The 144,179-nt window shown below is 38.4% G+C and overlaps 1 protein-coding gene, 1 non-coding gene and 1 pseudogene across 2 annotated transcripts; all 3 read left to right on the top strand.

Annotated features, from left to right (window-relative positions):
* Positions 1-22,533: 22,533 nt before the first annotated feature.
* On the top strand, positions 22,534-23,249 carry LOC138839764 (homeobox protein NANOG-like; annotated as a pseudogene).
* A 10,447-nt stretch (positions 23,250-33,696) lies between these two features.
* Positions 33,697-121,106, top strand: Wdr44 (WD repeat domain 44). The gene is made up of 21 exons (XM_070039851.1): positions 33,697-33,882; positions 33,967-34,164; positions 71,403-71,436; positions 76,875-76,949; positions 81,672-82,305; positions 82,814-82,944; positions 84,575-84,670; positions 86,436-86,572; positions 88,709-88,792; positions 92,622-92,728; positions 93,796-93,947; positions 97,815-97,953; positions 99,677-99,741; positions 104,059-104,172; positions 112,785-112,907; positions 113,981-114,172; positions 114,350-114,451; positions 114,667-114,782; positions 116,439-116,566; positions 118,161-118,295; positions 119,980-121,106. The coding sequence occupies exons 2-21, from the start codon at positions 34,088-34,090 to the stop codon at positions 120,072-120,074; spliced, it is 2,736 nt and encodes a 911-aa protein (XP_069895952.1). The 5' UTR covers positions 33,697-33,882; positions 33,967-34,087; the 3' UTR covers positions 120,075-121,106.
* On the top strand, positions 99,039-99,174 carry LOC138840572 (small nucleolar RNA SNORA17). The gene has a single exon (XR_011376135.1). It is a non-coding gene; the product is annotated as a small nucleolar RNA SNORA17 (small nucleolar RNA).
* Positions 121,107-144,179: the final 23,073 nt, after the last annotated feature.

Genomic DNA, 144,179 nt, shown 5'->3' with positions numbered 1-144,179 from the left:
TATATATATATAAATTTTTTCCCTTCTAAAACTTTTATTAATCTTTAATTTTTGCCTCTTCTGAAAAAATAATTGTTTTCCAGTAAATTTTTTTTTCTCATCTTATAATTTTTATTTTAGGAATATGTGAATGAGCATTTTCCTTTCTTTTCTTGTCTTCTTTCTCTTTTTCTTTCTTTCTTAATTATCTTTTTGGTTTTTGTCTAGCTCTACTGAACTTCTGATCTTTTCTTCTCCCTTTCCCATCCTTAAAGTCTTTCACATCTCCTCTATGTCCCTCCCCTTCTCTCAACATATTCACATTCCTCTCTAAATACATTAATTTTTACGTTTCTATTTTTTTTCTGGTCTCTTTTCATTCCCCTTTCCGTCTCTTCTTTTTCTCTCTCTCTCTACTTGCATCCTACCCAACCCATTTCCTGCATTGTGATTAGGACATAGTTAACTCTCCCTGTGCCTCCCCACACCAATCTATTCCTATTTTTTACCCACATCTCTCCCTAATCCTAATAATTTCTGGTTTTCCAAATTCTTTTCTGCGGTTCGAAGTCCTTTAACATATAGTTGTTTGATGTTGAATAGATGTATCTGTTGAACTAGATTGTATCTGTAGACTATTGACTGTACAAACGCAAACTTTGGTTGATGGTTGCCTAAAGATAGTGTTCTAGCACAAAACTGGTGCAATCTTCATCTCAAATGAGCCGAGTAAGCCGGAAAAACACAAGAAAAATGGCAAATTCGGGTATCTCAATTCCCAACCTTGATAATCAGGGAGTAGAACAGATAAAGAATAATCCAGAGGAGAGTTCCCAAATAGCTCTACAAACACTAATAGCAAACATGATAAATGAGAAGTTTGACAATGTACAAAGGACTCTGTATGAGCATGATAGGGAGAGAGAGAGGAGGCATCCCAGAACTTTATACAGGAATATCATAAGCGTGAGGAAGCTACTCAGAAACTGATACAGGATTTGCGTGAACAACTTGAGAATACTCAAAGAGAAAGGGAGGAATGGCGTGAGCAGGATGAGAACACTCAAAGAGAACTGCAGGAATCCCACGAACGGGAAGAAAGAGAACTGCAGGAATCCCACAGACGGGAGGAAGCTAATCAAAGAGTAATTCAGGAATTGAGAGACCAGGTAGAGAATACACAAAGATCACTAAAGGCATTCATGGAATCCATTAACAAAGAGCTGAAGGAAGTCAGGGAGACCACAAAGGGAATGCTGAATGGAACCCAACAAAAGGAATGGGAGTCCAAAGAAACCATAACCAATCAACTAAGTGATTTGAGAACAAACACTGAACACCAAATTAAGGAAGTAAAGAAATTCATACAAGACCTAAAACAGAGCTTCAACAAAGAACTTAAAGCCATCAAAGCTGACCAATTAGAAGGAAAAGAGATAAAAAACAAAGTAAAGAGTCTTGACAGCAGGTTAGACCATGCAGAAGATCGAATCTCAGGGATTCAAGACAGCCTAGATATTATAGAGAAAGAACATACAACCATCCAAGACAAGTCCAAGAAATATGATAGGTCTATCTAACACCTGGAAGACACCATCAGAAGGCCCAATCTAAGGATAATGGGTGTAGAGGAGCACCTAGAAACAGAAGTTAATGGTCTAGGAAATTTGTTTAACAGGATCCTAGCAGAGAACTTCCCAAACATACAAAAAGATAGGCCTATTCAGATACAAGAAGCTTTTAGAACCCCAAATAGACCAGACCAGAATAGGACATCCCACCGTCACATTATAATCCACACAGGATCAACCCAGACCAAGGAAAAGATCCTTAAAGCTGTCAAGGAGAAAAGGTTAATCACCTATAAAGGGAAACCAATTAGAATTACCTCAGATTTCTCAGCAGAGACAATCAAAGCAAGAAGAGCCTGGAATGACGTATGCCATGCCCTAAAAACAAACAACTATCAACCAAGAATACTGTACCCAGCTAAACTCTCCTTCATAACTGGAGCCAAATAAAAACCTTCCATAGCAAAGAAAAATTGAAACAATACATCTCCACCAAACCAGCCCTACAAAAGATTCTTAAAGATGTCCTACACATAGAAAACCAACAAGACCGCAACAAAGGCCAAGAAACTGCACCCAAACTGAGAATCCAAGAACCTTAGGAAGAACCCAGCTTTCACAGCCCCCAAGAAGGTGGATAACATGGCAGGAACTCCCAAATACCTCTCAGTCCTATCTCTTAAAGTTAACGGACTGAACTCTCCAATTAAGCGACATAGACTGTCTAGTTGGATTAAAAAACAAGACCCTTCTATCTGCTGCCTGCAGGAGTCACATCTTGCCCGTAAAAACAAACACATTTTCAAGGTTAAAGGCTGGAACAAAATCTACCAAGCAAACGGCCCTCATAAACAGGCGGGAGTTGCAATCCTAATATCAGATAAAATAGACTTCAAATTAAAATTCATGAGAAGAGATAAAGAAGGTCGCTACATACTAATTAAAGGATCTCTCCTTCAGGAGGATATTACAATTCTATATATCTATTCGCCAAACAATGGAGCACCGAAATTTATCAAAGAAACACTACTTTCCCTCAATTCCCATATAGATCCAAAGACATTAATTGTTGGGGATTTTAACACACCACTCTCCCCACTAGATAGATCAACTCGGAAAAAACTCAACAGAGAAACCGCAGATCTAAACAGCTGCATAGATCAACTAGACTTAACAGACATTTACCGAACATTTCACCCAGCAGCATCAGAATACACGTTCTTCTCAGCAGCACATGGAACGTTTTCGAAAATAGACCACATTTTAGGTCACAAAGCAAACTTGTCTAAATTCAGAAACATTGAAGTTATACCTTGCATTCTCTCTGACCACAAGGGAATAAAATTAGAACTCAACACCAAAAGCCACCAAAGAAAGTCCGGAATCACATGGAGGCTGAACAACACACTGCTGAATCATGAGTGGGTCATGGAAGAGATTAGAAAGGAAATTCAAATGTTCATGCTATTCAACAAAAATGAACACACAAATTACCAGCTCCTCTGGGACACAGCAAAGGCAGTACTCAGAGGCAAGTTTATAGCTCTGAGCTCCTACATCAACAAATTGGAGAGATCGGAAACTAGCAATTTAATGACACATCTAAACCTCTTTGAAAAAGAGCAGCAAGATAAACCCCAATCCAGTAGATGGAAAGAAATAATCAAAATTAAATCAGAATTAAATGAATTAGAATCCAAAAAAACTATAGAAAGAATCAACAAAACAAAGAGTTGGTTCTTCGAAAAACTTAACAAAATTGACAGACCCTTAGCAAACCTCATCAGAAAAAGGAGAAAACACACCCAAATTAATAAACTCAGAGATGAGAATGGAAACATCACCACGGAAACAACCAAGATTCAGAACATTATAAGGGAATACTTCTCAAAACTTTATGCTAATAAGTTTGAGAACTTGACAGAAATGGACCTTTTCCTAGCAAATATTGACATGCCAAAACTAAACCAAGATGAGTTAAACCAGCTTAACAGGCCCATATCAAGCATTGAAATAGAAACAGCAATAAGAGACCTCCCAGCTAAGAAAAGTCCAGGACCAGATGGTTTTACAGCGGAATTTTACAAGGCCTTCAAAGCAGAGCTCACACCAATACTCCTCCAACTCTTCAATGAAATTGAAAGAGAAAGCTCACTACCGAACACATTCTATGAAGCCATCATAACCCTCATCCCAAAACCAGGCAGGGACTCATCAAAGAAAGAGAACTATAGACCCATTTCTTTGATGAACATTGATGCAAAACTTCTCAACAAAATTTTGGCCAATCGACTTCAACAATTCATCCAAAAAATCATACACCATGATCAAACAGGATTCATTTCAGGGATGCAAAACTGGTTCAATATACGCAAATCAATTAATATTATTCATCACATCAACAGGAGCAAGAATAAGAACCACATGGTTATCTCAATAGATGCAGAAAAAGCATTTGACAAGATCCAACACCCCTTTATGATGAAGGTTTTGGAAAAATTAGGAATCCATGGAACATTCCTCAATACAATAAAGGCTGTATATGACAAACCTACAGCCAGCATTATACTCAATGGTGAAAAACTAAAGCCATTTCCTCTTAACTCAGGAACAAGACAAGGATGCCCACTCTCTCCACTTCTCTTCAATCTAGTATTAGAATGCCTAGCTACAGCAATAAGACAAGATGCAGACATAAAGGGGATCCAAATAGGGAAAGAAGAAATAAAACTCTCCCTCTTTGCAGATGACATGATCTTGTATTTAAAGAATCCCATAGACTCCACTCCCAAATTACTCAAGCTGATTCAAAACTTTGGCAAAGTAGCAGGTTATAAAATTAACCCCCAAAAATCAATGGCTTTTCTGTATGCCAACAATGAGAAAAGTGTGGCTGAAATTAGGAAAGCAACTCCATTTGTAATAGCCCCACAAAAAATAAAATACCTAGGAATTAACTTAACCAAAGAAGTGAAGGACCTCTATGATGAAAACTTTAAAATCTTGAAAAAGGAAATCAACACAGAACTTAAAAAATGGCAAAACCTCCCATGCTCCTGGATTGGCAAGATTAACATCGTGAAAATGGCAATACTTCCCAAGGCTATCTACAAATTCAACGCGATACCTATCAAAATTCCACCCTCATTCTTCAAGGAAATAGAAGAGGCAATCCAAAAATTCATATGGAACAATAAAAGACCCCGAATAGCAAAAACGCTCCTCAACGGAAAGAACACTGCTGGAGGAATATCAATACCAAATTTCAAACTCTATTATAAAGCCATAGTAATCAAAACAGCTTGGTATTGGCATAAGAACAGACCTCAGGACCAATGGAATAGAATTGAAAACCCAGAAATGAACCTACAGACCTATAGCCATCTAATCTTCGATAAGGAAGCTAAAACAATAGAATGGAAGAAAGACAGCCTCTTCAGTAAATGGTGCTGGCAAAATTGGTTAACTACATGTAGAAAACTAAAGCTAGATCCTTATATATCACCCTGCACCAGAATCAACTCCAAATGGATCAAAGACCTTGAACTCAAAGCAGACACTCTGAAAACATTACAGGATGGAATAGGAGAAACCCTAGGTCTCCTTGGCTCAGGCCGAAATTTTCTGAATAGAGACCCGGAAACACAACAAATCAAAGAAAGGTTGGACAAATGGGATTGCATAAGGTTGCAGAGCTTCTGCAGGGCAAATGACATAGCTAGCAAGATCAATAGAAAGCCCACCGATTGGGAGAAGATCTTTACTAGCCATACAACGGACAAGGCTCTCATATCTAAAATATACTTGGAGCCGGGCGCTGGTGGCTCACGCCTGTAATCCTAGCTACTCAGGAGGCTGAGATCTGAGGATCGCGGTTCAAAGCCAGCCCGGGCAAGAAAGACAGTGAGACTCCTATCTCCAATAAATCACCAGAAAACCGGAAGTGGCACTGTAGCTCAAGTGGTAGAGCGCTCGCCTTGAGCTGAAGAGCTGAGGGACAGCGCCCAGGCCCAGAGTTCAAGACCCACAACCGACAAAAAAAAAAAAAAAAAAAAAACAAATAAAATATACTTGGAACTCAAAAAATTAAACCACCCAACAACAAATCCTCAAAGAAACAACTGCCCAATAAATAAGTGGGCGAAAGACTTAAAGAGAAGCTTCTCTGAAGAAGAAAGAAGGATGGCCAATAGACACATGAAGAAATGTTCAACATCCCTAGCCATAAAAGAAATGCAAATCAAAACAACATTGAGATTTCACCTCACTCCAGTTAGAACAGCAAAAATCAAGAACTCTAACAACAACAGATGCTGGAGGGGATGTGGACAGAAAGGAACCTTACTTCATTGTTGGTGGGAATGTAAACTTGTTCAACCACTTTGGAAAGCAGTATGGAGGTTCCTCAAAAGACTTCACATAGATCTCCCCTATGACCCAGCAATCCCACTTTTGGGCATTTACCCAAATGTTCACAAACAAGACCACACTAAAGCTACCAGCACAACTATGTTTATTGCAGCATTATTTACCATAGCTAAGATATGGAACCAACCCAGATGCCCCTCAGTAGATGAATGGATCAAGAAAATGTGGTATATATACACAATGGAATTCTATGCCTCCATCAGAAAGAATGACATTTCCCCATTTGTTAGGAAATGGAAAGGTTTGGAAAAAATTATATTAAGTGAAGTAAGCCAGGCCCAAAGGAGCATAGGTCCCATGGTTTCCCTTATTTGCAATATCTAGTATAGGTATGAGTCAAGCGGAAAAGGTCAGATAATGTGATGTTAGGAAAATGAACCCTTAAATATGTATTTTAATGTTTTCGCTTCTTTCATGCATGTGTTTCTAACGCATTTATAAGATTATTTCTTTGTTGCTTTGTATGTCCCTCCCCCACAGTGTAACCCCCGCTTTCACTATATTTCATGTCAGTATAACATGTGGAGGAGATGGAGACAAACAAGTCGTTTAAGGATTCAGGTGGACCTGTTGCAACAATGAGAAGTGCAAAATGTCATGTCAAAACCAGCTTTACAATGTCGGTGTGGGGGGGAGAGGGGGGTATAATTGGGTGGGGGGAGGGGGGAGGCTGGGAAGGGAGGTGAAGGGTAAACAAAGGAGGAGGCTGCAATGCTTGGTAAGAAATGTATGCATTATCCTGCCCATGTAATTGTAGCCCCTCTGTACAGTATGTTCTCAAATAAAATAAAATTTAAAAAAATGGAAGAATGGGTTTTTTGTTGTTGTTGTTGTTTTTAAAGGCAAGATGAGCTGGATGCTCATGCCTCCAATCCTAGCTACTCAGGAGGCTGAGGTCTGAGGATCAAAGTTCAAAGCCAGCCAAGGCAAACCAATCTGAGAGACTCTTATCTCCAAGTAAACATCTAAAGCCAGAAGTGGATATGTGGCTCAAGTGGTAGAAAATCAAATGAAAATGTGAGTCCCTGAGTTCAAGGCTCAGTACTGGCACAAACACACAAGGCAAAAGGCTCTAGTAGTGAGGGAAGTAATTGAGGAACACACAGGAGCTTTCTAAGGCACTGAACTGAATAGTAATCACATGGATATTTAATTTGCTTGTTCTATTTTTATATCACATATACATATATGTTTAAATAGAAACACAAAAGGAACTTTTAAATTAAAATGGATATTAAAATACAATAACATTTTAATGTAATTCTTCAGTTGAAAATTCCTTCCCTGGCAAAACTTGAAATCAAAAATCCAAAAGTTGACAGATGTGATGACATCAAAATTTAGAACATTTAACAACTGGAAATAGTAGTAAATGCCTATAATCCCATCACTTGGGAAGCTAAGGCAGCACAACTATGAATTTGAGGACAACCTAGGATATATAACAAGAAACTGTCTCAAAAAAAAACCTTTGGAGAAATCTGTATGACAAAAGATACCATTAATAAAATTAAAAGAAAAAGAACAGAATAGAAAAGAAAATTTCCTATGATATGAGAAAAGAATTAAAACTTTAAAGATATGAAGAACTCCTATAAATCAATAAAAAATCCAAATAAACTATCAGAAAAATAAGTAAAATAACATAAGTATAAAGGCCAGGCATAGTGGTGCTCACTTGTAATCCCAAGTACTTGGAAGGTTGAGGCAGAAGGAACATGAGTTTGGGGCCAGCTTGGGAAACAAATCCCAACTTCAAAAAAAGCAAAACAAAAATATGTAAATAGTAAACATGAAAATATATTCATGTAAACATGAAAATATATATAAATATGAAAATATATTCCAGCTGGCCATTATTTAGGGGAAAACATAATAAACAAAAATAGAATGTTATTTTATCCATGTCACTAGGAAACAACATAAAAGTATAATTTTATTTATAAAAAACTATAGATGTGTTTAAACAACTGAATAAAATATATGCAAATAAATTGTTCACTGTGGTTATGACTTTAGGAGGAAAGTCACTTGAGGAAGATTAACAATTGTAGCATATAACTTCCATATAATTTTAATGTAGCTGAAGATTTCTTATGCCACATAACATAAAAACATTAAGGTTTGCATAGTTAATGGGGATTTATCCACATAAACATTTTATAATGTATAATTTAGAATGAGTTTGATTGGGACATCTTTAATGAGTAATCCAGATATATTTTGTCCAAACAGCCTATGGATAAAATGAAATCACAATCACAAAATTATATATCTCTGATTCCTCCACCATCTGTTCAGCAGAAGTTATAAATAACCCTTCTTAAGATCTTGAATATTTCCAGAAATAAGTACTAAGAGGCTATCTCTCATGTGTTCTGAAAATGAGTTTGCTTTGCTACCATGTGTTACATGCCATTTTCCTTCAGTAATGATATCTCCTGTTCCTGTCATCACCAACACTGGCTACTATGTCAACAACACATGAAAGCTACATAGACAGATGTCTGAGATAAAAGTCATTACTGCTGTTCTTCAAAAACACTGCTCACAGAGTGGTTGCCATGAACAATGGCACCACTAATACTTCTGCTGCAATAATCTCTCTCCTCACCTCTAAAAGACTCATGAATTTTAGCTTCAAAATGTATCATATATTAACTTCTTTCCAAGGCCACTATTAACCATCTTTACTCAATCTACCACCTAATCTTACTATTGAACTATTTAACAAATATTTTATTCAATGGTCTTCCTGTTCCATTCATGTAATAATTCAATGCATTATGGAAATGACTGTCGGCTGAGATCTAAGGATCATGGTCTGAAGCCAGCTAGGAGAAGAAAGTCCATGGAACTTTTATCTCCAATTAACCTCCAAAAATCCAGAAATAGAATTGTGGTTTATGTGGTAGAGTACCAGCCTTAAATTTAAGTCCCAGAACTGGAACCAAAAATAAAATGGAGATATACCTGTTAGGTCTTTCAAGGGAAAAACGGCCCCTTTTCTTGTTTTCTCTTCAGGCAAAACTGCATGTAGACCCCTCCCCCTTTGTTATCTGTGAAAGACCCACACAGCCCTCTCTAGAAATCCCCACCCAGCACCTTTAACCCCAAGTAAGTGGTGCACCTTGGGGGCAGCCGCTGGCCGTGAGATCACCTTCTCATCCTCTGAGGTCACTTCCTCATCTGCCCAGGTCATGCCTCCTTTGGACAGTGGGCGGTCCCCCAGTCTCTGAGGTCACTTCAGCATCTGCTGTGGCCACAACTCCTCCTTGCCTTCCCTTATATAATCTCTCTCCACCATTAGTTCGCTCTCTGCCCACCCACAACGGGTGCAGGCCAACGGTTTGGTTGCCCAAATAAATTCTTTTCTGCCTGAACCACGGGGCGGTCTCCTTTCTCCAACCTTTACAATACCTTATTATGCTGCTCAGAATCATCTAGTGACTCTCCAACATTCTTTTTTTTTTTTTTTTTTTTTTTTTTTTTTTTTTTTTTTTGCCAGTTGTGGAGCCTGAACTCTGGGGCTGGGCACTGTCCCTCAGCTCTTCAGCTCAAGGCCAGCGTTCTACCACTTGGGCCACAGCACCACTTCCGGCTTTTTTTTTTCTGTTTATGTGGTGCTGAGCAATCGAACCCAGGGCCTCAGGCATGCAAGGCAAGCGCTCTACCGCTGAGCCACCTTCCCATGCCATAGTTTGTTAGGTTGTACAAAATGTGTAGAACTTCTTTTTGTGAGGCTCTCTCTAATCAGCCTGATTTAGCAGCACTTTCTTTTCCATTTCTCAGGCATGCCAAACATTTAAAACTCTGTGCAACAAGTAGCATATTCTATTTTTTTTCCATCTCTTCACACTAGACTACATGATCCAAAAGAAAAAAGACAGTTTACCCTGTTTGTCACTATGTCTTCATCATCTAGACTAGTATGTGGCAGCACAGGCTCTCAATAAAATTTGGGGGAATGAAGGGGTAACCATTTCCAACATAGCCAGCGATATTGCCAATGGCAAAGCTGTTGACTACTTGTGCATTTATTGTCCTACTGAATTGATAGAGAACACTATTATTTCAGCTTTTACTCTCTTACTAGAGTTTTCTAGAACTGAGACTCAGGTTTGACAATTCAGGTATGGCCTCAGGTCTTGCTAAACACATGCTTTTCTTGGCCCTACTCCAACCCCTGCCACTCTTGCCGCCATCCCTGGCTCATACTTGTCCATCTGTAGGCTCTCATTCTCTTCAGCAACAGTTCCCAACCAGAATTACCTGTGAGTAATAATATTCAGAAAATATTAGTGCCTGGCCAGGTCCTACCCTCAGAGATTCAACTTAATTGGTCTTGGATATATCCTGAGCATTGTGATTCCTTAAAGTTCCAAGATGGACAATCACTGCTTTAGAATCCATTCTTACACAGGGGGTCCCACAATTCCTCACATAAATAGATTCATTTCTAGCAGGTTAATTTCAAGTTCTTTTGACACTCCCTTAATTGTGACAAATAACAAATGTCAAAATATTAAGATATTACTTTTAAAATAATATTACTATTGAATTTTAAATAATATTATTAACACCAATATTAAAATACTAGTATTTTGACCAAAATCAGGGTCCTGAATCTTCATTTTATGATAACGTTTAATTGAGTTGAGGCATTTTTAAGAAATATGCTAAAGAAGACCACCATGGGCTCATGCCTATTATCCTAGCTATCCAGGAGGCTGAGATTTAAGACTGCAGTTCAAAGACAGCTTGAGTAGAAGAATCGGCAAGATTCCATCTCCAATTAACTGGCAAAATGCCTGGTTAAAGGCATGGCTTAAATGGTAGAGTCGCAGCAGTCATGAGCAAGCAAGCTGAGCAAGAGCACAAGACCCTTAGTTCAAGCCATGGTACTGGTACAAAAGAAGAAAAATAACTAGAAATATATATATATATATATATATATATATATATATATATATATGAAGTGTAATATGTGCTTTTTGTCACTAGAGGGCTCTCAGATAAGGTAAGAAGAGAGGAAGGATATTTTCAAATATTCAGACTCTGTTTCCCAAGTTCATATTATTATAAGTACAAACCTAAGCATTCTGTCTCTAACCCTGTCTGCTTTGCAAATCTCCAGCTTTGTGGTTTCAAAACATCCTTGTTCATTTCACCCAGATTGTCTATTACTTTACATTTAAGGAAACACAACAATCAAAACATGTTAACTCCCCAATCTAACTTTCCTTAGTGATTTCTGATTCTCTCTGCTATGTTTGTATAATGTGAGAGGTCATACATGATTCCCATGTATGAACTTCCTCCATGCTCCAAGCTGAGTTTACTTCCCAGATACCTCCCACATTTCCCCTTAGTCCCCATTGCCATGGCCTAAGTGCACACCTACAGGACTTCTCACCTGGATAATTGTACTATCTTTCTAGCTGGTGTGTGTGACTCAGTATGGAGTCATCATTTCCTTCCTTTACACTGCCACAAAAGTGAGTTTTTAAAACCAAAATACCTGGCATGATCATGGCAGTTCTGTACATAAAACCCTTTTCCTACTGCTTCTATAATAAATGTATAAAGTGGAACTATCAAACCAGGTGCTGGTAGCTCACAGCTGTAATCCTAGCTACTCAGGAGGTGGAGATCTGAGTATTGTGATTCAAAGCCAGCCCCAGCAGGAAAGTCCATGAACTCTTATCTCCAATTAGCCTCTACAAAGCTAGAAGTGGAGCTGTGGCTCAAGTGGCAGATGAACAGCCTTGGGAAGGACCAGTGCCCAGGAACAGTGTCCAGGCTCTGATTTCAAGCCCCAGGACCAGCATAAAATAAAATAAAATAAGTGCCAACATCTCTTCAGGGTTCTTTATGATCTGGCACCTGAGAAGGAAAATTGCAAGTTTGAGGCTAGCCTGTTCGACATAGTTAGATCCTGGAAAAAGAAGAAAAGAAAAGATCCTACTTCCCTTTACTTTCCCAAATACTAACATATCTTTCCTTCTTATACACATGAAGAGCTAAAACCTTTAAACTTTCAGTTTCTCTACTTGCACTGTGCAAGTGCTATTTCCTTGGCTTATAATACCTTTCCTGCTCTTCTTAATCTGATACTCAACATTCAAGATTCAGCTAAAGAATTTCCTTCTCTCACTAGGCAGCAGTAGTCACCTTTGGTGCCATCTGGGCATCATGATTTTAAAACCTCTCCAGCTGTCTTTGATATCTATCCAAAGTTGAGGATCACTGTTATCATATACCTTTAACACTACTGAGTGTTATAACCAGGTTTTTTGGTAGTACTTGGCTTTGAACTCAGTGTCTAGTGCTTCGTAGGTACTCTACAACTTTGGACCACAGCCTCAGCTTTTTTGCTATCTTTTTTTTTGTCTAATAAGGTCTTGCACTTTTAGTCAACAATGGTATCAAACTGCAATCATTCTACCTACACCTCTCAGATAGCTGGAAAACAGATGAAACCACCATGACAGGCCTGTTTGTTAAGATGAGGTGTTTTTTGTTTTTTGTTTTTTGCTTTTTGCTTAGGTTGGCCTTGAACTGTGATCCTCACAATCTTTGCCTCTCAAGTAGTTAGAATTAAAAGCATGTACCACCATGTCTAGACTTCAAACAATACGCTTCAGCATATCTGCTCTCCCTTCTAAAGTATAAGGTCTTTTAAGGAAGAAACTGTTTCCTAACTAGTTTTGCAATCCCAGTACCTGATAATAAATGAATAAGTGAATGAATCCTTCCAATGAGATAAACACACAAATTTCCATTCATGCTTTTGCCATATCATAACCATATGTAGCTATCTTTTGTAAAAATATGATGTCTTTTATAAAAATATGATTCCCTAATATGACAGAAAATTCTTACTCATTTTCACCTAAATATTGCCAGCAACAGTATAAAGGATCATATCCACATCACTGACCACCTCAAACTGCTCAAAGATGTGCCTATAATAAACTGTAACATCCTTTAATAATTTATTGTAAAACCACAATAGGTAAGTTAATAAATCTCTCCAGAACCTATTCATTATTTTAATTGGTCCTATGTGCTGAGGATATATTTACTAGTGACATGAAGCAACATTCCAGGGTCTGGTAGTGGACACAGAGCATAATGAAACCATCTAAAATGTCCTTTTCTAGCTAGAACTCGATCTGGGCACCAAGGACAATTTATCCCCAGAGCAGCTTCCCTACATGGGTTCATTACACCATCACATTCTGATCAACAGCTGCTTAGCTAAAAAGTCCTGAGGACAGCTCAGTCAGCCCAGCTCAAAAAACCTGAAGATATTTCTGGAATCATACGACAGACACTTAAGAGACCATGGAAATAGAGGGCACCTGTTGTTGTCATTCCACAACAAAGAATATAGCAGAAAACTTGAGCCTCTATCCTTGATAAGAATGTTTAACCCATTTAGAGGTCTCCGGACATAGAGGCATGGGAAAACCTAACTGGAATTGGATGTGGCACATGTATTCTAACCTGCGTCCTTCTTTGGCAGAGCTTTCCCAGCAGAGGCCTTCTCACGTCCTTCACCTCCATGAGCTGGCAGGAAGAAAACTGTCTTGGTTTGTAGGTAGTCAGCTCGAGAAAGACAAGATTGAAAAGTAACTGGAAAACATTACCACCCACTTTGTAGAAACATAGCCTGAGGTGTCAAACACAAGGAAACTAGTTATTGCCTCAGCTAAGCAGGACTTTTAGGGGATTTTTAAAAAATGATTATTCTTAATCAGGCACTAGTGGCTCACTGCTATAATCCTAGCTACTAAGAAGGCTGAAGTCTAAGGATCACAGTTCACAGCCAATCCAGGCAGATAAATCTGAGAGACATTTTATCTCCATTTAACCAGCAAAATGCCAGAAGTGGAGAGTGTCAACCTTAACTCAAAAAACTAAGGAAAGCTAGGCACTGGTGGCTCACATCTGTAATCCTAGCTACTCAGGAGGCTGAGATCTGAGGATTGCAGTTCAAAGACAGACTGAGCATGAAAGCCTATGGAACTCTTCAACTGACTACAAAAAAAAAAAAGCTGAAAGTGGAGCTGTGCCTCAAGTGGCAGAACACTAGCCTTGAACAAAAAAGCTCGAGGCCGGCGCTGGTGGCTCATGCCTGTAATCCTAGCTTCTAGGGAGGCTGAGATCTGAGGATTGCGGTTCAAAGCCAGCCTGTGCAGGAAAGTCCAAGAGACTCTTATCCCCAATAAACCAACAGAAAACCGGAAGTGGCGCGGTGGCTCAAGTGGTAGAGAGTTCTCCTTGAGCTGAAGAGCTGAGGGACAGCACCCAGGCCCAGAGTTCAAGCCCCACAACGGACAAAAAAAAAGTTCAAGACCCAGAACTGGCACACACACACACACACACACACACACACACACACACACACACACACACACACACAATCTAAAGAAAGCATGCAGCCCTGAGTTCTGAGTTCAAGTCCCACAGCACATACACACAAAAAATGGCAAATGGAGGGCTCAAATGAAGTGTTAGATGCAATGAAATGGACTTGATTCATTATGCATGGGGGGCAGGGAGTCTGGGCACTATCTCTAAGCTTTTTTGCTCAAGGCTAGCGCTCTACCACTTGAGCCATATCTTCACTTTTGGCTTTTTGGTGGTCAATTGAAAATAAAAGTCTCAGGGACTTTACTGCTAAGGCTGGCTTTGAACCATGATCCTCAGATCTCAGCATCCTAAATAGCTAGGATTACATGCATGAGTCACAGGCACTTCACTAGACCTGATTTTTGTTCTCTATTGACCAACTTCCTCAGTCTACTCCAGAACTCTACAAGCCAAAAATACTGAGAAGAAAATTTGGGAAAAGGTTACTTGCTCACATGTGCATTCATAGCAAATAATGTTCCACTGCACAGGTATTCACTGTTAACAGTGAATAATTCACTGTGACAATAGTCCTTCAATGCCCAATTTACAGCTCTAGTTTTCCAAATGGATCTTCTCTATTTCTATCTTCCCATTCCAGTTTATAATATAGGTTTTAACTTCCTTTTTGATCTCTCCAGGGACAAAGTTCTTTGTTATCTGGCTTTGAACAGACACATTTTTTTAGCTTCACGTTGACTTGACCTCTCCTCACCCAGCTGGCTAGCTTCCCTCTGGCTGCTCCTAAGGTGTCCTGTTTCTCCTTATCTCCTCTTACTGCTTATGACAAAGGGCCCTGTTCCCACACTGCTCCTGGGTCTCTCCCTCAGGAATATAACAACCAAAAACCCGCAGCAGTCTCCTTGTAATGCCTCTTTCCACCTTTCTCCCGGCTCCTGCATATTGTAGCCACTATCATGTATTCTGTACCCAGCTATTGCCCATCAGTCTACATGAATTCTTTCTCCTCTCTTTTTCACACATACACACACACACACACACACACACACACACACACACACACACACACACTTGAATTTTTTGTTTTGTTACACTTAGGTATGTCCCCTTTTGCCATGTCAGGCTACATTTACTTATTTCTCTGCAGTTTAACTTTTCTCCCTATTCAGGATTTAGCAATATACATCTTCAAGGGTTCTCTCACATGCACTCATTGTCATCAAACATTTACAGATATGGAAGCGTCTTTTTTGTGTGTGCTAGTCCTAGAGCTAGAATTCTATTTCTGGGTACTGTCCCTTAGCTCTTTCCACTCAAGATTGACACTTTACCACTTGAGCCACAGTTCCACTTCCAGCTTTTTGCTGGTTAATTAGAGCTAAGAGTCGCACAGACTTTCTTGCCCAGGCTGGCTTCCAACCATGATCCTCAGATTTCAGTCTCCTTAGTAGCTAGGATTACAGGCTTGAGCCACCAGCCAGCCCAGGTAGGAAACAATGGAGGTGCATTTTAAATACTTTTTCCAATTATATTAAGTGAAGTAAGCCAGGCCCAAAGAAACATAGGTCCCATGGTTTCCCTTATTTGTAATATCTAGTATATGTATGAGTCAAGCGGAAAAGGTCAGATAATGTGATGTCAGGAAAATGAACCCTTAGATGTGTATTTTAATGTTTTTTTCTTTCATGCATGTGTTTCTAATGCATTTATAAGATTATCTCTTTGTTGCTTTGTATATCCCTCCCCCACAGTATAACCCCTGCTTTCACTATATTTGATGTCAATATAACTTGTGGAGGAGATGGGGAAAAACCAGTTGTTTAAGGATACAGGTGGACCTGTTGCAACAATGAGAAGTACAAGTTGCCATGTCCAAAACTAGCTTTACAACGTCGGTGCGGGGGGGCGGGGGGGAAGGGGGAGGAAGAAGGATTGGGATTGGGGGGGAGGGGGAGGCTGGGAAGGGATGTGAAGGGTAAACAAAGGAGGAGGCTGCAATGCTTGGTAAGAAATGTACGCATTATCCTGCCCACGTAATTGTAACTCCTCTGTACAGTATGTTCATAAATAAAATAAAATTAAATTTAAAAAAATAAATAAATAAATACTTTTTCCTTGGAAAATGCACCCTTGGTTTGGAATCAAAGCTGAAAACAAATTCTCCCATCTCATTCACTACATAGGCCCATAGAACAACCTCCTTTTAACACTGCAAACATCCTCCTCCACTACCATTTCCAACCCTTACTTCATAGTAGAATCCACTCAGGGTATTACTAGGTAATCACTTCTTAATTTCTAGTCCTATCTCTTGATCTACAGAATGGCTTTTGGTTCTCTAATGAGTATATTCAGAGATCAGTAGGTCCAGTGTTCTTCAGAGCCAGTATGAAACAAGTTTCACATATGTGGCGCCTGACAGGGGAAACTGATTTATTTCGATTATTACCACAATTGAATTCTATCTACATCTAGGTGTAGATTCAAAAGAAGACTTAGATTCTGATTAAAGAAATAAATGACTCCTTTTTAAACAAAGGTTATGTATGGCTCCTTTGTAATCAATAAATAATTCCTTTTTAGACAATGGTTATGGCTTCTTGAAACACATCAAAGCTCCATATTTCATCTTTTACCCAGTGTTTGACCAATTTTCTGTACTTCACTATCCCAGAAAGTAACTGGTCTCTTCAGGAACTGATGTTAGTAGAAGTAGCTATGCAACTTACATCTAAAGAATAAATATTTTCAGATGGTAAGGGGAAACAAAGGAGGAGGCAACAATGCTTGATAAGAAATGTTCTCATACCTTGCTCATGTAATTGTAACCCCTCTGTATGGTATTTTCACAATCTTATTAATTAAAAAATGTAAAAAAACAGAATAGATATTTTCAGTCATAACAATCAATCAATATGTCACACATAGGCAGGGTAGCAATGGTATGACTGAAGCAGGCAAAGAGATCCTGCAGGGCAATCTAGGTTTTGAATCCTACACTTAGAACTATCCAGACTGTCCAAGGAAGATAGGAAGACTACCAGAGAAGGTTGATATCCAGAAGATAAGGCTTCAAACAAGAAAAAAAATACAACAAAAACAACAAGTAAGGGGATTAGATTTTTAGAGTAGAAAATGACTAATGAGAGCCTTATCCCTAAAGGACCAAAGTCAAATGTGTCTGGTTCCAGAAATAAAATACTGGAGCTACAAGTCAGAGCTCAAATCCAAAAGCTTAAGCCGGGGTAGCACATGCCTGTAATCCTAGCTACTCAGGAGGCTGAGATTTGAGGATTGAGTTCAAAGCCAGCCCGGGCAGGAAAGTCCATTAGACTCTTATCTCCAATAAACCACCAGAAAACCAGAAGTGGCGCTGTGGCTCAAGTGGTACAGTTCAAAGCTTGAGCTGAAGAGCTGAGGGACAGTGCCCAGGCCCAGAATTCAAGCCCCATGACCGACAAAAAAAAAAAAATCAAAAAGCTTAGATGCCAGAGATTAAAAAGTATAACCCAGAAGAACTAAGCCATACTTTTGTCAACATATTATGTAATATACTATCTGGCATAGAGTGAGCCCTTAATCTGTTGTTCAATAAAACCAAGTATAGGGGTCCATGGTGGATTGTCTGTGTCCTAAGTTGTCATTATCTCACAGTAACTGATGTGGGATAATGCTATTTTTGTTGAAGAAGATATGAGTGTTCAAGCAACCACAGTAAAACTAGATAATGACACAAGAAAGTCAGTAGATTAGCATTAAGGGAATACTGAGCAGTCTTTAAGAAGGAAATTAGCCAGGTGTGGTGGTACATGTCATAATTCTAGTATAATGTGGACTACCTAGTCTAAAAACAGAAAAAAAGAGAAGGAAACCCTCTCATTTGCAAGGATCAAATATTATGTTAAGTAAAATATAGATCAAGCACAGAAAGACAACTATTGCCCCTTGTGGACTTTTAAAACATCAAACAAAAAACAAGAGAATAGAATGATGCTTGTCAGGGCTTAGAAGAAGTAAGAAAACAGCTAGAAAATAAGAGGATGTTGGTCAAAGGTACAAAAGTTCAGTTATACAAAAGAATAAGTTCTGGATATCTAGTGAACAATAATAATGTATTATACATTTGACAAATTCTATGAGAGTAGATCTTATCTGTTCTCACCACAACAAAGTGATAAGTATGTGAAGTGATGGATATGTTAATTAACTTGATTTAATCATTTCACAATACATAATTACATCAAAACACTACACCAAACATCATAAATATATACAATCATTATTTCTCAATTATATGTTAATTATGCTTTATAAGTTTACTTGGAATGGAAAAAAAAAAGGATTAGGCTGGGTGCTGGTGACTCACACCTATAAAATCCTAGCTACTCAAGAGGCTGAGATCTGAAGATTGCAGTTCAAAGACAGCCCAGGCAGGAAAGTCCATGAAACTCTTATCGAAAAAGCTCAAGGACAGTGCCCAGGTCCTGAGTTCAAGCCCCATAACTGACAAAAAAAAACAACAGGTTTACATTGAAACTAAGTCTTATTTCCGAAAGCAAGTAAGTTCACTGATGGGTAAAGATGTTAAAATAGGAATCAACCAGTCTCTAACAGTAGCAAGACTTCTGGGGCTCTGGAGAATATTCTGCAAGTAGTGTTGAGCATTGGGGCACAATTTACATTTGTGTATATGAGAAACTAGACAATTCCTTTACATTTTAAGTGCATTTTAGTTTATCTTTTCTGAAGTATTTTTATCTTCTGTTATATTCCACCCTAATGTTCACCCAATGTTCCATTTAATTACAAGTACACTCAAGGACTTCAGAAAGCAAATATCTCCTGTTGATATATTGTACTTGTTTTTTATCATGACCTACTTATATCTATCTGTGTTCTTACCGAGGAGACAGACTTTAGGATTATTTATCCCTCTAGTACTTTTCTAATGGTTCGTAACAAATCATCATAGATTCATAGTTGAAATAATATCAATTTGTCATCTTACAGTTCTATAAATATGAGAACCAGCTTGGCTAGGATCTCTGCTCAGGGTCTCACAGTGAAAAACAAGGTGTAATCTAAGCTCCATTCTCATCTGAACCTTTGGGTCCTCTTTCAAGCTCATTGAGGTAGTTGGCAGAATTCAATTCCCTGCTGTCATACTCTCTGATCTAGAGATACCCCACAACCCACACACCCCCCCCTTGCCTCCCTCGCAGCTCATAGCAGAGATGTTTGCTTCTTCCTGGCCAGCCACAATACTTCTTTCCGACTTCCTCTGCCCCACAAGCCAGAGCTTTTAAAGAGCTCCTGTGATTAGGTCAAATCTATCTGCATAATCTCCCTAATCTTAAAGTCAACTGATTTGGGACTTTAATTACATTTGCAAAATCCCTTCACAACATCATTTTATTAGAGTTGGATTAAATAACTGGGAAAAGTTGTGCATACAAGTAGGAATCTTGGAGTAATCTTTGAATTCAGCCTTCCACATTCCCCAATCAAGACATAACCATTTAGTTATAGTATACTATAGAAACTGGAGAGAGAGGCGAGAGAGAGAGAGAGAGAGAGAGAGAGAGAGAGAGAGAGAGAGAGAGAGAGAGAGAGAGAGGGGGGGGGGAGGGAGGGAGGGAGGGAGGGGGAGGGAGAGAGAGAGGGAGAGAGAGAGAGAGAGAGAGAGAGAGAGAGAGAGAGAGAGAGAGAGAGAGAGAGAGAGAGAGAGAGAAAGAGAGCAGCCTAGGTAGGAAAACCTGTGAGACATTTATCTCCAATTACCTACCAAAAAGTTAGAAGTGGAGCTGTGGCTCTAGTGGTAGAGCACTAGCCTTAAATGAAAAAGCTCAGGGACAATGTCCAGAGTTCAAGCTTCAGGACCAGTACACATACAAAAAATGGAATATCAACCTATTACTCTAATTTTTACTTGTTACAATACTATTTAAATAGATATTTCACATATCTACATGAATTGCTACTAGCTATCAAAAGTAGAGCAATCTCTGGAGAGATGATAAAAATGAAGTAGTAAAAAAACCCCACAAACTGTGACCCTGAACATCTGAACATGTTAGTTTTCACACTTATAAAGTGAAGATAAAATACTTTTTCCTTCCCTAAAGGTTAAGATTTCAGACCATGGATTCAGATTGCTTTGGCTTTAAATCACTACATACTGTGAAACTTTGGAAATGTTATTTACTTCTTTAAACCTATGAAATGGGGACAACATGCATATCTTCCTCATATAGGGTATGGATTAACTGAAACAATATATGCAAATGTTGTATCTAGTAAGCACTAATTTAATGATTAACCATTATTTTATTATTAAATGATAATAGATGAACTGTCTCAGAAAGTATGAAGAGCTATTCTAATGGAACATATTATCACAAGGTACTCACAGAAAACACCATTCAGCAGGTGCTGTCTATATATTTTAGATATCTTTTGTATGTATATACATTGTATATTTAGTCTATCGTGTTAATTTACAGTTTAAATTTTCATTCACTGTCTCTAAATACATTCAACATAAACATATCAGCATATAGTCCTATGATAAACAAGGAAAACTAATCATTGTTATAGCCTGAAATGTGTCTTCCAAAGTTCATGGGTGATTAGGTCATGAAGTCTGTGCCTACAGGAACTGATTAATATTATCATGGCATAGGTTAGTTATTGAGAGAGTGAATTTGTAATAAATGCAAATTTGGCTCCTGCCTCCCTCTGTCTTGACTTTCTGCCTTCTACCTGGGTATGATACAGCAAGAAGGCCCTCATCAAATATGGTCCCTTCATCTGGGACTTGTAGATTCTAGAATTGTAGGAAATGAACTGCTAGTCATCACAAATTACCCAGTCTCAGGTACTCTGATTTAGCAGCACAAAACAGACCAAGGCAGGCATCATTAAGTAGATGCATGGACTTAAGTAATCAAAGTTATAATTAGTGAATGTAAAATAAAGAACTGTAGATTTTGGATAAATAAAATAATCTGTTAAATGTTACTAAAAGATTGATTGAGCCCAGTGGTGGTGGTTCATGCCTATAATTCAACCTACTCAGTAGGCTGAGATTTGAGGATTGCAGTTCAAAGCCAGACTCAGCAGGAAAGTCTGTGAAACTCTATTTCTGATTAACCACCACAAAACTGGAAGTGAAGCTGTGGATCAAAGTGGTAAAGCACTAGTTTTGAGCAAATAAAAGCTCAAGAACAGTGCCCAGGCCATGAGTTCAAGCCCCACAACTGACCACAAAAAAGACTGGGTAAATAGTAAGTTTCATGTCCCTTGAAAAAACATTTCTCAAGGAAGTTTATAGAAGGAATTATGCACTGGACAGAAGGCTTGACTAGAGACCTTTAATGTTCCTTTCTTTCCCACCTCCAAATACCATATGGATTTTGAGAGGACATAAACAGTCTATTAACACCCTACTACTCAAGTTATTATTGTTTTCTTTTGTTTGTCGGTCATGGGGCTTGAACTCTGGGCCTGGGCACTATCCCTAACCTCTTCAGCTCAAGGAAAGCACTCTACCGCTTGGGCCACAGTGCCATTTCCAGTTTTCTAGTAGTTTATTGGAGCTAAGAGTGTCATGAACTTTCCTGCCGGGGCTGGCTTTGAACCATGATCCTCAGATCTCAGCCTCCTGATTATAGGCATGAGCCACTGGTGTCCAGCCTCAAGTTATTATTGTTGAGTGTGCAATTAAATGTGTATGTTTGCTGATTGAATATTTCTGTATAAATATAAAAATATAAAATTGTTTCTATGTAAATGTAAATACCTACCATTATGAAAAACAAAAGTGTGGATTTAGCTTTTCTCCAAGTGTGCCTTTTCCAAAGGCATCTAGTTCTAAGGACTTCTCACCAATGGCTGGGATTTATGGGTCTGAAGAAAATATTGATCCTGACAAATATCATCTGCTGGGGCTGGGAAGGTGGCTCAGTGGTAGAGTGCTCGCCTTGCATGCATGAGGCCCTGGGTTCGATTCCTTAGCACCACATAAGCAGAAAAAAGCCAGACGTGGTGCTGTAGCACAAGTGGTAGAGCACTAGCCTTGAGCTGAAGAGCTGAGGGACAGAGCTCAGGCCCAGAGTTCAGGCCCCATGACTGACAAAACAAAAACAAAAACAAAAATCAAATATCTGCTGAGATGTTCCACATAGAAACCACCTATTTTTTTCCTTTCTCTGTGGACCTGCCTATTTGAATAGCCCTTCTCTATCTATTAGTCCCAAAGTAAAAATACTTGTCTCTAGCTCTGAAGAGAGCAGAGTAAAGAAAGAAGATAAGGTCCAGGTTAAGAACAGAAGATGTGGACTGTATTCTCTTATACACAACTGAGTATATTCAATAATAGATTTCAGAGGCAGAAAAGTACCTCTGATTTTAGTAGATACAAAAAAACTTTCCGGCATACTCAACTTCAGCTACAAACTGCTGATATCTAGTTCCCAAGAAACTAGAGAATGATATATGAGATGACAAGAAAAGCTACCTTAAGAATAGCAACATTGTGGGGCTGGGAAGGTGGCTCAGTGGTAGAGTGCTTGCCTAGCATGCATGAGGCCCTGGGTTCAATTCCTCAGCACCACATAAGAATTGGTGCTGTGGCTCCAGTGGTAGAGCACTAGCCTTGAGCTGAAGAGCTAAGGGACAGTGCTCCTGCCCAGAGTTCAGCCCCATGACAGACCAAAAAAAAAAAAAAAAAAGAATAGCAACATTGTGACTCAGAAGGGCTCAGTACCTACAAATTGTCCAGGCCCTCATTATGTATATCACCAGCGGTGCCTGGTGAACACATCTGGATACCTTCAAATATGGACTGGCCAGACATGGAACAATCTAACGTGGAGGGACTGGACCTAGAACAGCAAGTTTGGGGACAAACAACCATTCCTGGCACATTCAAACCAGGAACATGCAGGCCTGGAACAATCTATTCTGTAACTTTGAAGAATCATCTCCACAGCCCTACGTGCAGTTCCAACAAAAACTTTTTCTGTCTGTTATTTGGAGGTCACCTTGGAAACTGCTAGGAAAACACATAAGTATTTTAGTACCTCACAAGCCTTGGACTTATTCCTAAATTACTTTGTGATGTGTGATTATTTAGTTTCTGTTGGGACAGTGACTGAATTCCTGCCCTCCTTGTAGAATTTTTGTTTTATTCTGTTTTACAACTAAGTGTCTCTTACTGAAGATCTCACTGTTCCCGTTGTGTCAATTTGAAGAGTGGAGTAATAATTGGAATCCAGTCAAGGAAGTCTCAATAACTTTACCTACCTCAGACAAGATGTCTCTAGCTACAGATAAGTAGATCTAATACAAGTTTGGAAGCCATAATGATATTGACTTCCACCCCAAATGTAAGAACTGAAAAATACAAAGACATATAATGAAGAATCATTCCCATTATTGATAATTGAGAGGTTTATTTATTTAAAAAATCAATTGTTTGGGTGAAGGGTCTCCATACATTGTACTTCACTGATTTCCTCATTTGAGCTAGTTTAATTACAAAGAAATAAAATACTGATTTTTACACACACACACACACACACACACACGTCACATGACAGTATAACATTGTGGGGAACCACAAAAGAAGTATCCAGGTTAGGTCCCAGAGTGATTTTTCTGAAGCATGAAGTTTATATGTGTATTTCTCTTTATATCAGGCCATAGATGCTCCTTATTGTTTTGGAAAACAAAATTATGTTTAGTCCATATTATTAGATTAGAAGTATATGTCTAACAGTATGCCTTGCTTTATGCTCCACTTTAATCCATTATTTTATACTTGCTTTGGAAATTATCATAACTTAGTCTACTTATGTATCAGGCCAGTAATGAAGGAAATATGACAGTTCAACAGCAGACTATTTGCATTCAAAAATGTTCTGTTGGTAGTTTTTTCAAATTTATTGGGCCATTTAATAAATAGTTGAAAAAATTAATAGTTTTTAATAAATACTACTGGCATTTATCGAACTCTTCCAGAAAATATAGTATGATATCAACAATTGGCCCATGATTTATAAGCATGCATGACATTACAGGCAAATTTCAGGTCTTAATTTTGTATGTAAATCTGTCAAATATACAATAGGCTATATATTTTCTTTCAATATTTTCTCTTGTGAGTGAAATACAACATAGTCACTACAAAATTCAACCTTTACACAAAGGTACAAATAAGGCACATGTCTCCTACTATTTTAATCAGCAACCAAAGACTATCACCATCAATCCTTTATGAAAATTCTGCAAGAATTCTCTACATATGTAATTATACACACATAGATAAATGGGTAAATGGTTTCCCAACAAGGCAGTATCCTGTAACATGTGCTTTTATTTAACATATCAGAAGATCTTCCCATGCAAATGAATATAGGGATTTATACCTAAGAACTAATACAAAGCATGTTGCTTCTGTCTGCTAGTTTCCTTTCCTTGGAAAATCACCCATTGTATAATCCATGTAATATGAGTGAGGAAGATTATCAAGGTCCACTCTCCCCACTTAGTATGTGGCAGTAAATCAGTTAACCCAGGCATGACAAATGAGAGTTCTCTTATATCCCTAGTTAAATGAGTTTCCTAAGTCTCCTTGAAACTTAATGTCTAAAAGACAGTTGGAAAATGTCTTACTTCCTTAAGGATTGAATGTTAACACATCCTAATCTGAAGCCCTATTTACTAACTACAAGAAGGAAGCTATTTGCAATAGAAATATTGAGGTTAGATCACATAAAAAAGCAGAGTTAGCAAAAGTTGAGAGAGATGAACTTCAACAGAGTATTGACCTATCTTGAGCCCAGAGGTAGTCATACCTGAACAAGCTTCATCTTCAGTACTGTCTGTCCTGCTATAAAATGACAAACTCATTCCTCAAAAATCACTGCACTGTGAAAATAAAAGCTGCAGAGCTGCCAGATGGTAGCGGCTCATCACTTTAATCCTAGCTACTCAGGCAGCTGAGATCTGAGGATCTTGGTTCAAAGCCAGACTGGGCAGGAAAGCCCTGAGGCTCTTATCTCCAATAACAACAAGATCAAAAAAAGCCAGGGGGTAGGATGTAGCTCAGTGCCACAGGGCTTGCCTAGCAAGTGCAATATCCTGGGTTCAACCTCCAGTACCAAAATATAAAAGACAAAATAAATGTAGTTTAGCTGGGCACTAGTGACTCATACCTGTAATCCTAACTACGAAGGCGGCTGAAATCTGAGGATGGCAGTTTGGAGCCAGCCCAGATAGGAAAAACTGTGAGACTCTTATTTCCAATTAACCACCAGAAAGCCAGAAGTAGAACTAAGGCTCAAAGTGGTAGAGTGCTAGCCTTATGCAGAAAAGCTCAGGGACAGCACCCTGGCCCTGAGTTTAGGTCCCATGACTGATCCTCTCCAAAAGAAAGGAAGGAAGGAAGGAAGGAAGGAAGGAAGGAAGGAAGGAAGGAAGGAAGGAAGGAAGGACGGAAGGAAATAAATTGCCAGAAGTGGAGCTCTGGCTCAAGTGGTAGAGCACTAGTCTTGAGCACAAATGCTCAGGGACAGAACCTAGGTCTTGAGTTCAAGTTCCAGAACAGGCACCAATAAAAAGCTACCAAGAGCCAGGCACCAGTGGCTCACGCCTGTAATCCTAGCTACTCAAAAGGCTGAGATCTGAGAATTGTGGTTCAAAGCCAGCTCAGGCAGGAAAAGTCCATGAAACTCTTATCTCCAATAAACCACTCAGAAAACCGGAAGTCGTGTGCTTGCCTTGACCTGAAGAGCTGAGGGATAGCACCCAGGCCCAGAGTTCAAGCCCCACAACGGACCAAAAAAAAAAAGCTACAAAGAAAAGTTAGGGGCACACTATTGAAAAACTGCATATACAAAACCTAAGAAGCCAATAAAATGGTAGTACAGGTTTACACATGCTTATTAGGTAGAATATACCATAATAAATATGACACAAATGCCTGAAATAAACTTATGGAAGTGGCTGTCAGAAGGGCTGCACTTAGTTACTGTGAAGTGGTGTAAGAAAGGAATTGGAAGGCTGTAATACCAGATATAGCTAGGTCATAGTTCAAATACATAATAAAATGAAATTGTTGATAAGACTTCTAACATGCATAGGCTTCCATTTTATGGATTTCTATGTGGCTTGATTCAGCTTTCACTTAGTATTTTTGGCTAATGACATTGTGCATAAGAAAATGTAAGACAGAAGGAGGATATTCTTAGGAGTAGAGCACAAAGGTACAATATCTATGTGCATCTGATCATATAAAATAATATTTAACAAAATGAACTCTAGGAAATGGAAACAAGTTTTTTTCTTTGTTGCTGTTTTTATTTTCATTTCGTCTTGTTTGTTCATTGTCTGTATTTGGGAGTGAGGAGGAACACAGAAATGGAGGAACAAGCCCTGTGCTGGTGGTTCACGCCTGTAATCCTAGCTACTCAGGAGGCTGAGATCTGAGGATCGTGGTTCAAAGCCAGCCTGGGCAGGAAAGTCCGTGAGAATCTTATCTCCAATAAACCACTAGAAAACCGGAAGTGGCGCTGTGGCTCAAGTGGTAGAGCGCTTGCCTTGGGCTGAAGAGCTCAGGGACATCGCCCAAGCCTAGAGTTCAAGCCCCATGACAGACCAAAAAAAAAAAAAGGAGAAACAAAGAGTGAACAAACGCAGCAATAGTACTCACTAGACATTTCATTGAAAATGAGCTATACAACTTGTGGGTAGGGATGGGAAAGAAAAACAGGGGGCGAACAAGGGAAGGAGTGACATTGTCCAAAAAGAAACATACTGTATCTGACTTAGGTAAAGGAAATTCAGCTTAAAAAAAGAAAATGTGTAATTCATCTTATGCTTAAATTATTTTCTATTAATCACAATGAAACAAATGTGATAGAAATCTAAATTTGATTTTGTAAGCCAATAAATTCCTTTCTTCTATTTAAGATAATCTGAGGGGGGGGGAAGATAAGAAGGGATGGGAAGGGGAAACAAAGGAGGAGGCAACAATGCATGATAAGAAATGTACTCATTACCTTGCCCATGTAATTGTAACCTCTATGTACAATAAGATAATCTGAGTTGGCTTTTATGCACAATACTAAATAGTAACAATTGCATGAATATATAATATTCTTCACATAATATATTTTGAATTTCAAGCTCGCTTTTCTGTGTCTCAATACATTTCCAGACTCTACTTTCAGTTTTTCGTTGCTCAGTGATTGAAAATTCTAACATTCATAGAAATAAGCATGAAGAAGGTAAACTAGCCCTGGAGCTGGTGGCTCACACATGTAATCCTAGATACTCAAGAGGCTTGTATCTGAGGATTACAGTTCAAAGCCAGCCCCAGCAGGAAAGTGCATGAGACTCTTATCTCCAATAAACAAACAAAAATGCAAGAAGTGGAGCTGTGGCTCAGTGGTAGAGTGCTAGTCTTGAGCAAAAGAAGCTCAGGGAGAGAGCCCAGGTGCTGAATTCAAGCCCCAGGACTGCACCAAGTAGTAAAGTCTTTTCCTAGCATGTACCTTCCTCAGAACTGAAGGATAAAAAATGCAGATTGGCTGAAAAAAGTTCACCAACAAAATTTTGAATATTTGCTAATACAACTCTATAGCACAAATGACCTTTCAAGCAGATAATGGAGGGTTAGTTATACAATGTTATTTTGGCCCTGATTGATTTTGGCCACCTCTGAATGTTTTTTTCATAAATTCTAACATTCCCAAATTCATAAAACCAGTCATAGCAAGTACAATATCAACATTATTTCTCATATCACCTAACCCTATGTTTCCAAATTAGTTCTTGCTCTTAACTACAGTCTACATGAGCTATAATGCACTTAGATCACTGCTATTTTGAGTGACTAGTCTTAGAAGTTGGGGAAAGCTCTTCCCAAGGATACTGACAATTCATATTATTATTGCAAACAAGCAAGATTAACTTGTTCCATATGGCAGCTATGAGTTTTACCTTTTTTAGATTTGTTACTATGTTAGATAAAGAAATTAGCCAACAATAAAAATTTTCCCTAAAACCACCATCTCCACAGATCTGTGCAATCTTTGTAGTCATTGGGAATGAACCAAGTGCAAAAAGGTTTTATCATTATTTTTACCTATACACTGTGTAGATATAATTTTGTGGCATTATATAACTCGTTGTGAGGCTAATCCAAATCACAATTTAATTTGAGGATATTTTCAGTTCTGAGGGGCCATGGAAAATAGCACCTTATGGACCAAGAATTAGCAAAAGTTTTTTGTAAAGAGTCTAATAGTTAACATACGGACTGTGTTCTGAATACTCAACTCAACCAGGAATATAGTCTATATACCACACATACACAAATAGGCCTGTCTATATGCCAATAAAATATTATTTACAAAAACAGTGTGAGTCAATGTCAGAGGCTCAGGCTGTAATCCTAGCTACTCAGGAGGCTGAGATCTGAGGATTACAGTTCGAAGCCAGCCCAAGCAGGAAAGTCCATAAGACTCTTAGCTCCAATTACGCATGAAAAAGCTGGAAGCAGAGCTGGAGCTTAAGTGATAGAGAGCCAACATTGAGTGAAAAAGCTAAGGGACAGCACCCCTGGGCAGGCAAAACAGTGTGGCTCATAATTTGTCAACCACTGCTTTGGACCAATAGTTTTCTATTTCTTTGTAATTTGTTGTTTTATGGACCATTTGGCCAGGCCTTAAGGAAGGCCCAATAGGCCAGACTCTGAAGTGTCCCTGCTTCAAATAGGGAAGTTTTAGATTTTTTTAAAAAAGTTTTTTGTTGTTGTTTTGCTAGACATGAAGTTTGAACTCTGGGTCTGGGCACTGAGCTTCTTTTACTCAAGGCCTAGTGCTCTACCACTTGAGCCAGAGTTCCACATTGGCTTTCTTTTTTGTAATTTATTGGAGAGAAGAGTCTCATGGACTTTCCTGGCTGGGGTGGCTTCTAACCAATTTCCTAAGATCTCAGCCCCCTGGGTAGCTACAATTATAGGCATAAGCCACCAGTGCCCAGACAGTTTTAATTTTTATAAGTGGAATTTTGCATGAAATTGGTTTCATCGAAGGACTCCATTTATCATACTAAGAAAAAGCTTCAAAACTACTGTTTTGACATAAAACGATGGTTTAAAGCTTAAGAACAGATGCCTCAGACTACACACACATCTTTTAATATCTTAATAATGGAGGTACGCATATGTGCTTTGATGATCTCAGCAATTATCTGTGTGTGTGTGTGTGTGTGTGTGTGTCCACGTGTGCACACGTGCGTGCACACACTTGCCTGCTTGCTCTGTTCCTGGGGTTTGAACTCAGGATGTTCTTGGCATTGTCCCTGAGCTTTAATTGGATATGAGTCTTATGGATTTTCCTGCACAGACTGGCTTTGGACCATGGTCCTCAGGTCTCAGTCCCTGAGTAGCTAGGATTACAGGCATGAGCCATGGAGCCTGGCTTCAATTAACTTTTTTTTATTTTTATTTTTTTTAATTTTTTTGGGTCCAGTTGTGGGGCCTGAACTCTGGGCTGGGTGCTGTCCCTCAGCTCTTCAGCTCAAGGCTAGCCCTCTACCACTTGAGCCACGGCGCCACTTCCGGCTTTTTTTTTTCCTGCTTATGTGGTGCTGAGGTCAAACCCAGGGCCTCACGCATGCAAGGCAAGTGCTCTACCACTGAGCCACCTTCCCAGCCCCCTCAATTAACTTTTTTTAATGCCAGTATTGAGACTTGAACTTGGGGACTCTAGCGCTCTTAGTTGGCTTTTTTGCTAAAAGGTGGCACTCTACTACTTAAGCATCACCTCCACTTCCTCAGCAATTAACTTTTACATGCAATTATGAAAGATTTTAGGAGGTAGAGGAGGAATCTAACTAGCCAATTCCAATAAGTTATCAACTTATATTTCTTTTCCAGTTTAAATTTTTCTAAGTATAATGTATAACATACCTTAAAAGTTCCAAGAGCTGTGACATGGCATATTGAAATAAAGGTTCCAATTAAGACTTCATAGTTGTCTTTATTGCTACTTTCTGAGTTCTTGAAAGAGAGAAACTAAGCTGTCTTCATCTTTGAATTGTCTTCAGCACCTAGAATAGTGTATGGCCCCAAATAATACATAATCACTAAAATGAAACACTAATGTGTACACATAGCATTTAAAAATATGTATGCTTGGGGCTGGGAAGGTGGCTCAGTGGTAGAGTGTTTGCCTTGCATGCATGAGGTCCTGGGTTTGATTCCTCAGCACCACATAAGCAGCAAAAGCTGGAAGTGGCGCTGTGGCTCAAGTGGTAGAGCACTAGCCTTGAGCTGAAGAGCTGAGGGACAGTGCCCAGGCCCAGAGTTCAGGCCCCACAACCAGCAAAAAAAAAAAAAAGGGTGCTTAATATGCACAGGAAACTTTTATTGGCAACACTGGGTTTGAAGGGGGGGACTCTTAAATTTGCTAGGCAAGTGTTCTACCACTGCAAGATATCTCTAGTCTCTTTTCACATTGGTTATATTGAGTTAGGCCTGCACTTTTTCTCTAGGTAGTTGCCTGGACTTTGATTCTCCTATTTTACACTCACCAAAGTAGCTAGGATGACAACTGTCAGCTGCCACACCCCTTCCATTGAGATGGAGACATGTGATTATTTATTTATTTATTTATTTTTGCCCAAGTTGGCCTAGAACTTCATTCCTTCCAATGTCAGCCTCCCAAGTAGCTGGGATTATAAGTGGGAGCCATCAGCATCTGGCCAAAAAAACTTTAAAGGAAAATATAAATTCACAATGAAAAACCTAGCAAGAAAATAAAGTTACATTATGTCACATAAAATTATATTTTTCACCCCAAACTTCCCACAACATATCTTTCCATAACTCATGAGGGTTATTTTTTTGTGGTGAGCATGTTTAAAATCTATTCTTCTAATTACCACGCTTAAAACACATAAAATCTGTTCAAATTACAAAGCTCCAGCCTCTACCCCACAACTGACTAATCAGAAACTCTGGGGATGGAAACCAGTAATTTGTCATTATCATTGAACAGGCCTTCACATGACTATGGTATAGCACACTGCTCTAAGATAAGATTCTTCCTTGAATAGGTTTTCTAAGATACATCCTTTGTTCTTCATATTAATAATTTGAAATTGCTTTATCTGATAAATAAAATTCTTATGTATTCTCATCACATGTATTCATGTACCATTATAGGGGAGTCAGAGGCATGAAGGTTAAAGTGATGTGCCCAGACGGTAGAAAGTTTAGCTAATGTTTTGTTTTATATGATCACAAAGAATTTGAGAGATTTGAGGCAAACTCATCAATTACAATCTTTAGCATCTGGGAGGATGGAAGTTTTTCTGAAATTTAGCCACTTCTATACAGGCAAGTTACCCTCCAATGCCTGTATCCTATGCTTTTGCATATACTCTTCCCTTTGCCTGTAATGTAATTTTCCATATTTTTACTTTTTAAATTTCGTATTATTATTAAGGTGATGTACAGAAGGCTTAGGACGTCATACATCATGAAGGATGTACACTTCTTTTTGGGAATGTCACCCTTTCCTTCCCTCTCTCCCAGTTTCCCTCTCATTTTCCCTTTTTAAAAAAATCTTCTTTACTCTTACCTTTTAGTCCTGAAGGTCTTTAATTATTCCCTAAACTAACACCATTTAGGTGATAACAGTGTAAACTTATTCATAACAAGATGTTGTATTATAATTATTTTCTTGTGTTTGTGTATACTAGTTTAGATCGTCTTTGAGTGAAGGGTTATCTTTAGTAACTGTATACCTCACATCCAGCAATCTACCTGAGAATCTAAAATCTGAATGAGTGAACAAAGAACTAATTTTCTACTACAACCTCCCCGCCCCCCAGAATCTAACAATAATCAGGCTTTGAGAAAGGTTTATACCCTAAGAGTCCACAAATCCCTTAAAAGACTGCAAATCTGAAATCGATAAAGGTCTGAAAGACAAATTTTTGTTTTGTTTTTATGGAACTCATTTGACAATCAAATTCATCTATCCTAAATTTATTTGGCAATTGTATCTGATATGAATCAAATGAAGTTATGTACCAGAATTTATTTACCTCATATATACAATTATACATTTGGTTTAAAAACTATTAGAAAATTAGATTATGGAATTTTCCCTAACTCCTAATTGTTACAGAATATACAGTATGTGGCATTTGAATTTATACAAATCCATCAGACCTCAACAGCCCTTGCCTGAGATTGGTTAAGAAGAGGTTATAGGCTCGCTTATAGGGCAATCCCCTGTTCCCAACCCAATCTTTTTTCCTGCCATCTTTAGTAACTCCAAAAGCTTTTATGTGTCATGACTAGGGTGGAAGAAATAAATATGCTTCACATCAATCTAAACGCCAATGCTATTGCTGGTGGCCAATGAATAACCCCATACTTTACAGAAAGAATATGTTGGTGTTTTAAAAAGCACTTCTTTATTGTCATCACTGGACACATAGACAGTGAAAGATTACAATTGAGTTTCTATGTTATCCTTGCAATAGAATCTGCTCTGTAGATATTTACCATTTGGCTGAAGCACAGCTTGGGCAGTATGCAATAACCTGTTACATTAGGCATGGGAAGTGATGGAAATGGGTGGAGAAAAACTAACTGGAGGCCTTATACTGGCTCAGATCCAAGTATAAATCTATCATTACCCTATGGAAGTGGGACACTCCCTAAGTCTATCTCATGGACCAACCCTCTGGTCTGCTGGATGATATCTAGAAATCTCAATTAAAGATCTTTAATTGAATATGGCAAGGTTATCCATGTAACCTTAGGGGTAGTGAAACTGACAATGCCCTAGAGATGGATAGTTCTGGCTTGGATAAGACAGCGTACATACAACCCAAAATGCCCACACCAACGTTTTCTGTCAGGATACCCTCATAAGAAAGCAAAAGCTGCATACTGAAAATCATGTGTCTCAAAATGCCTCTCGAACTGCAGGGTCAGTGGAGTTACTCCAACAGCCCACCGAACCACACCGAAGTCTGTAGCGCGCTCTCAAAACCAAGAGACTCAGCAGCTACTGCGCAGGTTTAGACTCCGCCCCTTACAAGACTCATCTCCCTCTCTTCTTCCGGCCCCCACCAAAAGCGCTCACAGCGCTTGCGCTGTTTTGATAGGCTTCTGGGGCATAAGTAATCAGAGCATTGCCGCTCTAGGACCGCCCCCGCCACCTCTACGCTCCGCCCACGTTTTCCCGGCTCCTCCGAAATCTCGCGAGGGTAAGGACGCGTCGGTATTTTGCGTTCAACTAGCTCTCTCCCAGCTGCTGCAGTTGCCGCTGCGAGAGAAATAGGAGCTGCTGTCGCCGGCACGCCCGCCCTCCCCCCACTCCGAAGAGCCACCGCCTCTTCTCTCTTGCTTCTTATACACCTATCGCCAGAGCGCCGGCAGCCACAGTCCGTGGACTCACTGCCGCCTCCTCCGGCAGCCGCTCTGCAGGTCATTCCCGCAGCCCGGCAACTGAGCGCGGCCCCCGGTCCCTATCCGGCGCCTCACTCCAAATCTTTTTTACTCCCTCCTCAGCTTCGCCTGGGACCCAAGCAGTCTCCTGTGTCGCCGGGGTGGAGGACGACGAGGAGGGGACCGGAGAGTTACCCTTCCTCCAAGCGGCGTCGGCCCCCTCACCCGCGGGTGTGTCCTATAAATGGCGTCGGAAAGCGACACGGAGGAATTCTATGATGCCCCTGAAGATGTGCACCTAGGGGGAGGCTACCCTATAGGGTAAGTAACTGAAGCTGTGGCCCCTAAGTCCGGCATCCCCTGCTTTGCCCTGCGTCTTCTCCCAAATACCTCTCCCAAAGCCCACGGTGTCCGCCACCGCTGTTCCTCTCAGGCTCACTGGAGCACTTCAGAACCCGACTTCGGGCTCCTTAAAGCTGGGTGAGTTGGTGGTAGGAGGTTGAACGCACCTTGGGCATCCCCGCCCCCTCCCCCAATACCTTTCTCTAGTGAAAAGCATCGAGACCCTTAGATCCCCTTTCCCCGGCTTACCCAGCCTTCCAATGGACAGCTATTTGCCTGAGAGCCAAAGATTCATGTTTGTGCGGTTCGGAGCTTACCTTTCACACATCCGTTTTGGCCTCAGGGACCATGGATTGAAGGAGTATTAATCGGAGGAATTACACTTACAGTGTTTTGGTTCTGTTTGAGTGCTAACTTATCCATTTCAATGGTGTTGTAACTATTCCCTATTTACCGTTCACTTTTCTTGCGCAGAAAAAGAGTGGAAGAAGGTTGGATATTTACTTAAGGAAGTCCTCTAGCCAATGTTTTCAAAATCGACAGTTTTACTAAAATAGCCTCTTACTGTGAGCCAAAGGAAATCGCGGGCAAGGTCCTTACCATTAGAATGATGTGGTCTAACCGTAGCCGGACCTAAATGTACACAACTGACTATAGAAGTACAAACAAGTGCTGAGTAATCTGGGGCTTGGGAGGACAGCCTCAGCTTAGTGCTCTTTATCTAATTTTGCAACATGTTTTAGTGGTGATTAATATGAGTGATTTGTACTAGGAAGTACAGTAGTTGGAAGTGCTTCGCTTGACCAGGACTCCTAACTTGCTTATCCGCTCCACTTTGCAACTTGGAAAGGTGTTTAAAGCGATTTCACTCAACTTTTCTATTTAGTGTCTGAAACTAGAGAAAGAAATATATCCTCATACCATAAGACCCTGAGAATTAGTCAGATTTGTGTGTTACTGCATGATTCTGTTCCACTACCTTCGATTCTTTGCTTACTATAAGGCAGAAATAGACAGATGCAAATAAAGTTATTTGTACATTCTGGAAGTTCTAAAATCGAATGAATTGAGCATAACATATAAAAATAGTTATAGCAACGAAATCAGAAATAAATGTACGTTGGTAAATTACAAATGCACGTTGACATCACCAACCTTCATGTCACTGATGTGACATTTAGTGGTGGTAAATACCACTCTTGAGATAGCAATGTATTTCATGAAAATTCAATGTCTGGTACAGGGTGATGACCACATACTAGACAGTAAAAAGTGCATTTGGATTTTCACATATTTCAGATTTTGAAATTTGTGTGTGTGTGTGTGTGTGTGTGTGTGTGTGTATTGGATTAGAGAAAGAAAATCAGTTTACAGGATATTATTAGTTTAGACTTATATGGATATTGTTGTTTTTGACCTAATAAAATAATTTGAATATAGAAGGATATTTATCTGAGAACCCAGTAAACTCTTTGGCACCTAGCACAGAGAAAATGTTCAAAGATTAATTCCCTTTTCCTGCCTTTCTTGGCATTAGTCAATTTGTTAACTTTATACAGAGCTTTATACTTTGGAAGGACTTGTACAGAACTTGGAGCTCTTACACTTCTCTAAACCAGATGAGTCACTTTGATACAATCAATAATCTTCTCCCTGAGATAATGTAACTTCTCAAACACTTTGAAACTGAGCAAAATCTTTTTTTAAAAGTCCTTTGGTACCCAGCTTCCTAATTTTAACACTTACACGACCAAACACTGAGCATGAGTGTGTACAGAGCTCTAGGAATAAAACTACAGGACCAGTTTGGATTATGTCTCTCCACCCAGTAGTATTGAACAGATTTGGAAGAAAATAGACTTCGTGTGGAGAATTGCATCTGAAAACAACTACTGGTATTGAAAGGACTGGAAGGGAGTGAAAGTAGCATTATTTGTATTTCCTCTATTCCTTGTCATTTGCACTATTGTGAGCAGACTGAGCCACACTGACAACCTAGAGATTCTGTGAGAAATTTTGATTTGTGGATACAGATGGCATGACTACGTATTTGGTTACCACAATGTTCCTTAACATGAATTGGAGGGTCACAGTGTACAAACTCTTAAGAGGTTAGCAGACTGAATTTGAGCACTTTAATTAATGTTCCTTGATATTGTATATTTGGGGAATATGCAAATTATATCACTAAATTGTGGTAAATTGAATAGGCAGTTGAGAATTTGTTTTTATTAATCAGTAGAATTTAAATACACAGTCCATTTCCTAAAATTTAATTATTCTTTGTATTGTCCCTCCAATGGTGTCTTCAGCTTTGTCTATCCACTCTTTGAGAGCAACTTTAATAAGCTAAACAGTCAAGTTTTTTCTAGAAAGAATCTGAGTCCAATGCAGCCGGCATCTCCACAATGGACCATTTTCACTTGTGTCACATTTCTTATGCTTTATTTTAATTGATATTTCAAGTTCAGTTTCCTTGTGCTTGTTTTCATTTTTTATATATAAGGAACCTCAGGCTTAGGAAAGTTAAGAGATTTCTTAAGAGACACAGTCTTAAGTGGCACAGCTGGGTTTTGAAACTAGCTCCTGAGACTCCATAGTGCAGCATTTTTTTCTGGTACAACAATAGCTACCCCACACTATGTGGAAGTGGGTGGGGGAGAAGGAGTCCAATAGATTCTAAAGTGAAATGTTTTAGGCTCAATCTGTGGAATGGAACCAATGCATATATTTAAAGCCAGCAGCCCAAACATTTCCGTTTTCTTGAGTAGAAATGACCACTTTCTTATTCAGGAATGTATATTTTTGTTTAATCAGATAGGAATTTTGTATGACCAAAATCTTTTTCAGCTAGAAGGAACATCTAGTAAAAATTTAATAAAAGGTTAAAACTGAAGCCCAGAGAGGAAAACTGATTTGTCCATGGTGCCACAGCTAATTAATGGCAGAACTTGTACTAGAACCTAAATCAGTTTCTCAGTCTGGTGGTCTTTCTGCTACTGTGTTTAATACAGCAGGAAAAGGAAGTGGAACTTTGTGATAGTAGAAAAGAGCTCAGGACTGTGAGTCATTTCATTTCCTCATCTTAAATTGAGATTACATTTTTGAGAACCCTTCCAAACTGTGTATCAATGTCTGTCATTGTATTGAGATTTAACAGTAGGCTTTTATGGATAAGTTTATGTCATTGGAAAATCTGTGCTGTTTGTATACATACATATATTTTTTACTTTTGGTTTAACAGTCTTGATGCCTTTTGTAATGGTTCAAGATCTATAGGTTTGAATTATTTACTGTGTAAATTTTCTGCCTACACATTCTAAAGACTGGTACTGAGTATATGTTACAAAAATAAATGTAATGAGCTATGCAACTTGTGGGCAGAGGTAGAAGGGAGAAACTGGAGAAAAGCAAAGGAAGAAATAACATTGTCCAAAAGAGAAATGTACACATTACCTGAATTGTGAAATGGTAACCTCTCTGTATAACACCTTAATAATAATAAAATTATATTTTAACAATAAGTGTAACATTTCAAACACTCTTACTTTTTTGGGGGGGGGAAGGTCTGGTCGTGGGGCCTGAACTCTGGGTCTGGGCGCTGTCCCTCAGCTCTTTAGCTCAAGGCTAGCGCTCTACCACTTGAGCTACAGCGCCACTTCCGGCTTTTTTCTTTTTTTGTTTATGTGGTGCTGAGGAATCGAACCCAGGGCCTCATGCATGCAAGGCAAGTGCTCTACCACTGAGCCACCTTCCCAGCCCCACACTCTTACTTTTGTAATGGTACACAAAGTATTTTTGAGGCCTTAGAAGATAGAATCATGTGGTGATCATGTAGCCCAGCAGCCCCCACCCCATTTTGTTTTTGTTGGTCATGGAACTTGAACTCAGGGTCTGAGCCCTGTCCCTGCACTCAAGGCTAGCCCTCTACTACCACGTTGAGCCACAGTGCCACTTCCAGTTTTCTGGTGGTTAATTGGAGAGAAGAGTCTCACAGACTTTCCTGCCTTGGCTGACTTTGAACTCCTCAGATCTCAGCCTCCTGAGTATCTAGGATTATAGGTGTGAGCCACTAGCACCTGACCTAGCCCTCCCATTTAACTGAAAGTGAAACCTATGCTCAGAGAGAGGAAGTAACATATTGCTCATCAGTTACAGAGTTAGAAATAGAACCCAAGTCTCTTGATTCCTCTATCATTTGATAATGTTGCCATATGACTAGAAGGAAGGAGAATAATACTGGATAGCCCTGCTACAAGCTGTTAACACATTTACTGTTAGCTAAGCTGCTAATATCCTTTACTGACTAACATGACTATGCTTTGCCTGTCAAAGACCTGGACAGTGTTGAGATCCTAACTATTGCTTGCTAATATGCTTTAAGTCAAGAAGAAAAATGGTTGCAGAATAGCTTATATAAGAATAGTGGTTATATTATTTTTTTTTACTTTATGAGTGTTTATGATTGGAGTACTGGCAAAATCTTTTAAGTCATGGAAATTGAGATCAAAGTGTCTGGAAGAATTGTTAGATCTAAAAATCCTCAGAAAGTTGCTTAGCTTTGTTGAAAACTCAGCTTTTATACTTAGGCATAAGAATCATTTGTCCCTGAAGTGAACATTTTTTTAAATCTCACTAAGACTTTTTTTTATTATTATTACAATTAGAAACTCATGGATAAGCTTGCTTGCTGTGGTATTAATTATTCAAAGCTACCTGATGGATGTATTGCCCTCCTCAGCTTTGTACCCAAGGTTGCTTACATATGAAGTAAACATTTATACAAGATTTAAAAAATATCTTTATTGTAAAGGTGTTGAATGGGGGGGTGTTACAGTTACATAAGTAAGGTAATAAGTACATTTCTTTTCAAATATTGTTACCCCCTCCTTCATTTTCTCCCACTTCTCCTTTCCTAATTCCCTCCCCCCCAATTATATAGTTCATTTCCAACATAGTGTCTAATGAGTATCATTGTTGCATTAGTTCATCCTTTGTCCTGCTGTGTCTGTGATTCCCTTTCCCTTCCATGGATCAATATACTTACATACAAGACAAAGGGTATGGAAAACTAAAACAGAAAAAAATACAAATAACTGTATACAGGGCATAATAAGAACCTCTTGTTTCCAATTCTTGGAGTTAATTTTGATATGCTTCATTATATTTGCTCCTGTGCACTTAGTAGTTGGGCTATTGTGATCCCTGTTAAGAATATCAGATGCATATTTTAGTTATTACAAATGAGGGAAACCATGTAACCTACTTTTCTTGGGGCCTGGCTTGCTTTGCTTAAATTTTTTCCAAGTCTTTTCATTTCCTTACGAATGGAGCAATGTCATTCGTGTGTGAGTGTGTGTGTGTGTGTGTGTGTGTGTGTGTGTGTGTGTGTGTGTGTGTGTGTGTGTGTGTGTGTGTGTGTGTGTGTGTGTGTGTGTGTGTGTGTGTGTGTGTGTTCTTGATCTATTCATCTACCCAGGGCCATCTGGGTTGGTTCCACATCTTATCTATGGTAAATAATGTTACAATGAACATGGTTGTGCTGGTAGCCTTAGTATGGCTTTATATAAGATTTTTTTTGTTTGTTTTTTTGGTTTGGTTTTGAAATAGGATCTCATTATGTAACCCTGGCTGGCCTGGAACCCACCATCTTCCTGCTTTAGCATCCTAAGTGCTTGTATTACAGTTGTGTACCAACATGCCTTGTTCAAGTTTTAGTTTTAAAATATTTGTGTAACACAAATTAGGAAAATTTCCTTTGTAGTTGGATGTTTGTGAGTTGTCATTTAATCACAGATTATATTGATTACTGCCAGCTTTGTGTGGATTGATAGAAATATAAGTGCTGTTTAATCACACTCCTAATATTGAAGTGGAGGAAAACCCTATATACTACTTAGTGATTTAAGTTCTAAATTTAGTGATCTGCAACTGTCAATGGGTGACTCATGGAGGTAGGACAGTTGATAGCAGTATGGCAATTTGGGGGCTTAATTTGAATTTATGCATTCTTATAAGTTGAAACTGTTCTGTTGTTTTTCTTGGTTTTTGTTTGTTTGTTTTTGTCGGTCGTGGGGCTTAAACTCTGGGCTTGGGCACTGTCCTTGCGCTTTTCAGCTCAAGGCGAGCGCTCTCCCACTTGAGCCAAAGCGCCACTTCGGTTTTCTAGTGGTTTATTGGAGATAAGAGTCTCATGGACTTTTCTGCCCAGGCTGGCTTTTAACCGTGATCCTCAGATCTCAGCCTCCTGAGTAGCTAGAATTACAGGCGTTAGCCACTGGCGCCGGTTGAAAATTATTCTGTTCTCATGATAACCTACCTCATAAAATAAGATGGATAAAATGCTATTTTTTTTTTAAAAAAATGTTCAAAAGCATGTGTTCTTATCAGTTCATTGTTATAACTTTGACAAAGTCATAAATTTGCTAAATCTCTTGAGGAGCTGCTTGTTTCCTCCATTTACTCTGACTGCAGCCTTAGTAGTTGCATCCTGGGTTTGTGGTGGTGGTAAGTGGAGAATATGAGGAGAAGATCATACAGGTTGTGGTGATAGAAGCAGAGGAGGTAAAAGTAACCCCATCAGAAAGTGTAGGGTCCAGGTTATGATACTGCTTCCTGGTGCCTAGATAACTGAAATAGTATAAGTCCCACCACTTAGTATTGTTGTAGACATGTACATTCACAGTCTAAGTTAAGTAACTTTTTGTGAAAGAGATTAATAACTTGCAAGAAGTACTTAAAGAAGCATTACTTTAAATGATAAAAAAAAGTTAGAACTATTTTATGATGCCCTATTTGAAATGATAACCTAAGTTTCTGTTTTCTATTCAGAGCTAAGCTTATTTTTGTAAACTTTGGATATTATTCAGCTAGCTGGATAAACTTTTAGTTGGTTGCTCTCATTTCCTATTCAGAGTGGAATTCTATTATTTCAAACTGAGCAGTGTTTATGTTAGTCTATCATTTCATGATTCAATTTTGAGAAAAAAGCACTTAACACAAACTGTGGGCCTCATACTCGATAGCAACCCAAGTGATTTTTTTCCTCCAGCCTGTATACAATTCATCTTGGTTACTGCAGTAGCCAATCTATCAGTTATTCTTGTAGCTTTTTTGCCTTCTCTCTGATATTAGAATTACCATATAATCAGGTTCTGTTAAAGGGTTCAGAACTTAACATTTTATTACCAGCAGCAGTTGTGTGGCAGTTTACAATTTGGCATTCCATCAGGGTCAGTTCCTTTTACAACAGTGAAACCTTTCGCCTCTATAAACATTTTAAGCATACAGAATTTAAAAAATATGTTTACACAATAATTTCCTCATGCAGATTTTCTTAGTTCCAATGTTAGCCATTGTTTTGAAGGTTGAGTGCATTACTCTCCTGGCAGCCACTGGTCTTCCTTTAATAATAGGAAGTAGAATAAATGTTAAGATCACAGGTAACCACTTAGGAAATATACTTCCATATAGGATTTTCAGACTTAGTAGGAGCACTAATTAGCTGAAGTACCTTGATCAAGTATCTTGATTCACTAGCAACTACCAAATAAATAATCAAGCTTTGAACAAAAGTGTTATCTATACCGTGGAAAGGATGTTTGGCCATTAGATTAATTCATTCTAATTTAAGAAAATTAGGTAGAAATTTAATTGGAAATATTATCTTTTGCATCCTTTGGATGAAAAGGAAAAGACTGAATAATTGTATGGCTCTTTAAGGCTTTTTTTTTTTTTTTTTGGCTCTTTAAGTGTTTGCCGGGCACTGGTGGCTCACGCCTGTAATCCTAGCTATTCAGGAGGCTGAGATCTGAGGATCTCAGTTCAAAGCCAGCCTGGGCAGGAAAGTCTGTGAGACTCTTATCTACAATTGACCACCAGCCTTGAGCTGAAGAGCTGAGGGACAGCACCCAGGCCCAGAGTTCAAGCCCTACAACCAGAAAAAAAAATTTTCATGTTCACTTGACATACTTTTTTTTTTTAATCTCTTTAAAAAAACTCAAATGGCGGGCTGGGAAGGTGTCTCAGTGGTAGAGTGCTCACCTTGCATGCACGAGGCCCTAGGTTTGATTCCTTAGCACCACATAAGCAGAAAAAGTCAGAAGTGGCACTGTGGCTCCAGTGGTAGAGCTCTAGTCTTGAGCTGAAGAGCTGAGGGACAGAGCCCAGGCCCAGAGTTCAAGCCCCATGACCGACAAAAAACAAAATAAAACAAAAAAACTCAAATGGCAGTGTGTGGAAGTGTGGCTCAAAGTGGTAGAGTGCCAGCCTTAAGAGAAAAAAGCCAAGTGAGATTGTGAGGCCCTGAGTTCCAGCCCCAGTGCCACGCTTTCAAAAATTGACTGTATAAGCTGGGTGCTACTCAAGAAGCTGAGATCTAAGGATCATGGTTTAAGCCAGCTAGGGCAGAAAAGTCCACGAGACTTACCTCCAATTAACTAGCAAAAAGTCAGAAGTAGAGTTGTGGCTCAAGTGAAAAGCCAAGTGAGAATATGAGGCCCTAGTACTGACACACACACTCCTTTGAATTTATGTATCTAAAACATTTAGCTTAAATTTATAATTATGTTTACTTGTTTTGCTTAAACATAATGATATTGAAAAAATATTTAGAATATTTCAGTTGTTTTTTGGTATTCATGCTTGCTGATATTACAAAGTATAACTATAAGTTCTAAATATGTACAATTGATCTCTTGGGCTAGCTGAATTGGAGATAATTTGTCAATGACTTAAACAGTATTGGCATCATTCTTATACATAGCATAGCCCATTTCTTTTTCTGGGGGGGGGTGTTAGTCATAGGGCCTGAACTCTGGGCCTGGGCGCTATCCCTCAGCTCTTCAGCTCAAGGCTAGCGCTCTACCACTTGAGCCACAGAGTCACTTCTGGCTTTTTCCTTTTTGCTTATGTGGTGCTGATGAATCGAACCCAGGGCCTCAGGCATGCAAGGCAAGCACTCTACCACTGAGCCACCTTCCCAGCCCCTCTCATTTCTTTTTTATAAATCAAATTTAAATTTAAATATTTAACTGTACATAAAGTTATATGTATTTATGAGCTGCAATGTGATCATGTTTCAGTACATGTACACCTTGTATAATTTTTAAATAAGGGTCAATTCATCAATCTCATCATATCTTTATGATAAAAATAATCAAAATCCTTTTTCTAGATACTATACTGTACCTTATTATCTTCAGCCACCCAATTGTGTGCACACCAAACTTGTGTGTGGGGGTGTGTGTATGTATGCACTTGTACATACCAGGCCTGGGGCTCTAGCATTTGAACCATAGTTCCACATATGGCCTTTTGGGGTTAATTGGAGATAAGAGTCTGTCCTGCCTTCGCTGGCTTTGAATTGCAATCCTCAGATCTCAGTCTTCTGAGTAGCTAGGATTATAAGTGTGAGCACTTCTGAGCACCAGTGCCAGGCCACACCAGAAGTTTTTGCTCTCTTGTCTAACTGTGACTACATATTTATTAATCATACTTTTCCCACTCTTCCTTCCCTCTTGTTTGACCAGCCTCTGGTAAGCACCATTCTACTCTCAACTTCTATGAAATCTACTTTTCTTATATTCCACATATGAATGAGATCATGAAATACTGATGGTTCTGTGTCTGCCTTATTTTTACTTAGTCATTTTCATCCATGTTGTCACAAATTTTTGTTCTTTTTATAACGGAATAGTATTCCTTAGTGTGTGCGTGGGTGTGTGTATACATATATACATGTATATATGTATACACACACCCCCATACACACTGCATTTTAAAATCCATTTATCTGTTGTGGATACTTAGGTTGTTTCTACTTCTTGTCTATTGTGAATAATGCTGCATTAAACATGGGTTTGACTTCATGTCCTTTAGATATATATCTAGTAGTAGGATTATGGATGTGGATCATGTGATAGTTGTATTTTTAAGTTTTGGAGGAACTTCCATCCTGATTTCCATAATGGCTTTACTAGTTTACATTCATACCAATAATGCATAAGGGTTCCTTTTCCCTACCCCCCCCCCCCCCCGCAGTATCCTCACCAGTGCTTCCTATCTAGTTTTTTTGGCAAGTATGACTGGAGAAAAATCAACATTTCTTTGTAGTTCTGGTTTGCAGTTTACTTCTGATAAATGATATTGAATATGTTTTCATATACTTATTGACCTTCTGAATGTCTTTTCAGAAACATCAATTTATGTCTGGTGCCTATTTTAATTTTATTATTGGAGTTTGTGCTATTAAGTTTGTTTTCTTTGTATATTTTGGTTGGTAGCCCTCTGTCAGATGTATAGGTTACAATTATTTGCTTCTATTTTATACTTTGTTTTTTTAATTTACTGATTGTTGCCTTTGCTGTACAGAAGCTTTCTAAGTTAACATCATCTCAGTTGTTAATTTATTCATTTGTGTTTTTGGAGTCCTATCCAGAAAATCATTGCCTGTACCAATATCCTTTCTTTTTAATGATACTTGTGTTTTGAATTTAGTGCCTTGTGCTTGTTTAGTAAGTGCTCTACCACTACTAGCCTCTTCTGGCTGTTGTTATTTTTGAAATAGGGTCTTGCTTTATGCCCAGACTTCAGTCCTCCTGTTTGTGCTTTCTTTTTGTCACTGGGATGACAGGCACTAGCCACTACACCCAGCCACTGTGATTTCTCTATAGCACAGTGATGACAAGTACATGCTACCTGCCCTAGCTGTTGGTTGAAATGGAGTTGTGAACGTTTTTATTCCCAAGTTGGCCTCACACTGAGATCTCTGATCTCAAGTTTATATAGATTATATAGATTATATAGACTTGAGCCACTTGCCTGGCGGTAAAATTTAATCTTAGGTATTTTTTGAAGATATTATAAATTTTAAATTTATTTTTCAGATAATTTGCTATTGATATGTAATAGCAGCACCACTGACTTTCATGTTTGTCAGAATTTTGCTTTTTGGATATTAAAAGTATATTCTAAAAGTATCAATCTTTCTATTATTTATTTATCCATTTATTTTTGGTAGCATTAGGGTTTGAACGTCAAGCCTTACTCTTCCTAAGCAAGTACTCTACTTCTTGAGCCACATCTCTAGTCCTTTGTGCTTAAGTTTATTTTTTTAAACTACGGTCTTTTGTTTTTTTTGCCTGAAGCTGGCCTCAGGTTGTAATCCTACCACTACTACCCAAATGGAGTGGCTGGAATTACAGGCAAGTGCCACCATTAGTAGCTTTTTTTTTTCCAGTACTAAGGTTTGAATTCAGGGCCTTGTGCTTACTATAACAGTACTCTGATCGCTTAAACCATGCCCCCAACCCTTTTTACTTTAGTTAGTTTTCACATAGCATCTTGTTCTTAACCAGGGCCAGTTTTGGACCACAGTCCTCTTACCTATATCGCCCTCATAGCTGAGATTATAAGTGTATACCACCACACTGGCTTGTTTTTTTAAGATAAGGACTCATTAACATTTTCCTCAGCATAGCCTTGACCTTCAATTCTCATGTCTCTACCTCCCAAGTAGCTGGGATTACAGGCATAATCTATACACGGCCATGCATCTGTCTAAATTAAAGATGGTTATAATAACTTTGTTAGTTTATGCTTGTTAGTGAAGTGATTTAGCCTTTCTGGCTTGAATTGCTTTTTAAAATCATAATTTATGTAGTTTCACTAGTATATCCTAGTTAAATTCTAATAATGCTCTCAAGGAGAATTTTAATTGCACAAGTAGACTCAGGAACAGTAACTTTTTTGTTGTTGTTGTTGGTCGTAGGGCTTGAACTCTGGGCCTGGGCTTTGTCCCTGAGCTGTTCAGCTCAAGGCGAGCACTGTACCACTTGAGCCACAGCACTACTTCCAGTTTTCTGGAGGTTAATTGGGGGTACAAGTCTCAGGAATCTCCTTCCCGGGCTGGCTTTGCACTGCGATCTTAGCTAGAGTCCTGAGTAGCTAGGATTACAGGCATGGGCTACCAACACCTGGCTCAAGGAATAGTCACTTCTACTTTCAACACAAGACCCTGATATCTATTTTTTTAATACAAGGGTACACTGGAGACTGGTGACTCATGCCTATAATCCCAGCTACTTTGGAAGCTGAGATCTTAGGATCACAGTTCGAAGCCAGCTGGAACAGAAAAATCAGTAAGACTCTTATCTCCAATTAACCACTAAAAAGCAGGAAGTAGAGCTGTGGCTCAAGTGGTAGATCCCCTGCTAGTGAGTTAGAGCCTAAGGGCCAACATTTAAGTCCCGGTACTGGCACAAAAAAATTCAAGCATATGATTTTTTGAAATTTGTTTTAAAATTATAACAATTTGTTCCATGTATAGGTTATGCCATTATATATTCATTTTTTTCCATATATAGGTTTTTCCATTATAGGTTATTCCAGCACAAAACTCAATGAATCCTGGGCATTCTTAGTAACCACAGATCAAACTTTCCAGAGAACCAATAAATATGTGTTGCTGTATTCGGAGTCACTTGTCTGCACAAAGTGCAGATCTGGCATTTTGGTCACTAAATATATTTAAGAGAAGGAGTAGGAGTGTCCTTTCTTGGCATTGCCCTTCAATTCGTAAAAATAGCTGTGGATGAATTTAATATCATAGCTTAAACCTTCACTGAAAGTCTTTAAATAAAATTAATAGACAAGAAATTATCTATGTACTAACAGTACTATTAACAGTATGTTTTTTAAAAACCTCTATTTAATGTTTATCTACCCATGTCAAACTGAAATGGCAGGTTGTTTGAACATTTCCCCACAGCACAATTCCACTTCTTTTACTAACAAGTTTCTTCTTCCTAATTTACAAAGATTTCTTTTTTTAATTGTTATTATTAAGGAGTTGTACAAAGGGGTTGCAATTCCATAAGTTGGATAATGAGTACGTTTCTTCTCCCTCAACACTAAGAAGCTGCCATGAGAGATGAAGTATAAAGGGTGGAAACACTGGGAAAGGACTAAGGGAAAATTGAGTTAAGTTTGATATATTTAAGCATTGGATAGGTTTGGTTAGTGTCTCAGTGGAAGTTGGTTACTGGATTAATGAAAGATTGGTAAATAGAATGAATTAGATAGCTTTATAACAGTACTTTAATGAGTGAGAGCAGGTCTTTTACCTTAGACTGGTTTTAGTGGTTAAAATAAATTATTTCCTTTTTATTTTATTTATTTTATTTCCTTTTTACTGTTCTGGTTGTGTTCCTGGTCATAGCCTTTGGCTGTTGGTTTTTAGCTTTTGTCTGTAAGAGTGGATGGTATAGGTGGGGCTAGAGTTGGTGTGTACACATTCTCTGCAAATTCTACTTGGGGCCTCTTGGCTCTTTCATATCTTCACCTAGTCATTTCCAAAGTTACCCTACACACTGACAGAAGGCAAGTAAAGGAAAGGGCTGATCTTGTCAGTGGTTTGGATTTATAGAACCTTCATAACCCAGGAATATTCTGTATTCAATAAACATTAAATATTAATAGTGAATCTTTGGAAAGTGTTGCCATTAACCCCGTACTCATATCAATTCCTTGATGTCAACTTTTTTCCCAGGAATTAATGTGTTTTAAAAAAAAGTATAATGTTACATGCCATAATGCCAAGTAATGCTGGGTATTCATTTCAAAATTCTTTTACACACATAATCATTTCTGATCATCTTATAAGTGATAGTGCTAGATCATTTTCATGGGGCTTGAACTCTGGGCCTGAGCGCTGTCCCTCAGCTCTTCAGCTCAAGGCAAGTGCTCTACTACATGAGCCACAGCGCCACTTCTGGTTTTCTGATGGTTAATTGGAGATGAATCTCATGGTCTTTCTTGCCTGGGCTGACTTTGAACTGAGCTTCTCAGATCTCAGCCCCCTGAGTAGGTAGGATTACAGGCTTGAGCCACAGCTGCCCGGCTTCAAACAACTTTTATATACACAATCACTTTTTATATCTTGCAAATGCCAAGAAGTCTGGCCTGTTCCTTCCTTCTTCACTTTCCCCAATACCAACTCATGTTGGATATTATTTTTTTAAACATCTACACATAATCACTTGTGATTATTTTGCAAATAGGCTGGTTATTGACAGCTCTAGGTGGGTAAGAGACTTGTTCCACAGTTATCCAGAGGTGGAACTTCTCTAACTGGTTTGCTTGCTTGCCTTGCTGTATGGAAGATTGAACTCAAAGCCTCATACTTGCTAGGCAGGCCCTCTGCTGCTGACCCACACCCCCAAGTCTAGAACACCACTACTTTTAAAGGTTTTGAATACAAGAATAAAATTGGGTTCCTCCCTGCTTTTCTTGTTTTTTTTTTTTTTAAGGTAAGAAAGTTTCTGCTTTCCTCCCTACTTTTCTAAGCTGTAAACATTTTGCAATGTTCTATTTTACATGTGAACCACTAGGATGACAAAAATGGTTCTCCTACTGTTTAAAAACAAAACAGTATTTTTGTTGTTATATTATTTTTTTATTATCTTTAAGTAGTTCCCATTCTACGAAACAGTATATGAATACAAGGCGTCTGACAACATTGTCATTGTCACCCATCAAAAACAGTATTTTAATATCCTTTGTGTTAAGCTTTAAAATAATTGATTGTGCTCCTTGCTTGTCAAAGAGCTGGGATCCCAGACACCACTCACTGCCTTTGTCTTAATGGAAACTGCTAATTTGGACTTCAATGCCTCGTCAAATTCTCCATTTCTAGATTTTTTTTGCCAGTTCTAGGGCTTGAACTCAGGGCCTGGGCACTGTTCTTGAGCTTCTTTTGCTCAAGGCTAGCACTCTACCTACCATTTGAAACACACCACCACTTCTGGCTTTTTCTGTTTATGTGGTACTGAGGAATCGAACCCAGGGCTTCATGCATGCTAGGCTACCACTCTACCACTAAGCCACATTCCCAGCCCCATTTTTTCTGTAATTGTTTTACACATTGCTGCAACATCAAATCATGATACTATGTTTTTTTTTATAACTCTGATTCAAATTTTGGGGAACAAGTCACTAACAAAACGTATTGTCTCTTTCTCACTTTCCCCTTCATGTATGTTTTCTAGTAGTCACAACCAGTTTATGTGTTGGTTATTAAAGTTTTCTACCCAATCAGACCTCTATTGGCTATCAAAGATGCATTCTTGATAACTGGGTAAATGGAAAATTACATGAACAAAAATTAGGTTGCAAATAAGATTGTGTAATCTTCTTTATAATAAGTAGTAAAAGCTTAAGCTTGGTTTGTAGAATGTTTTATGTAGGTAAGCAATCTAGGTAATTGAAGATTTTTCTAGACTAGCAAATCCTTGATACATATTTCATAAAAGGATGTAGGAGTAGAAGTTTAAATACATAAAGCATAAAAATTGAATTTATAAAAGAATGCTTAATATTAAATCATACTAAAACATGCTTGGTTTCCATTACTCATGCTCTTGGGGGAGAACATGAATAATTTAAAAAAATACCAGAATCTCAGATTAGTCATTATAATTTCAAACGTTTTAGCAAGGTAATGACAGTAGAGTTTCTTTAGTTGAAAAACAAAACAAATGGTTTGCTTGGAATTTTTTTGTTAAGGAGCAATGAACTCAGAGGAAAAAAAGCAATGAATCTTGGAAGTCTTATATCATCAGTTCACTGATAATACAGTTGATCAGTTTATATTTTTTTTAAAAAAGGAAGGTTATGAATGTTACTTTAGAGTCCTAAGTTTTATTTAGAAGTTTTTAAGATTAGCACTGCATTGGATGTTTGAACTTATACAGTCATATTAACCTAATAAAGCATTTGTAATATGGCCTGCAGCCTGACATCTTATATTGTTTACATTTCAAGTAAAAGTAACATATTGGAACCCATGATTTTGTGCAGTTACTATATCTAATAAACAATACTAAGAATTTACAAAGTGATTTAGCTTATTTACATTTGGTATTGACTTTCAAGCAGACTTAAACTTAGTTACCTGTTTCTTTCTTGACTTTACTAGAAATAGCTTTAAATCATTAATAGATGTGACTTTTATTCTAACTTAATGAGATAAATTGGGGCATTGCCTCATCCTGGAGTAATTGTCTTAGTACAGTTATTTACTAAAATTTTGCAAATGTGCAGATTAGAATGCTTTTAGTTTAGAATTTTTTAGTTGGCTAAGGAAAAATGGTTATCAAACAGTTCCTTTAGGAATATAGCATAAAACTATATTATAAAAGATAATTTTTGAAAAAATCATATTGGTTGTCATTTAAACATTGAGTTAAGATTAGCAGTTTACCTTCTATGTAAACAGATTTATATTCCTCCACAAAATTTTCTCTAATTTTACTAAAGGTTATTAACAAATATTGCCATTAAACCTATTCTCAAAAAGCGTAAAGCCTTTGTGCTAAATCATGTCACCATCTTTTTTATTAATATTCATAAAATAATCAGTACATATTTGTAAGTATATTGTACTTGTAGACTTCTATAGTATTTAAAACTTGAAATGGAGCTGGGCACCAGAGGTTCATGCCTGTAATCCTAGCTACTCAGGAGCCGGAGATCTGAGGATCATGGTTCAAAGCCTGCCGGGCAGCAAAGTCCCTGAGACTCCTATTGCCAGTTAACTACCAGAAAACCGGAAGTGGTGTTGTGGCTCTCGTAGTAGAGCGCTAGCCTTGAATTGAAGAGCTCAGGGACCCAGCCCAGGCCCAGAGTTCAAGCCCCATGACCAACCAAAAACACCCCAAAAAATTGAAATGACTATTCAGAGGATAATAAAAGTAATAATTTACATCTTGAGTATGTAGTTAGTCTATTAGATGATTGTTTAAGTATATTCTCAGCTTTTTCTTAGTTTTGTTCATAAACCAATATTGGCTTGTATCTCCAGGGATATTTGAGTGATTATTATTTTCTACTGCTTAGTGAAAATATGACAGTTCTTAGGAAAATAACACTTGTTTTTTCTTACCATTCATTCACATTTTAAGTGACCAACTTAAAATAAGACAATGCAAATGGGTATGGTACTGTGGGTCTCCAAGGTCAACAGGTTGTTTTTCTCTTAGACACCATTTCATTAGTTTGAGTACTGTTTCTAGGCTGAAGATGCTTCCTGACTTACAGCTTCTAAGTGATTTTCAAAATTTAACATAGAAAATAGTAACACATTTTTATATCTGTAGTATACATAACATTAAAATAACATCACTATTTATAAACACATTAGCTCCCAATATGCAATACTGTATACCAAAAGTTTAAAACTACGCACTTAAAAAGATTTTAAAAGCAAACAAAATGTTCTGTTCTCTAAAATAAGTGCTTTGAAAATTTATTCAGTCTCTCTCTCTCTCTCTTTCCCCCTCCCTCCCTCCCTCTGTGTGTGTGTGTGTGTGTGCATGTGTGTGTGTGTGTGTGTGTGTGTGTGTGTGTGTGTGTGTATGTGTACATATGTCATCTTGCTCTTCTGTTTTTTCCCTGGCCTCAGTAGGCACAAAAATGGCATGTCAGGGAACCTTCTGGTTCCCTGTGTAAAATTAGCATTTTAGTGTTGGTCTTAGTTTGCTATCAGATCTACTGTTTCAGCTTGTTGGGTTTAGATATCAAAACCCTTTAATTAGCTTCTTAAGACCTTATCTCTGTTCATATTCTGTTCACCTCAAGGACCTCAGAATCCAGCTCTTTCTCCCTTTATATTGGCAAGTTGTTCTTTGCTATGCTTCTTTCTGTTGCTTGTCACTCTGTACAAGCTCATCTTATTTTTACACTTTTCTTAGTGCAAAAGCACAAGAAGGGGATACAAATCATAAAACAGCAGCAAGCTATAGGGTAGTTCCCTGTTACAAAGTCCTTTATAGTCATCTTCATATCAGAAAAAAATGATAATGTTTCCTAAGCAACTGCAATTGGCTTTATTCCAGCTGATTCACTCTGTACTCTTTGCTTCCATGTCATTGCTCCTTTTTACTTTTTTAGGCATCTGTCAAGAATTTTGCAACCTGACTAGAAACTTCTCCAGAGCCAACCACATTTTTTTTTCTCAGAGCCTAAGAAATTATGAAAGAAAAGACCTTGCTAGTTTTTCTATATTGCCCAATTGTTTTTATTTTTTATCAGATATGAAAACATTGGAAATTGGGACATTAAGAATAAGATTAATATATTTTATTTTTTGTGCTGAAGGAGGTAGCTCTTTGAGTTTCTGGTTTTTTAATTTAATATGAAGCAGATGGTAGATGTAGGTTTAGTCTGCACACTGATTCCTCCCTATTTACAGAAGGCTTACAGATTGTATTTGTTTGTTTTCAGATAGCCTTCAAGTGAAGGGTAGACAAACACAAAGCCCCAAATCAGAGGATCTACATTATAGCTAAATGATTCAGTAACAAGATATGATAGGTTATAAGTTCTGGCTCTTTGAAACCATAGACATTTAATGGGGTTTTTTTGGTTTTGTTTTTTTTGGGGGGGGTCTGGTCGTGGGGCCTGAACTCGGGGCCTGGGCACTGTCCCTCAGCTCAAGGCTAGCGCTCTACCACTTGAGCCACAGTGCCCCTTCCAGCCTTTTCTTTTTGCTTATGTGGTGCTGAGGAATCGAACCCAGGGCCTCATGCATGCAAGGCAAGCGCTCTACCACTGAGCCACCTTCCCAGCCCTTTAATGTTTGTTTTTTTTTTAAAAAACAGTCTGAAACACATGCCCAATGATTTTAAGTCCTGATTACCATAAGGAATGAATGATGAAGATCAGAGTTTAAAATTGGAAAAATGGTGCCGTAATAACATATAGAGAAATCACTCACTCATGCTCTCCAATACCAACTTAAATTCCAACAGTGGTCAGTCATGCCAGTAGCAGATTTCAAAAAGTTAGGTTTTTCACTGAGCTGGACAAAGTACATCTAGCTTCTATTTGTAGAATCGAATCCATATTGTCTTACTCTCTTTTTTTTGGTCGGTTATAAGGCTTGAACTCTGAGCCTGGGCACTGTCCCTGAGCTCTTCAGCTCATCTAGTGCTCTACCACTTGAGCCATGGCACCACTTCCAGTTTTCTGGTGGTTAATTGGAGATAAGAGTCTCACAGTTTTTCCTGCTTAGGCTAGCTTTGAACTGTTATCCTCAAATTTCAGTCTCCTGAGTAGCTAGTATAGATAGGCATGAGCCACCGGCATCTGGCTTTCCATATTGTCTCTTAATACATGTTTGTATCTGTTGCTATTCAAATCTAGGAGCTATTAGTACATCAGGATGTGGGAGGATGTTGAGATTATGAATTGACAGAATTGAGAAGCAAATTTTACTTTATATTGCAGCAGGCTCGTCAGTTTTTTGATTGATACAAAAATAGTGTCTGAAACACTTCTAATATTCTACTTTATTATTAAGTAATAAGACTGTGCTAAAATGACTGTATATGTAGTAACTGAATCCATTTTTAATGACAAGATGATTTTAATGTGTTAAAATTAAACATGAAAATTAATGTTTTATTTTGGAAATGGGGACATTACAAGTAATATGTCTTATTAATTTTAATATGTTTAATTTTAATATTTGCCTAGAAAGTTGTTTGTGTTTTTTTACCTATATAATTTAGCTTCATTTTGAATTGCTCGGAAGGCAAAGTTTTCATCAAAATACTTATATAAATAATAGCTATAAGTCAACTTACATATCTGGATTGTGTCTCTTATAGTATCAATTTTCGTTTTTTGGGGGAGGGGGGCGGAGACAATCTGAACCAAAATAATGAAACTGTTAATATACCATTCTACTGCTTGCTGAGAATTATTTTATAATTGTACATAATACTAATACATAAATGTACATATAATTGTACCCATTATATATATACACATGAATATACATATACATATATAATATGTTTCCTTGGCCATATGCACAGAATGTATTCTGTGGAAAAGTGTTTGACTGAACACGTGCACATACAAATCTTTCCCTATTCATCGAATGCTTTTAAATATTGATAGGGATGTTTTTTTTGTTTTTTGTTTTTTGTTTTTTTTTTTTGCCGGTCATGGGGCCTGAACTCTGGGTCTGGGCACTGTCCCTCAGCTCTTCAGCTCAAGGCTAGTGCTCTACCACTGGAGCCACAGCACCACTTTGGCTTTTTCTATTTATGTAGTGCTGAAGAATGGAACCGAGGGCCTCATGCTTGCAAGGCATGCACTCTACCGCTGAGCTACCTTCCCAGCCCCTGATAGGGATGTTTATATAATGACACTGACCATGGAACTCTTTTTGTTTTGTCCTTTTATCTCACACCAGCATAATTGACCACCTAATTAATTTGAATATGAAGGAGAGTTGCTAGATAAAAGTTTGGTAGGGCTGGGAATGTGGCTCAGTGGTAGAGCGCTTGTCTTGCATGCATGAGGCCCTGGGTTCGATTTCCCAGCACCACATAAGCAAAAAGAAAAAAAAGCTGGAAGTGGCGCTGTGGCTCAAGTGGTAGAGCGCTAGCCTTGAGCTGAAGAGCTGAGGGACAATGCCCAGGCCCAGAGTTCAGGCCCCACAACCGGACCTCCCCCCCAAAAAAGTTTGGTATACTCAGTTAAATTCTAATTTCAGACAAACATACTAAACATATATTCATTGTTTATCTGGAAATGAAATTTAACTGGACATTGTAGAATCTTAGTTTCAATCTGGCAACCCAAGTTGGGAATGAATGGACACAGATTCAGCTCTTAGATTTAAACACAACTAATATGTACAATGACAAGAATGATATACATGTTTGATAAAACTTTTTAAACATGAAAATATACATAGCTATTTAGCTATTATGATTCTCTGCCAGGACTATCCTAGGCATATCCTAATTATTAAAAATGAGGGAAACCATAGAGCTTATGTTTCTTTGGGTCTGGCTTACTTCAGATAATATGATTTTTTTCCAAGTGTTTCCATTTCCTTACGAAAGGGGCAATGTCATTCTTTCTGATAGAAGCATAAAATTCCACCGGAAATGGCACTGTGGCTCTAGTGGTAGAGTGCTAGCCTTGAGCTGAAGAGCTAAGGGACAGCACCCGGGCCCAGAGTTCAAGCCCCATGACCAACGAAAACAAAAACAAAAACAAAAAACCATAGATTCAATAAGAAAATTAGACTCAATACAAAGTGCTGTGGCTTACGCCTTTAATCCTAGCTATTTAAAAGGCTGAGATCTCAGTTAACAGAAAAAAGGCTGAGATCTGAGACTCAGGGTTGGGAGCCAGCCTGGGAATTTAAGTCAGTGACACAATCTCCAAATAGCCAACAAAAACCAGAAGTGGAGGTGTAGCTCTAGGGGTAAAATGCTGGCCATGAACAAAAGGCTGAAGGAGTCCAAGAAATCCAAGCAATAAATTAGTAGATTTTTTTTTTTTTTTTTTTTTTTTTTGGTCCGGTCGTGGGGCCTGAACTCTGGGCCTGGGCGCTGTCCCTCAGCTCTTCAGCTCAAGGCTAGCGCTCTACCACTTGAGCCACAGCACCACTTCCGGTTTTTTTCTTTTTGTTTATGTGGTGCTGAGGAATCGAACCCAGGGCCTCAGGCATGCAAGGCAAGCGCTCTACCACTGAGCCAACTTCCCAGCCCCCAATTAGTAGATTTTTTTGATTGGTCTCTTGTTAGTTCTAATACATGTAAACTCCTTAGTTTATGAAATGTTCACTTATATAACTTGATCTCTACAGTGACAAGTTTTAGTTTGTGTTTTCATTTAGAAATATTAGTGGTTTAAATATATGTCAAGTTAAAAGAAAGAAGAAAACAGATAGAACATGAATAAAGATCTGATTAACTCACATAACCTAGGTATAAATCTTAGAATTCCTATGGCAGAAAAATCACATAGCATGCTTTTTTTAAATTAAATTCAAGGAATTAGATTTCAAGCTCTTTTCCATACAAGAACTGCAGTCATCCACATATAACTTTTTTTGATCAACAGCTATCTATTAATATGACATATGTTGGTCCTGTAAAATTTTATCTTGGTGAGTGATGTCATAGCTGTCACTTTTTAATGGTCACTCGACAATATTGCCTAAGGAGATATTTCTCAGAATGTGGCCCCATTGTTAATCCACAGAGGCTTGTGTGAAGACAGTTTATAATAACTGCAAGGAAGTAGGAAAAATTGTCATCAGCAACTATCAGTTTAGGCATTAAACTGAAGTGTTTTATATGCACTTATTTAGTGTTTTAAAGCCTTTCTAGTTCTCTGGAGCCTTGTATCATTTTCTACTGTAGAAATAACTGGAAGGCTATTCCAAGAAACCTTTCCAAATATAGCATCTTCTTCCTCTTCTATGTACTTGACTGCTCATCTTTTATACTTCCAGGATACCAAATGTTTCTTGTCTCTCAAAAGTTTCACATTGAATTGAAATTATGTGTTCATACATTTGTCTCACCTACCAGATTATGATTTCTTTGTGTGCAAGGGTTGGCCTTTCTCATTTTTTTTTACTCTTCATTTCTGGCAGCACCAAACACACAATAGGCAACTGATAAGGGTTTTTGACTAAACAAAGGGACCTAAGAGCTCAACTAATGTAAATGTGACCCCTTCATTTTACAGTTATTGAAGCAGATTTAGAGAGATTGTACCTTTAGAAATAAAAAAGGAAACCATAGAGGTCATCTCTTCCAACCTTCTGTAATGGCTCATTAAGGTTTTTATTCAATTTCTGTTTGAGTACTTTTATCAGAAAAGCAGCTCATTCCTGTTTCTAAATACTAGTTCTAACTAAGCTCATTGGGGTTGAAGAAAAGACCTTGTAATTTCTACTCTTTTTTTTTTTTTTTTTGCTAGTCATGGTGCTTGAACTCAGGGCCTGGGCACTGTCCCTGAGCTTCTTTTTGCTAAAGGCTACTAGCACTCTACCACTTCAGCCACAGCACCATTTCTGGCCTTTTCTGTTTATATGGTGCTGAGGAATCAAACCCAGGGCTTCATGCATGCTAGGCTAGGCAAGCACTCTACCACTAAGCCACATACCCAACCCTAATTTCTACTTTTAAATGAGTAAAGATTGCTACTTTTCTTTATCATTTCTAGATTAGCATCCTTAGTTTGTCATACAATTTCACCTGGTTTTAAAAAGTAACCAAATCTTTTTTTTTTTTTTTTTTTTGTCGATCGTGGGGCTTGAACTCTGGGCCTGGGCGCCATCCTTGAGCTCTTCATCTCAAGGCCAGTGCTCTGCCACTTGAGCCACAGCTCCACTTCCGGTTTTCTGAGTGGTTTATTGGAGATAAGAGTCTCACGGACTTTCCTGCTCAGGCTGGCTTTGAACTGTGATCCTCAGATCTCAGCCTACTGAGTAGGTGGTATTACAGGCATGAGCTACCGGTGCCTGGCACCAAATCCATTTCTATCCTTAGAATATGTTGTACTTTACCATCCTTCCTTTTCAAATGTGATACCACAAACAGTGCACAACATTCTTCCATGTTCTCTTAATCTCTGAGAAGTTGTGTAGCACCCAACCACTTCCCTTCTACTTGACACATTCTGTTAATTCAGCCATAGAGCAATTTGTTCCTTTGTTGTCATATCACAGTCTTTATTATTTCTGAACCATCAACAGAAATGCCCAGTTATTTATATGGCTTGCTGTTCAGCCATGACTTCCCTGTCAGGCGTTTTACATTTGTCCCTCTACATTTCATTCTGTTAAAGTTTGTGCTGGGAGCCAGTGGCTCACGCCTGTAATCCTACCTACTCAGGAAACTGAGATCTGAGAATCGCAGTTCAAAGCCAGACTGAGCATGAAAGCCTATGAGACTCTTCAGTTGACTACCAAAAAAAAAAAAAATGCTGAAAGTGGAGCTGTGCCTCAAGTGGCAGAGCACTAGCCTTGCGCAAAAACTCAAGGCTGGGCACTGGTGGCTCTCACCTATAATCCTAGCTACTCGGGAGTCTGAGATGTAATGATCGTGGTTCAAAGCCAACCCAGGCAGGAAAGTCTGTGAGACTCATGTCTCCAGTTAACCACCAGAAAACTGGAAGTGGATCTGTGGCTCAAAGTGGTAAGAGTGTTAGCCTTGAGCAAAAAAGCTCAGGGACAGTGTCCAGGCCCTAAGTTCAAACAGCACAAACAACCAAAAAAAAAAAGATTTGGTCCATTGTTCTAGTCTATTGAAGTACTTTTTAGTCATTTTTAGCTAGTATACTAATTCTCTGTCCCATTCTCTGTCTTTGTGTCATCTGCAAATTGGGTAGATAAATCATAAATATCCAAGACATTAGTAAGAATGTCAATTAGAATGGAAAATATAAGGCTTTAATTTTGTATATTTTATGTAGGGTATTTCCTGTATATTCTAGGCCAATAACTGTACCAAAAAAAAGAGATTAGATTAATCTTGCAAGATTAGTGTCTATGAATACTTTGCTGACCCATACATAGCAAGTGTCTTTTCCCTTGTCTAGGGCTCTTAAACTTAGTTGTGTATTTAAGCAATTTGTGACTGTCATCAAATAAATCTTTCTATAGTTTGTGCTATCTACTTGCTTTCTAGTGCTATTACGTTGTTTTCCTTAAGGTAGTCTTCCATCCTTCCTGATTTTTCTTCCATCCTTTCTGATTTTTCAGAAGTTTTGGGTAAGGATTGAGTTGTACAAATTTATACATATACTAAGAAATAATTTAGACAGGAGAGCTGAACAATCAGATACTTCTAATTCCTTGAATGCTTTAGGTTCCAGTTTTCTCATTTTGTATTTTATTTCCCTTTCTAGTCAGTCATACTATTAATTATCTTCATTTGAAAAATAAGTGAGGCATCTTTTTACATTGTAATAGTGTATACATCTGTGTATCCCTAGATAAGGAGTCCTGAACGTTGTTTTTCTTATTCTTGTCCTGAGTATAAATTAAAGAAAAACTTTGTCACTGCTATTTTTTGAAACCACAGCACATTGTGAGCAGCAGACTTTCTGATACTTTTCTTTTTTTCTTTTTCTTTTTGTCTATCATGGGGCCTTAACTCTGGGCCTGGGTGCTGTCATTCAGCTCTTCAGCTTAAGGCTAGTGCTCTACCACTTGAGCCACAGCGCCACTTCTGGCTTTTTCTGCTTACGTGGTGCTGAGGAATCAAACCCAGGGCCTCATGCACACAAGACAAGCACTCTACCACTGAACCACCTTCCCAGCCCTTCTGATACTTTTTTAAAGGTTTTTATGATTTTCCTTAGATTGTGCTCATTCTATTCCTCAAATCTCCCCTGAATGCTTTCTCCTAAAGTGCTTCTATGATATCATACAATCAACAAAATATACACCATATGGAATTCTACAAAATTAACAACTTAAGAGCTCAAACTCAGGTCTTCATGCATGCGAGACATTGCATGCATGTTGTGTTGATTTTTGTTCACATAAAGTAAATGAATTCTGTTCTCAGCATACTAAATTATAGAGTTGGGTTTAGCAAATTCCAAAGTCCAGTCATATAACAAAGTTGAAAAAATGGTGTTTTGCTTGCATATTTACACCTTTTACTGCAATTATATTGCATGCAGTATTGCTATGTCAGATTTTATAAACAATTTGACAGTTTGCTATGTTGCTCAGTGAGCAACTTTTGAATAAGTTAGAGGTATTGTCATTTGATCTAAATCCTATTGCCTAATCCTTAGGTTTAGGAGTAGTGACATTATATTTTATTTCATATCTCTGAGTGTTATCATTAAATCAGGTCAGAATTTATAAGAAGGATTTTTCTTACACTATTCTACAAAATCGTGACAGAAACATTTTAAAGCTTTATAGGTTTTTAATTTTTTAATTTAATTTTTTATTGTGAAAATACCATACAGAGGGGTTACAATTACATGGGCAAGGTAATGAGTACATTTCTTATCAAGCATTGTTGCCTCCTCCTTTGTTTCCCCTTCCCATCCTTCCCATCTCCACTCCCCTATCCCCCCCCACCAAAGTTGTAAAGTTCTTTTTTCGACATAACGACTTGTACATCTCATTGTTGCAATGGGTCCACCTGTATCCCTATTTAAACGGTTTGTTTTTGCCCTTCCCCTCCACAAATTATACCAACATCAAATACAATGAAAGCTGGGGTTATACCTTGGGGTATAGGTTTTTTTTTTAATGACTATGATATAGATATTAAAGTACATTGTTACTGAACTCTAGCTGCAAAAGGGAAATTCCTATGATTGAAATGCTAAGTTAGGGATAGGAGACTTTCCTGTGGAAAACAATTTATGACCAGGCAATGCGAACCCATGCTTGTAAGTTACAACTAATTGAGAGGCTATGGTACTGTTTAGCATTTCATCTGTAAGGTATGTGTTTTTCTCCCATAGGATATCAGTATTTAAATAAAGCAGACTTTCTTTTGAAGCTGATTCAGAAATTGTTTGGTTTTGGGGTATTTAAATTTAATAGCACCATTGATAGATACTTGTTTTATTGTTTGTTTGTTTGTGTTTTTGTCGGTTGTGGGGCCTGAACTCTGGGCCTGGACATTGTCCCTCAGCTCTTCAGCTCAAGGCTGGCGCTCTACCAATTGAGCCACAATGCCACTTCTGGCTTTTTTTTTGCTTATGTGGTACTGAGGAATTGAACCCAGAGCTTCATGCATGCAGGGCAAGCACTCTACCACTGAGCTACCATCCAGCCCAATACTTGCTTTTAATATGATACAGAATCAGAAGATTTACTGTTTTCTACATTGGACTGGGTAATGATTTTTTTAAATTTTCTTTTATTGTGTTTAGTTGTACAGAGTAACTGCCATTTAACACAGAAGTTTATGAATACAATGTATCTTGGTCAGTGTCACCCCTTCCAACATTCTTACCTATCCCTGCCAACCCACCCCTTCCTTCACTTTATTTTATAGAATATACATTGAATTGTTGGCTGTATTCTCATCGACTCCTCCCCCCTTAACCACATCTTAGCCCTTTTAGTTACTTGGTTCCAAATATTTATTTTGTTGAACTTCAACTTTGTGATTCTAAGAAATTACACTATTTTAGCTCTCTCTTGAATCTAATATATTTCAATGTGTATATACTCCCATACCACACAACTTATTTACTTATGTGTTTGTAAACTAATTCTAGCTTCCACATATGAAGAAAAACTTGCAACCTTTGTCTTTCTAGGCCTGACTTACTTTACTTAAGGTAATTTTTCCAGGTCCTTTCCGTTTATTTGCAAATCTATTTATATTGAAAATACAGTATCATTTGTTCTAATGGATGAGTAAAATTACATTTTGTGTATATTTACCACTTTTTTTTATCCATTTGTCCATTGAGGAGCATCTAGGCTGACTTTTTCAATATATATTTGACTGTAAAAGCACATTCAAAAGCAGTGATACTCAAGTGGGATTGCATTAATCTGAAAAGCTTCAGTATAGCAAAAGTTAACAAAGTTAAGAAACAGCCAGGCACTGGTGGCTCACGCCTGTCATCCTAGCTACTCAAGGGGCTGAGATCTGAGGATCACGGTCCAAAGCCAGCAAGGTCAGGAAAGTCTGTGAGATTCTTATTTCCAATTAACCACCAGGAAACCAGAATTGATGCTGTGGCTCAAGTGGTAGAAAGCTCACCTTGAGCTAAAGAGCTGAGGGACAGTGCCCAGGCCCAGAGTTCAAGTTCCACGACCAACAGAAAAAGAAAAGAAAACGACCTATGGGTTGGAAGAAAATATTTTCAAATTATAAACCTTAGAAGGGGTTAATATCCACAGTATATCAGAACTCAAAAAAATGAATAGCAAGAAAATAAATAACCAAATTTAAAAATGGACAAAAATAATACTTAAAGAGGCATTTCTGTAAAGGAAACATAGAATCAACAGGTATAAGAAAAAAGTGTTCAGCATCATTAATTATTAAGGTAGTTAAAATTAAAATCACAATGAAACATCAACTCCTACCTGTTAGATGGCTGTTAGAAAAAAGATAACTATTGCCAGGCACCAGTGGCTCACACCTGTAATCCTAACTACTCAGGAGGCTGAGATCTGAGGTTCAAAGCCAGCCCAGGCAGGAAAGTCCATAAAACTCTTATCTCCTATTATCCACCAAAAAGACTGAAGTAGATATGTAGCTCAAGTGGTAGAGCACTAACTAACTTTGAGCACAAAAGCTCAGGGACATTGTCTATGCCCAGAATTCAAGCCACTGCCACACACATACAAAAAGATGTAAAGATAAGGGAACTCTTGTACATTGTTGTTAGGAATATAAATTAGTACAGCCATTGTGAAAAACAGTATAGAAATTCCTCAAAAAAATTACTAGAAGTGCTATGAGAACCAGTAATTCCACTTAGGGCTATGTATACTAAGGAAGTAAAAATCAGTTATCTTAAAGAAATACCTGAATTCGGAAGTGACATTGTGTCTCAAAGTGGTAGAGTGTTAACCTTAAGCAAAAAGAGCTCAGGGACAGTGCCCAGGTCCAGAGTCCCAGCCCCATGACTGAGGAAAAAAAAGTAAAAAAAGAAGTAAAATATCTGAATTCCTATAGAGCCTTATTCATAATAGCCAAGATATGTGATCAGGCTAAATGTTCAAAGGATGAGTGGGTAAAGAATGTGTGTTACATATATACAATGAATATTATTCCAACATAAAAAGAAAATTCGGTGGGGGGAGGGGGGAGGCTGGGAAGGGAGGTGAAGGGTAAACAAAGGAGGAGGCTGCAATGCTTGGTAAGAAATGTATGCATTATCCTGCCCATGTAATTGTAGCCTCTCTGTACAGTATGTTCTCAAATAAAATTAAATTAAATTAAAAAAAAAAGAAAAAAAAGAAAATTCGGTTGTTTACATAAACATGGATTAACCTAGAAGGCATTATGTTAAGTGAACTATGCCAGGCATAGAAAGAGAATGCTTCATGTTCTTATTAATAGGGGGAATCCAAAAATGTTATAGAAATAGAAGGAAGAATGATTATGATTACCAGTGGTTGGAGAAAAGGAGAGATATGGCAAGATGTTGGAAAAATGTTTACTATATTACTATGTTAGTAATTTATATATAAATTCATTTTGTCTTTGGTATTTGGTGAGCAAGGAAACTTGCCTCTTTAAAGTTGTATTTTGGGGGGCTGGGAAGGTGGCTCAGTGGTAGAGTGCTTGCCTTGCATGCCTGAGGCCCTGGGTTCGATTCCTCAGCACCACATAAGCAAAGAGAAAAAAGCAGGAGGTGGCGCTGTGGCTCAAGTGGTAGAGTGCTAGCCTTGAGCTGAAGAGCTGAGGGACAGCACCCAAGCCCAGAGTTCAGGTCCCACAACCGGAACCCCCCCCCCAAAAAAAAGTTGTATTTTTGTTCACCTTTTTATACATTGTTTAAATAAATGAGTTGTTTAAATAAAGCTTTGTTAATCAGATACTTAAAAGCATTAAAAAAATTGATTCAAAAGTCCCTATGAGTCAGGTGTGGTGGTATCTAACTGTTATCCTGACACTTAGGAGGCTGAGCCAACAGAATAGCAAGTGTCAGGACATGCTGGGCAACATGGTAAGATTCTGTGTCAAAGGGAGAAAAAATACCCTGTGTTAAAATTTTTTCAAATTGTAAGTCAACTTTTAAAGCTCTCATTTTTGTTAGGTTTTAGTTCAAATGGGGTACACCACCAAGATATACATATGTACATATATATTTGCCTATATATAACATTAAGGTTTTCTGAAATATATATAATGTATAAAATAATAAAAGTTATTTTATATTGACATTTGGGTGGGTCTTTTCTGGAAAAAATTACTGACCTTAATGTCTAAAAAGGAGAAATCTAAAACTGGGCTCCATTGGCTCATGTCTGTAATTCTAACTACTCAGGAGGCTGAGATCTAAGGATTGTGGTTCAAAGCCCACCTTTGCAGAAAGTCCATGAGACTCATCTCTAGTTAACACCAAAAATGCTGGAAGTGGAGCTGTGGCTCAAGTGGTAGACTGCTAGCCTTGAGCAGAAAACTCTGGGAGAGTACCCAGGCCTTGAATTCAAGACCCAGTACTGGCACAAAAAAGGAGAAATTTAACTTGTACTATTATAGTGTCTTCAGAATATTTCTGTTAGTGTATATTAGTTTATAGAATAGTGTGTTTATATAACATTTTTACATATATAAAAGGTAACTGAAAAATATTTTTTCAAATAATGGAATGCTGGAAATTGGTAAAAATCAATATACAAAATAATCTAGATAACCTACATAAGTATACTTTAGAATTTAAAATTACTGAATTTTTAGATGTAGTGCTTTTTTAGAAATACTGCATAGAATACAACATAAATCTATAGTAATCATGGAATGGAAAAGATTAGATTGAGGATTGTGCTGCCTTTGGTCAGAAGGAGAGAAGAGATAGGTTGAGACTTGGTTTCTGAGGCTTTGGCTCATTATCAGTGCTAGGTTCCTAAACTGGCTAGTATAGGAATATAATACTTTTATAGTTTCTTTTACAGTCTTTTGTGTCTAAAGTATTTTGTTGTAACTTTTTCTTAAATAAATGCAACAGACAAAGTGATGGAACTGCTTTCTTTTATTTCATACAACTTTTTTTTTTCTGAGGTGCTTTAATTATGTTTAGCCTCCCATGACACGTCCCATCCACTGGTTCCTTCATTTGTTCCTAGTCCCATGTCTGCAGAATATTTTGTAAATTTTTTTCCAAATACACAAAGCTTGGGCTGGGAAGGTAGCTCAGTGGTAGAGCCCTTGCCTTGCATGCCTGAGGCCCTGGGTTCGATTACTCAGCACCACATAAGCACAAAAGAAAAAAGCCGTAAGTGATGCTGTGACTCAAGTGGTAGAGCACTAGCCTTGAGCTGAAGAGCTGAGGGACAGCGCCCAGACCCAGAGTTCAGGCCCCACGACCGGACCCCCCCCCAAAAAAAACCCTAAAATCTCCAAATACACAAAGCTGAACATTCTATATGTTCTATATATGTGTGTCTACATATATAATACATCTCTAAGAGAAATTAGAGTATATAAAGTTGAGATTATTATAGTATAAATCACATCTTCACATCTAGACTAATGAAAGTTCTTAAAATTTCCTAAAAAAATCACAAAAACTAACTCCTTGCTTAAGATTTTGCAGTGAGTTGGTGAAGAGCCAAGAATAGAATTGAATTTTTTTGACAGTGCCTCATCTTTTACATTCCCAAACTTGATCTGAATAGCTGTTTTTTTTTTCTAGGCACATAAACACTCTGAAATGGTAGGATGTTATCTTTACTTTGAAATTAGAGACTGGGTTATACAGAAGGATTGAGTCAGCCAAGGACACTGAAGATTGTAATACATAACATGTATGCTGGCCACTTCTTTGTAATGATACTCAAATACAACTGAACATAAAATAGGTATTTAAAAAGCCTTTGAACAATCAAAACTTTGCCACAAAGCCCAAAATAAGATTTCCTGGGTAAGCTTGTATATTTCCTGTTCTTCCATTTACACACAATTGCTTTAAAAAATAGGTTTTCCCAGTTCAAAACATGCTAAATGCAAAATTTAGAAGGGAAAGAAAGCTTTTAAAAGTAAGCACATAGAGCTGCGTGCTAGTGGCTCCTACCTGTAATCCTAGCTACTCAGGAGGCTAAGATCTGAGAATCACAATTCAAAGACAGCCTGGCAGGAAAGTCCGTGAGACCCTTATCTCCAATAAACTACCAGAAAACCAGAAGTGGTGCTGTGGCTCAAGTGGTAGAACACTTGACTTGAGCTGAAGAGCTGAGGGACAGTGCCCAGGCCCAGAGTTCAAGCCCCATGTCCAACCAAAAAAAAAAAAAAGGCACATAGAGCTGGGATGTAGCTCAGTGAGAATGCACTATCAAGAGCAACATCCTGGGATTGATACCTAGTACCAAAAAAGGAAAGACCAAAAACAAAACAAACAGTTAAAAAAAAAAGAAAAATGGGGAGGGGAAAGGGAAGCATAGAAATGGTGGAACAAAGCATAGAAATGGTGGAATCAATTCAGCAATGGATACTCACTAGACACTATGTTGGAAATGAACTATACAGCTTGGGAGGAAAGGAGGTCAAGAGGGAAAAACTGGGAGAAAAATGAGTGAGGGGTGACACTGTTTAAAAAGAAATGTACTTAATACCTGACAGGTAATTGTAACCCCTCAGTATATCAGCTTTACAATAAAATTTAAGAATAATAAATAAAAGAATAGTAGACACATGACCAACTGTAAGAAACGACTGCTTGCACTGAGGAAGGAAACAAAACCTAGATATTCCAACTCTGACAGCCTGACTGACCCTCAGTATGAAAGCAAATAAATTCCTCACACTTTAAGATTCTCAATGAGAAATTGTTATATTCAAATAATCTGAGTACATTTGAGTATACTAATGAAGGAAGAAGAGAAAATTGTTAATCTTTTGTTTATGAAGATATTTTCAAGGGACACATTACTGAAACTGCAAAGCTTACTCTATTCATGTACTTATTTACAAGGTGCTTTTGAAACTGTTTTGAAATAGTTGAAACATGATGGCTATGAGAATGTTGTAACTGATGCTATGTAATGAGCACAAAATAAGGGTAATTAGTGCTGCTTCATGAGTAGTACTAACCTGAGTTACTGAAAGTCTTTGAATCCTGACTTGCCTTTGGCAAGTTAGGTACAGTAAGTACCTAATTGACTTGCTACTGCAAGGGAATAAAATACTGAAATAATTCCATATTTAGAATTTCTAGAGAATTGAAGCCTTTTATGTGTGTGCTAAACTTATGATAACAGTTTAAAAGCTTACCCAGAAAGAAGACAGTTTTGCAAAGTGGTTGAGAGAGTGGCCTCTAGTGTCTGCCTGCCTGTAGTCAAATTTTGCCCCGGGCAATTTAAATGTGTCTGACCTCAGTTAGATTTTGTTTAGCTCAGAACCAGAAAAATAAGAAAAGTAACATAACTATCCAATCAAAAGGTTGTGAGTATCAAAGAAATTAAAACACATCAGCCTTAGCCTAATTAGGCTTATATTTCATAAATGATGTACTTTGTTTTATTTTATTATTATTTAAAAGATCCCTTTTAGGAAAGTATGTCTTAGAGTGGGAATATTACAGATGATTTATGGCTTCTGGTGGTGAAATGAATTATTATTTTCTCAATTTGGATGATGCAGACAGATTATAGCTAACTTTGCAAATTACAAGGATGCTTTCATTTCTTACTAAGCACTGATAGTCCATGATGGAGCGAAACATTATGACATAAGAATTCTAGTCTTACCGAGCACCCTGGTAAAAGACAGTTTTAGGCTTAATATATTGAAGAAGTTATAGTATCTGAAATATTTTGCTACCTATAAGACTATACAGTAACAACTTTATAACATTTAAATTGTATTTCAGTCATAAAAAGCCTTTGGTAATCTGTTCTTTGCTTGGGGCCATCCATCACCCATTGTAAGCAGGATCATACTTTTCAATGTAAAATCTGGCTTTTTTTTTCATGTTCTCTATTGTTAAATAGACTAGAACTTGCTAAGCGAAATGAACTCCAAACACGGACACAAGAGGTTTTTCTTTGTTGTTTTTGTTCTCAATGTACTACATGATTTCTTTTTTCTTTTGTGTTTTTCCCCTGTGGTTTATCCTCTGTTGTCACTGTTTTGATTTTGGGACCCTGAGTACTGTATATACGTTTATCTGAACTAGGGAAGGGAAGGGGAACTACAAAATGGTCAGACAAATGACAAAGGGGGAGCGAATGCAACAGTGATACTCACAAGACAACATGTTGGAAATGATCTGTACAACTTGAGGGAGGTACTCAGGGGGAAGAAAAGAGGGAGAAAAATGAGGGAAGGGGTAACAAGCTAGACAAGAAATGTAATCATTACCTTACTTATGTAACTATTACCCCTCTGTGCATTACCTTGACAATAAAATTAAAAAAAAATAGACCAAAAAAAAAATACACCAGAGCTTGTCAGTAAAGTACCTTTTTTTTTTTTTTGGTCAGTCATGAGTCTTGAACTCTGGGTCTGGGCACTGTCCCTGAGCTCTTCAGCTCAAGGCTAGCACTCTACCACTAGAGCCACAGTGCCACTTCTGGTTTTCTGGTGGTTAATTGGAAGTAAGAATCTCATGAACTTTCCTGCCTGGGCTGGCTTTGTACCTCAGTCCTCAGATCTCAGCTTCCTGAGTAGCTAGGATTACAGGCATGAGCCACTGGCACCTGGTTTAGAGTACCTTTTCTGTGTTCCGAAAGTTTGTCATCAGCTCCCCATTACTAACGGAGTGTCAAAGTACCTTTGAGAAACTTGGGGTGATTTGGAGCTGCAACTACTATAGACTAAGTACTTTCACCAATCCTCACAGCTGCCCTAAGTAGGTTGTTTTACTTCTTTTTCTTTTTTACTAACAAAGGAAGCCATAGGGACTTAGAGAAACAGAATCATTAAATGGTTCAATCAGATGGGATAAGTAGTAGAAATAATATTCAAGCAGAGCTTGTCTGCTTAAAAGCTGATTTTTATTGCATCTCTTTGTCTCTCAAAAGGAAGTAATTACTCTGCATAATCTGGAATATATCTATGTGTGTCAGCAGTTAGCCAATAATTCAGATCCTGTTAATCAACAGCCAGCAAGTGCTGTTTGTGAAACCAGTTAAACAGTAAATAAATGTGGCTCCCTAGTTTTTATTTTTATGATTTTATTTTGGCCAGCAGCTAAAGAACCTAAGCAGATTTTGGCCAATATAAGGGTCTACCCTTTTCTACTTTTTTTAAATTTATGTTTTCTTGCCTTTATAGATCCATTACAGGAACACCTTTGCCCCTACCCCTGTTAACATTCAGAATTTGTATCACATACAAGTTTACACCCCTTCAGGGTTTTTGGGATTTGTTTCTTTTGTTGTTGTTTTGATTATACTTGGACTGTTCTAGACAACTAGAATCTTTTTCTTTTTTCCATATTGGAAGTGCCTCAGTTTCTGTCAACTCGCTATATAAGATTTTGTTATATAACAATATAAGTTTACCAGAGAAACCAAAGAATTTGTGATATAGAATTTTTATTTCTGAGCTGACTCTAGTAGCACACACCTATAAATCCCATAATTTAGGCTGAGACAGGAGGATACCTGGTTACATCGTAAGATGTCTCCAAAAACAAAAGAAAAAAAGAGAGGAAGATTTCATTTGTGGAAATTGCCCTTTGTTAACACAAATTTATATTGATTCAACAGTGTGGTTAAATAGGCTCTATTTAGCCAGGTACTGGTGACTCATGTATGGAATCTTAGCTACTAATCTTAAGGATTGTGATTCAAAGTCAGTCTGGGTAGAAAAATCCAAGAGACTCCATCTCCAAAAATAAACAGCAGAAAGCCAAGCTGGAGGTATAGCTCAAGTGGTAGAGCACCAGCCAAGCAAGCAAAACTGAGGGAGAATAGGGTGTGAGGCCCTCATATCAAATACTGGTATGGACAAAAATAATGCACTGTTTTATGACAGCGTTTTTAGATAGCCTTTAAAAACATGCAAAGTAAAATATTCTGATTCATCTTATCGCTAGTCCTAGTATATAATAGGTATTCTGTAAATGTTTAACAAAAGGGTTGATTTTCTATTATTTGAAAATAGTTTTGTATCAAAGTTTTGATAAGATTTAGGAATACCATGCCAAATGTCATCACCCAGTTTGGCATATAAAGAATATATATGGTCAACAGTTTCTGCTTTTTAAATTCTGCCCCTAAATAGGACTTTGAAGGAAAGCATCTTATCTCTTGTAGCCTATTTCTGTATCTATGAAAGAGATTGTGTGATTAAATGGTCTTGAAGGTAGGTGCCTTTGAACCCAAAGGTGTATCATCTGTGATCATTGTATTTTATTTTATTTATTAATTTAAGAACTTGCTGGGCGTTTGTTGATCACACCTGTAATTCTAGCTGCTCAGCAGGCTGAGATCAGGATTGCAGTTCAAAGTCAGCCCAGGCAGGAAAGTTCATGAGACTCTTATCTCCAATTAACCACCAGAAAGCCAGAAGTGGTGCTGTGGCTCAAAGTGGTAGAGTACTAGCCTTGAATGAGAAGCTCAGGAACAGCTCTCAGGCCCTGAGTTCAAGCCCCCACAAGTGGAAAAAATGGCACACTAGTTATTTAGAACTGTTTTACTACTTAACTCTCAAGTATAAGTAGCAATAAGGTTAATACTCTTCCTTATACTTTGAAGCAGATATCAGAATGTTCCTATTAAAGGGGAAATAATGTTCCTAAATGTTCCTATTTAGGGGGTGGGGAGTATATAATTGATAAAAAGCTAATTTTTGAAATTGCTAAATCTAGAGTAGTGGGCTAGGATGTAGCACAGTGGCAAAGTGCTTGTCTAGCAAGTGCAATGTCCTGGGTTTTAATCCCCAGTACCAAGAAAGAAAAGAAAAAAATCTAGAGTAGTCTATATTTAAGAATAGAGTTTTGCACCAGTAGAAACAAAGTAGAGGAAAACAAAAATGACTATCTTCAAAAGCAATATAAATATTTAGTGCATATGAATAATTACAGCCACACTAGAAATCAAATCAGTGCAACTTAAAAAGGAGACATACTCTTCACTTTTGAGTTGGTAGTAAGTTTAAAATAACACCCATTTTGGTAGAAGTATTCAAGAGGAATTAAGAGTATTAATTGGGATAGCTATTCCAGACGACCATTTTAAAGTGTCTCAAAATTTGTGAAAAGTGCATTCTTTTTGACCTGCAGTTCTACATCTAGAGAAATGTAAGGAAATTTATCATGAAGTTGCACAAAATTTTATTAAGAAATCTTGTAAGTTGTCTTCCTAGAAGACAGATACAGTCATCTCTAGGTGTAAGATTATGTATGGATTCTGTTAATTTTCTTCTGTATTTTTGTGTTTTCCATATTTTTACATGCAAACAAACTTTTCAGTCACAATATATATATATTTTGTTGGTCATGGGGCCTGAACTCTAAACCTGGACACTGTTCCTCAGCTCTTCAGGTTAAAGCTAGCGCTTTACTACTTGAGCCACAGTGCCACTTCTGGCTTTTTCTGCTTATGTGGTGCTGAGGAATGGAACCCAGGGCCTCATGCATGCAAGGTAAGCACTCTACCTCTGAGCCACCTTCCCAGCCCAGTATATACATTTTTAAATGCAGGCTTATCTTTAATAGTGTATAGAAGTATTGTCATTCTTAGTCCTTCCATTCAACAGTTCCTTTCTTTTATTTCTGAACAGGTCTCCAGGAAAAGTTGGTCTTCCATCATTCAAAGTAAGTTGTGCTTTCAGAAATTCTATACACTTTTTATTTACTTTCTTGTTTATGTAACATGTCATTTACTTGCTTTTGCTTTTTTTCTTATTTTTTAACAGTATTGTAATTATACCCTATACGATTCCAGAGGTACCTATCTGAATATTATGCTATAAGAAAGGATCTATAAATATTTTTTAGATTTCTACTAATTTTTGTTTGATGTAGAACTTTTAGAGTAAGAGAACAATATAATTTATGTAGTCAGGCAAAAATACTAAATAACCAAAACATTATTTGTATCTTTTTTATGGGCAGATGTATTAACACAGTAACTATAAATAAAAATTCACCCTTACCTTGAATCCAAACAGAGGAATTTGGGCTGGGAAGGTGGCTCAGTGGTAGAGCGCTTGCCCTGCATGCATGAGGCCCTGGGTTTGATTCCTCAGCACCACATAAGCAGAAAATAAAAAAAGCCTGAAGTGGTGCTATGGCTCAAGTGGTAGAGCGCTAGCCTTGAGCTGCAGAGCTGAGGGACAGCGCCCAGGCCCAGAGTTCAGGCCCCACTTCCGGACCAAAACAAAACAAACAAACAAACAAACAAAACCAGAGGAATTTGTTCTTGACAATACCATTGGAAATCTTTTGGTTTTGTTCTGAGGATCAAACCCAGGGCCTGGCATATATGCAAGGTACATACTCTAATACTAAGCTATACCCCAAACCTGAGAGTAAGCCATTTAAGTACAAGAACATCATATACTACATACACATGCTTATATATCTTACATTATATACTTACATATATATATATATATATGTAAGTATGTATAGAGGGAGGGAGGGAGAGAGATATGTTCTTGAATATGGTCTAATTTTTTCAGTTCTAGTGTACCCACCCACTATTCTTTTTTGTTGTTGTTGGTCATGGGGCTTGAACTCAGGGCCTAGACACTGACCCTTAGATTTTTTTATAAGTCTTTTATTATGAAAATACTGTACAGAGGGATTACAGTTACATGAACAAGGTAATGAGTACATTTCTTATCAAGCATTGTTGCCTCCTCCTTTGTTTTCCCCTACCATTCCTTCCCTCCCACTTCCACAACTTCACTTCCCCTCCTCCCCACCCTTAGCTTTTGCACTCAAGGCTAGTACTCTTATCACTTGAGCCACAGCTCTGCTTCTACCTTTTTGATGATTAATTGAAGATAAGAATCTCAGGGACTTTGTTGCCTGTGCTGGCTTTGAATTTGATCTTCAGATCTCAGCCTCCTGGGTAGCTAGGATTATAGGTGTGAACTACCAGTGTCCAGCTGCTTACTATTTTATACACATTGGATGCCAATCTGATACACTGTATTGTATTTATAAGGAATATTCTACAGCAGTAGGAATGAATAACTTAGCTATTCACAATAACATGAATGAGTTTCAACACCAGGATGTTGAAAGGAGGTAACCATAGAAAAATGTTTACGCTATGGTTGCATTTATATGAAGTTAAAAAAGCATGCCAAATTAACAATGTATTGTTTAGAAATTGTTTAGTTGTAGACCATTAAAAAGAAGAGCAAGGGCTGGGAAGAGCAAGAGCAAGTAGCTCAGTGGTAGAGTGCTTGCCTCACATGCGTGAGGCCCTGGGTTCGATTCCTCAGCACCACATAAACAGAAAAAGCCGGAAGTGGCGCTGTGGCTCAAGTGGTAGAGCACTAGCCCTGACAAAAATAAATAAAATAAATAAATGAGTAAAACAAGAGCAAAAAAATACTAAATACAAGATATGGGCTGTCAGTGCTCTCTCAGGAGAGGAGTTTGTAATAAAAATGGAGAACCATACAAGAGACTTGAAACCTATGGTAATGTTCTTTTTCTTAAACTAGATGCTTAAAAGACAACACAAGCCAGGTGCCAGTGGCTCACGCCTGTAATCCTAGCTACTCAGGAGGCTGAGATCTGAGGGTCTTTGTTCAAAGCCAGCCAGGGCAAGGAAAGTCCATGAGACTCTTATTTCTAATTAACCACCAGAAAACTGGAAGTGGCACTGTGGCTCAAGTGGTAGAGTGCTCACTTTGAGCTTAAGAGCTCAGGGAGAGTACCCAGACCCAGAATTCAGGCCTCACAACTGACAAAAAAAAAAAAGACAACACAATTTTGTGTTCCCTATACTGTATAAAATCATATTTCCTCATAATTTAATGAAAATAGTTTTAAAAAGTACATATAACATTTTCTCAGAGAGGTATATGGTTCAAAATGTAGCCTTTTTTCCCATTTCATTTCTACCTCCTAGTCTCCATAACTGGAGACAATTGCTTTTTATGTTTGTAGATTTTAAAAGCCACTTAGCTCTAAGATATTTTTAGGTAACAAGTAGCTGTGGGGAATTTACTTCAGTAATTATAGGTTGATCTTTAACTTGAATAAAATTAGCTAGCAAATTTATATATATAGTAAATAAATATAGAGTTGAATAGTGTTCCTTTTTTACTTTTTTATATGTTATTATAATAAGCTGCAAAGATAGTATAAAGAGAGCTTCTGTATTCTTTACCCACTCTTCCCAATGGTTATATCTTAATTATAATACAGTATTAAAACTAGTGATTTGACAATGTGAGTGTTATCATCACCACAACCAAGATTCAGAACTATCATCACAAAGATCTCCATCTTGTGCTTCCCTTTTAGAGTCATACCAAACAACCCCCCACATCATCAACAAATTTAGTTTTCATTTCTAATTATTTTTTTCATTTTGAGAATGTACTATAAATGAAGTCATACAGTATGTGACCTTTTGAGATTAGATGATAGGATTGAGATTCATCAGATTTGAAGTGGTCAAGTTTGTAGAACACAGTATCCACACAAGAAGGTTGGAGGAAAGCAGACAAGAGAAAATCTTCAGATGGGAGATAGAACTTGTGCTGGTGTTTGAAAGTTTAGAATTTGCCTGGATAGAGCAGAGGACAGTTGGGTAAACATTGCATGTTAGGAAACAGTATGAGCCTAGTATTACAGGCTCACACCTATAATCCTAGCTACTTAGGAGGCTGAGATCTAAGGATTGAAGTTTGAGTGCAGTCTGGGCAGAAAGGTCTTTGTGAGACTTTTATATCCAGTTAACTACTCAAAAGCCAGAAGTGGTGCTGTGGCTCATGTGGTAGAGCCCTAGCCTTGAGTACAAAGAGACTCAGGGACAGAGCCCAGCCCTCAGCTCAAGCTCCACGACTGAGAAAAAAAACGAAACAGTATTGTGAAAGTGGAAGATTATTTGGGAGCACTGTGTGAGAGGTATAAAAATTTCAGTGGTAGAATGCTAGAAGAATAGATCAGAGCTAGATTGATGAGCCTTGGATACCGGGTTAAGAAACGTGGCCTCCTAAGGTTTTGAAAAAAAAAAAAAACATTAGTTACTTTGTTGTATGTCTTACATAGTTGTGCTAGCCAAGGTTTTTTGTTTGAGTGTTGATTTTTGTTTCTCATTTATTTTTGTTTTGTGGGTTTTTTTTTCAGTTTTGGTTGTGGGGCTTGAACTCAGGGCCTCGCCTCTGTCCCTTAGCTCTTCAGCTCAAGACTAGCACTCTACCACTTGAGCCACAGCACCACTTCCGGCTTTTTCTGTTTATATAGTGCTGAGGAATTGAACCCAGGGCCTAATGCATGTAAGGCAAGCACTCTACCACTGAGTCACCTTCCCAGCCCATGTTTTGTGTTTTTAAATTTATTTATTATCATAAAGGTGATGTACAGAGGCGTTACAGTTGCATAAGTCAGGTAATGACTACATTTCTTTTTGAACTATGTCACCCCTTCCCTCAGTCCATCCCAATTTTTTCCTCCTGTCCCCACCTACAAGTTGTATAGTTCATTTTCAACATAGTATCTAGTGAGTATTGTTGTTGTTTTGAGATAAGGTCTTGCTAAATAGCCTAGACTAGACCAACATATATACATATATACATACATATATACATACATACATACATACATACATACATACATACATACATACATACATACATACATAAAACAAATCAGGAATTAAAGAATGTTTAAATTTCAGTTATATGTGTTAACTAAAGAAATGCCAGAGCCGGGCATCCGTGGCTCATGCGTGTAATCCTAGCTACTCAGGAGGCTGAGATCTGAGGATCATGGTTCAAAGCCAGCCTGGGCAGGAAACTCTGTGAGACTCTTACCTCCAATAAGCCACTCAGAAAAACCGGAATTGGCACTGTGACTCAAGTGGTAGAGCACTTGCCTTGAACTGAAGAGGTGAGGGGCAGCACCCCGGCCCAGAGTTCAAGCCCCATCACCGACAAAAAAAAAAAAAAGAAAGAAAGAAAAACCAGAGCATGATTTTTCAACATTCATTGCCATTGCACAGATTATTTCTTGTTGCTAGCACTATTTCAGATACTAGATAGATAAGTGGCAGCCTCTAAAGTGCATGAACTGCCACACCCAATTGGTCACTGTTTTGGGTTTTTTTTCTCCTCCTTGGGAAATTGAAATTAGCAATGTGGAAGAAAGGGACTTATACATAGAAAAAGCAGTTTAGAGGCAATTGAAATGTTAAACTGTGAAACTCAGTAATGAGAATAGTATTGAAAGGAATGGATGAATACATCAGCCGTTAATATTTCCCTTTTTTAAAATCCTAAACAAAGCAGTAGTGGCAGTCACATTTTTAAATGTTTTAGATGCCATGTTAGTCATTGTTTCCTCCTCATTTACCATTAAAATTAGAACCCAGCCCCATCTCTGAGCTTTTTCACTCAAAGCTAGCACTGTACCACTTTGAGCCACAGTGCCACTTCTCATTTTCTAGTGGTTAATTGGAGACAGGAGTCTCACGGGTTTTCTTGACAAGGCTGACTTTGAATTACTATCCTCAAATCTCAGCCTCCTGGGTATCTAGGATTACAGGGGTAAACCACCATTACCTGGCTTTTACAGTTTTTTAATGTTAAAAAAAAGTTGGGCAAGGGGCTGGGAAGGTGGCTCAGTGGTAGAGTGCTTGCCTTGCATGCATGAGGCCCTAGGTTCGATTCCTCAGCACCACATAAGCAAAAAGAAAAAAGCCAGAAGTGGCGGTGTGGCTCAAGTGGTAGAGTGCTTGCCTTGAGCTGAAGAGCTGAGGGATAGTGCCCAGGCCAAGTTCTGGCCCCATGACCAATCAAAAAAATAAAGGTGGGCAAGTTTTTATATTTAAAGGTAAATATTCTGTTGCAGGAGAAAAATATGAAATTGCTAAATGTCAGCCTTCTTATGCAATCACAATTTCCCAATTGGTATAAAATCTCTGGGTATCTATCAATATAAAGACATGTAAGCCCTTTATGAGACTTCATTAATGCCATATTTTCTCATTTGTCCTTTTTATTTTCAGGAGAGTTTTAAAGATAAGATGTCATCATTTGATCTGTTTTTTTTTTCCTTAACAGGAAACCGAGAGCATTGAATATGAAGTTGAAAATGGGTCCCCTATACAAGAATTGAAACAAGATGTATCCAAAAAGGTTGTAAAGATAAAATACCAGTATATTAGTGGGTAACACCTTTGTGTAGCCTATTTAAAACAACATTTTCTATGTTCTTTTATGGCATAGCACCCTGTACCTGGTGAATTTCAATAAATATTTCTAGAATATGTCGTCTTTATAATAGAAGGCACATCAGGCTTTTAGGAGTCATTTTTATTTTCGAATTGGTTATCTATCCTGAAACAGCACTTTATAGTATGTTTTATCTTATGCTTTATACTTTTGTTTTATTAGAATTAACTATATTCTTGAGTTTGCTATCAGGAGTTACAGGTATTCAAAATCTCATTGCAACAAATCTTGATGTCTTTTAAGAGTCACAGGTTCCAAAAAGTTCTCACACTGATAGTGCTTTTGTTGTTGTTTTTGATTGTGGGGCCTGAACTCTGAGCCTGAATCCTGTCCCTCAGTCCTTCAGCTCAAGGCTGGTGCTCTACCACTTGAGCCACAGCACCACTTCTGTCTTTTTCTGCTTATGTGGTGCTGAGAAATTGAACCCAGGGCTTCATGCGTGCGAGGCAAGCACTCTACCACTGAGCCACTTTCCAGCCCCCTGATAGTGCTTTTAACACAATTTAAAGAATCAATTCTTTGCTGAAAAAGTAGCTCGGCTGTAGAAGCATCTGCCTAGCAAGCATGAGGCCATTAGTTGAAACCTCAGTACCACCAAAGGGGGAAAAATAATCAATTCTATAGAGCTTCAGAGGTGAATTTACTAGAACTTGAAAGGCTGAGGGTATGACAGTGGTGGCACTATAAAATAGAATAAATGAATGCATGTATAAATGAATGACAATTATGAGATTATTTGCTAAAGACTTTGCTCATTGAGGAATGGGAACGTGGTTCAGTGGTAGAGCGCTTGCCTCACATGCATGAGGCCCTGGGTTCGATTCCTCAGCACCACATAAGCAAAAAGAAAAAAGCCAGAAGTGGCGCTGTGGCTCAAGTGGTAGAGCGCTAGCCTTGAGCTGAAGAGCTGAGGGACAGCGCCCAGGCCCAGAGTTCAGGCCCCACAACCGGACCCCCCAAAAAAAAAAAAAAAAGACTAGCTCATTGATAGAGTTGTTACTTTGAATGAGTAAGACCCTAGCTTCAATCCCTAACACCTAAAAAACAAACAATAAAAGAGTTACAACAGGCCAAAAACTTGGGCGTTGCTCTGCAAGAACTACTTATCTGGTGCAGATACAGTAACTATGCAGAGATAACTCACATATTTCCTGTATTTCTATTAGCATTCATATAATAAGAGAAGTTCAAAAATGAGAGAGGTTGTTCTTAGAAGGAGAATTAGGGAAGACATGATTTCTAGTCTTACTTTGACCCCTCTATTGCCTAGACAATTCTGTTATGCACAGTGATTATTATTGCAAACCTTTATACTCACCTTCAGCCTGCTATGCCTACTCATATCTCTCTCACTTTCAGCAGATACGCTTTTCTCCTGTAAAATGTAGACATGAAAGGCTAAGAAGCCTCAATCCATTCTTCTAGCATTTCTCTTTTCCATTATCTGCAAGCTTTTTTTTTATCCCTTACCTCCTTATTACATAATCCATGTTGATAATCCAGTATTCTTCTTTCCCATACAAAGTAGCATGGTTGTACTTAACTGATGCAGAAAATTGGGGTAAAATTCTCCTTTTGGTAGGGTTGAGCCATGCCTCTAAGCCCATTTTTACACTGTTTTTGTGTGGGTTTTTTTTTGAGGTAAGCAATTGCCTTATAGCCTGGTCTGCCTGAGCTGATCCTCCTACTTGTGCTAGGATGACAAGCCTTGCCACTGTGCCTAGCCATTGAATGAGATGGAGTCTCAAGAACTTGAACCTGCTCTTGAACTGTGATACCCTGATCTCTGCTTCCCAAGTAGCTAGCAGCTGGCATTATAGTTTTGAGCCCCATGCCCAGCTAAAATTCTTTATATCTTTACCTCCAGTATGTACTTTTGTAAAAGGGAAATAATTCAGCTACTGAATAAAGCCTGTGTGTTGACTATCATTCATATACATATATATATATATATATATATATACGTAATATATGTATATATACATACACACACACACACACACACATACACATATTAGTACACAGCAGGCCTTTTTCCTTTTTTCTTCAAAAATTTTTTGTTGTTGTTTGCAAGGCTTGGACTCGGAGCGTGGGCACTGTCCCTGACCTCTTTTGCTTAAGGCTAGTGCCCTACCACTTTGAGCAACAACACCACTTCTGGTTTTTGAGTAGTTAATTGGAGATAAAAGAGTCTCACAGGGACTTTCCTGCCTCAGCTGACTTTGAACTGCAATCCTCAGATCTCAACATCCTAAGTAGCTAGGATTACATGCGTGAGCCACCAGCACCCAGCTCTTCAAAATTTTTGTTATCTTTCTTCCTAGTTGCTCTTTCCCTTCAGCTTATAAAAACACAGGCTTACTTTTTTTTGTCAGTCCTGGGGCTTGAACTCAGGGCCTAGACATTGTCCCTGAGCTTCTTTTTTTATTTTTTGTTTATTAATAAGTTTTTTATTGTGAAAATACCATATAGAGGGGTTACAATTACATGGGCAAGGTAATGAGTACATTTCTTATGAAGCATTGTTGCCTCCTCCTTTGTTTTCCCTGAGTTTCTTTTGTCAAACTTTTGTCTACCATTTGAGCCACAGCACTACTTCTGGCTTTTTCTGTTTTTGTGGTACTGAGGAACTGAACCCAGGGTTTCATGCTTGCTAGGCAAGCACTCTACCCCTAAGCCACATTCCCAGCCCACAAGCTTACTTTTTTGGAGCCTATTCCATTCCATTTACAGCCAAGTTTTTTTTAACCAAGTTTTTTTTTTTCTGGTGCTAAGGATCAAATGCTAGGCAGGTACCAAACTTATAAAAATTACTATTATTATCTTATATATACTATAACTATTCATATATATATTTCATTGTTATACCTCCAGACATTTACAATGTATTCCAATCAGTCTCACCCCCTCATTAGATGATATCAGATGTCTCCATGTATTCACTTTTTTGGGGGGGGAAGGGCCCGGTCGTGGGGCCTCAGCTCTTCAGCTCAATGCTAGTGCTCTACCACTTGAGCCACAGTGCCACTTCCAGCTTTTTTCTTTTTGCTTATGTGATGCTGAAGAATCGAACCCAGTGCCTCAGGCATGCAAGGCAAGCGCTCTACCACTGAGCCACCTTCCCAGCCCTGTGTTCACTTCTTATTCATTCTTAAACTCTTGTTGTCACTAAGATCCTCAGTGCTCAGTAACCACTGGCAAAAAAATAATAATTTCAAGAATTAGAAATTGGAAGATAGGTGGGCTGGGAAGGTGGCTCAGTGGTAGAGCGCTTGCCTTGCATGCTCAAGGCCCTGGGTTCAATTCCTCAGCACCACATAAGCAAAAAGAAAAAAGCTGGAAGTTGCGCTGTGGCTCAAGTGGTAGAGCGCTAGCCTTGAGCTGAAGAGCTGAGGGACAGCACCCAGGCCCAGAGTTCAGGCCCCACGACCGGACCCAAAAGAAAAAAAAAAAAGAAATTGGAAGATAGAAGAAACACCATTGTATGTAATACGCTCAAAAATATATATGAATGTTATTGATAAGTAGTAATATTCAGATCTAATCAGCATGAAATTTTGCTAAGACAGATCAGTTGCATCAGCGACAGATTTCATTAACTACTTCATTAAGTTAATGAAGCTAAGGAATTGAGAAAGTAGAAGTTATCCATGTTTGGGTGTAGGGGAAGGATGAGTACGTTGGGAGATTTCTATGTGTTAGTAATGACAAGATGGGATAAAGAATATATATTTTCTTCTAAATAACAGTAGAAAATACAGATTGCCTGTGTATATTAGATATCAGGCAAGGTAGACTTAGGCCATCAGTTAGAATATGGAAGTATTTGATGTAGACTGCATCTTCTGGCTTTTTCTAACAAGCGTGAATTCATACATAAACAAGGTAAATTCTTATCCTGATGAATTTTATTTCTCATGGTTTTGTTAACAAAGCAAATAGGTGGTTATTGCTTTAATTTTCCATGCTTATGTCTTTGTATTAATGAGCATTTAGGCTTGTACTCAATTTTACAAGGTTGATGGAACTTTTGAAACTATGTACTAACACCTATTAGCTATTGTAGTGTCTGGCAGTGTAAATTCTGGAATCTAGACTAATTTTTATGCCAGCTTCATCACTTACTAGTTGTGTGACCTTGGACAAATCACTTGGCCACTCCGTGCCTTTGTTTCCTCTTTTGTAAAATGATGACAGTAATGATGCAATCTTATAAGGTAGTTGCAGAGATTTAAATATATGATGTATTAGCCAGATACAGTGGTTGATGCCTGCAATTAAGAGGCAGAGATTGAGAGGATCACATCTTGTAGCCAGTTGAGCAAAAAGTTAGTGAAATTCCATCTCAACAAATAAAGTTGGATGTGGTAGTGCACAGCTGTTATCCCAGATAGGATCACAGTGTGAGGCCAGTATCAGAAAGAAATGTAGGAACTTACCTGAAAAATAACTAGAGCAAAAAAGGTCTGAGAGCATAGATCAAGTGGCAGATATCTTCCTCTCTAGAACTGCAAATACATACATACATGAAATGTTAAGAACACTGCCTGGCAGTACTCTGTCATTAGCTATTGTTATATGTTATAGATACTTCATTTCTTAAAAACCTTTTTAACCTTTCATTAGATAATTGAAAGTATTATTGAAGAGAGTCAGAAAGTACTACAGCTTGAAGGTGACTCTTTGGATTCCAAAGAAAAAGGACTCTCTGATCAAGCTACTGCCAGTCCTGCTGGACCTGAGACAGATCTTATTAATATACCTGGACTATTAGCTATAGAACAAGTACTACAGGAAGATTCCAAAAAGGCAGAGAGGCAGAATGTATGTGAAGAAACTGAATTGGAATACAAAAAATGTTCTGCTGTTGACACCTGTGAGAAGACAGGAGATGAAACCACTACTTTAACTGAACTAAGTTCCACTGAGCAGCTTAATGTGCCTGAAATGGAAACAGAAACATTGAACAAGGAAGCAGTGGAAGTCAAAGAAAGTGATGTTCTAGATCCTGCCTCCTCGGACTCTTTGTCTACTAAAGATCTTGCTGCTGTGGAAGAAGTAGCTCCTGCCAAGCCCCCAAGACACCTGACTCCAGAACCTGATATTGTAGCTAGCACCAAGAAGCCAGTTCCAGCACGCCCACCCCCTCCAACTAATTTCCCACCTCCTAGACCCCCACCTCCATCTCGACCTGCTCCACCACCAAGAAAAAAGAAAAGTGAACTGGAATTTGAGGCTCTGAAAACACCTGATCTGGATGGCAAGTATTAATTTTGAAATAACTTTGTGAGTAGGAGGGATTTGAAGGTAGAAACTCTTTAACTTTCTGCTTCTGTTTCAGTTGATGCCATGTAAAACTACACTGATAGCCAAATTGTATACAGACGTTGTAGTAAATAGACAAAAATAAAATGTTTCCCATTGCTTTTATTGAACAATTAAACAGACTTCAAAACTTTAGATCTGTTACCTTATGAGAAACAGTGTGTCAAGTTGAAAAGAATGTGGGATTTGGAGACTTGAGTGCTGAATTCAAATTCTAATCTAATGTATAAGCTGTGTCATCTTGAGGAAGTTAAATAACATGTTTGATCCATGATGTCTGTATATAAAAAAAAAAAACAAGAATAGTAAAACCACATTCCTCACAGGCTTTTTGTAAGAAACAAAAAAAGATTAAAACATTTTAAGGAATATATAAGCACATATATAAATACTAATTGTTGTTATTGTCATTATTATTACTATTACTATCATTATCATTTCAGTACCTAAAGACAATATTACATCTGATTCTCTCCTAACTACCAACCTGGCTTCAGAGAGTACAGTTAGGGATTCCCAGCCTTCTCTTGATTTGGCAAGTGCTACCAGTGGAGATAAAATAGTTACGGCCCAGGTTAGTGAATTACTGTTATATTTCATATAGGATTTATCAAACTTTCTACAACTTGCTGATTTATTTATTGTTGAACCTTCTTTCTTCTGCTGGCCAAATATTTCCTCATCCCCAAACCTGGCCTTCTGAATTTCCTTGTCTAGCTCTGCTGCTAACTAGCTGGATTAACCAAGTAGGCTATTTAGCTTCCATGCCTCAGATGCCCCACTAATAGAATGAAAATGTACTTTTCTAGAGGCTTTCATACAAGGTTGAAATGAGCTAAATTACACCAACTATATGACAGGTAGTAATATTCAAGAGGATTCTTGCTGGGCACCAGTGGTTCACACCTGTGATCCTAGCTACTCAGGAGGCTGAGACCCAAGAATCACAGTTCAAAGCCAGCCTAGGGAGGAAAGTCTGTGAGACTAATCTCCAGTTAATCATCAGAAATGCTGCAAGTGGAGCTGTGGCTTAAGTGGTAGAGTGTTAGCCTTGAGCAAAAAGGAATGCTCAGGGGCTGGGAAGGTGGCTCAGTGGTAGTAGAGTGCTTGCCTTGCATGCATGAGGCCCTGGGTTCGATTCCTCAGTGCCACATAAGCAGAAAAAGCGGGAAGTGTCTGTGGCTCAAGTGGTAGGGCACTAGCCTTGATCTGAAGAGCTGAGGGACAGCACCCAGGCCCAGAGTTCAGGCCCCACGACCCCCCCAAAAAAGGAATGCTTAGGAACAGTGCCCAGGACCCTGAGTTCAAGCCCAAGGACCAGCAAAAAAAAAGTTTCTTGCTGTGATCTTTTATTTTATTGATATTAGCTACATGCTTCATTTACTTAATCTATATTGGTCAAAATTAAGGGGCTTTAAAAAAAAGAGTAAGTTCCTTTTCCTAATCATAAAGTGTCTCATATATTAGGTAATGGGATATGAAAAAGACCAGATACATTTTATCACAGACAGATTTTGGACCTCAGGGTTAAGTGAGGTGGGATAGGGTACCCAACTGGGGAATATGACAGGATATAGGGTCTTGTTGAAGCCTTGATTCAGAGGTCAATAAGCAGCCTATTTTTAAAGGTGAACATGGGGTTTACTTTTTTAACTAAGAATGTTCTTTATATTCTAAAGCATTGTTTTAAAATGTAGACGAATATACAAACTTTTCTTGTGTGCCCTGGTCCTAGGGCTTGAACTCAGGACCTGGGTGCTGACCTTGAGGTTTTATGCTGAAGGCTAGTGCTCTACCACTTGAGTCACAGCTCCACTTCCCAAACCTTTTTAATGTGAACAAAAAAAGCTTAAGATGTTTACTGGGATTTTATAGAAAAAGAGTTTAACAACACCTTCCTTGGAAATAATCATGTATGGCCTGAATTAATTCTAGTACAGAACTGCTTTTCAGCCAAGGTCAAATAGAATACTTATTTTTAAGACTACTATGGTATTATTTCATGGGCAGCAATAGTTTTGGTATCTAATGGTTTTCAGTATGCTGGGAATAATAAGGGATTGAAATGTAGCATTTCATTTAAATTTTCATTAGGTTCCATTATCAGAATTGTAGAATTCTGTAAAATGGTGTTTGGTAATGAATAATTGAAATAGATAGAAATTGATTCAAACTACTTTCTGTTTATGAAATTATAATTTCAGGAAAATGGAAAAGCACCTGATGGACACACAATAGCAGGTGACGTGATGGGTCCTCAGAGACCTAGATCCAACTCTGGGAGAGAGCTTACTGATGAGGTAGAATATAATTTTTTCATATATAACAACATAAACTGTAACAGTCAAAGTGGGAAGATGAGAAATTTCTGTGGAGATTGATGGTGATGATGGTCTCACAACAATGTGAAATTACTTAATGAGGTGCTGGGAAGGTGGCTCAGTGGTAGAGTGCTTACCTTGCAATGCATGAGGCCCTGGGTTCAATTCCTCAGCACCACATAAGCAAAAATGAAATTACTTAATGACCCTGAACTACATACTTAAAAATAGTTACTTTTCCTTGTGTAATTTACCACAATCAATACTTTCTTTTACCATTTAGTTTTTTAGGTATTTATAGGTTGTAGACTAGTGATTTGATCCATGTATATAATGTATAATGATAAAATTAAGGTGGGTAGTATTTTAATTTTTCAATCATTTATTATTTTGGTGTGGGGAACTTTGGACTCATCTAGTTATTTTGAAATACATAATAAATTATTGGTATGATAAAAGTCATGTCAATGTACAAGAATTGACTATTGGAATTGTATCAAATTAAAAACATTGTTCACAACAATTCTGCAATCTGCAGAATGGGAGAAAAACTTCACAAGCTATTCACTAAAGTATTAATATCTAGGATATAGAAAGAGCTCTCAAATTAAACACTAAGAAGAGCCAATTTAATAGGAACATTAATTAAAGTTATTGACAGAAGAAATTCAAATGTGAAAAAAAATCAATGTGCTCATCATCATTAGCCATAGAGAAAAAAAAAAAGAAAAGTGGGCTGGGAAGGTGACTCAGTGGTAGAGTGTTTGCCTTGTACACATGAGGCCCTGAGTTTGATTCTTCAGTACCACATAAGCAGAAAAAAGCCAGAAGTGACACTGTGGCTCAAGTTGTAGGGCACTAGCCTTGAGCTGAAGAGCTGAGGGACAGCACCCAGGCCCAGAGTTCAAGCGACCGACCCCCCCAAAAAAAAAAAAAAGATGTCTTAGTTTGGGAGTTTTCTTGATATGCTGAATCTTGCATCTCTGACTTAATACACTTTCATACCAGTATATTGTGGGATATATGAATTGAAGGCAAAATCTATATTTTTATAAAAATTGTGTTTTAAAAGAACTTGCTGCCAGGTATTAGTAGCTCATACCTAGCCTCTTAGCAGGCTAAGATCTGGAAGCTCACAGTTCAAAGCCACCTTGGGTAGAAAAGTCTATGGGACTGTCTCTAACACAACTAGCACAAAGCCATGCTGGAGGTCTTGCTGTAGTTGTAGAGTACCAGCCAAGCAAGCAAGTTCACATGTTCTCTAAGTGAACATGAGGCACCCAATTCAAACCTCAGTACTACCAAAAACCCATCATAAAAAGCATAAGTATTTATATATGCTATAACATTGATGAACATTGAAATAGCATGCTAAACTGAAATAATGCACTCACAGAAGCTATATGATTGGATCTATATGAGATTTCAAGAATAGGCAAATCCATAGAGATGGAAAGTAGATTAGTAATTGCCAGGGACCAGGAGGAAAGGGAAATGAGTTGTGTCTACTAATGGGTAGGAGATTTTCCTTTTCTTTGTAGTAATGGTTTCGCAACTCTCAATATGCTAAAAGCCATTAAATTATATGCTTTAAGTGCATTATATGGCATAAAATTATATCTCAATAATGATGTTACAAATTATTTGGGCATAGTATGTATAGACATTCTACATGTTTTAGGCTTCTGTAGATTCAAAAAGATAATTAAATTGTAGGTCATCTTGGTGTTATTTTTCATCATAGGAAATTTTAGCTAGTGTAATGATTAAGAACCTAGACACTGGAGAAGAAATACCTTTAAGTCTTGCTGAAGAGAAACTGCCAACAGGTATTAATCCCCTGACGCTACATATCATGAGAAGGACCAAAGAATATGTAAGGTATGGGCACACTGTTCTTTATCATTCATAGTAGTTCTCAGTGGTGAAAATTTCTGTGTAAAAACTGCTATCGTCCTTAGTTTAGTTACATTCAGTCTTTTAATCTGAAATGGAAGTAAATCAGGCAATGGGTATATTTTTTTATGTTCTCCCTCACAATTATGCAGTTACTTGGGGAAAAATAGGTTAAATCTGAAATCTCATAGTATTTCATTTCTCTTCTTTTAAAATTATTTTATGACACTACAGACAGTATGAAAACATTGAGACAATAGAGTCATGTGGGAGCTGGGTGCTGGTGACTCACACCTGTAATCCTAGCTACTCAGGAGGCTGAGAACTGAGGATCACAGTTCAAAGCCAGCCCAAGCAGGAAAGTCCGTGAGACTCCTTATCTCCAATTAACAACCAGAAAACCAAAAGTGGCACTGTGGCTCAAGTGATATAATGTGCTCACCTTAAACTGAAGAGCTCAGGGACAGCACCCAAGCCCAGAGTTCACCCCCAGGACTGAAAAAAAATATTCATGTGGCGTGAACAATCTTCTGAAACCCTATTGTAAAGATCATAAATTGTAAGCTGGGTGCTGGTGGCTCACGCCTGTAATCCTAGCTACTCAGGAGGCTGAGATATGAAGATCACGGTTCAAAGCCAGGTGGGGCAGGAAAGTCCATGAGAATCTTATCTCCAATAAACCACTAGAAAACCAGAAGTGGCTCTGTGGCTCAAGCAGTAGAGCGCTTACCTTGAGCTGAAGAGCTCAGGGGTAGCACTCAGGCCCAGAGTTCAAGCTCCACAACTGACAAAAAAAGTATAAAATTTGTAAGTATCTACACCACTTTTGTAAATTAAGTAAATGCTTTATAGTGAGATTTTATGGAAATCTAAGAAATAATTTCTTTTTGGTATATATGGTACTGGGGATTGAACCCAGAGCCTCACACATGCTAGGCAAGCACTGTACTATTTGAGCCATGCCTCAGCCCTTTATTTGTGTTGTTGTTGTTTTTTTTGAGATAAGGTCTTGTTAACTTTGTCCAGGTTTACTTCCAATTGGTGAACCACCTACCTCTGCTTCCTGAATAGCTGAGATTACAAGCATGGACCATCATGTCTAAGTTAAAAGCCCTTTTATTAAATGTAATACTGACAAGCTGGGAGGAACATATCTAATTATTGTTCTATGCAACACATTTGCACAGAAAAAATGCCTTGTCTTTAGTAAGATTTTCAGAAGTTACTAAATTGCTTTCACTTAAATTTTGTACATCTGCATCTTGCTTAATGATTCTAATCTTTAGGCTCTGAAGCTTTTAAATCTCAGGATCATCATTAAGATAAAATGATATAAAACTTATTAACAAAGTATTTTATTCTTATTAGTGGATTATGGAGTAAGTGTAGTAGAAGTGTTTTCTTTTAAAATAATTATGCCTCGTACATCTCATTGTTGCAGTGGGTCCACCTGTATCTCTATTTAAACCATTTGTTTTTTTCCATTCCCCTCCACAAATTATACCAACATCAAATACAATGAAATCAGGGATTATACCGTGGGGGAGGGACATACAAAGCAACAAAGAAATCATCTCATAAATATGTTAGAAACAATCACAAGAAAGAAAAAACATTTGAATACTCATCTTGGGGTTCATTTCACCTAACATCAACTTATCTGACCTTTTCTGCTTGTCTCAGACATACACTAGTTTTTGCAAATAAGGGAAATCATGGGACCTATGTTTCTTTGGGCCTGGCTTACTTCACTTAATATAATTTTTTCCAAGTCTTTCCATTTCCTAACAAATGGGGCAGTGTCATTCTTTCTGATGGAGGCATAGAATTCCATTGTGTATATATACCACATTTTCTTGATTCATTCATCTACTGAGGGGCATCTGGGTTGGTTCCTTTACAACTTTGGCCAGGCGTGGAGGAAGTGGGGGGAGTAGGGGGTTGGGGAGGTGGGAGATGGGAAGGGATAGGGACGGGAAACAAAGGAGGGGGCAACAATGCTTGATAAGAAATGTACTCATTATCTTGCCCATGTAATTGTAACCTCTCTGTATGGTATTTTCACAATAAAAATAAATAAATAAATAAATAAATAAATAAAATAACTATGCCTTCTTATAGTAATGATGCAGCCCAGTCAGATGATGAAGAGAAGTTACAGTCTCAAGCAACAGATACTGATGGTGGACGATTAAAACAGAAAACGTGAGTTGCAGTACATCATTTTTTCACCAGACCTGGAGTTTGAACTCAGAGCCTCATGTTTGCTAGGCAGGCCTTTTTTCTTCTTTTTAAGTATTTCTTAGAAAAATATGAGAACTCCCAAATAGTTTTAAATCTATGTTCTATCCAGTTTATATGACCACCTACTGCCCTTACTCCCAGGCCGCAAACAACATGATTATGAATTCCTTGAAATTGTATTGGTCAGTTTTTTGGGGTTTTTTTTTGGGGGGGAGGGGCGTGTCCGGTCGTGGGGCCTGAACTCTAGGCCTAGGTGCTGTCCCTCAGCTCTTCAGCTCAAGGCTAGCACTCTACCACTTGAGCCACAGCACCACTTCCAGCTTTTTTTTCCTGCTTATGTGGTGCTGGGGAATCGAACCCAGGGCCTCATGCATGCAAGGCAAGCGCTCTACCACTGAGCCACCTTCCCAGCCCCTGGTCAGTTTTAAGGTGTCTCACAAACATCATTTTTGCATTATTTTTCTAATGAGAGGTACCAGAAGTGTTAGTAGAAGGACATGATAGTCCTTCAAGTTATCTTTTCTTTCCCTTCCTTAAGCTTCAATTTTGCAAATTCTATTTATTTTTCTAAACTAACTATATGAGATTGGGACTATTCCATTTAATAGCAAATTTCTTTTCTCAGTTTCAGTAATGTCCACAGTCAATATAACTTGTTTATTTTATCATATATTATCTCAGTTTTCTGATTTACAATGCAAAACAAGTACTTGTTAAGCAACTAAACTTTATGACACAAAATGGTCATGATCATGGTATTCTTCTATTTTCCCACTAACATTCAGCACCACAGTAAACATATGGATTATGCTTCAGTGTACATGGGCCACTAAATTGGCAGTAATGCCATCTAATGTCCACTTGAGAATGATTTTTTCCACGTGTATCAAAAGTAGCATTAAGGATTTTAATAAAAATATGTACCCAAAATGCAAGTATTATGAGCACTCAGATATCTAAAGCCTGGCTGTGTACCAGTGACAACTATCAGGAACCTGAGAATTAGTAATGATTCAAAAGAGAGATAAATATCAGGAAAGATGTCATCACATAGTCCATGCTCTAAAGCTCACTTTCCTAAGAGTCTCTTAGGTATACTAAACACCACTGTATGTGATAGGTATATCATTTTTTAAAATATAGTCATCTAGTACCTGAACTCACAAGAAAAAGGAAGCAACAAAAGATAAATTGACATAGAAGATTGTCAGATAATATGCTAGATACAAGACAGATTCAAAAATGTTTAAAAAAAGGAAAAAGAGCCAGGCGCCGGTGGCTTACGCCTGTAACCCTAGCTACTCAGGAGTCTGAGATCTAAGAATTGTAGTTTGAAGCCAGCCCAGGCAGGAAAAAGTCTGTGAGATCTTATCTCCATTTAACCACCCCAAAACGCTAAAAGAGGAGTTCTGGTTCAAGTGGTAGAGCACTAGGCTTAAGCACAAAAGCTCAGGGACAGTGCCCAGGACTGGACTGGACTGGAACACACACTAGTGGCTCATGTCAGTAATCCTAGCTACTCAGGAGACTGAGATCTCTGGATCACAGTTTGAAGCCAGCCTCGGTACAAATGTTTGTGAGACTCTTATCTCTCCATCAAAGAGCCAGAAGTGGCGCTGTGTCTCAAGTGGTAGAATACTAGCCTTGAGCAAAAATGCTCAGGGACAGCACCAAGGACCAGCACAAAAAGAAGTCATGAGGGCTGGGAAATGAAGCTCCATGGTAGGATACTTGGATAGCAAATACAAGGCCCTGGGTTCTATCTCCAGCATCACAAAAGAAGGCATGAAAGCATACATTTTAGAAATAGTCTCATCCAAAATGATTAAGGTACTTTCTGGGCTCTTATGATAGTATTAAATCTATAGTCATACAGAAAATAAAACTTTAGGGCTGGGAATGTGGCTTAGTGGTAGAGTGCTTGCCTAGCATGCATGAAGCCATGGGTTCAATTCCTCAGTACCACATAAACAGAAAAAGCTGGAAGTGGCACTGTGATTCAAGTGGTAGAGGCTCAGGGACAGGCCTGGACCCTGAGGTCAAGCCCCAGGACTGGCAATAAAAGAAAAAGAAAAAAGAAAAAATCTTTATGGAGTTGTAGGTAGTTCTTTATATTGTTTTTAGAAATGATTTTTTTAGTGATGGTAATGTCACTAAAGTACTTGCCTAGCATGAATGAGGTCTGAAGTTCTATTTTCTCTACTGCAAAAAAAAGTATATTATCACCTGTGTTTTCTGCTTTTTTTCAAGTAATAACAGAAATATGTAAAATAGACAAAAAGTTTGCATAATCTCATCCCCTAGGAGTAATCAGTATAATAATTGGTATATTCTCTGTGAATTTTTTGACAGTGCTAGGAAATAAAACCTAGGCCCTGGTATGGGTTAAGCATGTGCTATACCACAGCCCTACATTTTTTTTCCTCACAAAAGTGAGATTTCATTATACCGATAGTGAATAAAATATTCAGAATCTAATATATGATGGATATCTCTTCATTAATCAGTACCAGTGGTAAATAGGTGATAGTTTTTCTATGAACCAGACATAGGAGTTAGGAACTGACAATACAATAGTTACAAAGACAATAATAGCCCAGATTTGAAGAACTGAAGTTTGCTCATTCGATGTATTGTATTTCATACCACACCTATCAGTTTCTCTGTTGATGGAAACTTATTGTACTTTTTACCTATCGTGAGCAGTACTTTATTGAATCTTTTTTTTTTTTTTTGGCCAGTCATGGGGCCTGAACTTGGGGCCTGGGCACTGTCCCTCAGCTCTACAGCTCAAGGCTAGTGTCTACTGCTTGAGCCACAGCACCATTTCCTGCTTTTTCTGCTTATGTGGTGCTGAGGAATCAAACCTAGGGCCTCATGCATGCAAGGCAAGTGCTCTACCACTGAGCTACCTTCCCAACCCCTTTATTGAATATCTTATATAAAGTTTAGCAAGTTTTATCCTTAATAGCATGGACACCCATGAGAAGGGAAAATTTTACCCTGTGTATTAATGGTTTGGGTTTTATCATGTACTGGGCTTTAGTTTTTTTTTATCATCTCAATATATGAAATTTGAAATTTAGCTAATTGAAAAAAACAATAAGTCCTATTTATGGAAGCATGCAATTCATACTTGCATTACTTGTAATTGAGAGTGCTTGATGGGAACACTCAGCCTAATTTTATTACATGTACTCAAAGAAGGTTCAAAGGAACCAATTTAAGCAATCAACACATTCTGTAATATAAGCAAATTTTTCATTGAGACAGGGTCTCACTATGTAGCTTATAGCTCAGGCTGGCCTAGAATTCATTATTTTCCTGCCTCATCCACCTGAGTGATGGGGTTACACCTGTGTACCCCACCCACCTACCCAGAAGTGACTAACTTCTTTTTCCTTTCTTTTCATTGGTAAAATTTGTTCTTAAGAACAACTCTCAAAATAATTTCACTTCATATTCATGGCCTCATCCCAGACTCTTCAAATCACACTGTTTAGGGATAGGGACCGTGATGTATCTGCTTAAACACACCCATCCCACCTCACCTATACTGCTCAATTATTGTTCACCATGGAAAGATGAAGCTCAAGAATATCTGATATTGTAAATTTGGAGAAACTGTATATACTTTGCAGAATATTGACTTGCATATGTTATTCCATAAAACAAGGGAATTGGGAACTCACTTTATTTCATAGTTAACCAATCACAACTAATAAGTTTATTTGTGGATTATTGAACTTTAGCAAATTGTATTACCAATTTCTTGTGTACTTTTTTTAAGGACTCAACTAAAGAAATTCCTTGGGAAATCAGTAAAGAGAGCAAAGCACCTTGCTGAGGAATATGGGGAACGTGCTATAAATAAAGTTAAAAGTGTAAGAGATGAAGGTCAGTAAAATGAGAACGTTTCAGCTCAATACTTAATTTTCAATCATCTAAATTTATAGATTATAGGAAGCACTCTATTGAATATAATAAACCTTTATAGCTAACATCCTTAATATTTCAGTAAATCATAAATTACTCTGTCATTTAATTTCTTGTGTTTGAAGGAAATGAATTTATATATCTTAAATATGAAATTGTACATGTTGGGGTGGGGAGGATCATTATCTTGCCCGTGTAATTGTAACCTTTCTGTACGGTATTTTCTTTTTTTCTTTTTTTTTTTTGGGGGGGGGGGTCCAGTCATGGGGCCTGAACTCTGGGCCTGGGCACTGTCCCTCAGCTCTTCAGCTCAAGGCTAGCGCTCTACCACTTGAGCCACAGCACCACTTCTGGCTTTTTTCTTTTTGCTTATGTGGTGCTGAGGAATCGAACCCAGGGCCTCATGCATTGCAAGGCAAGCGCTCTACCACTGAGCCACCTTCCCAGCCCTCTGTACGGTATTTTCACAATTTAAAAAAAAAAGAGAAAAAAAATTGTACATGTTTTGTGATTTTTGACAACCTAGAAATATTTATTACTCAATTAATTGTAAATTACTTTTGTAAGGGCATTTAAGTTTTCAGGTTTTCAAAATTAGGTAAAATTTCACATATCTTAACTTCCTGTGCTTTTACTGTTACTGTATTCATTTTTTAAATTTAACAAATGCTTATATAGTACTTATTCTGCACCAGATATGGTGGTTGGCACTTTACCTATATTAATTCATTTAATCCATATGAAGTAAACACCATCATTTAATTCCCTATTTTATAGGTGAGAAAACTGAGAGGCATAAAAACATGGAGTAACTTGCCTGTTGGATCACACAGATAATAAATAACAAAGCTAGATTTGAACCCAGGCAGTCTAGAACCAGACTCCCTACTTTTAACTAATATGTAATATAATAATAGACAAATAGTTCTTATTTTTAATGAATTCTCTTGGTAAACAGTAGAGATGAAAATATGATAGCTGCTATATCTGTACCAGCTACTAATCATTTATATTACTTTTCTCTTTAGTGTTTCATACTGATCAAGATGATCCTTCATCAAGTGATGATGAAGGAATGCCCTATACAAGACCAGTTAAATTCAAAGCAGCACATGGTTTCAAAGGACCTTATGACTTTGATCAGATCAAAGTGGTACAAGATCTTAGTGGCGAACATATGGTAAACAACCTTTTTGTTGAGAGAAATACTTTAGCGTGTTAAACTGATCTCTATCTATAAATGTACTTTTGCTAGCCTAACTAAAAAATTTAAGCCAAGCACCAGTGGCTCTGCCTGTAATCCCAGTTACTTGAGATGCTGAGTCCTGAAGAAGTGTAGTTCAAAGCCAGCCTTGGCAGAAAGGTCTGTGAGATTCCTCTCTCCAATTAACCAGCAAGAAACTGGGCTGGAGGCATAGCTCAGGTAGTAGAGTGCTAGCCATGAGCAACCAAGCTGACCAAGCTCAAAGGTCCTAAGTTCGAGTGCTAGTATCACCACACACACCCAAAAAAAGGTTTTAAAAGGAAGAAGGGTCAATTTATAATTTAAATAATAGGTAATACAGAGTTGATCTCTAAAGTATTGTTAGAGAAGTGAGGTTTTGAATACATAAACTCTAGACCTCTATCATTAAACAAGATATGGAGAGAAACAAAACCCTAAAGCAGTTATTTTAGAGGATGGTCTATCAGTTTACAAAATGTTTAAAATTTCACCCCCGCCGGGCGCTGGTGGCTCACGCCTGTAATCCTAGCTACTCAGGAGGCTGAGATCTGAGGATCGCGGTTCAAAGCCAGCCCGGGCAGGAAAGACCGTGAGACTCCTATCTCCAATAAAAACGACCAGAAAACCGGAAGTGGCGCTGTAGCTCAAGTGGTAGAGCGCTTGCCTTGAGTTGAAGAGCTGAGGGACAGCGCCTAGGCCCAGAGTTTTCAAGCCCCACAACCGACAAAAAATAAAATAAAATAAAATTTCACCCCCCACTCTATTTTAAATAATTTAAACCAATTTTTCAGAAGCTCCATATAATTTTTTAAGTAAGACATTCAGAACATGGGGAAGGGTAGATATTCATGTTCTCTCTCAGAATTTAAATGTACCAGGCTGAGAATGTAGCTCAGTGGTGGTAAAATACTTGCCTAGCATGTGTGAGGCTCTAGGCTCCACCCCTGGCACTGCCAAAAGAACAAAATAAAATAAAAGTACCAATATAGACAAAAGTATACACTGATTATAGTTATTTGCTAAAAGTATCAGCATAGGGAAGATGGCAGTAAAGCTCAAAACTGTATAAATGATACTGTACACTTGATCAGGGAATTGATGGAGAATTTAATGATAAAGTTAACTTACCTAGAAGGAAGCAATTATAAACATCACATGAAAGCAGAATTGGAATTTAAATTTTGGTTCCTGCAATCCATACACGAAATATTTGAGTTGCTTATTCTACCTTTACTAAGGAATCTGATTAATTGTCTTGTAATATTTCTCTCATTATTTATTTATTTTGTAATTATTTTTTGTCAGTCGTGGGGCTTGAATTCAGGGCCTGAGTGTTGTCCCTGAGCTCTTTTGCTCATGGCTAGTACTCTACCACTTTGAGCCACAGCTCCACTTCTGGTTTTTGAGTGGTTAATTGAAGATAAGAGTCTCATGGGGACTTTTCTGCTTGGGCTGTCTTTGAACCATGATCCTCAGATGTCAGCCTTCTGAGTAGCTAGGATTACAGTCATAAGCCACTAGCATCCAGCTCTTTATTTATTTATTTATTTATTTATTTATTTATTTATTTATTTATTTATTTATTTATTTATTTATTTGTCTGTCATGGGGCTTGAATTCTGGGCCTGGGTGCTGTCCCTCAGCTCTTCAGCTCAAGGCCTAGCACTCTATCACTTGAGCCACAGCACCACTTCTGGCTTTTTCTGCTTATGTGGTGCTGAGGGATAGAACCCAGGGCCTCATGTATGCAAAGCAAGCACTCTACCACTGAGCCACCTTCCCAGCCCCAGCTCATTATTTCTTGTTTAAGTAAAATCTTTTTGTAGTGGGGTCCAAATTCTGAATCTTATTTTTATAGTGCCAGAAACAGAACTCATGGTTTAATGCTTGCTAGGCAAGCACCACCTGAGCCACACCTCCTAGTCCTTTTTCTTTTAGTTTGTTTTTTTAGATATAGGTGTTACCTTTCTCCCAGCTCGCCTCAAACCATAATCTTTCCCCCTCCCCAAAGTAACTGGAACAAAACATGTGAACCACTACATGCAGTTTTGTTTTTCATGTGTGTGCCAGTCCTGGGGCTTGAACTCAGGACCTAGGTGCTGTTCCTGAGCTTTTTTTGCTTAAGGATAGCAGTCTACCAGTTGAGCCACAGCTCTACTTCCAGGTTTTTGATGGTCAATTGAGATTAAGAGACTCATAGAGTTTTCTGCCTAGTCTGCTTCAAACCATGTTCCTCAGATCTCAGCCTCCTCAGTAGCTAGGATTATAGTTATGAGCCACCAGATTCTAGCTCACATGAAGTTTTGTTTTGTTTTTGAGATAATGTCTTAATTCATGTTGAGACTGTCTTTGAAGCACAATCCAGTAGTCCCCATAGCTGGGATTATAGGTGTGAACCATCATGCCCAAACAGAATGATAAATTTTTACTACAGTTGTTGTTAGTCACTGCTTCTAAGTTGTAAAATCTTTTTTATATAAATAGAAGTCTTACTATTTATTATAATAGGACTATTATTATTTATTGTAATAGGATTTGGTCTTTCTAATATAAGAATTGATATTCTTTAATCCTTCATTCTCCCAATATATCCACACACTTCCCCAGTGTTTTCAGTATAATAATGTTGCAGAGCCTTGTTCCTAAGGAGGAAAATAGCTCGGAACTATACCATTTCAGTATTTCTTCTAAGTGCCCAGTAACATAAGGGTCTTGGATCAGGCAGCTTTATTCTCCTCCATCCTGTTTAGAAGTTGCTAGTGCCATGCAAAGAACTTTCTTTCCCCCTTGATGTTCAGCCCTGGGACTGAAGTTCCAAACTTGGACTTGTGCTTTTCGAATTATGATTACTGGTTACCTTAGGTCTCTTGTTTTTATTCATATGTGACTATGGCTTGAAGTTATGAGTTTAAATTTTGACAAACTATAAATTTCCTATCCTGCCTATCTTCTGAAATTCTTCATTTGTGACATAATAGCAACATTGTACTTCCAGCCATGAGTAGTATTAGTAATGTGAACATTATCTTACTATGTACAGTTCAGAATATTTTTTCCATTTGGTTTAATGTCTCTATACTTTTTAAATAATTTTTTATTGAGATTAAGTGATTACATAAATTTCACGCATTTCACAGTATTGTGGGATGGTGATATTTAGTTAAAGTCACAAACACATTTTAACCTTCACAATGCAAATTGTCATTATCATGGTCTATAGAGTTCGTGAATTCTTGAGCTTTGACAATACAACTATTTCTTTCACATCAGATGATATGTACATTTCTTTCCTTTTGCTTAGTGTAAGTCATTCCCTTCCCATTCCCTCTCTCCCATCACTGCCCTTGAGTTGCTTAGTTCATTTCCATTGATGTTCAGTGCAGCTGATGGGCCCCTCTGTTGTATATTTTCCTATTTTCCTCTGATTCTGTGCCCTCCTCCTGGCTTCCCTCAGATGTGGACATATATATATATACCACATATGTACTCAAGAACATGGAGTCATTTAGAAATGATATGACGAATTAAGTAGAGGTCCTTTGTTTCTCCAGTCCTGTTTACTATGTCATATTTCCTTGCATTTTGAATTTAACATCAGGGAGACCATGTGCTGTTTGTTTGCTCTTGGCTTACCTCACTCAAAATGATTTGTTCTAGTTCCATCCATTTCCCTGTAAAGTCATTATTTTGTCCTAATGGTCACATGATATTCCATTGTATATAGGTACCACAATTTTTTGATGCATTCATCTGTAGTGGGGCATCTGGGTTTGTCTCTATACTTTTAAAGTAAAAACTTTAAACCTTGTTTTGTTTTCATAGGGAGCTGTTTGGACCATGAAATTTTCTCACTGTGGCCGATTACTTGCCTCAGCTGGACAAGACAATGTCGTGAGAATATGGGCTTTAAAAAATGCTTTTGACTATTTCAACAATATGCGAATGAAATATAATACTGAAGGTATATTTCATTCATCTAAAGATATGTAAATCTAGAATTTTTGTTAGGTTCAATATAAGTTGAGCATCTCTAATCCAGAAAGCCAAAATTACAAATACCCTATAATCTATAACTTGCCGAACACCAGCAGGATGCTTAGAACGTTTCATATTTTAGAGCATTTTGGATTTCAGAGTTTCATTTTAGGGGCACTCAAGTTGTGAATTCGGTGCAAATACTCCAAAATCTGAAAAAGCACAAAATCTAATAAGGAATATGCAGCATATATCTGGAAGTCATTTGTTATCATTACTTAGGATAATAGCCAAAATATTGTTGAGTTTTGTGGTATGTGCCTGTAATCTCACCACTTGAGAGGCTGAGGCAAGAGGCCAACCCAAAGCAATGTAGCTTTTCCTTCTCTCCAAGAGAAGCCAATTAAAAGTAATGCAAGTGAACAGCAAAATGCCTCTAACCTCAATGCAAAGAGCCACCACAACTAAAAGCTTTTGATTTATCTTTTTTCCAATGTATTCTGTAGCTAATTTCATGAACCACTGAAAATAGTTACTTTGTTTCCCCTCGCAACCAACATTTCTATCCTAGGTTAGAAGGAAATAGCTAATTAAATCAGATAAAGAATGAAAATAATGCATATCCCCTCAATAAATAAATAATGATTGAAAATAATGCATATCCCCTCAATAGATAAATAATGATTAAGGAAACAGCCATACAAAAAGTGAATTAATATTGTCATTATATAAAGAAACACATAATAAACATTAACTGGAAAGGTAAACTTCAAAATATTATATGCATAAACATTGATTGTATCTATGAAAAGTATGTCTCATGGTAAGTTTTCGTGAAACTATACAGAATTGATGTAAGTAGGAATTCCTTATAATTATTTATACAATTATTTTCTCCACACATTTTCTCCCTCCTAGTCATCTGGGATGAGGGATGGTACAGAGGGATGGATTGAGGGATGGTAGAGAGGCCATGGGTGAAAATACAGAATTTAGTCAAGAAGCCAAAGGTCTAGAGACATTCATTAAGCTTGCTAGGTAGGCCCTGTGTTCTTTAGAAAACCCTTGTGAACTGACCCTAGAGGCAACACAGGTGTGAGCACTGACTGTTCCCATTTTCTGTCTATGGCTGGCAGAGAGAAGAAAGGCTATGTCTATGCTCAAGGTTCTGACCCATGGATATGAGAATGATTAATAGCCTGACATATGAGGGAAAAAAAAGAAAAACCTGGTGAATTTATTTGTGCTATGTTGTAATACATAATTGAAGATGATGATGTGTTTGCCAACTTAACTGTGTTTATTGGATCATTTCTTTCCCTGCCTAGAGCAAAGACTATTTCAAGTGGCCCTTGCAACATAACCTCAGCCCAGGCCCTCTCTTACTTAACCCTTTCTTGTTCCTCTTGTTACTTGTTACAATAAGTAAGAATGTATTCACTATGAATACTGAGGATTTGATAGCATTTTGCTTACTGGCTTAGAAAGACTTTTATAAATCATTTTATTTAAAAATATTTAAAATGATAAATATTTTATGTTTATAAGCTTATTTTTTAGCAAATTTATTTTTCCAGACTATTCTATGACTGTTAATTAGGTATTATCACATTATTGTTTCTGAGTGTTTTTGGTGGGTGGGTGTGTATATACATACATGACTTTATGTATATATGTATGACTTATTATGATTATTATGCTGTTTTTAGGACGTGTATCCCCATCACCTTCTCAGGAAAGTCTAAGTTCATCAAAATCTGATACAGATACAGGGGTATGTTCATTGTTTTATGGTTACTATTATAAAATGTGATGATTTGTTTGCCATAAAATAACGTTTTGTTAATCAGAAATTGGTTGCTTGAAGACACTTAATTAAAATTGAGATGTAGCATTACAAAGAAGTGTTTCTTCTATTAGAATTGATAAATGAAATTAGATATTTAAAGGTTGCCAGAAAGTAAATATTACTCAAGGTAACCAATCTACTCATGTAAATTTAGATAAAACAAAATCCCCTCCTTCATATCCATATTATATACTTTTAAAATAATAATAATGGATGCCATTTTATTGAAGTTTTGCTGACGACTCCTTATCGCCTCTGAAAAATGTTTTTTCTAATATTGCTTCATTTTATATTTTTAACTCACTTGTCATTCCCTAGCACCTGTCCTATTTGCCATGCTGGATATAGGCCTATATCCTAAACACCATCACTTTTATGTCTTTTATGGAGCATGATATTTGCCCCAGAATGCTTTCTTTGTTCCATTTCTTTTGAGGGCAAAGACCTAGTCATTCTTGAATGTGCAATTCAAATATGTTACCTTCTAATTAGTTTTCTCCAAACTCCATAGGCAAAATAGTTCCTCATCTGTGTTCTAATAGTATGTGGTATATACTTTCATGCTGATATTACTTACCTTGTCTTCTGTGTTTGTTTGTTTCTTTGTCTAGTCTTTTGGCTAATTTCAGGCAATGAACTGTACTTTACAGTTTTTCATATTATTGTCATCCTTCCCCATGCTGACCTAGTAGGCCTGCTACTGTACCCTTCTAGCAGTCGCTGTGCCCTGATTCCTAGTGTTGCCCTTCTCTTGACATGCTCAGTCTCCCTTTTATCCATTCAAATCCACCTTGTATATTAGTCCACTTCTTCCCTAAGTTTTCACTAATAGAGTGGTAAAATCTTTAACTATTTTGCTTTAGGGAAAAGGGCTGGCTTTTATTAATTTATCGTAAAGTTTCCATGCATTAATTATTGTTCAAAACACACTATCTGTACCATCTCCTATTATGCTTATTTCAACAATATTGTTACAGATTCTTCCCTAATTCTCTCTAATCCCCTCCTAATCCTTTAGTATAATTGCAGTCTTGATTGAATACAGAACCTTTTAAAAGAGGAATATTATAGTTCTTTGACAGAAAAATTAATGATTTTTCCTGAAAAATAACTAAAGCAAAAAGGGTTAGGGGCATGGCTCAAGTGTTAAAGTAAACACTTAAGGCCATGAGTTTAGACCACTAATATTACCATCAAAAGAGAGAGGGGAGGGAAGGAGAGAAAGAGAGACAAAGGAAGGACCGAAGGAAAGGAAGGGAAGAAGAAGAGAAAGAGGAAGAGAGAGAAAGAGAAAGGAAAAGAGGAGAGAAAGAGGAAGGGAGGGAAGGAGAGGGAAAGAGAAAGAAAGAAACAAAAAGAAAGGAAGGAAAGAAAGAAAGAAAGGAAGGAAGGAAGGAAGGAAGGGAAAACAATTACAGGCATGAGCCACTAGAGCTGCCATTGTTCCATTTTTTATTACATATACATAAAATACTTTAACCATATTCACCTTCCTTCACCCTCTCATTCTCTCTTCCTCCCACTAGTACCCATACTTAGAACAGGACCTGTTTTACATTCCTATCATTCATTTTTAAGTGTATATTCATTCAAAGGGGTTCCACGGTGATGTTTCACACATGCATATACAGTACTTTAGGCAGATTAGCCACTCTTCACAAACCTTCCCTTTCCTGACCTCCCCTACCTTATATTATTTTACAGTCCTCAGTGAGTTTCATTTTGTCTTCTTCAGTCACAGATGCATGACAACTATATTAAGAACAGACCCTAAGAGGATAAGATGTCTTACTCATTTTGATATCCCAAATAACCAAGATAGGTTGAGCATCCCTAATCTGAAATCTGAATGCTCTGAAACATTTGAACACCAACATGACACTACAAGAAGAAAATAACATAGCATGAAACCTTTCTTTATGTACAAGATTATTTAAAAATATTGTAGGACTGGAGATGTTAGCTCAACTTGTAGAATAAGTACTTATCATGCACAAAGCTCTTGACTTATTCCCTAACAAAAAATAGATAAAATAATAAAAATCAATAATATATATTTATTATACATATACATATGGTGTTAAAATGGCCCTCATCCTGGTGTCCAACATGGCTTTTTGCTGAATATTTTGGAGATGGAGTCTTATGGACATTTCTTTCCTTGCTGGCTTCAAACCATGATCCTCCAGATCTTGCCCTCCCTGAGTATATAGAAGTACAGATGTCAGCTATGAGCAACCAGCTACAATGTACTAGAAGACAGAAGGTATTTAGATGTGGCCTCAAAATACATTTCCGTTTAATCCCTTACTATATCCCCACAGAACGTTGTCCATACTCATCTCTGTATGCACCCTTCTGTAAATATTGCAAGGCTTAGCTAGCACACCATTTCTTTTCATGGCACATCCTCTAAAACAGTTGAAGAGGCCAGGCATTGGTGGCTCACGCCTGTAATCCTAGCTACTCAGGAGGCTGAGATTTGAGGATTGTGGTTTGAAGCCAGCAAGGCAGGAAAGTCTGTGAGATTCTTAGTTCCAGTTAATCACAGAAAAAGCTGGAAATAGCACTGTGTGGCTTAAGTGGTAGATTGCTAGCATTGAGCAAAAAGAGCTCAGGGACAGTGTCCAGGACCAACATACATGCATGCATACATACATACATACATACATATATAAACTGAAGGATAGGGCTGGGAAGGTGGCTCAGTGGTAGAGCGCTTGCCTTGCATACCTGAGGCCCTGGGTTCGATTCTTCAGCACCACATAAGCAAAAAGAAAAAAGCCAGAAGTGGCATTGTGGCTCAAGTGGTAGAGCGCTAGCCTTGAGCTGAAGAGCTGAGGGACAGCGCTCAGGCCCAGAGTTCAGGCCCCACGACCAGACCCAATAAATAAATAAATAAATAAACTGAAGGATAAATCTGGACAAATTAGCTGATTTACATTCCTGCTTTGTTTCTGATGTTGATAGGTAACTGTCCGTTATTTTAACATCTTTATGCTTCAGTTATGTTCTAATTCCTTCATGTTCATAGCATTAATATCTATTTCGAGGAGTTGCTAAAAAACCGTGGCACCGTGGCACACATTACTCAGGACATTATTTTCTACCTATCTCTTTAACTTCACATAACAAACCCAACTGAAAATGGCTTACCCCATGAGATAGCAGATCTAGAACTAAGGCTTTACTCACTCTGTAACTTCAGTAGCTCAATAGTGTCATCTCTTATATCTTTTTGTTTTGTGATTTGTTCTATTCCCCTGGGCTTTTTTCCCCTCATGGTCCTAAGATGGCTGCTACAGTCTTACAGTCTTAAGTGTCACATGAAGAGAACAATGTTTAAAGGCAGGAAAGGAAAGATCCATAGATCCATTAAGGGTGCTCCCTTCCCTCTCTGCCCCCCCCCACAGTCATGGGGCTTGAATTCAGGGCTTAGGAGCTGTCTCTGAGCTCTTTTGCTCAACACTAGCACTGCTTCATTTGAGCCACAGTGCTACTTCCATTTTTTTAGTGGATAATTGGAGATAAAATCTCACAGGGACTTTTCTGCCCAGGCTGGCTTCGAGCCACAATCCTCAGATCTCAACCTCCTAAATAGCTAGGATTACACAAGTGAGCCATCAGTGCCCAGTGGGTACTCCTTTTTAAGAATGAAGAAATCACTGTGGAAGTTTCCCCTTTTTTCCCACTCCCATAATTTGTTCCTTATGTCTAGTTCATGAAAATTAAACACATGCCTTGTGCCTAACACCAGCCATCACTCCAAGGGCAATGAGCTAATGTTATTTGACATCAGTCATGACTCACCCCTATGCTGATCCTATGTCTTCTAAAGGAACAGATGCTCAGAAAAGAACATAGTAGAGCCCCTGTTAGGGAGGGAATTGGATCTCTTCAGGAATAAGCCTGGTTTGTCTAGGAAAAGAGTTGAAAAGGTGACAAGTAGTCAATGCAAAGAGGAGTCTTCTTTTTGGTGGCTCAAGATTTCGTTAAGGCTCTGTGGTGGTACATGCCTATCACTTCATAACTATTAGGTAGAAGTAGGAAGATTGCAGGTTCAAGACCAACTTGGGCTGCACAGAGCTCCAGGCCAGTTTGGAAGGCTCTTCTTGAAAAAATATATTTCAGTTAGGCATCATACAAACTGATGAGGGTAACAGGTGAGGTGGACAGTGCCTAAAGCCTTTGGCAGGCCAGTTTTACATCTTACTTTTAAACTTTGTTTTTATGTCTACCTAGGTATGCAGTGGAACTGACGAAGACCCTGATGACAAAAATGCACCATTTCGGCAGCGGCCCTTCTGCAAATATAAAGGACATACTGCTGATCTCCTTGATCTTTCATGGTCTAAAGTAAGGCATTATTACTTGAATTATATATAAATTAAATGTACTTTGACTTTGGGATAAAAAGAAATATTTTATTTGTATGATTATCACACTGCTGTTAGGATGTTCACACATCCTTTGTGGAAGTAATCTAAGTTTAACAGAGAGATAGCAGGATGGGTAATGAGCAAAATGTTTATTACCTAACAGCATCTATATAGACCTGTGTGTATATTTGTTACATATCCTCAGCAAAGTGGATATGACTTCAACTACAAAGGCAAGGCTAATCAATGTACTCAAGCCTGTTCTAGAGCTAATATACATTCATAAAATTAATTTCTCATTTAGCAATTCATTTTGTGGTGGTGGTTCTCTTGCTGAGCAGGAGTAAAGGGACTGTGCTCACCATGAGCTTCTTTTGTTCAAAGCTGTCATTCTACCACTTGAGCCACAGCCCCACTTCCAGTTCTTTTTTTCTTTTTTGTAATTTAGTAGAGTTAAGAGTCTCATGGAGGGGCTGGGAAGGTGGCTCAGTGGTAGAGCACTTGCCTTGCATGCATGAGGCCCTGGGTTCGATTCCTCAGCACCACAGAAGCAAAAAGAAAAGGCCGGAAATGGCACTGTGGCTCAAGTGGTAGAGCGCTAGCCTTGAGCTGAAGAGCTGAGGGACAGCACCCAGGCCCAGAGTTCAGGCCCCATGACCGGACCCCCCCCCCAAAAAAAAGAATCTCATGGACTTTCCTACCCAGGCTGGCTTCAAATGGTGATTCTCAGATCTCAGTCTCCTAAGTATCTAAGATTACAGGCATGAGCCACCACCAGTACTCAGCAATCTTGATCTTTTTGCTCAGGATAACTTTGGCTATTCAAAGTCTTTTTTGCTTCCATGTGAATTTTAGGATTGTTTTTTTCATCTCTATAAAGAATAACATTAGCCGGGCGCCGGTGGCTCACGCCTGTAATCCTAGCTACTCAGGAGGCTGAGATCTGAGGATCGCGGTTCAAAGCCAGCCCAGGCAGGAGAGACTGTGAGACTCCTATCTCCAATAAACCACCAGAAAACCGGAAGTGGCGCTATATCTCAAGTGGTAGAGCGCTCGCCTTGAGCTGAAGAGCTGAGGGACAGCGCCCAGGCCCAGAGTTCAAGGCCCAGAGTTCAAGCCCCACGACCGACAAAAAAAAAAAAAAAAAAAAAAAAAAAAGAATAATATTAAAATTTTTGGTTAGAGCTCGACTTTGGTAGCTTTTTCCTGTAATCCTAGTAGCTACTTAGGAGGCTGAGATCTGAGGTTTGCAGTTCAATGCCAGCCTGGCAATAAAGTCCATGAGACTCTTATTTCCAACTAACCTCCAGAATACCAGACGTAGAGCTGTGGCTCAAAGTAGTAGAGTGAAAGGTCTCAGGAACAAAGTTCAAGTCCCATCACTGACAATTTTTGTTGTTGTTGTTTTTGGGGATTATATTGCATGTATAAATTGCTTTTGGTGATATAGCCACTTTCACTGTATTTATTCTGCTGATTCGTGAACATGGGAGGACTTGCCAAGTGTCTTCAATTTCTTTGTCTATTTTTTTTTTCAGTTTTCACTGTGGAGTTTTTTTACTACCTTAAAATTGACTCCTAGGTATTTGTTTTTTGGCAATTGTAGGGTTTGAGCCCAGAGCCTTGCATTTGTTATGCAGATGCTCTACCACTTGAGCCAGACTTCCTGATTTCTTTCTCTGTCTATTCATTGTTGCTGTATACAAAAGCTACTGATTTAGCCAGCCACTGGTGGCTCATACCTGTAATCCTAGCTACTCAGGAGACTGAGATATGAGGATTGCAGTTCAAAGCCAGGCCAGGCAGGAAAGTTCATGAGACTACAGTTAATCTCCAATTAATCACAAAAAAACCTGAAAGTGGCTCAACATGATAGAGCACTAGTCCTGAACAAATAAAAGCCCAGGGGAAGTGCCCAGGCCCTGAGTTCAAGCCCCATGACCGACCAAAAAAGAAATGCTACTAATTTTTGTATACTGATTTTTTCTATCTTGCTACTTTGCTACTCTGTTTATCACAGCAAAGAGTTTTGTTGTTTTCTTTTTGTTTGTTTGTTTTTTTGTCAGTTGTGGGGCCTGAACTCTGGGCCTAGACACTGCCCCTCAGCTCCTCAGCTCAAGGCTAGTGCTCTACCACTTGAGCCACAGTGCCACTTCTGGCTTTTTCTGCTTATGTGGTGCTAAGGAATTGAACCCAGGGCCTTATGCATGCAAGACAAGCACTCTACCACTGAGTCACCTTCTCAGCAAAGAGTTTTTCAGTGACATTTGTAGACTCTTTTACATACAAGATCATATCATGTATAATTAAAGAATAATTTGATTTCTTTTCTATTTGAATCCCTTTACTTTCTTTGTAATGGCAAAACTATTTTTTTTACCTGAAGGACTTCAACTAATTGGATGAGGCCCACTCATATCATTAGATGATTTTCCTTTACTTTAATGAAACTAATATTAGATATTAGCTATATCTTCAAAATTCCTTCACAATATCAACTAGATGAGTGTTTAATTAGCTAGCTGGGTACTATAGCCTTAGCCACATCAACACATAAAATTAACCATCAAAATCACCTTCCTATTAGTATTAATATCTTTCCTATCTCTTAACCTTTGTCTGGCCTCTGATCATTTGATGCTATCAGTCTTCCTTGAAATGTTCTTCTTAGTTTTAAAACATTGTATTTTCTTTATTTCCTTTTTGTCTACCTGACCACTTCCTTTTTTTTCATATATGGAAGAAATAGAAAAAAATAACATCACTAGTTGCCTGTAATCTTAACTACTCAGGAGGCTAAGACCTCAAGGTCTTAGTTCAAAGCAACACAGGCAGAAAAAGCTGAGAGACCCCCATCTCCAAAATAAGCAGCAAATCGCTGGGCTCAAGGTGTGACAGAAGCGGTGGAGTGCCAGCCAAAAAAATAAGCTGAGCAAGTGCAAGACCCTAAGTTAAAACCCCAGTTCCAGTGAGAGGGTGGGAAATTACTGAGAACCTAAGCTTATACACCTACCCTACTGTATATCAAATACTTTGCATTCACTCAAAGAATATGTATTGGCTGGGCGCTGGTGGCTCACACATGTAATCCTAACTACTCAGGAGACTGAGATCTGAGGATCGTGGTTCAAAGCCAGCCTGGTCAGGAAAGTCCATAAGACTCTTACCTCCTCTTACCTCCAATAAACCATTAGAAAACTGGAAGCAGCACTGTGGCTCAAGCAGTAGAGCACTTGCTTTGAGCTGAAGAGCTGAGGGACAGCGCCCAGGCCCAGACTTCAAGCCCCACAACCGACCAAAAAAAAAAAAAAAAAGAATATGTATTGTTTGCTTTACTACCTATTTAAAAATATGAACTCTGGAACCAGACACTCAAAGTTCATATACTACCTACTTTGCATCTTATAGTTGTGGAACCTTGGGCACATTCTTTTATTTTACTGTGCCTCATCAGGGAAATAGACATGATAAAAAAAAATAGCTTCCAATTGTAACCCCTCTGTACAGTATTTTCACAATAAAAAATTGATAAATGAAAAAAAATAGCTTCCTAGCAGGGAGCTGGTGGCTCATACCTGTAATCCTAACTACATAACAGACTGAGATCTGAGGATCATGGTTGAGATCTGAGAATCATGGTTCAAAGCAAGTCCTGGCAGGAAAGTCCATGAGACTCTTACCTCCAATAAACTACGCCCAAAAAGCCAGAAGTGGAGCTGTGGCTCAAGTGGTAGAGTACTGACGTTGAGCAAAAAAAGCTCAAGGACAAGCACGCAGACCCTGAATTCAAGCCCCAGTACAAGCAAAAAAAAAAAAAAAAAACTTCCTCAGAGTTATTGGACAAGGTGAATTGTTCTAGTTAACACATGGCATTTGCCTAGAACACAATAAATGCTTAAATAATATTACCCATTCATATGCAATTTAGGTAGCAATTTAGACACTGAGGAAACAGGGAAAAGTGAACTTAGTTTACATATGATCTCTGTTTTTTCCTCAAAAACCAGATGAGGGCAGTGATGTTTCTTGATCAGGTTGTAAAGATAGTGAGGTTTGTGCAGGTTAAGTAAGGGACATGCCTAAAGGCATGCAGCTTAAGGAATGGGGGAGCGGAGACCCAAAAGAAGTATTACTTTCTAGCCCATTACTGTGACATAGCAGCAGATCACCACTCAGAAGCAGGATTACAAAAATAACATGTTTTGGACACATTACAAGAATTTTAAAAATCATAAAATCCTTATAAACTTCCTTTCCTGTCATTCATTCCAAATCTCTTGGGAAGTAGAGGAAATAAGTTTTAAAATCTTGCAGGCTACCTACTTGCTGCATTTCTAAGGATTGGTGCCAAGTTGTAACTTGAGTCTGCTTGTTCCCTGATGATAGGAATGCTAGTCTATCGAGAGATAAGTATAGAAACCAGGAGTAAATCATTGGGAAATATTAATGGTACTTCTTCAGAGTCATGCCTACTGAAACTAATCTTTTAAAATCCTTCTTTTCTACTTAGTATAATAATAATAATAATGGGCCTTGTAATTTATATACCTTTTCATTTTATTTTTCTAATAATTTTCTGTATTTTTAATAGTTCTACTCTGTGACTCACTGGAAATTAACAACAAAAACAGTTCTTTACCAAAATTGGTTTGAGAACCAGGAGTGTAAATGAGTTAAATAGGAATTTGTCCCATACAGAAATGGCCCCCAAGAGCTCGTCAGTTCTCCAGTTCCGTACCCTCAGCAATGGAAAGAAACAAACTTTCTACTGTTCTGGCCCCACATAGAGAGAGCCTTTTTCCTTTCTACATTAAAAAAGAGATTCATCTTTTTAAAAATTTATTATTATTTGGTCAGTCATGAGGCTTGAACTCAGGGCCTGGATGCTGTCCTTGAGTTCTTTTGCACAAAGCTAGTACTCTACAACTTTGAGCTACAGCACCATTTCTGGTTTTCTGGTGATTGATTGCAGATAAGAGTCCCCTAGACTTTCCGACCAGGCTGCTTCAAACTGCAATCTCACCTTCTTGAGTAGCTAGGATTACAAACATGGGGTATCAGTGCCAGGCCTTGATTTTTGTATTGTCATTATAAAGGTAATGTATACAGAGATTAGTTACATAACTCAGGTAAAGTGTACCTTTCTTTTTTAATAGTGTCATGTTTTCCCTTGCTCTCTCCCAGTTTTTCCCTCCCATCCACACCCACAAGTTGTAAAGTTCATTTTCAATATTATGTCCAGTAGATAACATTGACACATTTGGCCACCCACCTCTGTGCCTCCCCTTATACTCCTAAAGACCTATAAACAAACATACAGAGCAAAAAGGAAAGAAAACAAACATAGCAAAAAGAAAAAAAAAGCCTCTTTCATTTTCTGGAATTTACTTGGATAAATAGCATTTTGTATAATCAGGAATTCATTTTTTTTCTGTCAGTCGTAGGGGCTGAACTCTGGGCCTGGGCACTGACCCTCAGCTCTTCAACTCAACGCTAGCACCCTACCAATTGAGCCACAGCGCCACTTCCAGCTTTTTCTGCTTATGTGGTGCTGAGGAATCGAACCCAGGGCCTCATGCATTCAAGGCAACCACTCTACCACTGAGCCACCTTCCTAGCCCCCTAAGGCCATCTTGACAACTGAAATGTTGACCTGTTTCACTGAATTCCTATTTAATCCTTTTTGTAAACTTTCTTTCTTTTTTTTGTTTTTTTGTTTTTTGTGTTTTGTTTTTTGTTTTTTGTTTGTTTTTTTTTTTGCCCATCCTAGGGCTTGAACTCAAAGTCAGGAACTATGCTTGGGCAACTTGAGCTCCACTTCCAGCTTTTTGGTGGTTAGTTGGGGATTAAAGTCTCATTGACTTTCCTGTCTGGAATGGCTTTAAACTCATTTTAAACTCATGGCAGCAAACTCATTTTTTTCTAAGCGTCACCTGTGTATATTGCTAGATCTTGTTTACAACAAGATTGTAAGCTCCTTGACAGTGAGGACCAGATTTGTTTTCTATGTGTATCACAAGCTGTGTTAATATCAGGTTTGCCATTTGCAAACTTGCTTATGACAGGTAACAATTGTTAATTCTTAGAATAATATCCTTGCACTGAAGGTGATCTTTCATTTATAGATGAGCAGACTGGGCAGTGTGACCTAATATTACAACACAAGTTATGAATAGAACTTGGATTTGATTTGAGTGTTATTTTTGTGATTCCAGATATCAGTGCTTAGTTTAAGAAATTGATTCATTTGTTCAGTAACAATTTACTGAGCACTAAAACCTCTTGATAGGAATCAATACATGTCGCACCTTCGATTAATATTTTAGGGATGTAAGTGGGCACCAGTGACTCATGCCTGTAATCCTAGCAACTCAGAAGGCTGAAATCTGAGGATCATGATTTGTAGCCAGCCCTGGCAGGAAAGTCTTTAGACTCTTACCTCCAGTTAACCACCAGAAAACCAGATGTGGAGCTGTGGCTCAAAGTGGTACAGTGCTAGCCTTGAAAGAGAAAGCTCAGGGACAGCACCCAGGCCCTGAGTTCAAGCCCCAAGACAGACAAATTATATATATTAGGGATGTCTTCATATCTCTTTCGTATGACTATAGCAAAAACTGAATAAAACCAGTTATCTTGTTGGGTTTTATTTTTTTATTGTGAAAATACTGTACAGAGGAGTTAACAATTACATGGGCAAGATAATGAGTACATTTCTTATCAAGGATTGTAGCCTCCTCCTTTGTTTCCCCTTCCCATCACCCCCCCACACCCCTTGTTGGGGTTTGTTTGAGTTTGGTACTAGGAATTGAATCCAGGACCTTGCACATGCTGAGCATATAGTTCACCACTGAACTCTATCCTTAGCTTTGAATAAAGCCAGTTTTAATGATTAATGGTCCATATGGTTCTTTTTAAATGTTTTTATTAGTGTATATTAGTTGTGCAAGAAGGGGTGCATAATTCACCCTCTGTCTCTCCCCTTGATCTCCCCTTTCCCTTCTTAAAACAATTTCAACATTCTATTTTCATACATTCTGTTTTCACGCTTTGATCATATTGACCCTCCCTATCTGCCCTCCTCACTCCCCTGAGGATCCACCCTTTAACAGAGTCAGTTTCTCAAGACTCTTTTTTCAGCAAAGGGATTTCACCATGGTAATTCACATCTTGCATATAGCAAGATTAAACTCATCTATTTCACTCTCTTTCCTAGTCCCCTCACCTCCCTATTGTTCAGTAGCTTTAGGTGAAGTTCCTTATGCTATCCTCATACATAAGCATAATGTATTTTGATATTATTTATATGGTTATTAACTAGTAGGAAATTATAATACAAACTATAGCTATACCTAAAACTTTTCTAGAAGTTAAGTAGATCTTGAAAGTAAAGGTAATTATTAAGTTCGTTTTCAACATAACGACTTCTACATCTCATTCTTGCAATGGGTCCACCTGTTAGTGTTTTTTATAACAGCATTTACATCTCAATACCAGACCAATGTTTGCAGTTAGTCTTTTTATAAAGATTGAAGATTCTTAATTACTTATAGCAACTGACAAAGCATCTTGGTATTTCTTCTAAGTATCTGTTCTGCTTAAGGACTAAACTTAGCAGTGTTATGATTGGAGTCTGGCTCAAAAGCCAGACTACCTGTGCTTGAATCCCAGCTCTTAACACTGACAAGCTGTATAGTCTTAGGTAAGTTATTCAATTGCTTCACTGCTTTATTTGTCAAAGTGGATAATAATATGCCTACCTCACAGAGTTGCTGTATAGTCCTAAGAACAGTGTTTACCCAGTGGTGTGTCCTGAAATAATGTGATTATTACCTTGATTTGTTTAGCACCATTAGGCATATCAAAAATACCAGCATCCCCTTTGAGTTTTCTCCTTCAATGTGATTTACAACTCTCCCTCTTAAATACATTATGTTTAGAAGCCACTGAGCCTTTGCCAGGTGAAAGCTTATGGGTGATAAGTTGATCACAATGCCTAAATCAGTTACACTAATTTTTCCAGCTTTGAAAGTTCTATGATCTGTTGTGAGAGATTTGACAATTTCTGTTCTGTAATTTTCTTGCCTAGGCTGTGACAAACTCACAGTAACACTACATTTCTTACATTTCTATGCTTCATTATAGAATAATTTTTCAAGGCATTTTATGTGACAGTTAAAATCCATGTGAGTTAAAGTTCACTAGTGTTATCAGTGTATGAAATACCTGAACTGAAATGACAAACAACTTGAACACACACCTTACATTCAGAGCTAAGTTTCAGAATGTGTACACTCTAGCAGCTAAGGTACACTTTAGTCCTCTGCTGACACCTCTGGCACATTTCTTGTCATAGATGATAATATTTGTAGTAATTTAAGGACAGGGAGTATGAAAAGCTCTTACAGTCAATGAATTATGGTATTCAGCTGTTTGAAAAAAAAGAGACTTTCCAAGTGAATTGGCTAGTCTTTTGTTCTTTCTGCATATAACAATAACAACACTGTTGAGGTTTGTAAAACTATAAACTTCACTTTTATTGTATGTATTTTTTCATATGGTAATAAGTAATCAGTATCATTTTCTCCATAGAATTACTTTCTGCTTTCTTCTTCGATGGATAAAACAGTCAGATTATGGCACATTTCTAGAAGAGAATGCCTTTGCTGTTTCCAACACATAGATTTTGTCACTGCCATAGCTTTTCATCCAAGAGTAAGTAATTATTTATACACTTGTCATACTAAAAGGAAGACAAAGGAGCTTGGTTTCTCCAGGGGTCAGTTGGACTACAGGAAAAAAATATTAATAGCCACATAGTTAAGATCAACCTATGTTACTGTCGGATTTCATGTTAAACTTGGAGAAGAAATAATTTCTTATACAACAGAGAATACTCTATAATAAGTCATCCCAAGGATGTGTATGGTATAACTGAAGTATCCTATTAAAGAGAGATAAAGGAATAAGAGGAAAACAGCAGTGTGTCATAGTAGCACACACTAATCCCAAGAAGACTGAGACAAGATCATGGGGTTTGAGGCCAGACTTGGCTACATAAAAAGACACTGTCTCAAAAAAAGACTCATGCCTATAGTGCTAGCTACTCAGGAGGCTGAGGTCTGAAGTTTGGAGCTAGCCCAGGAAAGAAAAATCACTAGCCCATTAAAATAAGTAGAGGACTGGAGCTGACCCTAAGCTGAATTCACCTCCACTCTTCCCCTCCTTTCTTCCCAATCACATACTCTTCTCTATTTAATGCCCATTGTCTTGTAAATGCAACATTACAATCTTATTCCCATTTCTTCCTGTTTTCCTTGAAGTTAGAAGACAACATTGTTCCCCCTGAGTATAGTTTCTTCCCTATGCAATGTTCTAATATAGAAAGTAATAATTCTAAACCCATAGAAGATTTGGTTAAGAACTTCTAAAAATTAAAAATGTCTGGTTTAGGGGCTGGGAAGGTGGCTCAGTCATAGAGTGCTTGCCTTGCATGCATGAGGCCCTGGGTTCGATTCCTCAGCACCACATAAGCAGAAAAAGCCAGAAGTGGAGCTGTGACTCAAGTGGTAGTGTGCTTGCCTTGAGCTGAAGAGCTGAGGGACAGCACCCAGGCCCCATGACTGACCAAAAAAAATATGTCTGGTTTAAGGTGTCTCTTCAGTCATTCAGTAAGGTTCCCATATATATATCGTGGGGCCTGACAAATACAATTTTAGCATTTCCAATAGATAATGTATTTGCCCTGATGTGATAAAATAAAATCTTTCTCTCCTGCCATTTTTTAGGATGACAGGTATTTTCTAAGTGGGTCATTGGATGGAAAGCTCCGCCTTTGGAACATACCTGACAAGAAAGTAGCTCTGTGGAATGAAGTAGATGGCCAGACAAAATTGATCACAGCTGCAAATTTCTGTCAGAATGGCAAATATGCAGTAATTGGGACCTATGATGGTAGATGTATCTTCTATGACACAGAGGTAAATGATTATCTTGAATATTAATAGAATAATTTTGCAGTTTGGACAAGTTGTTTATCTCCTGTGGTTTTTTTAACTGCCTTATAGTTAAATTAGGGAAAACGATATACCTAGCTGAAAACTTGATTAGATAATCTGGAATATTTCTCTTCTGATATTTTTATGATTTTATTTTAGCATTTGAAATACCATACACAAATACATGTCCGATCTACTAGAGGGCGCAACAAGGTTGGAAGAAAAATTACTGGCATAGAACCTTTACCTGGAGAAAATAAGGTACTTACGTTATTCAAACCATCTCTCTCCACATTCTGTATAGATTTTTCAAGGTTAGTTTAAATATTGGAACAAAGAATATATTCTCTTTTTATAGAGTGCTGTCTTTCCTAGTCTTCACATTTATTGGCTTTGTATGTGTGTAACATCTTTGCTTGATTATCATTTAATTTAGATGAAACATTAATATTTTAACTTTTCCTTTGTACTTTCAGATATTGGTAACCTCAAATGACTCCAGAATCAGACTGTATGACCTCAGAGACTTGTCACTGTCCATGAAGTATAAGGGTTATGTTAATAGCAGCAGCCAGATCAAAGCAAGTTTCAGGTAAATTGGCATTGAGAAATTCCCAAAAGAAAACACTCTTAAACTTCTTCTGTTTTCCCATTAATCTATGTCTTATGTTTATATAGGGTATAACTGAGATCTCATGGTATTATCATACAATACTTACCTTGTCTACCTATATGATGGATAACAGTGAAAATTATCTCTACTGCCAGATGAAAAAAGCAAAACCTACAAAATTAAGTGTTGGCCTGAAGTCACAGTTGCAAAACTAGGTTTAGAAGACTCAACTTCATTATTTTTGCTTTTGTACCTTTTTTTTTTTTTGGTGCCAGTCCTGGGGCCTAAACTCAGGGCCTGGATGCTGTCCCTGAATTTTTGTGAGTAAAGCTAACCCTCTACTACTTGAGCATCAACTCCATTTCCAGCTTTTTAATGGTTAATTGGAGATAAGAGTCTCACAGACTTCCTGCCTGGGCTGGCTTTCAACCATCCTCAGATCTAGTCTCCTGAGTAGCTAGGATTACAGGTGTGAGCCAAAACACCCAGCTTTTGGTACTTTTATATAAGCTTTTAAGAGGGGGCTTGCCCACTTTTGTGTTGTTGTGGCTGTTGCTGCTGTTGTTGTTGTTGTTTAGGTCTAGAAGCCAGCAAAGCATTTTATCAGCCTAAAGCAAAAATGCTCTATCTTTACAATTGTACTTGTCATCATTATTTGAACATTTAATTGGGGATTTATAGGCTCTTTTGGAGTAGGATTGCTTGCCTGCTTGCATCTTTTGCTTATTATTCCTGTCTCAGCTCTTTTCTTAGTTCTTTTTTTCCTCCTTCAGTTACCTAATAATTCAATTGGTAAACTACTTCTCTGACCCCTTAAGTTATTGTTTCTTCTACTGTGAGTTAGCATCACAGTAAGGAGAGCCTTGATGAAAATGAAAATGCTGCGGGGCTGGATGTGGTTCAGTGGCAGAGCATGCTTGCCAACATGCATGAGATGCTGGGTTCTATCCCTACCCTCAATACATAAATAATGTATCCACACAATTACCCTGGTTGTCCCAAGAGACAGTACAGTCAGTATAACAAAGCTGGAATGACTACAGAAGCATGGCCCTACTCGTCAGATCTTAATGACGTTTAGTTTAATTTTCAACATGCCCTCCCTCAGGTGTTGTTTTAGGAGAGAAGGTTGTGTATGTGTTAACAAGCCAGTCCAGTGTTGTTTGAGGAGAGGAGAGGAGAGGAGAAGAAGGGGAGGGGGGGAGGGAAGGCGGGAGGGAGAGAGAGGGAGAGAGAGGGAGAGAGAGAGAGAGAGAGGGAGAGAGATTGAGAGTGTACAAGCCAATGCATTTTTTTTTTCAGTCATGGGGCTTGAACTCAGTGCTTGGATATTGTCCCTAAGCTTGTGTGCTCAAGGCTAGTACTCTTCCACTTGAGCCACACCTCCATTTCTGGCTTTTTGCCAGTTCATTAGAGATAAGAGTCTCACAGACATTTCCTGCCTGAGCTGGTTCAGATCTCAGCTCTGAGATCTCAGCTGAGCTCATCCCTCAGATTTCCATCTCCTGAGTAGCTAGAATTATAACTGTGAGCCACCGGTGCCCAGCTTGTTTTAGGAATTTTGGATTAGGATGCACCTTTACAAGGAAACCTAAAAATGCTTTTCTTCTTTTTATCTGTCTTTTCCAAATGTAGCCATGATTTCACTTACCTCGTTAGCGGTTCAGAAGATAAATATGTTTATATCTGGAGTACTTACCATGACTTAAGCAAGTTTACTTCAGTCAGAAGAGATCGAAATGACTTCTGGGAAGGTATTAAAGGTAAGTGCCTACTTAATATGTATCTTATAAGTGAAAAAAGTGGAATTCTAATACAATCAATTTGTATAGGCATTATTTTGAAGGAAGTTTGATGATTATAATTAACTTTGCTTTATATTTGGATTAACTATACCAATGAAGAATTTACCCTGGCCTAAGATTGGAGTAGTCATGCAATCATATAACCCTTTTTTACTTTCTTTTTATTTTTTACTTTCTACTTTTATTGGTGTATTGTACTATTAAATGGTCTATTATGACATTTTCATGATAAATGGATACAATGTACTCTAATTATATTCACCCCTACATTGCTCTGTTTTGTCTCCTCTTCCTTTTCCTTCAACCTCTCACATACTACTCCCTCTATTTTTATAACCTTGCTTTTGGCTTTAGCTTGTTTTCTCCCTACTAACTTCCACACATGAAAGAAAACATGTGATACTTATCTTTGTAAAAACTGGCTTATTTCACTTACCATAATGATCTCCAGTTCTACCCACTTTTCAGCAAATGACAATTTCATTCCTCTTTATGACTTAATAATATTCCATTCTGTATATATGACCCATTTTTGTTTACCCATTCATCCTTTGATGGACTGATCCTGTAATTTGTAATTTGGCTATTATGAATATTACCGTGATAAATATAGGTGGGCAGTTATCACTATAATAAGTTGAATTTAATTCTTTTGGGTTATATACATAGAAGTGATACAACAAAATCATATAGGAATTCTAATTTTAATCTTTTATGGTATCTTCATATGGATTTTAATAATGGCTGGAACCCATTTCGATTCCTGCCACCACTGAATAAGAGTGCCACCCCCACCCCATCCTTGCCAACATTTTTTCTTATTTATTTTCTTGTTGATAGTCATTTTGACCTGGTTAAGGTATAGTCTCCATGTAGTTCCACTCTGTACTTCCCTAATGGCTTAAGGACGTTGAATATGTTTTTCATTTGTTTATTGGCCATTTGTACTTCTTTTGAAAACTGTTTTCTTCATTTGCTAAATCACTGATTAGATGTTTGTTGGTGGTGGTGGTCCTAGGGCTTGAATTCAGTGTCAAGGCGCTGTTCCTGAGCCCTTTTGCTCAAGGCTAGCAGTTTGAGCCACAGCGCTGCTTCCAGTTTTTGAGTAGTTAACTGGAGATAAGATTCTCACAGGGACTTTTCTGCCCGGATTGTCTTCAAACCATAGTCCTCAGATCTCAGCCCCTGAGCATCTAGGATCATAGGCATGAGCCACTGGCACCCCACTTATTTGATGTTTCATTTTTTGTGTTCTTTATATATTATGGATAATCCCCTGTCAAAGATTTTTTTCCAATTCTGTAGACTGTCTCTTCAACTGTGGTTTTTTGCTGTGAGGAAGCTTTTTAATTTGATACAGTTCTATATGTCATGGATTATAGAACCTGTATATGATATTTTTTAAGAAAGTACTTCTGGGTTTTAAGGTTGTCTTAGTTACTTCTGTTGGCTTATGCATATTTTTGGTAGTTTTAAAGTATATTTTATATATTATCCTTTTTGTCTTGATAATATCAAACTTATCACCTATCATGAAATAATTTTTCACCAGCACATAATGCAGTTGTTACATCAGCCATCTTTGCTCCAAACCCAAGTTTGATGTTGTCTTTGGATATGCAGTCTGAAAAATCAGAAGGAAATGATAAAAGTGAAGATGCTGAAATTTTGGAGACTACATCCACTGGTAGGTACCTGTATTTTATTTGTCCTTTTTTTTGTCTTTAGAGAAATGCAAACAAGACATACAAAACTTACTATGCGTCTTTTGTACTAGACAGTAATCTCTAGGAGGACAAAGGCTTTACATGGCATGGCACTGGAGTTTCAACTCTGTGTCTCATTTATTTTACAGTAGTGTCTAGAACAGTCATTGCCTATATATAGTGGGTGCTTTCATAAACACTTGTTGGCTGATTAAATTCAGATGAAAGCAAGGTTCTTTTCTACTTCCCACAAATTTGCAGCTTCCCAAGATACTTTGCTAGTAACTAGGCCTATAATTTCTTGCCCTCTGTCATATGATTTCACAACGAGTAGTAAGTCTAACTAGAAAATTAGAAAGTAAACCCAAGCACCAGAGGCTCACATCTATAATACTAGCTCCCTAAGAGGCTGAGTGAGACCTGGAGGATCACAATTTGAGGCCAGCCTGCATAGAAAAGTCTAGGAGACTCTACTTCCAGTTAATTCACAAAAGAACTGGGCAGGAAATGTGGCTCAATGGTAGAACACCAGTCATGACCAAGCAATTTTGAGGCCCTGGGTATTATGCCAATTTAGCAAGCTATATGTTGACTCCCACTGCTTTAGATATATGCCCCAGAGTGATATAACAGGGTCACATTGTTCTACTAAGGATAAACTCTTAAACTCAGGGTGTGGGATTATAAAACACATCCAATTACCCTCTTTTCTTTACCGCGGACATGTTAGGCAGTTTGATCCTGTTTTCCACCTAGGTAAAATGGTGGTGGTAATCTATTTCCAGCATTATAGGTAACCTATGCAAAGTGCATAGCAGAGCACCTGGCACCTAACCAACGTTATCATTATCAGCCTTCATTATAATTGACTCTTACAAAGAATTTCACACATGACATTTTTTTTCTTCTCCCACATCCAAACCTCCTTGTTACTGCTCCTACTGCACAGCATGACTTTAAGATATACCAGAAGCGTGGTAAGGAATGTTCAAGGCTAAGAATATATTTTTAGCATATCTAAATGAAACCATTTTACTTGACTCATACTGTACCCAACTTGGCAACTCGTTTAGATTATCTTCCTTATGAATAGGTGTTTCCTACGTTTATAGTTTTTACCTATGTGTATCTGAGTCAGTTAACACAGAATGTTGATGTGTTACATGATGTGTTACACAAGTTACAGATGTAAGAGGCAAGCATTTTTTTGCTATTCACTGTAACTACATAGATCTCCAATATATACCCTAAGGGTACATGGCGGTTTCAATGTGTCTGTGATACAGTAAGCAAAGCCTTTCTGCCAACTTCATTAGCAACAGAGTTGCCCAGCTGATTCCATTCACCCAGAATTCCAGTCCCACAGGTGAATAAAATGGTAGCCTGTTGCAATGAAATGGAAATATTAGATGACTTAAAGACCTAGGCTACCCAGAAGTAAATCCAAGCATCCAGCTCCAAGGACCTGTGATATCTTCAAGGCAAGAAACAGTTAACTAAGATAAGTGGAAGTGAACTTCAGCGATAGGTAAGGTACAGGAAGGATGGAAGGGTTCTGGAGCAAGCCAGAAAAGTTAGGAGTAAGGTGATAAGCTTATGGTAATTGTGGCAGCAAGCTGCATATTCCTTTAAAATCAATTAATACCCTTTTTCTATGCTTTTAAGGTATTGGGAAGACAGATAACACAGAAGTTCTTCTCTCTGCTGACTTCACTGGAGCAATCAAAGTGTTTATTAACAAAAGGAAAAATATATCTTAATTTGAAATTACATTTAAAAATAAACATATCAGTAAGTTTCTGTATGTATCAGAACTGAAAAAAAAAGTATGTAGTGTTTCAGGCTAACATCCTTTTTTAACTTTTATTGAAAGTTGTTCAAATATAATATATTTTTGAAAGGCAGTGTTAGTGATCTAGAAAGCCATAGACTAAGACTAGATGAGAATGTGGCTAGATTAACATTGCTGAGCTTTATGCTTTATTTTTTGTTATGTTTGTGTTTTGTTATATAATTATGAACATGCACAAGTTTCTGCATGAAAAGATATTAATATATTAATCACATGTGCGTGCCTTTTGGTTACATGCACTAAATCTAACAAAGTTAAATTATTTTAGTGGCTCTTTTGGCCTCTTACTGGGGGATAGTCTTGTTTCTAGCTTAAACAATTTCTTTTGCACAACAAAATTTCATTTTTAAGAAAAGTGATATCTTTTGACTGTTATTGTTTTGAAAAATGTTATATAGATTTTCAGTAGGTCAATAACCATGTATAAATGGTTTTTATAAATTTCTCAATTTGGGGACAAGATTTTTTTTGTGGTCTAAATTGTGGACTTGAGATTCTTTTCTTTGTAAGTGTATATATACATATAAATATATAATTTTTTTCTTTGCCACACTGGAGCACAATGTTTCTATGTAAAGAATTCTTTTCATTCTTTATCCATGAGCACCAGGCTTTGCTCACTTAAAAAATAAGCCACATTAAGGAGTGAGTCTTCTTTTTTACAATAATGTAAAAATGAACTGTTTACATTTTTTTAAAGCATTGTAGTTTTTAAAAAATTCAGCTGTTTTGTTTTATGTTGTTGAATTTGAAAGCCTTTGTAAATATAAGTATAATGTACCAATGAAATAACATATAGGGCAGTGGAGCCCTGATTATGTTGTTGATGGTTGGCATATGTTCCTGAAAATTAAATATGTATTATTAAAACTTGGTCAGCACCATTTGTTGAATATGAATTATTTTCAGATGACCAGTAAATCAAGGAATGTAAGAAAAACAATTATTTTTAGCAAGCAGAAGACCAGATTTAGACTCCAAAATTATATTAGTATCATGCCTTTAAAACGTTAAAAAAAAAAAGTATTTCTAAGGTGCATACCACTCAGACTTCATCTATATGCTCACATAGATGCTCTTGGAAAATTAGAGGTATTTTTGTTTTGATAAGACTGGGGTTTGAACCCAAGACTTCTAACAATAAGCAAGCACTCTACCACTTGAGACACTCTACCAGCTCTTTTTTGCTTTAATTTTTAGGTAGAGTCTCATATTTTTGCCCAGACCACCATTCTATCTATGTATGATCTCCTATGTAGCTGGGAAGATAGGCATGTGTTACCACACTCAGTTTATTTGGTGAGATGGAGGTTTTGTTTATTGCCCAGGCCTGCCTTGAACCATGATCCTCCCAATCTCTACTCCCAAGTAGCTAGAGTTATAGCAATGAGCCACTGTGCCCATCCTTGATTGTGTTGGTGGGGAGGCCCACAGAATTTCATTTACATCCTAGGCTGGCCTAGAACTTGTAATCCTCCTGCCTCAGTGCTGGGGTTACAAACAGGGATTGTAATTGGGATTACAATCCTCCTGAGTGTTGGGATTACAAGTAGGAACTACCACACCCAGCCCATATGTTCTTTACTTCATTTGTTTTCAGTATTTATGGGAAAAGCTGAGAGGCCACTGTCATATTCTTGTTAATATAGCATGATTTTGGAGGGTCCCAGGCTTTCTAGTCTTTGCCTTAATTTTACTCCTTACTACCTTTCTTCTCTTTAACAGTGCTAAGCTTTCTACCTCTCTTTCTATTCTTTCTTCTTTCCTTTTCCTTTCTATCTCTCTTGGTTGACTTTGATTCTCTTACTCTCTTATCCTCTTAACATATGACACTGGCATTCTAACAAGATACAGATTCTTTAGTGTCAAAGTCTGGGTAGCAGTGAGATTGGCACAGTGAATTCTGGTTGGTTGGTTTTTTTGTTTGTTTGTTGTTGTTGTTGTTGAGATTTGCAAGGGACCAAGGGGAAACGTGTTATTGGGGTGGGAGTTGTTTTGAGACTTCTCTGTAGCCCAGGTTGACTTCAGACTTGCAGCCTACTGCATCAGCCTCCTGAATGCTAGGAATATAGCTAGGATTACAGGTGTATGCCATTGCATCTGGATTAGTGTTTCTGTTTCAAACTTGTTGTCTTCAGCACTCTGAGGCCACTTGCCTTTTGCTGACTTCTGCTTGAGCACTTGTAGCCTGCTGTGCTGCTGAACTGCAGATAACCAGAGGATTGCTATACAAGTATTTCCTGATAGATAATGTATGGTTCCTTGAACAAAAGACAAAAAACAGTTAGCTTTGAGTTTAAGAGCGTAATACTGACACTTGTTTTCACCATATAAATACACTAGAAAGTTGCAAGTCAGAGGGAGTTACAAAGGCAACATCCTCAAGATGCATTAAAACAAGTGAAGGCCGGGCTCCAATGGCTCATGCCAGTAATCCTAGCTACTCAGGAGGCTGAGATCTGAGGGTCATAGTCCAAAGCCAGCCGAGGCAGGAAAGTCCCTGAGACTCTTTTTTTTTTTTTTTTTTTGCTGGTCGTGGGACCTGAACTCTGGGCCTGGGTGCTGTCCCTCAGCTCTTCAGCTCAAGGCTAGCGCTCTACCACTTGAACCACAGCGCCACTTCCAGATTTTTCTGCTTATGTGTGTACTAAGGAATCGAACCCAGGGCCTCATGCATGCAAGGCAAGCACTCTACCACTGTGCCACCTTCCCAGCCCCGCCCCCCCCACCCTTATCTCCAGTTAACCACCAGAAACCAGAAGTGGTGATGTGGCTCAAGTGGTAGAGCACTCACCTTGAGCTGAAGAGCTCAGGGGCAGTGCCCAGGCCCAGAGTTCAAGCCCATGACTGACAAAATAAATAAATAAATGAAAACAAAAACAAGTGAATCCAGGAACCAGTGGCTCATGCCTGTACATCCTAGCTACTCTGGAGGCTGAGATCTGAGGATTCAGTTCAAAGCCAGACCAGGCAAGAAAGCCCATGAATCTCTTATCTCCAATAAAAACATACCAAAAATAAAAAAGCCAGAAATGGAGCTGAGATTCAAATGGTGGAGAACTAGTTGTGAGCAAAAGAAGCTCAGGGACAGTGCCCAAGCCCTGACTTCATGCCCAGACATGCACACACACACACACACACACACACACACACATACATACACACACACACAAATCCACACATACATAGATACACACACGCACACATACATACACACAAAAGTGAACATTACTCCCCCATTCCCCCATGAATGAGTGTTAGAGCTACTCTGTAATGTTGTGGTATCCTAGCAGAAAGCATGGATGCTTGAGCATTAGATTTGGGTTCCTTCTGTTAGCACATTTATTTGGCAAGTTATTTATCTGTCATATGGGAATACCTAATTACAATGGAAAGATTTGCTGAGAAATTATGGCTATACTCAAACTAGAGGCCTAGCTAGTGAGTGTACTCAACAAATACACATTTCTCATTACTCTTCTCAAACTCCTGCACTCCATCCAATCCATCCAAGACAACAAAAGGATAATATGTGGAAGCATCTCTAGATGCAGGGATTTATTTCATGGACACATGGCATCCTACGCTAACTCAAAACAATTTTTTAAACTCACTATCTACTATCACTTATCACTTGTTCATTAAAAAAAATTTCAGCCGGGCACCAGTGGTTTATGCCTGTAATCCTAGCCACTCAGGAGGCTGAGATCTGAGGATCCCAGTTCAAAGCCAGTCCAGGCAGAAAAGTCTGTGAGATTCATCTCCAATAAACTACTCTGTAAAAGCCAAAAGTGGCACTGTGGCTAAAGTGGTAGAGTGGTAGCCTTGAGAAAAAGGAGCTCAGGGACAGTACCCAGGCCCTGAGTTCAAGCTCCAGGACTAATAATAATAATAATATTTTGAAATTTTTGTTATCTTTATTTTTGTGCCTGTACAGGGGCTTGAACTCAAGGCCTGGGCACTATCCCTGAGCCTGTCTTGCTCAAGGCTTAGTGCTCTACCATTGAGCCACAGCTCCACTACTTGGCTTTTTTTGGTGGCTGGGCTGACTTCAAACGATGATGCCTAGATTTCTACCCTGAGTGTCTGGATTATAGCTGTGAGCTGCCAGTACCCATCTTAAAATATATATATATATATATATATATATATATATATATATATATATATATTTTAAGTAGTTGTATGAAGGGGTTTCAGTTCATCAAATGAGTACAGTACATCTTAATCTTACCCCTTGCATCATTCTTCCCCATAAAAGAGAACTTGTTTTGTCAGGCACTGGTGTCTCACACCTGTAATCCTAGCTACTCAGGAGGTTGAGATCTGAGGATGGAGGTTCAAAGCCAGTCTAGGCAGGAAAGTCTGTGATACACTCATCTCCAGTTAACTACCAAAAAGCCAAAAGTGGAATAGCTCAAGTGGTAGAGCACTGGCCTTAAACACAAAAGCTCAGGGACAGGGCCCAGAGCCAGAGTTCAAGCCCCAGGAATGGCCAAAAAAAAAAAAAAGAACTCAATTTAATAGTGAAGTACAAAAGTAGCAACTAACCATCTATAAAAGTGAATAAATACAGCTTTTGAAAATAATCATATTCTTTTATTTCTCAATTTCTTCTTTCATAAAAATCTCACTATGAATTTTCTGGGGAAAGATGAGAACCACTCTGCTAGATGAACAAGGTCAGCATTTCATTCATTGCTCTTTGAAGAGTCATACTGAACCTTTTCCTCTGTCTTTTTTTTAACCTTAATTAAGATGAAAAAAATCAATGAGAGCCTAGTTTAGTATGCCATTTGTCACTGGTCTTCCAACTACAACCAGGCAATAGTTCTTTTCTTTTTTGATGCCAGTCTTGGGGCTTGAACTCAGGGCTTAGGTACTGTCCATGAACTTTTATGCTCATGGATAGTGCTCTACCACTTTGAGCTTCCAGCTTCTTTTGGTGGTTAATTGGAGTTAAGGGTTTTGCAGACTTTCCTGCCCTGGCTAGCTTTGAACCATGATCCTCAGATGTCAACCTGTTTAGTAGCTAGGACTATAGACATGAGCCACTGGCACCCAGCTGGCAATAGCTATTTATTCTTTGTAGTATATGTTAAACATTAACATCCATCCCTCAAATTTCATTTCCAGTTTATTATTTTGAGAGTCAGATACCCCACTGAAGTAAAAAAAAAAATCAAAACATGTTTAATTGCCTTAGTTATTAGAAGACTCGGTGAATATGTTTGGGATTGAATGCTTCTTCATAGGTTTCAAAGGAAAAACCTAACAGTCACACTAGTTTCTAGGTTCCTGCTTTACTTGTTCATTAAACAGATTGTATTGGACATCTACCTCGTACAGAAAAATTCTGGTCCTAGAGAAGAACAAGGCAGAATCCCTATTCCAGAGAGTTCACAGTCTGATGGAGAAGATGGCTACAAAAACAAATAAGAGGCTTGGAACTCTATTGTGACTATGGCCCTAGATACATCTTCTTAGTCCTTTTTATTCTGCCCTTCCTAGCAACTCAGGGAAGCCATTCAGCTCTCAGGCCATTTGTTGTTAGTCTAATATAAGCAGCAAGGATAATATTAGATATAGAAGATCCGATGAGTAAGCCATAGAATAACATTTTTCTGGGTCTCTTTCTTTCTCTCTTTCTCCTCTCTCTGTTTCTCTCTCCCCTCTTTCTCTCTCTCCTCTCTCCTCTCTCCTCTCCTCTCTCTCCTCTCTCTCCCAGTTGAGAATCAGTATCTTATTTCCTGAAAAACCACTTTAACTTTCCTCTGTTTCGAGGTATATGGATAGCAGACCTTATTCTCCCAACTGCAGCTGCCTTTTTGTTCCCATTAGTTCTTTTTTAATGCATTTTTAATTGTAAAAATACTGTACAGAGGGTTACAGTTACATGAGCAAGGTAGTGAGTACATTTCCTATCAAGCATTGTTACCTCCTCCTTTATTTTTCCCCTACCATCCCTTCCTTCCCACCTCCATGACTACACCCCCCTCCTAAATTGTAAAGTTTGTTTTTCAACATAGTGTCTTGTCATTGTTACAATGGATCAACCTGTATCCCTATCTAAGCATTTTGTTTTTTCCCTTCCCCTCCCCCAATTAGAGAAGTGTATATACAAGATTCAGGGCACCGACATCAAATGCAGTGAAAACGGGTTATACCATGGGGGAGGAACATACAAAGAAGCAAAAAAAAAAAATCGCATGGTACATTATAAATACATTAGAAACAATAGCAAGAAAGAAAAAAACACTAGTTCTTATTGTTTTATTGCCCTTTTTGTTTTATTTTCTACGTTTGGGTCATCTAGTTTCCTAAGAAACCGAGGCTTCCCTGTTTGTCACAGCTACTTTTCTTCAGTAGATAAATAAATACACAGGAAATTCATTCATGTTGATTCAGTAGAGCCAGAATTAGTGTGTAGAAACTAGGGAAGACTCATTAGTAATAACTAGAATATATCTATAATATTCTTAACAGAGGATCTCAATAACCCAATTGTGGGGGCTAGGAAGGTGGCTCAGTGGTAGAGTGCTTGCCTTACATGCATGAGGCCCTGGGTTCGATTCCTCAGCACCATATAAGCAGAAAAAGCTGGAAGTGGCGCTGTGGCTCAAATGGTAGAGCGCTAGCCTTGAGCTGAAGAGCTGAGAGACAGTGCCCAGGCCTAGAGTTCAGGCCCCACGACCAACAACAACAACAAAAATTATATATATATATATATATATATATATATATATATATATATATATATATATATATATATATGTACACAGCACCTTCCTTCCACCCTGCCCAAGTATTGTGAAACAGGGAAGGGTAAGGATGGGGTGATAGGGGTGGTTGGAGTATATGCTTGGGGAACAAGAGGCATTGAGTCTAGTTGGACAAAGGCCAGAGAAAGAGAGCCCCACAACAAGCCAAGGGTGTGGAAACCACTAGCTGATTATTCTGTGGTCTTAAATACATAGTACGTAAAGGGTGGAAGAGGAGCTGACACTGTCCTTAATGGTGATTGTCTCCACACAGCTGTAATTGCTATTAGTAGTACAGTGACATTTGGCAGGCAGCAAGGAAAGACAGGCAGCATGAGTCTGAACATTGATTTAAGATAGATGATTAGGACTTGAACTTTGGCTCATTTTGAGGGTCCTATAGGCCTGAACAAGCTCCTTAACTGTCCTGCACCTTGGTTCCCAGGCCCCATGACCAACAAAAAAAAATTACTAAGCACATAGGACCATATGTAATGAAGCGTGTCAACATGAACTCCAAGAAATGGAAACAAGAGGTTCTTATTATGTCCTGTATGTGGTTAGGTGTTCTTTGTTTTTTTGTTTGTTTTTTCATTTCTCATAATTTTCTGTACCTTGTGTCTTATATATGTTTATTCGATCTGTGGAAGGGAAAGGGAATGACAGAAACAGCAGGACAAAAGATGAACTAATGTAACATAGGTACTCACTTGGAAATGAACTCTACAACATGGAGGGAGGGCAATAGGAAAGGGTAAGCGAGAAAATGAGAGACTGGGTAACAGTGTTTAAAAGCAAATGTACTCATTACCTTACTAATGTAACTGTATCCCCTGTTCATCACCTTTTCAATAAATAGAGAGAGAGAGAGAAAAACTAGGGAAGAGACTCACCACAAAGGCCAACTAAATCAATCCTCCTTCTGAAGGGTGGTCCAGGCAAATTGATTTTGCTTGTACAGTCTTCTACTCTGCATTGCATTGCTTTCTTTTTGGCATCACTTTAGATCTACAGAAGCTATGGAGTTCTCACACAGTGCTTGCCCAGCATGTGTGACAGGCCCCAGCTTCAATTTTCAGCACCATAGGAAAAAAAAAAAAGGAAGAAAAGCCGGGCGCTGGTGGCTCGTGCCATTAATCCAAGATACTCAGAAGGATCTGAGGATCACAGTGCGAAGCCAGCCCTAAGAGTTAAGTCCATGAGTCTCTATCTCCAGTAAACTCAGAAAAAGCTAAAAGTGGCACTGTAGCTCAAGTGGTAGATAGAGCCCTAGCCTTGAGCCAAAGAAGCTCAGGGACAGCACCAAGGCCTTGAGTTCAAGCTCCAGTATCTCTCTGTCTCTCTCTGTCTCTGTCTCTCTCTCTCTCTCTCTCTCTCTCTCTCTCTCTCACACACACACACACACACACACACACACACACACACACACACACACACATCTCCAAGGAAAAAGCTGGCATGATGACTTATACCAATCATCCCAGATACAGTGGAAAGCATAAAACAGATCCATAGTAGTCCTGGACTAATTTGGGACAAAAAGCAACAAAATGTCCTTTTTTGACACTAATGCATGAGAATCGAAGTGTTTTCCTATACCTGTTTATATGAACAACAATGCTTTTATGTTGCTGGGTATATTTCCTTCATCATGACAGTCTTCTGCAAAGTAAGTGTGGGATAAAGTGAAGGAGAAAGTAATAATTAGGCCTAATAAGGCTCTAGGTATGGCAAAAATTGACAAACTCCAAAGTTGGGGGCAGGACTGGGCTGGGCACTGATGGCTCACACCTGTAATCCTAGCTACTCATGAGTCTGAGACCTGAGGATCATAGTTCAAAGCCAGCCCAGGCAGAAACGTCTTGGATAAGACAAGTCTTATCTCCAATGAACCACCAGAAAAGTGGAAGTGGAGCTATGGCTCAAAGTGGTAGAGTGCTTGCCTTGAGTAAAAGAGCTCAGGGACAGCACCCAGGCCCTGAGTTCAAGTCCCATGACCAACAAAAATAAAATTAAATAATAAAGTTGGGGGCAGTGGGTGCAAAAGCCTGAAGAAGTAGTACACAAACAATGGGAGCAAAAAGTGGGGAGAAGTCTTATAACCCATTGGTTATGTCTACTTGAAAAGCAGAAGAAAATCATTGCTTGTGATTGTGCATTTTTATGGGTTGACTTCACCCATACACAGTAGTTGGGTCAATCACAGAGTCTTCCCAGGATGAGGTAGTCAACAAATGTTCAATCTAAATTGAGTCTAGTGCACAAGATGAAAAAGGTTAGAGTACTTGAAGAGAGACTGGAAACAACTGGTGACTTCATTGACTCAATGTTTGCCTTCAGATGTGCATTCACTGAATCAAAGGAATAAGCCATTAGAGGCTAGGTTCAGTCAGCAAGCCTTTCATGCCACTCCATTGGGGAAAGATTTTATTTTAAGCTTACAAATACAAACAATACATGAAAGCATTTCATCTCATGTATTAGTGTCAAGAACAGGACATTTTGTTTTTCCTTTTTCAAGGTCCACTCACTGATGTCTCAAATAGTGGGCACATTGTGGCGCTGTCTGCTTCACTCTCCTTAAAAGCATGAGGCACAGATGTAGCAGGGAGATGTGGGTGGCAGGAGGAGGATGTCAAACCTGGGTCATCCTGAGTCATGATCTCTGGAAAAGAGAGACGAGAATATTTTCAACAGCTTTTCTAGAGAATTGTTTTACACCCTTAAGTTTAAGAATCCTTGAGCTAAGTTTAAGAATCCTCAAGCTGCTAATTCATTTGGATAAAAACCAAGAGTAAGATTATGGATTGCCCAAGGCCAACATACATATGCTAATAAATGTTACAGTAGTGATTTTAGTGGAACCCCTTAAAAAAATCCAGAGTTGCACTGGGAAGGTGGCTCAGTGGTAGAGCGCTTGCCTTGCATGCCTGAGGTCCTGGGTTCGATTCCTCAGCACCACATAAGCAAAAAGAAAAAAGCCGGAAGTAGCTCTGTGGCTCAAGTGGTAGAGCACTAGCCTTGAGCTGAAGAGCTGAGGGACATTGCCCAGGCCCAGAGTTCAGGCCCCATGACTGGACCCAAAAAAAAAAAAATCCAGAGTTATAATCTGTAGCATTTGCCAATTTCCAAGGTGTACATAATCCATCCATGGCTAATTTTAAGCTACTAATGTAACATTATTACCTAATATGGTGCACAGGAGCACACTTAATAGAGTACTTCTACCATACAAAAGTAGAAAATGTAAAAATGTCTATATTATGTATCATAACAGCCAAAAAAAAAAAGAAATGATGAGGTTTGGTGATTTTTCATAGTGTAACCTAAATTTTAATTATGACTTTAAGAAACGGCTTACAGCCGGGTGCCGGTGGCTCACTCCTGTAATCCTAGCTACTCAGGAAGCTGAGATCTGAGGATCAGGGTTCAAAGCCAGCCGGGGCAGGAAAGTCTGTGAGACTCTTATCTCCAAAAAACCACTAGAAAACCAGAAGTGGCGCTATGGCTTAAGCGGTAGAGCACTGGCCTTGAGCTGAAGAGCACAGGACAGCACCCAGGCCCAGAGTTCAAGTCCCATGACCAACAAAAAAAAAAAAAAAAGAAAGAAAGAAACGGCTTGCAAATTTTAAGAATCAGCTCTCACAAGCTGGCACTCGCACACCCTTACATGTAGTCATTCATAAAAAACACACAATACTTCTTTGGCCTGCACAATGAACATGAGCGATCATAGAGAACCTATGGTCTGCAAGTGCAAAGGAGAAAGGCTTAGGAAAGGTGGAGGGAGGCATTGTTTAGAGATGGATTTAGCCAGTAACCAACAGGAAGCGTATTTAAATAAAGACTCCAAAAGTGGACCTTGAAAAAGAAAAAACAAAATGTTCTGCTCTTCACACTAGGCAGCAGGCAACAACCTTAGCTTCATTCAAGAGGCCTGCCAAAGACCCTGAGCCTTTAAGAGGAGAAAAAGCCAATACCTTCCAGGCACTGTGTGCATTTTATGCTCTTACAAGGTTTTCCTCACCATAGGTGACCTGCCTGCATCAGAATGTGGAGTCTAAAGCCTCACCCCAGACCTCTGGAACCACAATGGCTCAGAACAGGGGCTGAAATTTACCTTTTTAATCGCCTTACCAAAATCTGATAAAGCACTGAAATGCTAGAAACCCTGCATTGAAATAGCCCCAAACTGTACTTTTAATCCTGAGGGCTCAAAGCAGTGTAGGAAGGCATTGTTGTGATTGTTTTCAGTTTTTTTGTTTTTGAAATTCAAGCTTACAATCCTGTCTCAAGTCTCCCAAATGCTGGGGATTACAGGCATCACCACTATGCCTAGCTCTAAACAGTTGCAGGGGTTGTGGAGGAATGTTCTTTTGAAAGCCTTCAAAATCATTTGGTACATAACAGGACAGATACATCCTTTTGCCTGGCCTCTCAGGGCCCTCTGCTTATATTGATAATTTTGTATGGCCCTCAAATGATAGTATAAATGTCCAAATGGTCCAATGCAGGAGAATGTCCCCCAGCACTATAAAGGAATCCATTTCCAGCTCATTCTCTTACATGCTCTTAGATTACTCATCATCTATCTGCTTGGGGAAAGAGATGGCCCGCAGAACTTCCTCTCTACTGTTGTGCTGCAAAGTATGCCTTAAACCAGATATAAATCCAGTCCCAAGAAAAGTAGAGGTCGAATTTTAGAGTCTTTATTTAAAAGCCAGCAACTGCATGGTAGACTCCTATCTCAAAGACCTGCAGCCCGGGACAGAACTTGCACGAAGCTTTTAAAAAGAAATGAACTTTACAATTTGGGGGGGTGGGGTGGGGGAGGGTATTGAGGAGATGGGAGGGCAGGGACTGTAGGGGAAAAACAAAGGCAACAATGCTGGATAAGAAATGTACTTATTACCTTGCTCATGTAACTGTAACTCCTCTGTACGGTATTTTCACAATTTAAAAAATACGTATAAATAAATAAATAGATAAATAAATAAATAAACCAAAGGCCATGCGTTGGATGAAGACCCAGTCTTAGCAAAGTTATACATAAACACAGCACCAGGGAGCAAGGCTCCCCAGGGACTAAGCACTGTATCTACATTTCCCCAAAGCAGGGCATTCCTGGCTCTCCCATTCAGCCAGGCATCTGCAATTCACAGGATGGCTTATCTCACCTCTAGGCTTTGAGCTGAGAGGATAGCCCCCAACTCCTGACTAGGCTCCAAGATGTCTGTGAAACCAACAGCCCCCAGCACATGGCCAGGCGCCAGGATGGCTGTGACTCAGTTTCCCCACAACACTACCTCCTCTTTCAGGATTGCCTGTATCTCCCTTAACCAAAGAAAATCCTACTTCTCACCCTCCCCCAAATTGAGTATGGGGAATGACTGCAGAATATAAAACCCAGAGACACAAGTGAAAACAGTGTTGGTGCTGAGAAAATGAGTGACTCCAATAATGGGCTAGCTTAATTCTTTTGCCAGCCAAGTGGTTCATTCATTGCTTTCAATGAAATTGAAAGAGGATCTAATAGCCACCTAGTCATTAAGAAGTAAGTTTTAGAATAAAAACATTTTTATATAACTTTGAAACCATTCAAATAAATCAAGACTATTGTGGTGACAAAACCTTCTTTCTCATTTGTTTACATTTGTGACTAAGGCTTCTATGTTTTATCTATTTAAAAAGGAAGAAAGAAAGAAAGAAGGAAAGAAAGAAAGAGAAAGAAAGAAAGAAACAAAGAAACAAAGAAAGAAACAAAGAAACAAAGAATCTCCTGGCAATAAGGCATAGTGTTCCACAGAAACAAAACCTAATTAAAATGAGCCCAGATACTTCATGTAGAGCTGAATTTCCAATAAAAATTACTTCTTGTTTTTTAGTATTGGTACTGTGGTTTGAACTCTGGACCTCATATTCTTGCTCACAGGAAATTAAAGAACTTTTCAGCCAGACACTGGTGGTTCACGTCTGTAATCGTAGCTACTCAGAAGACTGAGATCTGAGAGTCTATGACCCAATGCCACCCTGGGCAGGAAAGTCTGAGACTCTTATCTCCAATTAACCACCAGAAAACCGGAAGTGGAGCTGTGGCTCAAAATGGTAGAGTGCTAGCCTTGAGCTGAAGAGCTCGGGGACAGTGCCGAGGCCCTGAGTTCAACCTCATGACTGACCAAAAAAAAAATTGAAATTTAATTGATGCTTCTCTATATACTGCATTAGGATAAAAATCTGTAGCAAAGGGGTCTGTGCCTTTTAAGTTCAAAGGGCAGGGAATCATGTATAGTTTTCAACTATTAAAAGGGAGTGTGAGGGTTGGGAAGGTGACTCAGTGGTAGAGTGCTTGCCTTGCAGGCATGAAGCCCTGAGTTTGATTCCTCCACACCACATATGCAGAAAAAAAGCAGGAAATAGTGCTGTGGCTCAACTGGTAGAGTACTAGCCTTGAGCTGAAGAGCTGAGGAACAGAGCCCAGGCCCAGAGTTCAAGCCCCACAACCGACAAAAAAAGGGGAGAGGGGAGTGTGAGCTGGACAATGGTAGCTCACGCCAGCAATCCTAGCTACTCAGGATACTGAGATCTGAGGATCACGGTTCAAAGCCATCCCGGGCAGGAATGTCTGTGAGATTCTTAATCACTAGAAAACTAGAAGTGGCGCTGTGGCTCAAGTGGTAGAGTGCTTGCCTTAAGTTGAAGAGCTGAGGGACAGGGCCTATGCCCAGAATTAAGACCCATGACTGTCAAAAAAATGGAGTGTGGGCTGGGAATGTGGCTTAGTGGTAGAGTGCTTGTCTAGCATGTATGAAGCCCTGAGTTCAGTTCCTCAGTACCACATAAACAGAAAAGGCTGGAAATGAAGCTGTGGCTCTAGTGGTAGAGTGCTAGCCTTGAGCAAAAGAAGCTCAAGGAGAGTGCTCAGGCCCTGAGTTCAAGATCCAGGACTGGCAAAAATCAAAGAGAATATATGTAGTGAAAGAAGTAGATTGGAGCATGATATACACATATGTGCCGTACTTGCACCTGTCAGTCCAGTGCCTGGGACTGGGAGTGTCCTGTGACCTTGCCCCCTGATCTGACCCTATTTAGGCCCAGACCAGCTCAGGCGCCATTACACCATGCCACATCTCTCTGTGTTTGTGTCCTATCTCCTGGCTCTTCTCCAGTCACCACTTCAGCTCTCCATTGGAACTGAATTGGTTTGTTGGTATTGTTTTTGTTCTTTTTTTCCTCTCCAGCCTTCATGCCTCAGTTTCCTAACATGTTAAGTGTATTTGCTGGCTGCTGGTCTTTGAGACAGGAGTCTACCTGCAGTCTCCGGCCTTTTAATATAGACTCCAAGATTGGACCTCTCAAAATATGGCTTCTCGATTCTCTCACCTTAAAACAATGGTAGTTGTCAAATTTGAACAGTATGAATCTTGTGGTAGATGAAATATGTCTCAATAAAATTATTAAAGAACAACAACCTCACTATCCTAATAATATTCTTCTAAAAATAATGTTGATTTCTTCTAAAGTATTTACAAAATTCCAGAATTGCATCCTTTCTGATATTTCATTTATATTGTCAAAATTTACATATTTGTCTTTAAACGTCAGAAAAGGCTTAATGTGGTGCTTACCTATCATGCAAAAGGCCTTGGGTCCCATACCCAGCACCACCACTACACACAAAAAATCAATGTGTATGGCCAAGTGCTGGTGGCTTACACCTGTAATCCTAGCTAGTCAGGAGGCTGAAGTCTGGGGATCATGATTTGAAGCCAGCAGAGGCAGGAAAGTCCATAAACTACTCAGAAAAAGCCAAAAGTGGCACTGTGGTTTAAGTGGTAGAACACTAGCATTGAGCACAAAGAGGCTCAGGAACAGTGCCCAGGACCAGAGTTCAAGCCCCAGGACTGGCAAAAAAAAAAATCAATGTATCAGAAGTTATTTTGAGGAACAGATGTTGAAAGCCACTGGGGAGGCCTAGGAAAAGGGGACCTGGGCCTAGTCACAGAAGAGTTTTCTTTTGAGCATTGGCATTGTGAGCAATGGGCTGTGGACTATGGTGGAAGAATGGAAGGATAGAATGTAAGCCATGGATAACAACAGAGGCTAAGTGACCAGTTAGGAGAAAGTGGTAGTAATCCAGGCAACAAATGATGATGTCCTTGAACAGAGAGGTGGCAATTGAAAGATAGTTCCCAGAATTCTTTGGAAGGTGAAATAATGAGCATGAAAGGGATGAAGCTGATATCACTGTTTTTAAAGACAAATCCTATAAAACAATGTAATGGCTTAAGTTGCTAAAACAATGATCAATCCAGGAAAACACAGCTTCTGGGTACATTTTCATGCTAATAATAGAGTAGTATGCCATTTGGAAGGTCATCCTTACCAATATAAAGGATCCTCAAATCTACCCAGTCCTATGATCAGATGAAAAGGATGTTTAAGTGTTTTAAATAAACTAACATAAGCTACTTAGAAGTATCATTTCTAAATTTACAACAATAGTCTATGTATTATAGACCTATAATCATATTTCCCTATAACTCCATCCCATATTCATTCAGAATTACAAAAAAAATTACTTTGAAGTCACAAAACTGTCACTTGGATCAAGACTACCTCCCTCCATTTCCATTTTTTTTCTTTCCTTTTTTTTTTTTGTCAGTTGTGGGGCTTGAACTCTGGGCCTGAACTCTGTCCCTCAGCTCTTCAGCTCAAGGTTAGCTAGCGCTCTACCACTTGAGCCATGGCACCACTTCTGGATTTTTCTGCTTATGTGGTGCTGAGGAATTGATTTGTTTTTTGTTTTGTTTTGTTTTTGCTGGTTGTGGGGCCTGAACTCTGGGCCTGGGCACTGTCCCCCAGCTCTTCAGCTCAAGGCTAGCGCTCTACCACTTGAGCCACAGCCCCACTTCCAGCCTTTTCTGCTTATGTGGTGCTGAGGAATCGAACCCAGGGCCTCATAGATGCAAGACTCTACCACTGAGCCACCTTCCCAGCCCCTCCATTTCCATTTCTGTGGATAAAAATTATTCAGTACTTAATTTTTCTTTCACCAATTTTTAAAATAAATTGGGAATAGGATGGAGTTATAGCATGGGGGGTGCTATTCCTGAAAATAAAGTTCTGAGAATATATGTAATATATAAATGAAATACTAAAAAGTTCAAAACCAATTCTGCATACAAATATGTTTTTCATAGAAAAGTTTTCAAGAATGATGGTTTAAACTGATGAGACATTTCAGGGAACAGACTGTGCTCTGGGTCTGCCATTAACTTTATGACATTGGGCAGGTGCTTTCATTCTCTTGGCATCACTTATGTATCTGCAAAATAAGGAATTGGACACAAAGATGTTTCAAATGTTTCCAGCTGTAACTGTGCTGATCTCACCACCTAATTCACCTACTTGTTTTTACCGCTTGCTATTTGAAGGCCTTGGGATTATTTCAGTTCACTTCCACTAGAGGGTGACCAGGGAAAGAAGATGAGCCTTGTACTACTGGCAGTCTATTCTGACCAAAAGCAAACAAAAGGAGGAGGAGAAGGAGGGGAAGGAGGAGGAGGACTGGGGGGGGGGGGGGCGCGGTGGTGGAATCTGTATTCCGTGAACAGAAATTAAATTGAAGTTTGTGTTTGTTTCATTTGTTTTAAATTTGTCTTAAATGGCTCTATTTTATAAAAAGAAAATATGAGCTGGGTGTTTTACATAATTTTTCTTTTAGTCAATATAAAGATATCAGTTATATATATTCCCAGTCCAGACTTTTCATCTTCAACTAAAACATTCACTCTTTACTTAAACTAGTCTTAAAGCCCAAATCTTTCCCATTATCGTGTGTGTGTGTGTGTGTGTGTGTGTGTGTGTGTGGTGTGTGTGTGTGTGTGTGTGTGTGTGTGTGTGTGTGTGTGTGTGTGTGTCCTGGGGCTTGAACTCAGGGCCTAGATGCTGCCCTGAACTTCTGTACTCAAGGCTAGCAAACTACCACTGGGCCATGGCTCCACTCTGGCTTTTGGGGGTAGGGGATAGTTTATAGGAGATAAAAGTCTCACAGACTTTTCTGCCTGAGCTGGCTTTGACCCATGATCCTTAAATCTCAGCCTCTTGAGTAGCTAGGATTACAAGTGTGAGCCACTGGCACCCAGCTTCCATTATCTTACTAGAATTTAAAATTGAGGATTTTGATCAGAAAATGCCATTGATTCTTAACTGATGACAATGGAAAATTCTAGCTCTCTGTCCAACTTTCTAACCAACTTTGTTTCTAACTACTCTCCAATGTTATGCTGCTCCCAGAGATACACCTTCCCATAAAAATTTGTCAAGCATAGCCTTGGCGTTTGCAGGACTTGCCCAGCTGTGGATTGAGAAGAAGCACTATAAGCTGAGATCTTTTGAACTCAGGGCCTAGTTGCTGTCTCTAAGCTTTTGTACTTAAGGCTAGCACTTACCACAGCACTACTTCTGGCTTTTCGGACTATCCTGCCGGGGCTGGCTTTGAACTGTGATCCTCAAATCTCAACTTCTGAGTAGTTATGATTGCAGGCATCAGCCATCAGTGCCCAACTAACTTACCCACTTTCATTGAGACAAGCCATACCTCATGGTGAAGCTTAGGCTGTCCTCAAACTCCAAATTCTCTTGCCTCAGCCTCCCAGTTGCTGGGATTACGAGTGTGGCATTCTTTGATGTAACTTTTGACTAAATAGGAACTATCAGAAAGACTATAAATTCTGCCTCCCCTTCAAAGCTTCAGGGAGCAATCAACCTTTCCTCACAGAACAAAGGTAGGGAAGTTTCCACTTTGCATGCTGGTGATTAGATTAACTGTCAGAAAATGCCCAGGCCATAAAGCATCTTGGAAATAAAAGCATTAAGAACTTGGAAAATTGTTTAAATTTTTGGTTACCTAATTGTTTATTGAGTTCCTGAGGCTTGAACTCAAGGGCTTTTACTCTACCACATGAGCTACATCTCAGTCTCTATCTTTTTTTTTTCCTGGTTTTTTAATTTTTTAGATAGGGTCTCATTGCCTAGGTTGGTATTAAACTGTGATCTTTCTATCTTGGCCTCCTGTAGCTCAAATTTCAGGCTTGTACTCCTTTGCCTCCCTTACTGGAACCTTTGATATAACTGAAGACAGAATTTTTTATTATTATATTTTAAGTAGTTGTACAAAGAAGTTCCCATTCTACAAAACAGTATATGAGTATATGGTGTGAAGACAGAATTTTTTTGTTATCCAATTTTTTTATTGTGAAAATACTGTACAGAGGGGTTATACAAGATCCAACACCCCTTTATGATGAAGGTTCTGGAAAATCTAGGAATCCATGGAACATTCCTCAGTACAATAAAGGCTATATATGACAAACCTACAGCCAGCATTGTACTTAATGGTGAAAAACTAAAGCCATTTCCTCTTAACTCAGAATTTTTAGATGTAGGTAATTTCCAGTGTTCTTTGACTGTTGGATCCTGGCAAGGAGAAAATGGTTTTCCCAAAGGAGAAAAACATGTCATTAGAAATGAAAATATGGCCCATCAGCTGTATGGGACATAGATGAAAAAGAACTAAGTAACCCAAAGACAGCGATGGGAAGGGAGGAATGAGAGGGAAAGAAGGAACAGCCTACACTAAGCAAAAGGAAAGAACTGTAATCATTACCTGATGTGGAAGAAATAATTATATTGTCAAAACTCATAGAATTCACAAACTTTATGGACCATGATAAAGACAATTTGCCTTGTGAAGGTTAAAATGTGTTTGTGACTTTAACTAAGTATCACTATTCCACAATAGTGTGAAATTTATGTAATCACCTAATCTCAGTTTAAAAAAAAAAAGAAAAAAAAGTGAGAGAAGGGATGGGTTAGGAGCAATGGGTGACAATGTTGTCAGACACCTTGTACTCATATACTGTTTTGTAGAATGTGAACTTCTTTGTACAGCTACTTAAAGATAATAATAATAATAAATCAGAAGGACAGACATGTAAAAAATAAAATATTAATTTCATATAGACAAAAAAGAAATGAAAAGATGATAAGACCTTTGTTTGGGGATCATGAGGTTAAAAAAATGGGATACCATTGTGAGGTAGAAACTGAAAAATAGACCAAACAACAACACAGAGACTCACATGTTGTTCTTAGTGCTTAATGCTGGCTCTACTTTAAAGAGGAAATAAAAAGAACTAATGAGAAAAGCATGTTTGCCCAACAAAAGTAAGAGGTTATCTGTGCTCTGTGTGGGTACAGTGTCTGTTTGGCTAACTACTTGATCCCAGCCCCATCCTAATGCTTGCCATAGAGTAGGTACTTCAGAGATTTTTGTTGTTGGTGGTGGTCATGGGGCTTGAAGTCAGGGCTTGAGAACTGTACCTGAGCTCTTTTGCTCAAGGCTACCACTCTACCACTTTGGACCACAGTGCCACTTCTAGTTTTCTGGTAGTTAATTGGAGATAAGAATCTCAAGGCCTTTCTTGCCCCAACTGGCTTCTAAACACGATCCTCAGATCTCAGCCTCCTGAGTAGGTAAAATTATAGGTCTGAGCCATTGGCGCCCAGCTGCTTAGGAGATATTTGTTTTTTCTTTTTCTTTTTTGTTTTCTTTTTGTTACTCATGGGGCTTGAACTCTGGACCTGGGCACTGTCCCTGAGCTCTTTAGCTCAGGGCAAGCGCTCTACCACTGAAGCCACAATACCACTTCCGGTTTTCTGGTGGTTAATTGGAGATAAGAGTCTCACAGACTTTCCTGCCCTGGCCTTGAACTATCCTCAGATCTCAGCCTCCTGAGCAGCTAGAGCCACTGGCGCCCAGCTCTTAGAGACAGTTCTAATGGATAAACTGTCTCCATGTTTCTGATTGAGTGTTATATCAATCATCTCTGTGGGGCCTTAGAGTCTTTTATAGTTCAATCAGAAACTTACTGCAGTACAGTCATTTTGGAGAACAGGAATCATCAGTAGGATTTGACAGAAATTATTCTAAAGGACAAAAACTTTTTTAAAACAGAGTCTGGGTGTTGGGAAGGTGGCTCAGTGGTAGAGTGCTTGCCTTGCATGCCTGAGGCCCTGGGTTCGATTCCTCAGCACCACATAAGCAGAAAAACCAGAAGTGGTGCTGTGGCTCAAGTGGTAGAGCACTAGCTTTGAGCTGAAGAGCTGAGGGAAAGCGCCCAGGGCCAGAGTTCAGGCCCCACAACCGGCAAAAAAAAAAATTAAAGCTGGAAGTAGAGCTGTGGTGCAAGTGGTACAGCTCTAGCCTTGAGCAAAAGATTAGGAACAGTGCCCAAGACCTGAGTTCAAACCCGAGGACCAGCACAAAAATAAATAAAGAAAGACAATCTGCAAGAGAAACCCACAAACTAAAATGTTAGGTTTTTTTACTCTGCAATCATAGACTGTATCTAGAAAGCTCTGCTGAGAAAGATCTCTCTGATGATACTTGATTTATGTCAACATCAAGTAAAGTGGAATAAAAACATACTACTCAATCTTGCACAAAAACTTCAGGACAGAAACCAAGTAGGCAGAGGAGAAAACTCATTACAGAAGTTTTGAGGGAGGAAAAAAATCCTCATTGCTCATTTACTTAGTCATGTTGAACAAATCCTGAGGAGTTAAATAAAATAAAGCTTTTCCTCAGCTAACCCCCTAAAGGCTCCCTGAGCAGCGAGAAAGAGATGGCCTATGGACTAATTGTTCAGATACAGGGAGAAATTAAATGCCTCCATTAGGGAGAAACAAAGGTACACCCTTATATACTGGCTTCATTTTTCCATAGAAGTATTCCAAAGACAGGCATAGAAGTGCTATGAACAAATTTTTATTGAAATCTTTGGTTTTATTTTTTTTACATCCACTCAAAACTTGCTTTTTGCCCTATATGATATAGTATTTTTCCAATTTGTGTGTGTGTGTGTGTGTGTGTGTGTGTTTGTGTGTGTGTGTGTGAGTGGGTGTGTGTGGTGTTATGGATTAAACCCAGGTTCTTATTTATATTAGTCCTATGCTCTACCACTGAACTACTTGGACCCCAAGTTAGTTTCAATATGAAATTACTCAATATCCACCAGAGCCAGTCACTCATGCCTATAATACTAGCTATCAGGAGGCTGAGATCTGAGGATTGCAGTTTGAATCCAGCCCGGACAGGAAGACATACCCTGTTGCTCACATAGGGTCCCTTCCGCTTTCCTATCTCATTTTATTCTTCACCAAACTGACTTATCTCTGACCCGTAGGAGTTTTTAATCATTGTGCTGAAACTCTTAACCACATTAATGGATTTGGTTCAGCTTGGATGGGTGCTGGGCATTGCTACTATTTTTTTGAGAGAGGTTCTAGGAGAGATGTGAAGGGATCTTTAGAAAGTGGAAATGAAAAACCTAGAATCAACAAGAGTGAAGAGTGACATTGCCCCTAAAGGACTTGGGCATTTCTTTTCTTTCTTTTTTTTTTTCTTTCAGTCATGGGGCTTGAACTTTGGGCCTGGATGTTGTCCCTGAGCTCTTCAGCTCAAGGCTAGCACTCTACCACTTGAGCCACAGCACCACTTCTGGTTTTCTGGTGGTTAATTGGAGATAAGAGTCTCATTGACTTTCCCATCCAGTCTGGTTTTAAACTGTGATCCTCAGATCTCAGCCTCCTGAGTAACTAGGATTACAGGTGTGAGCCACCAGCGGCCGGTGGACTTGGACATTTCTTCAGAAACTTTATGAATGGTATAGAAATGAACAAAGTGTGTGTGTGTGTGTGTGTGTGTGTGTGTGTGTGTGTGTGTGTGTGTGTGTGTGTGTGTGTGTGTGTGTGTGTGTGTGTGTTGTAGGGCCTGACTGAACTCAAGACCTGGGCACTGTCCCTGAGCTCTTTTGGCTCAAGGCTAGTGCTCTACCACTTTGAGCCACAGCTCCACTTCTGGTTTTTGAGTGGTTAACTGAAGATAAGAGTCTCACAGGGACTTTTCTGCCCAATCCTCAGATTGGGTAGCCTCCTGCGTAGCTAGGATGAGTAGCTAGGATGACAGGTGTGAGCCATCAGTGTTCAGCACCGCTGTATTTTTTTTCTAGCCTTATCTCTGACTTTATTGCCATAATAGAGATTGCACTACATATGTAAGTTTTTAGCTGGATTTTATCACTTAATATTATAGCATATCCTCATGTTCTCTAATGATCCTGTTTAGTAACTATACAGTGTCCCCAAATCTAGATGCAACAGAATTTACTCAACCATTCACTTAATGTCAGAAATTAAATTGTCATTTTTTCAGTTTTCCACAGTAAAACTTGCATGATTATTTGTGTTTATAATATTTTATTCACACTATGAAATGCATACTTAGGTAAGTATGTTATAATGAGGACCCAAAGGATTTGCATATTTCAAGGCTCTTGATACATCCTAGGTATCAACCAAAGTTCTTGGTAACAAGTAACAGAATCTGAGTGACAGCCAGAAGTAGGTGGCTCATGTCTATAATCCTAACTACTCAGGACAATGAGATCTGAGGATTGCAGTTCCAAGCCACCTTGGTGCTATGGCTCAAATTGTAGAGCACTAACCTGGAGCAAAAGGAGCTCAGGGACAGCACTCAAGGCCAGAGTTCAAGCCCCAGGATGGACAAAAAAATTGTAAGAATGATTTTTAAAAGAAATATGGGCAGGAAAAGATAAAGAAATAACAGAGTAGTACATATGATCAAAGAATATTATGTGCATGATGGAAATTCCCAAAAAATCCCCACAATATCTAAGTAATATGTACTAATAAAAATATAGACAAGGGCTAGGAAGGTGGCTCAGTGGTAGAGTGCTTGCCTTGGGTTCGATTCCTCAGTGAGGCCTTGGGTTCAAATCCTCAGCACCACATAAACAGAAAAAGCTGGAAGTGGCACTGTGGCTGAAGTGGTAGAGTGCTAGCCTTGAGCTGAAGAGCTGAGGGACAGTGCCCAGGCTCAGAGTTTTCAGGCCCCATGACCGACAAAAAAAAAAAAAAAAAAAAAAAAAAAAAAAAAAAAATATATATATATATATATATATATATATATAGAGAGAGAGAGAGAGAGAGAGAGAGAGAGAGAGAGAGAGAAGCTGGGCACTGGTGGTTCACGCCTGTAATCCTAGCTACTCAGGAGGCTGAGATCTGAGGATCACAGTTCAAGGCCAGCCCAGGCAGGTAAGTCTGAGAGACTCTTATCTCCAATTAACTACTAGAAAACTAGAAGTTGTACTATGGCTTAAAGTGGTAGAGCACTAACCTTGAGCAAAAGAGCTCAAGGAGAGCACCCAAGCCTGAGTTAAAGCCCCATGACGAGACACACACACACACACACACACACACACACACACACCTATGTATGTATAAACACATACACCTATGAAATAATATATTCTCTTCTTAATTAAATCTTAAATATTAGAAATAAAACTTAACCTAATACTGATATTCTGTTCATTTCACTCATGATAATTATAGAATTCATTCATCTCTAATGCTTTCTTCTAGTCATGGAAAGCATTTGATTGCTTTTAATTTTTCCTTTTGTGCCCCATTAGCTTAGCTGTCTGCATCTTTTCCCTTCCATGGCCCAAAATAGAATGACAAAACAAAGCTCACTGCATTACCCTTATGTGAACAGGCTCTGCCTTTCTATGCCTGGATTGTTTCAAAAAGGGAGAAAAATGTTCTCCATGCAATTTACTGATTCTGTCATTTGGAATCTTGGTCAGTGGGAAATCCTAATTTGTCTCATATACTCAGAGTTATCTTCCCACTTTCATAGTCTTTCCGGGCATTTTTTTCTTTATTTTTTTTTAAAGAAAAAGTCAGCCAGGAGAGGGTGGCTCACGCCTGTAATCCTAGCTATTCAGGAGGCTGAGATCCGAGGATCAGAGTTCAAAGCCGCTCGGGGCAGGAAAGTCCAGGAGACTCTTACCTCCAATTAACCATTAGAAAACCAGAAGTGGTGCTGTGGCTCAAGTGGTAGAGTGCTATCCTTGAGCTGACGAGCTCAGGGACAGCACCCAGGCCGAGTTCAGGCCCCACAACCAACAACAAAAAAGAAGAAAGAAGAAAGAAAAGAAAGGAAAAAAAGAGAGAGAGAAACAGAAAGAAAGGAAGAAAGGAAGAAAGAAAGAAAGAAAGAAAGAAAGAAAGAAAGAAGGAAGGAAGGAAGGAAGGAAGGAAGGAAAGAAAGAAAGAAAGAAAGAAAGAAAGAAAGAAAGAAAGAAAGAAAGAAAGAAAGA

Source organism: Dipodomys merriami, unplaced genomic scaffold, assembly GCF_024711535.1.
Source record: "Dipodomys merriami isolate MVZ:Mamm:240054 unplaced genomic scaffold, mDipMer1.0.p SCAF_3, whole genome shotgun sequence".
NCBI classification, from domain to species: Eukaryota; Metazoa; Chordata; class Mammalia; order Rodentia; family Heteromyidae; genus Dipodomys; species Dipodomys merriami.
This window is presented reverse-complemented; position numbering and strand designations above follow the sequence as displayed.

Bases quoted from the DNA above. Each gene is read 5' to 3' on its own strand.
- Wdr44 (XM_070039851.1), top strand. From the start codon at position 34,088: ATGGCGTCGGAAAGCGACACGGAGGAATTCTATGATGCCCCTGAAGAT. The intron at 112,908-113,980 runs GTAAGTAATTAT...GCCATTTTTTAG, and splicing joins CCATAGCTTTTCATCCAAGA to GATGACAGGTATTTTCTAAG. The intron at 118,296-119,979 runs GTAGGTACCTGT...TATGCTTTTAAG, and splicing joins TTTGGAGACTACATCCACTG to GTATTGGGAAGACAGATAAC.